At 39.6% G+C, this 144179-nt stretch overlaps 1 pseudogene; it reads left to right on the top strand.

Moving 5' to 3' along the window:
• The first annotated feature begins 1188 nt into the window (after positions 1–1188).
• Positions 1189–91166, top strand: LOC131507952 (SWI/SNF-related matrix-associated actin-dependent regulator of chromatin subfamily E member 1-like; annotated as a pseudogene).
• The last annotated feature ends 53013 nt before the right edge of the window (positions 91167–144179 follow it).

Genomic DNA, 144179 nt, shown 5'->3' on the forward strand with positions numbered 1-144179 from the left:
GACCAAAACAGGCAGCCCCGCCCCCGTATACATCCAGTGTACTGAAAACTGAGTGTTACAAAATCACACATGCAGTTCTTTTCTTTTTTCCTCTTTGCTTTCTTCTTTTTATCTTTTGGAATCAGGCTTATAGTTTCTTATTTGCCTTTTTCATTTCCTTTTCTTTTTTTTAATCATGCTTTTTGTTCTTTTCCTCTTTTCTCCTCTTCCCCCTCTTACTCTTCCCCCTTCCTCTCCCTCCTCCCCTCCTCCCACTTCCCCCCACCCCCACCCCCCATCCAGCTCCCCCTCCAGCTCCTCCTCCTTCTTCCCTCTCTCTTTCTTCGGAATCAACACAGTTTTTTTTTTTATTATCTGGCAGTTTTTTTGCTGTTGTTCCTTGTCCTTTTCTCTTTTTTTGGCATCAGGCTTTTTTCACCTCTTTTTTCCAGGACTACTTGAACAAAAAAATCAAAGCACAACTAGTTAAAGATCCAAACACTCCCCACTACAATCAAGGAGGAGCTCTGCAGAGGACTGACCAGTGGGGAAGAGCAGCCAAATCACAACAGTAGAGTGCACACAACATATACCAGAAACACTCCCTGAAGTGCCAGGCCCTAGATATTGCACCACACCTTTTTACTATAGCAGTACTCTCAGGTGGGGAAACATAACAAGCTTTTGAAATATGCAAAAGGCAGAAACTTGGCCAAAATGACAAGACAGAGGAATTCTCCCCAAAAGAAATGTCAAGAGGAAATCACAGCCAGGTACTTGCTCAAAACAGATATCAACAATATATCTGAACAAGAATTTAGAACAACAGTCATAAGACTATTATCATGGATTGAATAAAGGCATAGAAGACACCAGAGAAACACTTGCTGCAGAGATCAAAAACCTAAGACTAGTCAGGATGAAATAAAAAATGCTATAACTGAGGTGCAAAACCAACTGGATACAGTCACAATGAGGACTGAAGAAGCAGAGGAGACAACAGGTGATACAGAACATACAATTATGGAAAATAACGAAGCTGATAAAAAGAGGGAGAGGAAATTGTAAGATCATGATGAGAGCCTTAGAGAGCTTAGTGTTTCCATGAAAAGAAACAATATCCATATCATAGGAGTCCCAGAAGAAGAAGAATGAGAAGAAGGGGGAAAGGGTCATTTTGAAGACATTATAGCTGAGAATGTCCCTAATATGGGGAAGGAAACCGGCATCCAAGTCCAAGAAGCACAGATAACGCCCATCAAAATCTATAAAATCCGGTCAACACCATGTCATATCGTAGTGAAACTTGAAAATTATAAAGGTAAAGAGATTTCGGAAAACAGTTAGGGACAATAGGACCTTAACCTACAAAGGTAGACACATAAGGCTAGCAACACGTCTGTCCACTGAAACCTGGCAGACCAGAAGGGAGTGACTAGGAATATTCAATGTCCTAAATGGGAAAAATATGCAGCCAGGAATTCTTTATCCAGCAAGGCTGTCAATAAGAAGAAGAGACAAAGAGTTTCCCAAAAGGGAAAAAAAAAAAAACCTAAAGGAGTCTGCTTAAACCAGCCAGCAAACAATTTTAAGGGGGACTCTGAGTGAAGGAAAACAAAGACCAACACAACACAGACTACAAAGGACCAGAGAACATCACCAGAAACACCAACTCTATAGGTAACACAAAGGCACTAAATTCATACTTTTCAATAATCACTCTGAATGTAAATGAGCTAAAGGCTCCAATCAAAAGACCTAGGGTATGAGAACGGATTAAAAAAAATCCATCTATGTCTGCCTACAAAATACTCACTTTAGACCTAAAGATACTTGCAGACTGAAAATAAGGGGATGGAGAACCATCTATCATGCTAATGGTCAACAAAAGAATGCTGCAGTAGCCATGCTTGTATGAGACAAACTAGATTTTAAAACCAAAACTGTGACGGGAAATGAACAAGGTCATTACATCATAATTAAGGCATCTATCCATCAGGAAGATCCAACAATCGTAATTATTATGCCCCAAACTTGATAGAACACAAATAAATAAATCAATTAATAACAAACATAGAGAAACTCATTGATAGTAATACCATAATAGTAGGATGCTTTAATACTTTAATTACAGCAAAGGACAGATTGTCTAAGCAGAAAGTCAACAAGTAAACAGTAGCTTTGAATGACACACTGGACCAGATGAACATAATGGCTATATTCAGAACATTTCATCCTAAAGCAGCAGAGTACACATTCTTCTCTAGTACACAGTTAACATTCTCCAGAATAGATCACAAAAACTGTGTTACCAATTTGCCCATAACAGGTACAAAAAAAAAAAAAAAAAAAAAAAAAGGTATGATGCATTTTTTTTTTCAGATCACAGTACTATGAAACTTGAAATCAACCACAAGAAAAAAAATTGGAAAGCCCTCAAATACATGGAGGTTAAAAAACATCCCTCTAAAGAATGAATGGGTTAACTAGGAAATTAAAGAACTAAAAAACAGATGGAAGTACATGAAAATGAAAACCTGACAGTCTAAACACTTTAGGATGCAGCAAAATCAGACCTAAGAGGAAACTGCATTGCAGTTCAGCACTATCTCAAGAAACAAGAAATGTCTCAAATATACAACCTATTTTTACATCTAAAGGAGCTAGAAAAGGAGCAGCAAATAAAGCCTAAACCCAGCAGAAGGAAAATATTAAAGATTACAGCAGAAATAAACAGTATAGAAACAAAAAACAAAAAAAAGTAACAGAACAAATCAATGAAACTAAATGCTGGTTCTTTGAAAAAATCTACAAAATTGGTATAAACCCCTACCCAGACTTATTATAAAGGAAAGGGAGAAGACCCAAATAGATAAAATCATGAGTGAAAGAGGAGCAATCACAACCAACACCACAGAAATACAAACCATTAAAAGAGAATACTAAGAAAAAGGTATATGCCAACAAACTGGGAAATCTCGAAAAAATGGACAAATTCCTAGAAACTCACGCACTACCAAAACTGCAACAGGAAGAAATAGAAAATTTGAATGGCCCACATCCAGCAAAGAAATTGAATCAGCTATCAAAAATCTCCCAACAAACAACAGTACTGGGCCTGATGGCTTCCCAGGAGAATTCTACCAGACATTTTAAGAAGAGTAAACACTTATTCTTTTGAAGCTATTTCCAAAATTAGAAATAGAAGGAAAACTTCCCAACTCATTCTATAAGCCCAGCATTGGCTTGCTTCCAAAACCAGACAAAGACCCCATTAAAAAAAGACTATACAGACCAATTTTTCTGATAAACATGGACGCAAAAATTGTCAACAAGGTACTAGCAAAGCAGATTCAAAATACATTAAAACAAATATTTACCACGATCATTTATTACTCTACTGGTTCAATATTAGCATATCAATCAACATGATACACCACAATTTTAAAAGAACTACATTATCCTCTCAATGGATGCAGAAAAAACTTTTGACAAAATACAGCATGCTTTCTTGATAAAAGCCGCAAGAAAGTCAGGATAGAAGGAACATTCCTCAACATCGTAAAGGCCATATATGAAAGACACACAGCTAACATCATCCACATGAGCTTTCCTCCTCAGGTCAGTAATACAAAAGGGACGTCCACTGTAACCACTGTTGTTTAACATAGTACTAGAGATCCTAGCCTCAATAATCAGACAACAAAAACAAATAAAAGGCATACAAAATGCAAAGGAAGAAGTCAAACTTTCACTTTTCACAGATGATAGGATACTCTACATGGAAAACCTGAAAGACTCCATCAAAAAATGCTACTAGAACTGATGCATGAATTCAGAAAAGTCACAGGATATGAAATTAATGCACAGACATGGGTCACATTTCTATACATCAATAATGAAACAGCAAAAAGAGAAATCAAGGAATTAATACCATTTGCAATTGCACCAAAAACCGTAAGATACCTAGGATTAAATCTAACCAAAGAGGTAAAAGATCTGTACACTGACAACTACAGAAAACTATGAAAGCAATTAAAGAAGACATGAAGAAATGGAAAACCAATCTATGCTTGTGGATTGGAAGAACAAATATTGTTAAAATGTCTGTAATACCCAAAGCAATATACAGATTCAATGCAATCCCTATCAATATAATACCAGCATTCTTCACAGAGCTAGACAAAAAATTGTAGATTTTATTTTCTAAACATAGGGCCAACTAATCTTCAACCAAGCAGGAAAGAATATCCAATGGAAAAGACAGTCTCTTCAGCAAACAGTATTGGGAAAACTAGACACTACATGCAGAATAATCAAACTAGACCACTTTCTTACACCCTACACAAAAATAAATTCAAAATGGATGAAAGACTTAAATGTGAGACAGGAAACCATCAAAACCCTTAAGGAGAAAACAGGAAACAACCTCTTTGGCCTCAGTCACTGATACTTCTTACTCATCACATCTCAGGAGACAAGGAAAACAAAAGCAAAAATGAACTATAGGGACATCATCAAGATAAAAACTTCTGCACAGCGGAGGAAACAATCAGCAAACCTAAAGGGCATTTGATGGAATGGGAGAAGATATTTGCAAATGACCTATCAGATAAAGGGTTAGTATCCAAAATCTATCAAGAACTTACCAAACTTACCAAGAACACTCAAAATACAAATAATCCAGTGAAAAAAATGGGCAGAAGACAGGAGTAGACACAACTCCAAAGACTTCCAGTTGGCTGACACATGAAAAGATGCTCAACATTACTCTTCATCAGGGAAATACAAATTAAAACCACAATGAGCTACTACCTCATACCTGTCAAAATGGCTAACATTAACACAGATGTTGGCAAGGATGCAGAGAAAGGGGAACACTTTTGCACTGTTCATGGAAATGCAAACTGGTGCAGCCACTCTGGAAATCAGTATGGCATTTCCTCAAAACATTAAAAATAGAACTACCCTATGACCCAGCAATTGCACTACTAGGAATTTATCCAACGGATACAGGGATGCTGTTTTGAAGGGGCACATGCACTCCAATGTTCTTAACGGCACTATCAACAATAGCCAAAGTATGGAAAGAGTCCAAATGTTCATCGACTGACAAGTCTATTGAGAAAATGTTGTATATATACACAATGGAATATTACTGAGCAGTGAAAAAAATGAAATCTTGCCATTTGCAACAACATGGATGGAACTAGAGGATATTAAGTGAAATAAGTCAGAGAAAGACATCTATCGTATGATTCCACTCATGTGGACTTTAAGAAACCAAACAGATGAACATAGGGGAAGGGAAGGAAAAATAAAATGAGAGAGGAAGGCAAATCATACGAGACTCTTAAATACAGAGAACTGAGGGTTGCTGGAGGCTTGGTGGGTGGGGGGGATGGGCTAAATGAGTGATGGGCATTAAGGAGGGCACTTTTTGGAATAAGCACTGGGTGTTAAATAACTGATGAATCACTGAGTTCTTCTGAAACCAGTACTAACTTACTTGAATTTAAAAAAAATCTTTTTTAATAAATTAAAAAAATTAAAACTACTAGATGGGCATAGGTTGCCCCTGTGATGAGCACACCTACTACAATTATAGGAACTCTACTAATTATGCTGTATCGAATGAAATGGAATTGCGATCAGTGGCCAATAGCTCAGGAAAATATTTTCTATTACACATAAGTATTAAAATGGTTGTATTGAAGACAGTGTTTCAAGAGCATCCATAGATCCAACAGATTTGCCCTCAAGTTACAAACTATTTTCTGAAGGAGAACAAAAATGCTCATGGCTCTATTTTTCCTTTGTAATGTCCTAATGAACATTGTCTCTTTGTTCAATGACTTTTCACATCCTAACAAAGTGGAAAATTGAGATTGTTCAGATGGAAGCAGATATTTTGCCTTAATTATCTGATTAAGTGTTTCAAACTTCTGCTTTGCTATGGTTATGTAGACTTGGCCTCTATGTACTCAAGTTTGTTTTTTGTTGTTTTTGTGAGAGAGAGAGCGCATGAGCGCGCGCAAGCATGCACGTGGAGGAGGGGCAGGGTGAAGACAGAAGAGAGAGAGAGAGAGAGAGAGAGAGAGAGAGAGAGAGAGAGAGAAAGAGAAAGGGGGGGAGAGAGAGAGGGAGGGAGAACCTTAAGCAGGATCCACACCCAGCACAGAGCCCAATGCACAGGGCTCAGTCAGAACGGTGAGATCTTCACCTTAGCTAAAATCAAGAGTTGGGCACTTAAGCAACTGAACCACTCAGGTGCCCCTGCAGTGAAGTTTTTTGAGTCATTTAAATGATTTTAATCCTTGTTAATATATCTCATCAGGGTTGTTTTTTGTTTTTTTTTTTTAGAAATAGGGTAATTTGTGCATTTTCTCTTAAAATTAATATACAGTGTTTTAAGGTGACAACTTTACTAATATGGAAGATAAAAATATAAATGTGATTTAGTCCCCACCCACAAGGAATTCAGACAAACATACAGATTTTCATGTAAAAACATATGAACAGTTCTGTAACTATACCTTTTTTTTCTTTTTTTAATGCTTATTTTTGAGAGAGAGACAGAGCACAAGTGGGGGAGGGGCAGAGAGAGAGACACAGAATCTGAAGCAGGCTCCAGGACTTAGGGCTCGAGGTCACAAACCACGAGATCATCACCTGAGCCAAAGTTGGACGCTTAACCAACTGAGCCACCCAGGCACCCCTATAACTATTCCAATACTATAGTTACATATAATTAAGGTTTGAACTGTAACAAAGATCTATGGGCACCCAGAAGCCGGAGGTGCTGGTCTATGCCATAGTCATATTAGAGAAGATAAGTTCAAGTCATTTATAAATTTTATCAATGCTGTGCATACGTTTACAGAATTGGGGATCAAACTAGAAACCAACCCACTCATTTCCAGTAGACACTTAGCATCTCACGGTAAAATGGGCTCTGGCCAAATATCCATAAATCTTGGATCAAATAAGCTGGACCACTGCAGTGTAATAAAAAGTGTATTTGGGATTTTTTTTTCCTAGTTCATAGCACAGAGCTCCTACAACACTTGGAATTTCCTGAGTGATAGGAGTTTCTTTCATTTTTGATTATAAACCCCTTCAACAATACTTGAGTTTACTGATAGCGAGATGATTAGAGCTGGGTCCCTAGGTATCTTCAGGATGGGGGCTGGTTGCCAGAGGCATCAACCACGTGATTAGAGGGCTGGAAATTTCAGCCTCCCCCACATTGATCTCTGGAAAGGTGAGACATGCTGGGGGTTAAGTTTAGTCACCAATGATGTCATCTATCATGCTAACACAATGAACCCTCTATAAATACTCCTAAACAAAAGGTCTCAGAGAACTTGTGGGTTGTTGAATACATCAAGAGGCAGGGAGGGTGGTAAGCCCAGAGAGGGCATAGAAGCGCCACTTGACCCCCATTTCACACGTTGTCCAACGCATTTCTTCTGGCTCTTCCTGAGTTATACCTATATAATAAATCAGTAATCATGAGTGAAGTATTTTCCTGAGTTCTATAGGTCTAGCAAATTACTTTAACTGGCATTCATGGGAATCCCCAGTTTTATAGTCAGGGCAGAAATGTGGGTAGTCTGAGCAGCCCCCGTGGGGCTGGCATCTGAAGTGAAGACAGTCTTTTGATACTGAGCCCTTCTGTAAAGTCTGACACAAGCTCCGGGAGTTAGTGTCAGAAATGAATTGAATTGTTAGACTCTCTGTTGGTGTCAGAGAACTGGAGAATTGGTGTGAAAAGGACACCACATTTTCAATGTCAGAAGAAAAAAAAAAAACCTCTCAGCTACATGAACTTTAGCAATTCCATTTCAGAGTTCATTCTGCTTTTAGACATGAGAAATATGATCAAAAGCCAAAAGTTTCTATGCTAAACTGATTAGCTATTCCTCCTCTGAGATTCAGTATTGACCATATTATATTACAATTTTCTGATTATTGATCCACCTCCCTCCCCTACAGGAACATGAATTCCTGAAAGGTAGGAATCATGTGTTACCTTCATTTGCCACATAATGGGCAATCAATAAATACTGATTTAGTAAAAGGAAGACATTTCTGATGGGAACCCTAACATCTTACCTCTAAGCAGAAGCAAATTATCATTTACATAACCATAACCTCTCCTTCAAACTGTAATGAAAATTGAACTAGAGAAGATTTGGAATGCCACAATAACTCTTTGCACCTGGGCAGAACCTATAAGACTATTTACAATATCTGAAAAAGTTATAGAATATTTACGTCTATAATGCACTGAAAATACTAAATGCTAATGAGCATAGGGAGTGAGTGAAAGTCTCATAAACTGCTGGAAGAAGTACAAAATGGTGCAACCACTTTTGAAAACAGTTTGTCAGTTTCTTAACAAGTTTAACATATTGTTACCATAAAACTCAGCAACCACACTCCTGTTATTTACCCAACAGAAACGAAAATATATATACATATATACGCTTGCATGCAAATATTATAGCAGCTTTCTGCATAATCACCAAAATGGGGAGGGGAGAGCCAAATTCTATCAACTGGTGAATAAACTGTGGTACATTCATACAACTGAATTTTACTCAGCAATAGAAAGGAACAAACTACTAGTACTCAACATGGATGATATCAAAAATACTATGCTAAGCGAAAGAAACTAAAGTCAAAAACACACAAAGCGTATGATTTCATTTATAAGCCATTTTGGAAAAGGCAAAACTAGGAAGAGAATGCAGATTAGTGGTTGCCTAGGGCTGGATAGCAGGGAGCATACGGATTGCCAAGAGGCACAGGGGAAATTTTGGGGGTGATGGGAAATGCTCTATATCTTGATTATGGTGGTGGTTAAGAATTACATACATTTATCAAAACTCACTAATATAATCATTTAAGAAGGAGGACTCTTACCATTCAGAAATCATACCTCAATAAACCCTGACTGTAAAAAAAAACTGCCATCTGCCATTTAATCTTGCTATTTCTTAAGTCGGAAAATATTTGAAATATCACTCCAAGTTTTGGGGGTTTGCCCTTATTACATGTTTCCAGGACATGGAAATAGAGATTTCCAGTAGTAGACATTTCTAACTTTGTATAGTATCAACCTGAAACGTGAAATTAAAATATTACTTTTACTTTATTATATCTTGCCATATTAAGAAGGTTGTGATTGAGGGTGGAGGTAAAGTGAATCCCTTTTACAATTCTATTATTTGATACTTTATTCTAGTAAATAAAACCAAAATATTTTATCTTTAGATATGACTTTACAATCAACCATGATACCAGATGCAGGAGTTTCATTATTTAAACCAGCTCCATCCATCAGTAGGAATAACTGAAGAAACTTTGCAACCCAGAGTAAAATATTCAGGGGTCCTGGCCAGAGTTTCTAACATTCAACGGCACCTCTGAAAAGCATCGTCACCCTTTAGAACGTATTTAGTTTGATGCAAGTTCTGTAGGGTTTCTCCTCCAAATCCATCAATAGTTTCTTTATTAATATACAACTATCAGAATTCCTCAACTAATATTGACAACACAGACAAGGAGAAAATCTGTGTTAGAAACCGAAATGGCACAAACCTTTTCTGACTAAGGGTATGGACTTTCAAATACTGTTTACCCTCAGAACCTCAGAATTAGAATGGAATGCACTCTCCTCTAAAGTATATTCTGCTTCCAATATTAAGATGTCTACAGAATTCTAAGTAAGATATTTTAGGTATTAGTTAACCAGTACCAATTTTCAAAAAGCAGAAAGAAAAGGAAAGACACAAAGAAGGAACTCAACTTTTTCCAAGTGGAAAAATACTGCTGTACATTCTAAATAATGGCCTGAGAGAATTCATGCTTCTCTGTAATTCTGAACACGGCCTCTCTAGATTTCAGGATTTAAAGGGAAAAAAGGAACACAGATACCTGAAGCCCTGTAATAATGATTTATCTTACCATCTTATATCCTTGTCCCTGACAGATTTTGACTTATTTCCACGTTAAAGTAAGGTGATAGGCTTCTCACCTGATTCTTTCCTTGACCACCAAGAACAGATCATTCATTTTCCTCAAAACCAAGTTTCCTTCTTCACTCTATTTCTGCCAATTACACGATTATTTAAAGCAGTGTAACGTCTGACTCTTCCACATCCAATTCCAACACGCCATCAGCTCCCCAGCCCTTCTCTAGGAATGTCTCCACACCACCTTTCTGCCTTCACCACACTTCACCCAGACCAGGGCTACAATGCTCATTTGGCTTCCCCATCTCACATTTTTACTCACTCAATCCATCCACTGTTTGTAATGTAATCCTCTTTCCCAAAGAGCATGTGGTAGGTCATTCTCTTACAGAAAAAAATTCCAATGGCTCCCAACTGCCAAAGATTATAATGTTTAACTGGTCAAAACTTACAACACTTCAAAATACAACTCATTATTTCCAAAATTTTGCCACTTGTTCCCTAAATTAACCCTCTATTCCAAACTACCCTGCTCTTCTCTTTATAACATACTCTATTCATTACAAACTCAGATTTTTGCCGAGAGAAAAAAACAAAAACTCAGAAACAGCATGGCTGAACTTCTTTTAAGGAACATCCTTCCGACTCTTTTCACAATTGGGAACTTCTCATTCCTCAGTGCTAAGTTTAAGTCCCTTGTACTTGGTAAAGTATCCACAGCCCTCAGTGTACTCTCTCCTCAACACGTGTGGCACGCATCAGCACTATTCCTGTGGGTCATAACATATGTCATGATCTATCGTGTGTCTATGTGTATAGGACAATATATGCAGTAATATGGAGATTAAATACATTTATATATGTTATGTACTTACGTATACTTATCAATTTATATATGTCTAACATACAGTTGTATATTAATATAGTGTTAAATTTATTCATTTTTATGTTTTATATGATTTCATTACAGATTATGACTAATATGTTATATATTATATGCTAATTAAAAATTAATATATTGAGATTGGCAAATATATATTGTTTAATATTTATATTTTTTATATTTATATGTCTATTACACATACACGATCATGTTTATATGTGTATATGTGTGTGTGTATATATATATATACACACACACATATATATATGTGTGTATATATATATATATATTCACATACAGATTGATCATCTTTTCTCCCCAAGAGGCTATAAACTTCATATACTAATATTTTTTTGTACACCAAGTGCAAGTTCTCAAAGAAGATGACAGCAGCATAGGAACACAAGGAGAGAATGGGTAAAGGAAACCAGGACAATTGGCAGCTGTGTGAGAAAATTTAAACAAGTTCCTACCTCCCACTTGCTACACCTACCATTATATTAATCCAGGATCTGCATGAGGCCATCAGATGGTCCTGGAGATGTTCCTATACCTCCTTCTAAAGGGCAAGACTTCAGCAAAGAAAGCGTGCAAGCGACCTCTCAATCATGAGTCAGGGAATAGGGAAATAGGTGCACTTTTCTAAGTGCAGACTGAAGTAGAATGTGAGTTAATATTGGTGATACATAAGATTAAAAAAACATGGAGACAAAACAAAGATTTAACAAAGAAATTCAACTAAAAACTGTCAAAAAAAACAAAAATTCATCTCACAACCATTAAAGAAGCTCAGATTAGAGTACATTTTGAAATACTTAGCAAATTATTGAATGCTTGTGGTTGATTTGTTTTTTAATGATAATGGCTAATACTGACTGTGGTGTACTAAAATACTCATTCTTACCCTCAACTGGTATATTGGGAAAACCATTCCATGAAAACCTTGGAAATAAAAATCAAGACTGGAAATTTAACTTTGAACTCAGTGTTCTTACTTTTAGAAATCCAGTCTAAACAAACTCCAGCCAAGACAATACAGATGTCTCAACATTTTTTGTAATAGCAAAATTTGAAAACAACCTCAATACTGAAAAATAGAATGGTTAATATCAATTATGGCCCAGCCAGTGATGAAATACTAGGTGACAATTTACAATGTAGGTTTTGATGAATATTTAGCAACACAAAAATTTTTCAAAATATCATGTTAAGGTAGAAAAGATACAAGTGTGTGTGTGTGTGTGTGTGTGTGTGTGTACATATATGTAATGATTCCAATTCTGTTTTAAAATATGTACAATAAAACATTCTGGAGGAAACAGGCCAAAGCGTTAAAGACAGTAACAGTTTTTACTTTGTGTCTTCTATCTTCCACCAACTCCTTTACAACTTAACATGAATTAATTTAATAATCCAAAATAAAGGTGAAGGTCTTCCTTAAAAAAATCACAGTTCTGAACGAATACTAGATCTCTGCAAATGTAGTTTATATAACGGAAGCTGTAAAATAGCTGGGTACTAAAGAGGCCTTTGTATGCAAATTACTTCTAAGTAGTGCAAGGCCAGCTCCTACTGGGAACTGGACCACTTTCTAATTTAGGAATTTCAGAGAAACAAAGTCCCCTTCTGACTGGAAAAACAGCAAGGGAGGCTCACAAAGCACACAGAAATTTGACCTCTGCATTCTTTTGTGTCCTTTGTAAAACAGAAATAAGAGAATTGCTACCAAAAAGACCAACAAAACTACCCAGGGAGAGTGTAACCAAAAGCAGAAACATGAAAGGATTTTAATCTAAATTAAAAGAATATGATCTAATTACAAGGGAATATTCCAATGGAGTGTGTGTATGTAAGATTCATGTAAGAATCTAATGTTAAGAATTTACCTAAGAGAAAAAGAACCTCTATGAAGCTGTGTGTTTGTTTAAATTTTGCTCTTTACACATTTTTAATATAATTGCTGCCACCAAGCTGTTTGACTTTGGCAAGTCACTTCACGTCCATGTTTTGAGAATAGTGCTAGTTAAAAACATGACTGCCAGAGCCAGAGTGAGATTGCAGTTTTCCTCTTCTGCCTCTAACTCTTTGACTATGTGAGATCAATGACCTTCTTCAGACAGAAGTTTCTACCTGTAAAATTAGGTAATACTACCTAACCAAGTCACAAGTAAATGAGTTAATATACACAAAACACTGACAGAATATTTAATGCTATAAAAGTGTTTCTATTATTGTCACCTTTAAAATGAGTTTAGTTTCACAAAGATCTGGAAGTTTCCTTTTAGTTCTAAAATTTGCACATTTAAAGGGATTTAATTACTGGTTATGTTTATATAGTTTCATAAGAAATTACGTTGTCAGTTTTAATTTTAAAAAATGAGGAGTGACATCACCAGGATGGCAACATAGGTCACTTTTTTACTTCACTTCCCATTATAAGAAAATCTAGGGGTGTGCCTGGGTGGTTCAGTTGGTTAAGCAACCAACTCTTGATTTCTGCTCAGGTCATGATCTCAAGGTTCATGATATAGAGCCCCATATGGGGCTCTGTGCTGACAGCAAGGAGCCTGCTTTGCATTCCCTCTCTCCTTCTCTGTCTGCCCCTCCCCTCTCTTTCACAATAAATAAACAAACTTAAAAAATTAGATTAAAAAAAAAAAACAACTAACAACTATTCAAAAGCAAGGCAGCAGTGAGAGAATCCTAAAACATGGCGATGATGCATCCCCTGGACCACAGAGATCAAGACAAACTGCATTAGAAGGATAAGAAATGGGCTAGAGACTGATCACATTGCCCACCCCCAAGGCCACCACAGCACCATACAAAAAGATCTCCTCTGAGCCTCCAGTTCCTCCAGTGGAAAAAGAAAGCCTAGTGGAGACAAGTCCTGCCCACCATTGTGGGTCACTTTGCAGAAACTCCTATTCTGATCTCCTATGTCAGGGATTATAGGAAAACCTTCAGGGTTCAACCACTGGGTATCTGACTTTGATGGAGAAGTGGGGAAAGTCTTGCAACAACCAGCACACAGATCTTGGCTGACAGCATTCATACCTGTAATGCCCAAGTAATAATCCACACCAGTGGCTTTGCTCATCTATAGAACCAAGTCACAGGCACACTCTAATCAGGGAGCTCCACAGGGTGAACATTTGCCTTATTCCAAGCCCCAAATGATGAGTTTTTCCCACACCCAGGCAAGGAGATGAACCATAACCCCACCACTGTGGAGAGAATCTTCTGGCCCCATCTGACCAGAAGGGCTGGTGACAACTCCTGTTGCTGTGTGACCCAGCAAGCTTGAACCAAGAAGCAGGCAAGCAGAGCAGATGACCACCTGAGCAAAGCCAGTACCGGCAAAGAGGTTTCTTGTGCTATATACTGGCAGGGGGATTAATTTCTAATCAAATTTGATGGCAGTTCCTGGCCCCTTCAGACCAGAGAGCCTGTTTGGGAAGTTGAGAGTAACCTGGAGTAGCCCTTCCCTGTCCTTTTCATGCAAGGGAGCTGCTATACAGCCCCACTCACTGTTGAGAGTGTTATTTCAGCTCCATCTGACCAGAAGCTGTGTCAACTCCCAGAAGCTGTGCAGCCCAGCTGCACTCAAGCCAAGAAACAGGCAAGAAGAACTGATACTTTACAGACCAAAGCCAGTGACCTTGTTCCAACAAGAAACTTGGAGTATGTATTGGCATGAGTTAAGACCACAAAGAGCTGCTTCCATCACTGTACCCTAACAGGGAATTTAATATGTAGCCCTGCTCATTGCTTCAGCCTGACTGACTGGAAGCTAACCAGAGCACAAGGGAAGTTGCAAAGCCCAATTCAACAGCCCACATACAGTGGCACTTAAACACAGAGCACAGCCCCAAGATTGCCTGACCTGAAGAGCAAAATCAGTGGTCTCGCTCTAATTCAGGTCTCCAAACAATGAGCTATATAGGTCCTAGGTCCTGTCCTGCTGCCCTGCAAGGGCAGGGAAGGTAATTCACAGCCCCATCTAGTTCTAAATATAATACACTATAGGTCCTTAAAGAACCAGAAAAAAATAAAGAAGAAGAACTGAGCCCAAATTTAGAAGAATTTCCTAATGAAGATTTTCTGATAAAGATTAGAACAGAAATAAGAGATAATAGAAAAAAAGAAAGAAAGAAAGAAAGAAAGAAAGAAAGAAAGAAAGAAAGAAAGAAAAAAGAAGAAAGAAGTTTAACCAAAATTAAAGTTGGTTTTTGAAAGGATGAACAAATTGATGAACTCTTAGCTAATCATGGAAAAAAGATAAAAGACAGCAAAATTTTAAACAAAGAAGACATTGCAATGGATACCACAGAGATTCAAAGGATGATAAGAGGCTACCGTCAGCAACATATGCTAACAAAATGGACAACCAAGAAAAAAATGGAAAAATACTTAGAAACATACAGTTTACCAAGACTAAATCAGGAAAGAACTAGCATATCTGAGCCAACTTCTAGTAATGAGATGGAATCGGTAATCAAAAATCTCCCAACAAAAGAATGCCCAGGACCAGATGCTTCATTGTTAAGTTTTACAAATATTTAAACAATTAACACCAATCTTTTTTCAAAAACTGCCAAAAATTTGAAGAGAAAATACTCCCAAACTCATTTTATAGGGTTCATTGTCCTGATACCAAAACCAGAAAAGGATGCTGCTAGAAAAACACACACACACAAACACACACACACACACACACACACACACAGGGACACCCCTGGGTGGCTCAGTGGGTTAAGGGTCCAACGCTTGCTTTTGGCTCAGCTAATGATTTCACAGTTCATGAGTTCGAGCCTCATGTTCGGCTCTGTGCTAACAGTGCTTGGAATTCTCTCTCTGCCCCTATCCAGCTCTCTCTCTCCAAGATAAATAAGTAACCTAAAAAATTTTCAATTAAATAAATAACTACAGGCCAATTTCCTAGCTGAGTATAGATGCAAGACTCTCAGTAACATTTTATCAAACCAAATTCAACAGCACATTAAAATGAACATTTACTCTGATCAAGTAGGATTTATCCCTGAGATGCAAAGATATTTCAACATATGCATAAATGTGATAATTAACAGAAAGAAAATAATTATATTATCAACTCAACAGACACAGAAAAAGCTTTTGATAAAACTCAGCATCCACTTATGATAAAAACTCTTAACAAATTAAGCCTTATAGAAGGAACATATCTCAACATAATAAAGGCTACATATGACAAGAACATAGCTAACATCATACTCAATGGTGAAAGGTTGACAGCTTTTCCTCTAAGATCAGGTATAAGACAAGGATGCCCACTCTCACAATTCCTATTCAAAATAGTACTAGAACTCCTAGCTAGAGCAAACAGGCAAGAAAAAGAAATAAAAGGTATCAGAATTAGAAAAGAAATAAAATTGTTTCTATTAGAGATGCCAAGATTTTAGATATAGAAAATCCTAAAGACTCAACCAAAAAACTGTTAGATATAGCCAGCCTGTTTAGTCATATTGCAGGATACAAAATAACAGAAAAATCAGTTCCATTTCTAAACAGTAACAACAAATTTTCTGAAAAGGATATAAAGAAATTGACCCATTTACAATAGGATAAAAGAAAACGGGGATAAATTTAACCAAGGAGATGAAATATTTCTTTTCTGAAAACTCTAAGGCATTGATGAAGGAAATCAATGAAGACACAAATAAATGGAAAGATATCCTGTAATCATGGAATTGTAGAACTAATATTGTTAAAAGATCAATACTATCAAAAGGTATATCTACAATGCAATCCCTATCAATACTCCAGCGGCAGTTTTTTTACAAAACTAGAAAAAGCACTTCTAAAATTTATGTAGAACCACAAAGATCCTGATTAGCCAAAGAAATACTAGGAAAGGGACAAAACAAGAGGCATTACACTTCCAGATTGCAAGTTTTACTATAAGGCTATCGTCATCAAAACTGCATGATTCTGGCATAAAAACAGAAAAATAAACTAATGGCACAAAATGGAGAGTCTAGAAATTAACCCAAGCATATATAGTCAACTGATATTTGACATGAAAGTCAAAAATACTCCGGGAGGAAAAAATTCTTTCAATAAATAGTGCTGAGATAATTGGATAGTCACATGTAAAAGCTTGAGACTTAACCCCTATCTTATATCATTCATAAAAATTAACTCAGCATGGATTAAGGACTTAAATATAGGACTTAAAAACATGTAATTCCTCAAAGAAAAAATCGAGATAAAGCTCTTTGACATGGGTCTTAATGATTTTTTTGGATATGACCCCTAAAGCTCAAGCATCAAACCTGCAATAACAAGTATGACTACATAGAACTAAAAAGCTTTTTCACAGCTAAAGAAACAATCAACAAAGTGTAAGAAACTCTATGAGAAGGGACAAAATATTTGCAAACCGTACATCTGATAAAGGGGTTAATATCCAAAATATATAAACAGTCCCTGCAACTCAACAACACGAAGTAAATGAATGTGTCAATGAATGACCCAACTTAAAAGAGGGTGAAGGACCTGAATAGACATTCCTCCAAAAAAGACATACAAAAGGCCAACAAGTACATGAAAAGATGTTCAATATCACCAACCATTAGAGAAATTCAAATCAAAACCACAATGAGTTATCACCTCACACTTGTTAGGATGGCCATCACTAAAAAGACAAGAAATAATAAATGCTGGCAAGAATATGGAGAAAAGAGAACCTAGGGACACTGTTGGTAGGATTGGGAATTGTTACAGCCACTAGAGAAAACAGTGTTGGGGGCTCCTCAAAAAATTACAACTACAACTCCCGTAAGACCCAGCAATTCCACCTCTGGATATTTACCTAAAGGAAATGAGAACACTTAATGCAAAAAGATATCTGCATCTCCATGTTCACAGTTGCATTATTAACAATAGCCAAGACATGGAAACAACCTAAGTGCCCATCGGTGGAGAAATGGATTAAGAAGTTGTGGTATATTATTCATCCATAAAAGATGAGGAAGTCTTACCCCTTGCAACAATGTGAATGGAACTTAAAGGCGTTATGCTAAGCAAATAAGTCTAAGACAAATACTATATGATCTCACATGTGAAATTTAAAAACTCATAGAAAAAGAAACCAGACTTGTAGTGATTGGCAAGACAGGGTAAGGGGAGGGGGAGTTTGGAGGAACTTGGTCAACAGATACAAACATCCAATTGTAACAAAAATACTAGGGAGTTAATTGACAACAGAACTACAGCTAACAACTCTGTACCATACATAGGAAAGCTATTTAGAGTAAATCCTAAAAGTATTCATCGTAACAAAACCTTTTCTTTTTTTTCTTTTTATTGTCTCAATGAGAAAATAGATAAATACATGTTAGCTAAACCTACTGTGATAATCACTTCACAATATATGTAAATCAAACCTTCATGCTATATGCCTTAAATTTCTACAATAATGTATGTTAATTATGTCTCAATAAAACTGGAGAAGATTTAGTCCAGTCCTGCATAGGAATATTGTCTTTGCCATGCTTTTGTACCTCAGAGAAGTGTTTTAGTTCTATAAAGCTATACATACAATGAAAATCAATTACGTAGCTGACCAACAATGTAAGAGAATTAACTAGCACATCTAAGGCATCACCTATACTTTTGGGCATGATCATTCTGTAACATATTAAAATAGCTTCAACATGGTTAATTTGCTAATTGGGTATTTAGTTGGATAGTAAATATTGATGAATTAAAAGCACACTCCAGTTAACTTCATACATTATTTTTTTCTTCCCCCAAGCTAGAGCATCTATAGCTCTAAGCCATGCTAATTGGATTCATGTTCTTTTGCTGCAAATAAAGTCCAAAACTATTGTAGATACTTAAACAAGAAGAAAATAGAGTATTTTAAAAGAACTGGAAACAATCGAATATTTGCTTTGGCAAAAAAAAAAAAAAAAAAAAAAAGAAAAAAAGAAAAAGAAACCAAACCATTCTTTTAGTCCTAAATTCTAAGTCAGCAATGTGTATTTGGTGTCTTGGCTTCCTTCTCCTGCCCCACTGCCCCTCCACATACACCCCCTTCACAGACACTCACACACATACACACTTTTAATGCCTTGGCAATAAAAGGAGAAAGAAAATTAAAACGAAGGTTTGAAATATGTCATCCCAACAGTAACAGCATGCGTTACTCCAGAGAAAGCCAGGTGGTGGACACAGACACAGAGCTGCTACCTTTCAAACTTGAGACTTCATCATTATAGGGGAATCTGAAAAAAAAAAAAAAGATGCTTCCCACAGCCAAACAGAACACCAGGAAACAATCAGTCCTGGTAAGCATGGTGAGCTTCGTGCTGCATTAATCTTCTTCAGAGCCCTTTTTTCCCTGTGCACAGAAACATTTAGTAAAGAACAAGAATGAAAGGAAATTATACCAGGGTTTGATGGTCCATTCTGTCATTTGGCTCTTCTTTTTGCAATCAGCTTAAAAATGAGAAGGGAGACTCAATTTAACTTCTTTTGCAAAGTGTCTGTATGAGAAGCAGGGAAAGAGTGTTCTCCCCAGGCTCTCAGGAGGCCTGGCAATGACTGTTGTGGTCAATTACTCTACAGGAAAGGTACGCTTTGTGGCTCAGCATTTTCGAGAACAAAGTCATAGAAAGTTTTTCTCAAGGGAAATCACAGGTGGTGTATGAGTAGATTATGGAGCACTAAAGATATCGCAGCCTCAAAAATGTTTTTCAGCAACAAGTGACACAACCGAGTTGTTGAAAGCTTCAGTCTAGTCCTGATTCTAAGAGATGTAACATACATATAAACTGTCTTGTGAGATTGCTATGTCTCTACCAATGGTTAAATTAACTACTCCCCAGTGGAGCACAGCATTCCAAGAATTAAATTACAAAAACTCTTCTAATATCAAGTGGTCTGTATATTTAATACAACACTGTGTTTACCTCTAAGAAATGGCTACTTCACAAACTCCCATAAAAGAAATGTCTAAGGCCACACACTCAGGTAAGTACTAACACAGCTTTTATCAACTCCTGTCAATCAGGAAAAAGGGTTCTAGCCAAAGCAAAACTGGATAATTAGTGAAGGGACTCAAAATTAAAAAAAAAAAAATTCTCTTTTCAGTCTCTTGGACCCCAAAAAATTTCTATTGAGTAAAGACAATGAGATAATACGAAGACCAAAAAGATCCTCTGACTCCCAATGTTTGAAGTCGGCTGCTAGATAGCCAGATCCTACAGGCAAATTGTGATCTCAGAGAAATTACAGAGGGCTAGCGTTTCATCCATAAATAAAGATTGTACTATATAAGACAAAAATATTGATTATGGCTCCAACAGAAATTCCTCATCATAAATATTCATAAATAAAAATAGAAAAAGAAAAAAGAATATATGGGCTCAAAAGAGAAGGCTTGAGGATCAATTTTATCCAGAATTTGCCATCAAGTATGTCTATGAATATAAACATCGAGAAAAATAGAATCAAAGAGGAGGAACAGAAATACATTTAAATAATATTGAGAAAACAAACAATAGCCAAAGGAGAGGTAAAAGATGGAATTAAGGCAAATAACTGAGCACTGTGAAAATAGTAATGCTGAAATAAGAAAGGGTTATGAAAGCTGTCCAAATACGGTTAATTCTAATAGAGATGGGAACATTACAGGATTGAGCACAAGGAGACAAGTTAGAAGACTACTTCCCAGGGACACCTGGGTGGCTCAGTCAGTTAAGCATCCAGCTCTTGGATTTTGGCTCTAATCATGACCTCATGGTTTGTGGGCTGGAGCCCTGCATTGGGCTCTGTGGTGACAGCATGGAGCCTGCTTGGGATTCTGTCTCCCTCTCTCTCTGCCTCTCCCCCACCCACTCTCTTTCTTGTTCTCCAAAAAATAGCAATAAATAAATAATAAACTTAGGGAAAAAAAAAAAAAAGACTACTTCCCATTTGAATCCATAATTGTTACCATAGCTAAAAAGGTTCTATGAAAGTGCCCACGAAATCCTGCAGCTGCTCATTTTAAATTCCACTTTTATGAGAAAAAGGTAAATGAAACTAATCCAGAAGTTATTTAAAGGAAGACATTATAGCAAGCACAGCCATAAATCAAGGTCTAAATTTCCAGGAGAATAAATGATAATGGTAGATCATCAAGAAAATTTTGGACCACCCTCTGTTTACTAAGGCAGACAAGTATATAATACAGTTTTAAAATGTCAATCAAAAATGATTTTTCAGAAGCATCAGCACTTTGAGCTAAGACACAATCAGAAAAAGAGGTCACCCAAAATGTTACGGGCATCTAAACTGTTTAACTGAGCAACTTCTGTATCCTAGTAAAGTGATCTTCATTTACAAAGTCAAGGTGTTTTTCATATTTAATGTTATGTGTGTCGGTGTGTGTGAGAATAATTACCTTACATGCATATTTTATGTTATATTCCTATAAATAAGAAAAAGGTACCAACACACTTTAATGACTTAACCAAGGGCCCCCAGTTGGTAATAGGTGGGGGGCTAGGAAGAGTGGATACTAGGAAGGGAAGTGACATGTATTCTGACTCAAGAGATTGAAAATCGTAGGTAGAATTAAGAGAAAGCCATTGAGAAGCTATATTTATTGTCCTAAACTGGAAAAGGATGCAAAATATCCATTCATGAGGACCCACTCCCATAATGAGGTGCTATTTCCTATGCAGGACTGGTGATGCCTTTACACCTACCATCAGCAGGAATTATGGTATTTCTTTCTTTACCTGGTGTTCTTCTGAGGACCGTTCTACTTCCCTTTTCTGCCCAGCTCCCAGAGGACCAGCAGAGCAGGAGGGCAAAACAAGTAGCCACGTATCTTTCTTTTCTTTCCTTTTCTCTTCCCTTCTTTCTTTCTCCCTCTCCCTCCCTCCTTCTGTTTCTCTCCCTCTCTCTCTCCCCCTCTTTTCTCCTTCCCTCCCTCCCTGATTAGCACAGTTTTTAGATTCCTGACCACCTGCCACCAGACCCAGGTTTGGCACAGCCTCAAAGACTGGTTAGACCCAAGCCGGCTAAATTATGCATTATTCTTTGTGTAACAATAAATAATAATATGCTTATATTCATACAGATCTTATACTCAAGGTAAATAAGATACTATCAGGAATAGCTTCCCAAATCCGTGATATCACATAAGTTACATCTGCATTTTCCTTGTTATTAGTTTGCTGTATTATTTCCATTGTTTCAATGAATATTTGTGTTAGAATTTGTGTTAGTGTTCACATTAGAACTCTTTTATAGTGACCAAAACCAGGGTTCCAGATTCAGACACATAAGGGTGTGATTCCTGATCTGCTGCTTTTTAGCTATGAGCAAATTATTTAGTTTCTAACTTCTCAACCAGTTTTCTCATTTGATTTTAGCTCACACCGTTATAGTAAGAAATAGGATAATCCAAGGACAACATCGTATCACCTAGTATATATCATCTCATGATGGTTAGATTTTTTCCCCATTTCCTTTTTTTTTTTTTTTCAGACAGACTCCTAAACTGATATCCACTCTGATATTCTTGTGGGATTTTCAGCAGTGCATCCTCAGTGAAAGATACACTGTCTTCAGCAATTAGGATGCTTGGTAAGATGGAAGCCTGACTTCAAAGAAAAGTCCCCATCGTGGAAAAACAAGACTATGGAAGCATCTGCTAATTAGCAAGCAAGCAGTGCTGTGATGTATTTTGAGTGTCAAAAATGAAGTAGCAAACTCAGGACTATTTTTGCTGTGAAGATAGCCAGCCTTTAAGAAAGGCCAGTAATTTAATCCCAAAGATATAAATCATGACTGAGAAGCTCCCTGCATCAATAATGGAGAGAAATGCCTACATTCTAGCAAGTTTTCCATGATAAAAGACAGGTTTCCATACATATGAGATCAGGAAAAACAATTATCAATCAAAAATAACCCCCTTGATACCTGTTTGAAGTGAAATTGGAGGTCAGCAAAGGCCAAAAAGAGAGAGAACTGGATTGTCTCTGTAATTTTAAGGAGCTTTTCACTACATATTCTCTTTTACAAAGTTGCAGCTGTATGTAATTTTGAGACGTTAATGATTTAATGCCTGCCAGACCAAGAAAGAGAAAAGATGTCAAAAATCAAAGACAGATATAACTGTATCACGAGCATAAAAATGGAGGCTGACATCATAATGATGAAACATCATTCCAGGGCAAAAGTATGCAAACTAAAATAATGGCCTAATACAGAATCACACAGCATCTTGGAAGAATACAACTGGCAATTGATGAAAACAGGAGTATATGTACCATCTGATAGCCAGAAAATGAGGAGTTCATGGAACACAAAGTCAGAAGCCCCAGAATGGTCCTTTGCTATGCAAATAATATACAGTACAGTTCCAAGTCTACTTTCTGAAACAGGATGATCTGTCATCTCTGCGTTGCAGACAGTGAGGCTGTAGAAGTTTAACCATAGTACCCAACCAATGACCATCTGGGGCTATTTGAGGATAAAGTAAAATCTGACCTCAATTCATCATTCTTACAGTATCATTTAAGACCACAGAAGTCTTGAGAACCCATGAAGTCACAATATGCATTTAGTGACTCATCACTGAGCATTGTTGTTATGCCTAGAGAACTCATTAACTTTTATGGTGAAATCAAAAGGTTAAAATATAAGCAACTACTAGACTGTAAGAGTCTTACCAAACAGTTACTTTCTTTACAGTCCAGACCAGATTAAATCTCTCTAATCACCAGAGTCTGTTAGAATCTCAATTAACATTAAATGGAAAAATGAAAAAAAGTAGGGAGGGAAGGGAAGGAGGAAAGTAATAGTGAATGGAAAAAAAGGTGAAGAAATATGTGGCATCCTTAATGTCAATTCTAAAATCTAGTGGAAATTTCAAGATATCCCTATGTCAGTGACAGTAGGCACGCTGAATTAGTCAGCACAATGCTTAGTAGCTGCTGTAACAAACACCCCCCCCCCAATCTCATGGACTTAGAACAATAAAAGTTTATGTCTTTTTCATGCAAGTTATAGTGTCCTCAGTGGCTCTCATCCAAGTGATGACTCATAGATCCGATGAGCTGCTTATATGTTTTAACTGTGCCATGTAGAACCATTATAACTTTTGGAAGTTATAACTTTGCCATCTCACATAGGCAATTTCCTAGGTCACCAAAGAAGGAATGGAGAGTGATATTTTTATGGTCAATGCTGGAGATGGCAGATATCAATTCCATCCATGTATCATTACCCAGAATACAATCTTATGCTCCCAACAAAGCCATCAAGGAGGCTAAAACATGTAGCCTTTGCATGTTTCCAAGAAGCAGCAGCAAAGAGTATTTAGTAGTCTCTGCCATAGGTATTACAAAGCAGCAGATGATCCAAAAAGGCAGACAGGGAAGGCTGTGTGAAAAAAATATGAAACTGAGCAGGAGGAACAAAGTCACTTAAAGCAGAGGGAACCATATAAACAAAAGCATACAGGAGCTTGTGTAGAGGACACAAGATTAAGGACCAAAAATTAGACAGGTCTGGCTGAAGCAGAGTTTTCTGGTAAGTGAAAAGAGTGAGACACACCCAGAGAAGTAAATTAGAATGATTGGAAAGGATATTTAATGCCAAGGAGCTTTAGCTTTTCCTGTTAGGTTATAAATATCTTTGTTCATAGCTCCCGGCTATAAGCAGTGAAGAGTATGAAGGGTATGCACCAACTGAAAAGAACAAACTGACAAGAAGAAAACTAGCAGTTTACTTTCACAAGAACTGGTATTAGAAACAAGAAAACAGGCTCAAAATGGAGTCACTAATGCTAAACCCCATATAACCAAACCAAGACTGGACTTTTAGTTGACTCTCCCAGAAATGGAATCTTAAAGCAGGCAGTAAGGAATCACTTGACCAGCACAAGTGGGGACATCTGGCAGATAGGCCCCTGCAATCCCCTAAAGGAAATTAACTTTGAAATAACCAACCCATTTTTGCCTAGAAGTTCCTTGTTCCCAATCCCATATGCCTATAAAATTCTTTCATCTTGCACAACTCCTCAGAACTCCTTTACATTTACTAGAGTAGATGATACCTGATTTGAATTTATTTTTGTTCAGATAAACTCGGTATTTTTAACAAGTCTCAATTTATATTTCAACACTGGGTACTAGTCCTAGTTCCAGTACTTAACCATCTGTGTGAATTTGAACAAATCCATTATATCCTGCATCTCAGTTTATTCATCTGTAAAATTGATGAGGGAGCTTAAGGCAAACTGAGGGCAAAGTACAAGCTAGCATACACCCCTGCCCGAGTGGGATATGTGTGACATTCTTCTGGCACTCCTGGCTGCCCAAGAACAAAGGAAAAGGAAGAAAACAAGTGGCTGATAGAGATCACAGTCAGGCAGGACATGAGTCTCCGTCAGTTTACAAATATATTAGTCAGTTAAAAGAAAAAGGGAATCTTTATCAATAGCCTAACCTCCAAAAACCTATGGACTCATCACCCCAACATCACCCCTCCATAGTGATATGGGGAACAAAGTCAAGAAGGAAATGGCAGGTAAAATTAAATTTCCTTATAACCTATAGCCCACTGACAATACTTGAGGCAAATACTGAGTATAACTTCCAGAAAATGTTAATGCCTTACTAGAGGGAAAACAACTTTAGCTGGGCAATAGCAAGGCCTCAAGTATGTTAGGAGTACTCCTTAGCATATCACAGTCCTTTTGAAGATCTCCTTTTTGACTTTACCTCCCCCAATTCCACAGTACATAACCAGTTACTCTTAACACCCTTAGTGCAGTTCTTCCTGCCCATGGGTCCTGTCCCCATGCTTTAATGAAATCAACTTTTTGCACCGAAGACATCTTTAAGATTTCTTCCTTGGCCATCAGCTCTAAACCCCACCATCACTCCAAAATCTCATAAAAATAAAAAAATATATATTGTTTATAGGGTAGTAAAGTTATGTGGATATTTTCTAAAATATGTGACAGAAAAATAAAGAAACACCAAAACACGTGGTATGGTGGGGTAGCTAGCAATCATTCGAAAACAGGGTAGCAAGAGTGGTTCCATGAAAATGGAAATGGAAACAGGCAGAGCACAAAGGATAAATTAATGAGATTTGGAAACACAAGTATGTGGAAGAGAGTAAAAAGGAATCGAAAATAGCTTAAATTTTGAATCTAGGTAACTAAGAATAATAGCATCAATGAAAAAAATAAAGTAGTTGGGTGGGAGCACATTTAACAGGGAAGACAAAAAGGATTTGGGCAAATCAATGTGAACTGAAGGCAAGAAACCAGGTGCCTTGCCAAGAGTAAGATCAAATTCAGGATGTGACTGTCACTTACAATCAATTTAGGATCAATTCACATAGAAAGAGTTCAAACATAAGTGAAGTAAACACTGTGATCCCTTTCAGAATTTTGGATTACTCTAATCTACATTTAACTTAATTACAGATAGTATTTTTAGTATGTGGGTTTATTTATCCTCTTTTCTAAATATACACAAGAATTAAAAATCTAAGTGAATATCAGCATTCAGAGAAAGAAACTGTTTACAAATGAAAAGAACAGCAATGGTCCCAATCTACTTGGGAAGCAGAAAACCACACTAGTCCTCAGGCCTTTCCTGCAGCAAAACATTTCTGTTTACATAATTAGCTCAAATGTGTGTAGCTCAATCCATGCCCCAATACTTGGAGCTTTGGAGAACCCCAGGAGACTCTTTCAGATTCCTCCTTTTCCATCACCTCCAAATGCCACCCACCTTTCTTGGATTTCTTCCAGTTTGGGTGGGTCCAGGCCTACAGTTTTTCTACTTTCTTCTGCTGTTGGCTTTATTCCTTATTCCTAACATGACCCAGGGCTAGAAGGGGGCTGTCTGGAGGTGGGGGCACCGAAGGTGACTCACTGTGCATGGTGGGTGTACAGGACAAGAGTAGCGCCCCCCGGGTAGGAGAAACAAACGTCTTTTATTGAGTCATGGAAATAGAGCTGGGTGGTCTGAAGTGCAGGGTTGAAAATAAAACCAAATTAAAAAAGACATGAAAAACAAGACAAGGTAAATGAAATTAAAACAAAAAAGTAAATCACACAATTTTGTAAACTCTTGTTAAGCAACCAAATCCCTAAACACTCAACAAAACTTTTGCACAGCTACTTGTGCCTCAGGCTTATTTCCTAATTCAACACTATAATGGAATCAAGTTAGTGAAAGCCCACAACAGAAAGTGAAGTACAGTGGATGTCTCTCACTGTACCTAATTTATCTTCTAAGATATTTGCAAAAATTCTCTTTTCATTGACTCCAAATATTGTCTCTATGGGTGTTTAGTATCAAAATGTCAAACAGCTTTGTAGGTATGAAAATCAGTTATTAATCTCAGAAGAGAGAAACCAACTCAGCTGATCTGTGTAAAGCACTTAACACAGTACCTGGCACAATACAGGCACTTACTTCTCTTCTTTATATGGTAAACATAGTAGGGAAAAAGGACAACTTGCCCTAGAAAAGCATATATTCAAATGAGAGGCTCACTATGCCTTCCTTTCAGCTTCCTCTGTGTTAAGTATTTGGTAGATAACATACGTGCTGACATATATCCAAGGAGGAGCCATCCCATACTGCATGGTCAAGGGTGCTGAGCAGGCCATCCAAGAGCTAGAACTTGGGCAGGGAGGAGTGAAGCACACACACAAACAGAGCAGTGGCATCCAAGTCATGTCATAAGTAAGGCTCCGTCAAAGCCAAAGAAATCAAGTAACAGTATCAAGTCCAAAGGAAGAGACATTCCTACAAATAGCAGTTGAATCCAAAACTGAGCACCAGTAGAAATTACAGCATCACCAGGACAGGCTGGAAACAAACTGAAGCGGGCTGAGAACATCACTGTGACTTCCTCCACCTGCCTTTTTTCAGAAGCTCAAAGGTACAAGATCCATGCAGACATACTGACAACACTTTCTGCAGTTCCATGGCCAGCCTGTCCTCCTTTCCCCATGACTTTACCTACTAGACTCCCTCAAAACTCATAATCTAGGAAGCTGTTCTTTCAGTACAATGTCTACAAAGTTTTGTGGCCAAGACTCTGTAGACCAAGAGGAAAAATCAAACATATTACATAAATACTAATGTAAGAAGAGATAAAATGTATTTCCATAAACTTTTTATTGGTAATATTTAAAATACAGCATAACCATTTAGTGTATGTATGTATGTTTGTGTGTATATATATGTGTATATATACACATATATATGTGTGTGTGTATATATATATATATTTTTTTTTTTTTTTTTTAATAACACAGGTCTACAAATGAGGTAAATGGAATTCTTTGGGAAGGAGATGACATTTTCCTTAACTGAGGTTCAAAGTGAGTTCCCTATGTTAAAAACGATTAAAGACAACAATTCAGGTGATACTAGCAAACTTTATTTTACACTTCATGAAGTGAATAAGTCTCCACTCAGAAAACTGCAGAATGGTGTGGAAGGCAGGAAGCTTTTACAGGATAAAGAATAAACAACAAAGAGAAAAATAGAAAATATCTGATTGGATGGGGCATATAGTCAACCTTCTTTGGGTTAAAGATGAGTAAGGAAATAAAGGTAGATCCCAAATTGGCTTGGCATTTGGGGATTGGCTGATTGGATATGCTGTGTTTTGGTAGAGTATTTACTGGGATGTGAAACTTATTTAAGTTTCTGTTTGTTGATGTGGCACTCTGGGCAAGAGCAGTTCTACCTTGGGCTTAGAAAACTATTTCAACATCTATAATCAAATCGATTGCAAATGTTCATCTGTAAAAGCCATTCATAGGTTGGGCCATGACACATACATAGGTAGTGCCTAGATTTGGCTCTGAGGCTTTAGTTTGTCAACTCCTGATTTAAACTCATCTCCTTATTTTATAAGTAAGTGACCTAAATCCCAGAGGTTTTGGTACTGTTCAAAGTCACAGAACCTGCAGAAACAGGACAAGCATCTAATCCCACCTGATCAATTATGTGCTCTGATTCTAGGACCATTCTGTCAACATTAAAGTTTCAGATCTATTGTGATGGTTAAGTTTGTGTGTCATGGTGCCCAGTTTATGTGATCAAACATCATCCTAGACGTTTCTCTCAGGGTGTTTTTGGATGAGATTAACATTTGAATCAGCAGACTTTGAGTAAAGCTGATAGGCCTCCTTACTGTGAGTGGATGTCATCCGATCGCTGATGGTATGAATGGAACAAAGCCTAACCTCCTAATGCAAGAAGGAATTCTGCCAGCAGACAGCCTTCGGACTCGAACTGCAACATCAGCTCTTTCCTGGGTCTCCAGTCTGCTGGCCTACCCACAATTTTCAAGTGTGTGTGTGTGTGTGTGTGTGTGTGTGTGTGTGTGTGTATAGATGATAGAGGTGAGATAGAAATAGAGACAGAGATAGAGTGACAGAGATAGACAGAACAACAGAGACAGAGCGATAGCGATATCCATCCTATTGGTTCTCTTTCTCTGGAGACCGTGAGCAATATACTCACCAAATTATTCATCTCATGGATAATGCTGTGAAAAAATAACCCAAACTCACTCACTCACTCTCTCTCACACACACTGATTTTGTATCGGAAACTATATGAAACTAAATATGTTACAATTCATAATATTTTATATTTTTTTAATGTTTTATTTACTTATTTTTGACAGAGACAGAGAGACAGCGTGTGCATTCAGGGGAGGAGCGGAGGAGGGAGGCGGGGGGGGGGGGGGAGACAGAGAATCTGAAGCAGGATCCAGGCTCTGAGCCCTAAGCACAGAGCACCACTTGGGGCTCGAACTCACAAACCATGTGATCATGACCTGACCAAAGCCAGATGCTTAACCAACTGAGCCATCCATGCACCCCTAATATTTAATGGTGCTTTACTTTTGAGAGAGAGAGAGTGAGTGAGTGAGTGGGGTAGGGACAGAGAAAGGGGGATACAGGATCCGAAGCAGAGAACCACATAGAGGGCTCAAACTCTGGAGCCATGAGATCATGATCTGAGTGGAAGTCCAACTCTCAACCAACTGAGCCACCCCGGCACCCCTAATATTTTTTAGTCATATTTATTAACTACCTACCAGATGCAATTTTAGAGATACAATAGTGAATAAACAAGACCCAGCTCTACCCTCTTATGACTTGTTTTCTAATGGGGATAACAAAGTAAAAACAAAAATAAACAGTGAATAGACCAATAATAAAGAGATACTGGCCAAAAAATGCTATGTAGAAAACAAAAAGAAGGTTGACAGAGAATGGTAGGAGGAATCAGGAAAGCCTCCCACAAGTTCAAAGCTAAAGCATGAGGAGTTCAATGAAACTCCAGGAGGGACAAAGTTGAAGGTCAAGAAATGGCATGGACAAAAAAGACCAGAAAGAGAAGAAAGTTTGAACTCTTCACACACCTGGGAGGTCTATCAATGAATGGTAGAAAAACAGTACAGGATAAAATCCTAAGCAGAGAGCCAGAATTTGGCTCCAAAGATGATGGTGGGGTAGGTAAATGTAGTGTTGCATCCCCCAACATTTGTCTCTGCTCACCAATGTCCTAAAAACAGATTGGAAAAGTAATTTCCCATTCCAACTGAACCAAAGTAGACAGATTCCTGGGAAAAATCATTCTTCACATTGTATACTGACTACAGGCAGGGCCTTCACAATCCCTGTGTTAAGACCTTCCTACATAACTATCTACACAGTAATTTAATGGAGATGAATATTTACCAAAACGTCAGATATACTTCAACAGGAGGGATCAAGTTCAGAGTAAATTACAGTAGGTTTTGGGGGGAATTGTTACAAAGTTAATTTTTTATATTCAGCACCTAGCTCAGTGCTTGGCATATAACAAATGATCAACAAATATTATAGGATGTTATTAAGGGTTAAGGTATCTAACAGTGTTATAAAGGGTATGATACTATGATTTTATTAAGGATGTAATTGTGGTCTTCATCCCCTTTTCTGGAACAGAGAACTCCTAAAACCTTTGGAATTTCCTAAACTATCAGAGTGATAAAGGTGCCTTGTGTCCTGTTAATGACACCTAAGGATGGTGGTTGGTTGCCCGGAGAGCCAACTATGAGATGAGAACCTTAGAACTTTCAGTCTCACCCTCTAACCTCTGGGGAGCAGTGGGGGCTGGAGTTTGAACAATTGCCAAAGGCCAATGATTGAATCAAGGATGCCTATGTAAGGAAGCCTCCATACAAGTCCAAAGGAGAGGGTTCCAAAAGCTTCCAGGATGATAAACCTATACAGATTCAGAGAGCACAGAAACTCCCCACCCTTGCCCCATACCTTACCCCCTATGCATCTTTTACATCTGGCTGTTACCAAGTTCTATCCTTTGCAGTAAACACATCATCTAACGAGTCCAATGGTTTTCCTGAGTTCCATGAGCCACTCTAGCAAATTAATTGAACTCAGGGAGACAGTGATGGGAATCTTACTTATAAGCATTCAGTGTGAAAAGGTGACAAACTGTACTTATGGTTTACATCTCAAGTGGGGGCAGTGTTGTGGAACTGAGCCCTTAACCTGTGGGGTCTGAGGCTATCTCAGGGTCAGCCTTTAGGTAAATTGTAGAACACCCAGCTGGTGTCTGAGCATTGCTTAGATGGTTAAGGGAAAAACCCCCACACATCAGAATTGGTGACCAGAACTGTAAAAGGTTTGTTAAATAAACAAGCAAACACATAAAGAGAGTCAGGTTTTTGTGTGTATATCCTAGTTTATGTCCTACTCACTAACCGGTCTAGGCTGTTCCAAGAATTACCTAAGCCACACATTTGCAAGCAATATTCCAGGTGCTGAGATCCTACCTCAGAAATGTTGACTGGCAGAAAGTAGCCTGTTTTCCAGGTTTTGAAGGCTCTTTCTGGTGTTCCTTACTTCTGTTTATAGGTTTCAATAGCATTTATTGGAAAACTCAAAAGCCCATCTTGCAGAGCTTGGGAACATTCATATAAGCTGTAAGATTTGTTTTATGGGGTTTGGCTTTTCTTCATTTACCAGCTACTTTCCCTCTCTACAAAAACCATACTCAGTGGTACTGGCCAACTACGAAATTAGATCATTCACATGCAAAAACCTCTGGCTTTAGTTATTTGGGGAATTCCTTCATTTGTATATTTGAGGGGTGGGAAAGAAGGTGACAATACTGAATTGTTATCACAATTCCTTCTGTAGAGACCAAGATAAAGAAATCTAGAGTGAATCAAGAAATGAGTTTCCTAAAATAAATGTTTCTTAGAAAGTATTTTAAAATATGTCAAAATCCCTTTTATGTACTCCATTTATAGAAAAAAATAGCTCCTTTTTCAAGTTCTAGACTAGGTTTATGGACATATAGCCTGGAAAGGACAAAGTGGTGGTGGTTGTAAGGGGAGGGCATTTAAGAATAGCAGCGTCTAATATTCACCTACAAGTTGTTTGCCTGTTTGCAATATAATCACTCCTTATGTCTCCTTTAAATTTTTTTTTCAACGTTTTTTATTTATTTTTGGGACAGAGAGAGACAGAGCTGAACGGGGGAGGCGCAGAGAGAGAGGGAGACACAGAATCGGAAACAGGCTCCAGGCTCCGAGCCATCAGCCCAGAGCCTGACGCGGGGCTCGAACTCACGGACCGCGAGATCGTGACCTGGCTGAAGTCGGACGCTTAACCGACTGCGCCACCCAGGCGCCCCTCCTTATGTCTCCTTTAAACCTCCCTGCATCTTGCTTTGGAAAAGTATAGTTTTATGTGGAAATCAAGGAAAAGGTAGAATTTTCTATCTGGGTCGATGCCATGTGGAACACGATTAGCACATATAAGAAAGTGATACACACCATAAACTAACCATCTATAGGAAGTGGCCTATTTGTTAAGCCTCTCTTATCTAGATCACAGTAACAGGGAAATCCCAGTGGATATCTGCATTACATATGGACAATTCGTTTGGCAACCACCACCACAACCACTGACATCAGCAGCCAGACCAGAAAACAGAGGACTGTAATACTTCCTTCCTTGGGGGATGGGGGTATTAAAAGTTCCCTGAAGGAAGTAAGCTTTGAGGCTCTATAAATCCAGTTCCCACTTCATGTTCATACTCAGAACCAAGAGCTTTTGTTAGAACCAAGAGCTTTCATTGACTGACCTAAAATCCCTTTATCATAACTGCTAAAAATCACCCCTAAACCAAAGAGCTTAAGGCACCTTTCTAAAGCAGTACAGCCTGTTATGTTATAAGCTGAGACTAGAAACAGGTTGTCCTGCTTCCCACACCAATGCATATTCTACCAGCACACACTGCCTGGCTTTAAACACAGGAACCAAAAGCCTAGGGCATGATTTGAAGACCAGGTACACAGGGAAGCAAGACCACCTGGCAAAGACAGGTGAAGGGCATTACAGCAAACAAGAACTAAGGTCTTGATTCACAAGGCCCTGAGAGGCTGCCATGATCCCCTGATGAAGCAAAAAAGATCCGTGAGCAGCCACCTCTTAAGACCCAACTGAAAAGAAGTCACCTGGGAAGCTGACAAAAAGGAAGCTGGAAATGAAGAAGCCTGTGAACGAGAACAAAAAGAGGAAGGAGAGGACCCTGGCTACTTAACTGACAGAAACAACCCACAAGAATTATCACAGGCATCTTTGTTTGAGCCCAACCCGACAAAGCTAACATTGCTTGTGAAGGTGAATAGCTTTCATACAAACTCAGAAAAAATGTGGCTAATAGCACAACTCAGTGTTGTAACAAGTAGATCAAGAGATACTCCATGTAATTATCTTGAAATGTTTGAGGCATCATAGAAAAGTTACTAGTAACAAGTAGATCAAGAGATACTCCATGTAATTATCTTGAAATGTTTGAGGCATCATAGAAAAGTTACTATCAAAAAGTTTCCCCTTTCACTATATTCTTCTAAGTATCATCTTTTAAAATCAAGACATCAAGAGTGATGCAAACAAACACAAATTGCAATCTCTATTAGAAAGAACAAAGGTCTAAGTAAGGGCCCAGGGAATAGGTGACTATTTCTGGAATGTTTAGGACTTTGACAGTGAAGTCCCAGGTTCAGAAGAAGGGCTAAAATGAAATCAGTGGAAATTATCTCCAGAATTTGCTGTAGCTCCAAGGGCTATGGCAAAATCTCGACTGTGGGGCTTCAAGAATGTTCATTCCTCACAGTTCTGGAGTCTGGGAAATCTAAAAATCAAGGTGTGGGCAAATTTGATTCCTGCTGAAAGGCTGCTTTCTGGCTTGAAGACAGCTACCAACTCCCTATGTGTTCATGTGAACAGGAAAGCATTCATGTCTTTTCCCCTTCATAGAAGGGCACTAATGCCATGATGGGAGCACCACCCTCATAATCAAATGTAGACCTGATGACCTCCCCAAGTCTACCTCCAAATACCATCACATTGAATGGTAGGGCTTCAACATCTGAATTTTGGAGAAACACAAACATTCAGTCTATAATAAGATCCAATCTAAGGCATTCAATAAATAAATGTTAAGTGCTCCTGACACCCAAAATCCTCATATATTCCTCATAAGTCATGTGACAACTTCCCCTGAATATTTTTACTTTACCAGATTTAGCAGCCTTATTTTTTGTTTCTCTAATAATTTGGAAACTCTGTTTGGAGTAAGACCAGAAATTTCAAATCAAGTATTTCTGAGAATCTTTATTTTGTTTTATTTGTGACCTAAATTTTGTAAACTTAAGGCCACATACTTTGGGACATTATTTACATATTCACTTAACATGTATGAACTACAGAAAGCCACCAATGAATTTGGTTATTTTTGAATTTCTTTTTCCTCCTCCTCTTTTAAAAGATTAAACCATGGCATTTTAGTCTCCTCTATTCCCTTCAGGGAAAACAATCTGCCAATGTTTTTTCTGAAAGAAGCTAACAATACAAAGAAATATTGCAAACAATTAGAGAAAAATGGTATTTTGAACATAGTAGAAAGTGTACATCCATTCTTGTACGAAATCCCAGAAATGGTATTAAAAAGTCCAGTCATTTCATTTTTCAGAGAGCAGAACAGCATGTAGTTATTTATCGAGTGCACTTGGTAGGGGACCAACAAAGCATACAAAAGGCTTCTTTTGTTTATGATCTGGATTTCCAGTGTTCAGAAGGTTTTTCTCCAACATCATCACAGTTCATCCAAACTTCTTATACAAAGCAACAGGGTCTCTACTTAAGCCTCTCATGAACAGAACTATCTGGTCAAGGTCATGTTGATTTTCCCCTAAGAATTAGCACCCTGCAGATCCTATTGTTATCTATTCTTTCCCCAGCCTCCTGTTCTTTGTGCAGGGCAGATGTCTCCCAGAAGGAAACCAGATGCTAGGACTGTGGGGGACTCTCCAGCAGCGTAAGCTGAGCTACAGGAGTTAAGAAGAGGCCAGGTTGCAGGGCCCAAACCACCCCTAGTGTTATCTTTAATGTCAAGAAGCATGCTCACCGGACAACACAGACAACCACCCAGGCTGAAGGAGGGAATTGCACACACATGAAGCATTGCTGAATATTTGAGAGCACACTTCTTTTGCCTTTACTGTTACTGGCAACGTGCTGTTGATGGAATGTTGTGCCCGGAGGGGTTCTAAGGTCTCTAGTGAGATAGGGGTTCTGTAATAAGCCTGTGCAAGTTTGGGGTTTTGGAGTTTTCCCCCCAAATTACCCCTAGGCTCAAAATCAAAGGCACAGATTTCTCAGTCTGATTCAAAGCATATGCGGTCATACTTTTGTATCATGAATTTTTGTTTCAAAAAAATAATTCAGTATTTACTAGAGCTATCTCACCTGATTTAGAACAACAAAAAAAAAAACAACTTGGTTGTCAGGTCATTAGCCACTGGGAGTCTGAATAGTTGTTCTATTCCAATTAAAAAGAAACATTAACTTCTTGGCACCATGGTTTAGTCAAGATGGCAGTGTAGGATCTGCGTTTTCAGACTTATCTAGGACTGGATAGCCATGGGGTATTAGAGCGAGGTTATCTCTGTATCTTAGCTTTTCACCTTTTAAAGGATGACAAATAATATCCTTCCTACCCCATTTTGCAGAACACCAAAAGCAAGTAAGTATCACAGGATTTTCAGTTTACAAGAAAAAGCAAGGTAGCAGAGTAAAGGAGCCACCACTCCCAACATAACCATAGCCTTGTCGTGCCAGGTGTGGCAAACTAAGATCCTAGACCGAGGCAAGTGTGAGGCCAGATCAGGTAGTGTGCTGGAATACAGTGTTAACCAAGTGTGTGAGCCATCGGGGTGATCCACAAATACTCCATTTCTCTTTCCATTCATGTTTTAAGATTGCATTCCCCGTGTTTCAAGATTTGTACCTCGGGTTTGCTCTGATCAGGGCTGAGGATGAGTTGGTACAATCTCAGGATGTTAAGTGATGCCACAATTATATCCAACACTGAAGGATGAACTAGGCCAAGGGCCTTTGTTGCCAGGCTGTCCAGGAGACAGAGAATCTGCAGTCAGGGTTCCCATCTTCTTCAGATATGTGCCCACCTATTTATTTACTGTCCCACTTGGTGCGACAAGTACCTAATCATATCTTCCAAAGAAAACATGCATTCTCAGGGGCCATACCAAATAACACCTTAATGAGGAATCGAATCCTTCTTCCACCTCCTAGCTCGCATGGCTGTTTATTTTTCTCTGGATTCAGAGTTACCTTATCATGCAGAATAGGGTTTGGCTGCCTCCTACTTCTAGGAAATAAGAAGGACCCTCTCAGGGTGGCTGGGTGGCTCAGCCAGTTAAATGTCCGACTTTGGCTCAGGCAGGTTTCTAGATTCAAGACCTGGATCAGGCTCCGCTGACAGCTCAGAGCCTGAATCCTGCTTCAGATTCTATGTCTCCCTCTCTCTCTCTGCCCCTCCTATACTCTTGCTCTCTCTCTCAAAAATAAATTTAAAAAACATTTTTTTAAGAAATAAGGACCCTCTCAAGCTGCCATCTGAGTGAAGACTCACTTTACCCCTTGGCCAAGGGCACTTATCCTCAATTTGCATCTAGGGGAAGATTTCCCCTAGGGGAAGGGGATGTGGTAGCCTTTTATTCCACCTACCTATGCGTTAGACTTTCATACAATTAGCACATTCATACTTATTATACTCAAACACCCCTAAGCCACCTTTCAGAGGTCAGCTTCAGTATCTCAGACATCATCACCACTGATGAAACCACCTGCCATCTGTAACCACCAACATCAAAACCCTGGCCTTGGCCAAAGTGGCAGGAGGGTCTACCTACCAAGGGAAGTTTGCTTCTCTATGGTCTTACATTTTAAATTATGTGAGTGAAATAGTTTAATTTCTTTCTCCAAAAGAAATTATCCTCCCTGTGCCCCACTCTTGTGGATGTACTCCAGGCTTTCCTTGTCTCCCACCTGCAGAATATTCGACATGAATCTGTGAACAGGGAGTGAGGAGAGTTTTGAAAAATACATGTGTATGTGTTTGGTTTTCACTCACATAGGCTTTTATCAAGTATCAGTTATTTCTTGCCAAAGTAATGCTGTGTAACAAAGAATCACAGACCCTCAGTGTATTTTGACAATGAGCTTTCCTTGTTAATGTATCTGGATGATTAGCTAAGCAGTTCTCCTTAACCTGGCTGGCCTGGTGGTTGACTCACCGCCAGATAATTTAGGGTGACCTCAGCTGAGGCAACTGGAATGACTTAGCTCTGTTCCATAGGTCTCTCAGCCAGCATGCTACCTTGGGGATGTTCTCATAGTGCCATCAGAGGCCCTAAAAGCAAATTATTCCAAGAGTCCAAGGATCTTTCCAGGCTCTGCTTTTATCACATTTCCTAACATTCCACTAGTCAAAGCAAATCATATGGTATGGTAGTTAATTTTGTCAACTTCACTGGGCCACAGAATGCCCAGGTATTTAGCCAAAAATTATTCTGAACTCCAAAGTTCATAGCAGTGTTATCAACAATAGCCAAATTATGGAAAGAGCCCAAATGTCCATTGATGGATGAATGGATAAAGAAGATGTGGTATGTATATACAACGGAGTATTACTCAGAAATCAAAAAGAATGAAATCTTGCCATTTGCAACTATGTAGATGGAACTGGAGGGTATTAATAAGCAAAGTGAAATGAGTCACTCAGAGAAAGGCAAATATATGATTTCATTCATATGTGTAATATAAGAAACCCAACAGATGAACATAGGGGAAGGGAAAGAAAAATAAAAACAAAGAGGGAGGCAAACCATAAGAGATTCTTAAATACAGAGAACTGAGGATTGCAAGAGGGAAGGCAGGTGGGAGAATGAGCTAAATGGGTGATGGGCAATAAGGAGGGCACTGTAATGTTGAGCACTGGGTGTCATATGTAAGTGATGAATCACTAGGTTCCACTCCTGAAACCAATACCACACTGTACATTAACTTGAATTTAAAAAAATAAAAAAAAAATTATTCTGGATGTGTTTGTGAGGATATTCTGGAGGAGAGTCACATTTAAATTGGTAGAATGAATAAAGCACATGACATTCCCTAACTTGGGTGGGCCTCATCCAAACAGTTGAAGATCTGAATTGAAGAAAAAGGCTGACACACCCCTGAGTAAGGAAGGCAAACTCACCCCCACTTGACTGCCTTTGAGTTGGGATAGGAATTTTTTTTTTCCTACCTTCCAAACTCAAAGTGAAACACGAACTCATCCTGGGTCTCAACTCTGCTGGTATTCCGACTGGAACTACACTATCAGCTCTCCTGGTTCTCAGGTCTTTGGACTTGGACTGAAACTACACACACCCCATCAGCTCACTTGCCTGGGTCTCCAGCTTGCCAAGGGCAGATCTTGGAACTCAGCAGCCTCCTTAATCACATAAGCCAGTTCCTTATATTAAACCCATCTGTTTTCCCGGAGAATCTTAACAAATACACATGGTTAAGCCTAAAGTCAAACTGGGAAGGCTTCATGAAATTACACGGCCAAGGCTATAGATATAAGGAAGAATGAAGAATTAAGGTCAATTCTGCAATCTATCAGGTGGCAAAAAAATAAAACCCATTTTTCCTATACCTGATTTTAGCTACCCCAAACTTCTTTAAGAGTAGTGAATGCCTTGGCTGCTGTGACAAAGGGCAGAAAGGGCAGCCTGCCCAGGGAAGGCAGATATTCCGGTCACCTTTCCCATCTCCAGGGGCAGCTATGCTGGACACATGTCAAGTTCTCACCCACCTCAAAGGATATCTGAATCTGAGAGACTCCGTACATAATGAACCATTATTAGGAATTTCAAAATGTATTTTTAGTTATCTGAAAATGTAATTCTTTTAATTATGTGCCATTCAACTTTCAAACACATTTGTAGGAATCCAGTGTATGGAATAAGGCACTGCTTACAACCAATCCCCTTTACCTGATAATGTCTGGATCCCACTATGCTGGCCTGGACCTTCAATGTTCTTGGCATAAAAGGTTAACTTGGTAGGGTAAATAAAGTAGATACTGGCAATCCCATTTCACATATGGGGAGACAAAAAAGATATTAAATGATTTTCCCAAAGTCTGAAAGCTCATTAGTAGCAGAACTAGGAAAGAAATGCAGGGCACTTCACTCTTTGGTAAGGATGCTCTTTGGAGCATCATTCAGCCACTCACTGAGGCACTTAGAGATGAACAACTAGAACCTTGAGAACAGCAGAGTGCTCTCAACGTTGGCCTCCAGTGAGGTGAGGGACAGGGCAAGACTTCTCAAACATTTTCTCAGGCAGAAGGTCAACTCATGTTCACTGAATATTTTCTCCCTTCTCACTGTGCTATGTTCTGGAGATAACACCAGGGAGCAATACCAGACACAGTGCCTGCCTGTCTTCAGGAGGGACCTGTAGTGAAAGGTGGGGGGGAAGAATAAACTGTAATCAGATATTCACATGAACAGATAGAAACATACGACCGTGATGCACACACTGAGGGAGAGGCCCCAGCTGGCAGGAGGCCCTCAGGCAGGCAGAGGGCAGGGAGCACTTCCCCCGGGAGCACTGTGCTTCAGACACAATCTGCAGGAATTGGAGTCATGAAGATAAAGAGAAGAAGGCAGAGTGTTCCAGGCAGTGCCTAGAATGTGCAAAGGTCTCTATAGCAGGAAGAAGCAAAGAAACTATAAACGATGGAAGGAAGACATTTCTAAGTGGAGCAGAGGAGCTAAAGTAGAGACTAGATGAAACAGGCAGGGGCAGATCACACAGGGCCTGGAGATCACTGAAGAATCTGCTTCATCTAAAGAGACTGGTCAAGGAGCACCTGGGTGGCTCAGCCGGTTAAGCCACAGAATCTCGATTTCGGCTTGGGTTATGATCTCATGGTTCACGAGTTCGAGTCCTGACTCAGGCTCTGTGCAGTGCTTGGAATTCTCATTCTCTCTCCGGCTCTCCCCCTGTTTCTCTACCTCTCCCCCTCCCCTGCACTCATGCACTCTCTCTCAAAATAAACAAACATTAAATAAATAAATAAATAAATAAATAAATAAATAAATAAAGAGATGTGTCAAGACACTGAAGATTTGTAGGTCAGGAGCTTATTTCCAGGGTTAGCGGTCATGGTTAGACTTGAGCCAACAACCCACCCAGGGAAAAAGTTTGCTGTTTTCTGGGCAGCTCACTCCAACCATGGAAAAGTAGGATGCTTACAAACAGAAATCTCTTCTATGACATTCTTACCCTTCTGAAATAGTACAAGAGAAGAAGAAACATGTCATGGTTTAAGGCAAGGAGTCTAGGCTTCTCAAGTACATCCTGAACCTCAGCTGTGCCACAAATTGTTATGATGCGCTAATTGCCAAGGTTTGTATTTGCTCTCCCTTTGTGTGCAAGGCAGCTCATCTCAGGGACCTGAAATAGTTCTCTGCTCAAGGTGGTGCAAAAAGGAAGATTAAGGGGCAGATTGACAATCCATGCAATCACATTTTTAATTATTATAGACTTTTCCTTGTAACTGAATCTAGTTTTTCATGGCAGCTGAGTTTCTGTTTAGATTTTTAACTTGTGGGGGTGGGGGGGTGGAAGAACTTTCAAAGTCCTATGATTCATTGGCGAAGTAAGAAAATGCCACTGAGTATGAGAAACACAGAAAGACATTAAAATATATTAAGAATCTATTGTCTACCCTGCACTTCAAAGTAATTTTTAAATGGTAATTGCACCTTTGAAGAGTATCTAATTAGTATGAAAAAGAACTTTAGATGAATGTAGAGCTCTTCATCTGGCTTCAATTGATACACAGTGATAATATTCAAGACTAATTTCTGAAGCTCTTATCGCTTGACTGAGCATTGCTCTTTTCTGGAGTTGAAAAGTACTTTCCAATCTTTTGCTTCTCAGAAGCTAAGCAGAGGACCTGTCATAGGTTACGGAGGCAAAAGAGAGGAAGTAAAAATATTTAGGTGCTTTTATGGAAAGTGCCAGTAAGTCCAACCTAGGTCAAGATTACAGTCTGTGAGTGAAACAGGGCTTCAAACCACACGTCTCCAAAAATAAAGTTTCTGCTTTCTTTTCATCTGGATCATTCAATAGCATTTGGTAGTTCCTCTGTGTGGCTGACACCATTACCATCATCTTCATCAGTAACAAAATAAACTTAGTGCTTGCTGTGTGTTAGGTATTAAGTGCTATTACAGTTAAATGATTAGCACTGTAAAATAGCTTTAGGAAAAGACATTCATGATCACTCTCAAGTAAATGCTCAAATGGTCTAACTAGCTTATTAAGCAGGATCATTCATTACAAATCTATTAAATTTGCATAAAATATACTCTACCGCTGGCACTCACAGACACAATGGCAACACCCTTTGAACTAAGCCCCATAAGTTGCCTCAATGGGTTACATCAAAATTTTAATGGCCCAGAACTCGGCCACTTACATTTAGCACCTAGACAGATGTTGAGTATTGCTAATGAGAAGATTATCAGATACTGCATTTCTAATGCCCTTCCTTTAAATTCTGTAATTGACATACATGATATTATTTAACATTCTTTTACCTCTCTCTTTCAAAAGGATTTTCTATTAACTGAGCCAGCTACTTTTCTTCTGCCAGGACTTCAGATGTATTTCTGACATCATCTCCTACATCGCTCTCCCCTCTTCACTTGAAGAAAACCAAACTGACGTCCTTGTCCTTGATGCTCCTGAAAATGCCAACCTCCTTAGGGCCTAGAACACTTTAAGTCTGGATCCTCAGAGCAGCAGACACCAAAATGGTATTCGACACGCAAGATATATGATGGGAAAAATGCCTCTGAGGGAAAATCAGGAGGGGGGCTGGACAAGATCTGGGAGAGCTGTCAAAGCACAAGGCAGGTCTGATCCTCATGAAGAAGAGAAGGAAATTTGTGCAGGAAAAGATTTAAAAGGTGGTGTGGTCCTTTTAAAAATATGTTTTTTAAGTTTATTTGTTTTGAGAGAGAGAGAGAGCATGCAAGCGGATGAGGGGCAGAGAGAAAGAGAGGGAGGGAGAGAGAAAACTCCAAGCAGGCTCCGCACTGTCAGCACACAGCCTGAGGCGGGGCATGAACACTGAGATCATGACTTGAGGCAAGACCAAGAGATGCTCAACCAACTGAGCCACCCAGGTACCGTGAAAGGTAATGCAGTTCTAAGACTTTCTGCAAGATCTGTTAGTGGAGGTAACAGAGGGGTCCTCCATCTCCCCACAATGTGTCTGCCTTTGCATCCCTGCTATGCTTAGTCACTGACAAACGGTGATAGATTTCAGAGCAGAAATGGCTGTCGGTCAATGACACCCCTAGCAGGCCATCAGAGACAGGAGAAGCACATTCTTAGGGCCCCCACACCTCTCTTTCTCCAGATGTTCTCATGACTGGTTCCTGTACTTCCTTCAGTTTCTGCTAAGATATCCCCTTAATGGGTACTTACTTCCCTTACTACTGCATGTAAATGGCAACCCCCTCACATTCATCGTCCTTCTACCACTTCCTACCTACCTTTCTCTGCTCTGTTTCTTCTCCATATCAGAACATATATTTACTTGTTGATGAAGTGCACTGTCTCCTTCCATTAGACTATAAGCCCCAAGAAAGGGAGGCTTTGTTTTATTAACTGACAGGTACATTTTTAGGTGAAGATCTAACACCTGCTCAGCACAAGACAAATATTTGTCAAATGAATGACAAAATTTAACAAGTAAGCATATATCATGCATCCCTATGTAATAAGCACCGACTACAAACAGATATAAAAAGTTTCTTGCCTATAGTCTTTCATTTCCAAAAAGGTACATTACTCACATACTCACATCTGGCCCTAACCTTGTAAGACTGTTAGGAGAGCCCGTGTGGTAGACAGACTTTAAGATGTTTTCAGTACTCCCCATCTATCTCCTGCGACCCATGCCCTTGTGGAATCCCCTCCCTTGATTGGCTGGCTAAGTGACTTGTTACCATCTAGTATGATATGTCAAAGGTGGCTGAGCTATCACTTCAGTGATGAGGCTACCTAAGATTGTGGCCTCCATCTTGCCAGTCAACCTCTCTCACTGGCTTTGATGAAATCAGATGCCATGTAAGAGAGGTCCATGTGGCCAAGACCTGAAAACAGACTCCAAGTAATAGCCAGCTTGGAATTGAGGTCCTCAGTCCAACAGCCCACACGTAACTGAATCCTGCCCAAAACCTTTTGAGATTCAAAGTAGATCTTTCCTCAAACCAGTCTTTCAAATAAGACCCCAGGCCTGGTCTACACCTTGACTGAAACCCTTGTAAGAGACTCTGAAAAAGATGACCCAGGCAAGCAGTACCCAAATTCCCAGCCACAGAGATGGGTGTTGTTTTAAGCAACTGAGTTGTGGTGATTTGTTACACAATACATGATGACTAATACAGGCAGCTTTCCATGAACTCCAATAGAGATGTACTTTTTTTGGTCAAGAAAGATAGTCCCTTTATAGAACATTTTCCTCATTGATAAAAGAGACTGGACCAGAATCTTCTAAGGTTCCCATCCAACTGTAAAAACCCATGATTCTATTACTTAATCATCTCAGACTGTAAGGCAGATCTCATTCATAATCGTATCAAATGCAAACTATTCTTGACATAACTTACTCAAATATGAAATAGTTAAAGGTACTTCTTCCAATTTCGACTAAAAGATTGAACAAACACGTAAATATTTTCAAGATCATTTTGCCTATTATAAAAATAAATTGCAAGACTCAGTAAATGACAAAGAAAATTAAAATCATCTATGATTCTGTCACCTTAAGATTTACTGCTGGTAATATTTTAATGACTTTTTTCTAGTCTCTGGATTGTGTTTATTTAAGTATATATTGATTATTTTCACAAAAATGGGATCATACTCCATATCCAGCTTGATATTTGTATTGATTGTACAGTACATGGTGAACATTTTTTCATGTCATAAGTATTCTTCCAAAACATGATTCTGATGGCTGTATAATATTTGGTTGCAGAATGTGTCCTTCCACTATTGTAATTGGTAGTGCAAATAATATGCTAATTAGTATGCTGTAATCAAAACACATCACCCTTTATCTACCTGTCTGGTTATCTTGAATCCTACAAAGACGGTTTCAAGATAAAAAACTATACACTTACTTAAAATTTTTGTGGCCTTCTGCCATACTGCTTGCAGAAAGGCTGTTCCAGGTGGCAATCTCACCACAGGTGTTTGAAAACACGTATCCCAATGTACCCTCAACAACTGTGTTTTTTTTTTAATCTCTATCAACTCAGTAGGTAAAAATATTGGTAACTTGTGAATTTATTTACATATTTTCCATTACTCATGCTTTTGAATCTAGTTTTCATTTTTAATTAACTATTTAGTGTTTCTTTTTTAGCAAACTATCTGATCTTTGGCTACTTTTTCTATAGAAATCATTTATTAATGATTAATATATTTGATATGTATACATACATATGTATGTATATATACTCACACGTATTTACTTTTTAAGGTTTTACATATACCTATAATTAAGAATCATAAATATATTTAGATGTGTATATGTATCACATGTATATATAATAGACATGTGCATACATGCTTGTATGTATACAGCGAGTTAACTGTTGCCCACTCCCTTCAAATATGCCTACCCTGGTCTTGTGACGGACTTTACTTGAAAAAACAAAAAGGCCTTTTTGGATATAACTAAGTTAAGGATCTCAAGATCATACTGGATAATCCAGATGGGTCTTAAACCAGATGACATGTTTCCTTATAAGACAAAGGCAGAGAGAGACTTGAGGCACAGAGGAAGAGGCCATGTGAAGATGGGGGCAGAGATTAATGGAAACTGAGAGGGCATCATGCAGCCACAAACCAGGGAATGTTTAGACCCAGCAGAAGCTGGAAGAGGCAGGAGCCTTCAGAGAGAGCACAGCCCTGCTAACAGCTTGATTTCAGACTTCTAGCTTCCAGAACAGTGAGAGAATAAACTTGTTACTTTAAGCCCTCAAGTTGAAGGTAATTTGTAACTGCAGCCCTAGAGAACTGTGTGTGTGCATCTGTGTGTGTGTTCACAGGTATACACAGGCACATTTCTGTGTATCTGTCAGACTAGTACACATTAATATAATTCAGGGTAATTCAACTTTACCGCTTCACATTCTTGGTCTCTGGACTAAAGATATATAATATTCTCCTAGAAAAGATTCTTCCACCTCATTGTTTTCTGTAACTTGCTTAATTTTAAATATAGCCTAAAAATTAAGCTACATCTTGTGTCCTCCCCTGTGTCAGTCATTTGGGGCATAGTAAGCAAGGCCTCTCCTCTGCAGTTTTTCTTAATCCCGCCAACATTCTACAATCATGTTTATAAATTCAAAGACAATTGGTGGCCTATATGCTAAAATTCAAATGTCTTTCAATCCAAAAGATTTTATTCTCCCATAAAGAACTTTCATATATAAAGACAAGTAACTACACTTTTAGTTATCAGCCTTTAATCCAATGCCTCATCGCTGGAACCTGCACATTGTTGGTTCTTCCCTGCTCTGGATTCCCTATTTTCATATATTTCTATAGTGATGGTTTGTGAGAATCCTCGCCAGCAAGTCTTATGCTTCCCTGAGTCCAGTGTGCAACATTGGTCCTGGGACATAATTGGTGTTCAACAAGTACTTATCAAATCAATCTTGAAAACTGAGAAGTACATCAAGTGCTTGTCTATTACAACATCCTATAAGAGGTAACTCCAGACTGTCCTCCTAGTTAACACGAGTCCATCCGTACATACATAGGATTGTAGGTAAGTCAATCATTCCAAGACCATGTAGACTTCTCTTTGGCAATTCCAAGTGAAATTCTATTCATCACAGTCCATAACATGGGAATGGGCCATAAGTAGCTCTCTTTTCCATACTTGTTTAGCTTTGTGCTAAACCCGCAATGACTACTCCAGAACTTGGTTTATGTTTCCTACAATAAGAATTTAGAACAGCATCACAAAAACCTGAACCCCGCCCCCACGCAATTAAATACCGAACACAACCCAGTTGTTGAGTATGGCAGTGTCTGATTATGTGGTAAGAAACAGTGTGAGAGAAATAGAAATAAACCCTGCATCTGAGCCTTAGGAGCAAACTGTTACAATCAATTAAAAACAAATCCACAGCTAGCAGGTGCCATAATCTCCGTAGTGTGGCTGCCTTCCACTCATCTTCCAGAGAGGTTACTCTGGGAAGATATGTTCAAACTACTTAAAGCCAGTCATCTCAAAGAAGTTGTGACAGTTACTTTGCTGTTTTCTTCCCACTCCTCAAGGGGAAATTTAATCAAGATTGTCAGAGCTTAAAAGAAAAGGCGGGGGGAAAAACACACAATCAAGCTACACTTCAATAACCAAATAGCACCACCAAAAATTAATCAAAAGTTGACTTGAAACCCTTCCAGGACTGCAAAACTCACACAGAATCCCAGAGGTGGTTGATACCGTGAATTCTGATGTACACAGCTCATCATTTGATCAAACGATGATGCTTTCCTGCCGTAAGTGGTATAATTATGCTATGCATCATATGCATTCATTTAATAGTATCCCTGCTTCCCACTCAGCCAGGCATTTCTCACAAAGTGCCATCTTCACAGGCCACTCGTTCTGCTGATTCGGCTTTCCCCTACTCTGGGTCCGGCTGCAGCCTCTGTTTGCTCATGAGACAAGCTAATGACCTAGTGCTTTCTTACATGTTGAGATTAATAAATAACTAATATATTTTAGCACACTCATTATGGCCAGTTTTCCACTAACAAAAAAATTGCACGTCTGGGTCTTCTGCTTTGACGAATGTGGTGCTTTATCTTGAAAGCTGATTAAAATCAATACCTCTGAGGAAGATCATATACACAATGTATTAGCACCCAGGATACTCTGATGAGACACTTCTCCTTCCCAACTCTGTTCTCACCCCATCCCCTGCCCCAAAAAGTCTTGCTAAAACTAGATGTCAGTACTCAGGAGGAATTAGTGTTGTTTCAACAATCAAAATTACTCATCAGTTAAACTACAGCTTGTAATTTAAGACGAGTTTCGTTTTAGTTGAGTTTGGAGAGTAGAGCAAACTAATGAAGAATTCCAAGAAATTTGAAATATTCTGAAGTCTTGTTTCATGCCCAATCACAATTTCAGAAAGCTTCCAGAAATTCTATGACATGAGCTTTCTCATTTAAAACAATACATTTTTAAGGCAGTGGTCTGGAAGAAAAATACCTGTACTACTGAACAAGTGCATTACGGTTTTCCCTAAACCATCCAAGCACGCTTTCTCACTGAATCATGTCTCATCTCCTTATTCTCTCCCACGACCTAATTTTCTTGATCACACTGAACTTCTCAGCCTTCTCAAAAGTCATGCTTTTTCTTAACAGTTTTGCCTGAAAAAAAAAAAATTACCTTTCCAGGTCTAGCTCAAGTGTTACATATCCATTGTTCCTGTTCCTATAGCTGTGTAACAAATAACCCCAAGAATCCTATTTACATATTTTCATCCCTTAGCAGTGTCTGGAAACATGGAGGCACTCAATGAAGTCTCATTTGCTCATTCGATCATCTTTGCATTGGTGTTTACTGAATGCCCGCTATGTGTCAAACACTGTGGAGGTCCTGAGGATGAAACAATAGCCAAAAATTAAAAAGACACAAGACTTGCTCTCGGTCTAGAAAAAATTACACAAATAATCACATCAACTACACCATCTAACATAGCAACTGAGGCGCACCCTGTGTCAACAGGGAACAGACTGCTAATGGAATACGGTACAGTTTGGAGAGTAAAGGGGGGGGATTCTGGAGGAAAGGATTTGTGAGTGAGAGGGGAAAACTGAGTACATGAGGAGAAATCCCCGGCAGAGGGGACACTACTGGCATCCCCTCAGGCAGGAGGGGATAAGGTACGACTCCATCTACAGAGGACCCATGTGACCAGAAGGCAAAGATGAAGATGGCCCTAAGTGTGTGTTAAGAGGCAGGCAATGCAGCACACACACAAAAAGACTCTCTTCCCACTAACAGCAAGCAGTCCATAGAGATTTCTGCAAGGAGAAAATCCATGAGTGCTTGCTTGGTCCCAAAATGCTTGGAGCGGGCATGCATTTTTTTCCACAAACTCTCCTTCAAAAAAAAAAAAATCATCTTCTATAAGAGAGAAAGTCTGTCCTGATAGGTCCTAAGCACAGGCTGTCAAGACAAGAACTCTGTCAGAAGCAGTGGCTCTGATCCCAGGGGGTCAGGGGCTCCTCTGAAGAGGCACCCCCGGAAAGTACAAGGCTGATAAAGCATATGAGGTTTATTGCAAGTGAGGCTGAAAGGAAATGCCTTGCCTGTGGTGGTGAAACTATTTACACAAATGATTACTCAACAAATATTAGCAGTTATTGGTAGATTTTTCTTAACGATCAGAGAAACCACAGACAAACGATTTCATAGGTATTTTTTTTCCTGACTGGCCATGTATCCTTGGCTTATATTCCCTGCAGAGAGGCATTTTTCCAAAATTATTTTGTACCCTATATTTTAAAATGTTGAGTAATCCAGAGGTATTGTTGATAACGACAGTCATCAGCAAATAGACATCTGTTCAAGCACAGCAACATGGCAAATATTTTGCACAGCTGAGTCAGGGCACTAATTCGCCACCCACAACAGTTGGTTCTCCCAGGGCACAAAACACTGCCTCATCAGTTTGCTAAGCACTGCCCTTCTGGACCCAGAATCTGGCCCTTCGCCACCAACAGCCACCCCGTCTGCACTCCATCATCGCTCTCACGTTCCCTCAGGTCCTGCATCATAAGTGACTTTGCCTCCGACTTCTGTGCACCTAATTTCTCCATCTATCCTTGACCCCTCGCACTCCCTCCCCATCAGCATAAATTACTTCTCCTGACTAAACTCACACCTTCTACCAAAACCATAATTTGAGCTCACCCCTAGAGACCTAATCTCAGCAGAACCCTCATAGTTCAGGGACCAGCCCTTTTCTCTGAATCCACTTGTGGTAGCCAGCATGGGAAGAAATCAACATTTGCAAAGAGAAGACACAAATATCAGTGACTCAAGTTTATTGGATTTTTCTCCCTAATTAACTATGTCTGTAATTCCATCTGTAGAAACTACCACTATGCTGAATTATCATCATTATCCAACACGGTATTCTAAGATAGAATTTTCAAGGATGTCTCAGCACAGATGCTCAAATGGAAAGGTTACTTTCTTAGAAATGAAGAAATAGCAATGTGTGTCCCTAGGGATAAGAAAGGCATAATGAGAGAAAAAAAAATATTGAAGAAAAGGTACAAGGGACTAATACAGCATAAGGCATTTCTAAGTTTAAAGGAAGTTGAGTGAGAAAACAGGATGAAACTACATTAATAAAGAGTTTCCTGCATGGTTACCAATAAAAATACTTCTCATGGAAATCAGTAGGTTTTGTTTCGACTGGGTTTTTCTTAGTAATTTTAACTCTTCCCATTTCCTGGATCAATGAGTCCCAAATAAGATGCTAGCAACCACAGTTGTTCTGTAATTTAGGTAGCTTTTGAGGATAACCAATTGAAACAGATTGCTCACAGCTCTGAAAAAAAGTCATTGCCCAAAGTATCCAGAAACCAGTCTGCTCCCAGGCCAGTCCCTGGTGTGAAACAGAGTCAGCTGAACTGGGGAGAGGGGCCTTTCCATACATATTGCATTCCTGGCTCTTCTCTCTCCTGCATTCCCATCGACTCTTCAATTGCACAGAATTAAATTTTTTCACACTAAGTAAGTCATAGCTGTTAACAGCTTAATGTGCTGTCTCTCCCATTGATATTTGCACTTTGATAGAAAATAATGCTTTAAATTCAAAAGGATGAATTGTTTGGGGCTAAAGAAAAAGAGGAGAGGGTAGGGAGGGACCGGTGCTCAAGCTCACGCTGCTTGCTGACCGGGCTAGCTTAGATCAGGAGGGACCTAGAACATGGCTCATGTGTGGACAGGGACTTTCAGAGACCCTGAGACTGTCAGTGATGACATGAGGTCAAAACTACTTTTATAATAATGAGAAACCATTTGCCACTGTTACCCTCATTCTTTCAGAAACACAGTAGTGTTTTCCCAAGGCTTATAATGGGGAGTGTCACGACAGATCAAATGCCAAAGCAGGAGAATCCAGACACCTATTGCCACATGTTAAGGAGATTTGGAGATAAAGAGTTATGGAAAAGTGTACAGTTCTTTTTTCAAAATTTTTGATTTTGGTATTTAAAAAAAATGTTTAATAAAAAATTTAAAAGTAACAATTGAATAAAATTTTAAAGCAAATTATGAATAAATTTCAACTAAAATTTTAAACTTAATTTTTCACAAAAAATGTTTATTTTACATATGTTGATTAATATTTTCAAAATTACTCCATTTTAAGTGATAATTACGTATTTACACACGTGTCTATAAATGTAGAAATTTATTTATATGTATTTTTCATCTTTATCAATTTATATGCTATATAAACAAAGCTCTTTGAAGTCCTCAATAATTTTTTTAAATGACTCCAGCTCCTTCTGACCAATTTGGTTTTTTGGGTTTTTTTTTTAAACTCTTCCTCCAACATGGGTCTTGAACTTGACACAAAGATCAAGAGTCATGCCCTCTACTGACTGACCCAGCCAGAAGCTACAGGTCCTCAACAATTTTTAAAGATTGTAAAGGAATTCTGAGACCAAACAGTTTAAGAACCACTGATCCTTACAGTTCTCTGTGTGTATCTGTTTAATACCTCTGGGGGACCTTTAAATCACCGAACATTCATCAAAACTTCATCCCTTATTTTATAAAGCCAGTACAGGAAAGAGAGAAGGATTTAAAAAAAGGGGGGGTGGGAGGTGGGGAGGAAAAAAGCAAAGAAGACAGATGAAGGAAATACAGGAAACACGACTGACTATGCAGAGGGGTGTGCACTCTAAGGACCACTGAGTTGTTTACTCAATGCCTACCAGGTTCACAGTCAATACTGAGCTATACTTATTATTAAAATATTTCAAATACATCCTGGGATCAAATTGTGAGATAAAGTTGACCTGTGTTTGTTACTCAATGTGTTGTAAATAGATTTGCCTTTAAGATATGTTTTGTTTGGTCTGTTTGTTGCCTTCCAATAAATAAATGAACGAATGAGAGAATGAATGAATGAATGAATGCATACATACATATCACCACCAGTTAAATCTAGATAGTTTTCTATAAAAATCTAAATTTCCAGTTGTTCTTGAAACTTGAAGACAACTGCTAGAACAGATTATGAAAGACTTGTAATCCAACAATTAGCTGGGACTAAGAATCCCTTAGCCTTTCTGCAGACTTCTTGCCCTCCAAGACTCACAGCTCACCTGCCTCATTCATGTCACCTGCCTCAATCAACAGGTTCTGAGACACTGACTTCTCTCATCAAGATGATCTTTAAATCTCTCCAGATCCACAAGGATAACATTCTCTGGGGGTACCTGGGTGGCTCAGTCGGTTGAGCGTCTGACTTTGGCTCAGGTCATGATCTCTCAGTCTGTGAGTTCGAGCCCCACATCAGGCTCTGTGCTGACGGCTCAGAGCCTGGAGCCTGCTTTGGATTCTGTGTCTCCCTTTCTCTCTGCCCCTCCTCCACTCATGCTCTCTTTCTCTGTCAAAAATAAGTAAACATTAAAAAAAAAATTTTTAAAAAGAACATTCTCTGTATCTGTGAAAATGTAAGTTGAAGTGCAAAAAAATCATCCAATCCCACTACATAGTGGCAGCCCTCAACATGTTAATGCATTTTTCTTATGCTTACTATTAGAGAGTTATGATCATATATGGAATACAAGTACAATACCCTGTTATCTTTCCTTGCTCTTTTAGAGTAAGTATTTGATGTCATTAAAAATCCTTTTAAGCATAGTGTTAAATGTTGTATAATATTCTATTGTATGGATCTGCCACACTTCGCTATGTATTTTGTTAAATGTGTACATCTGTTGTTCACTATCATAAATAATGGTGATGAACATCACATGTCCTAAGTTGAAAACTAAAAACACTTATTTAACTGAAATTTGAATCCCAAAAATATATTTTAGGTGGGACTTTTTAAATATATTGGGGTTGTCCAATCAAAATTGCACTGACATTCTCTTCAAAGCTAGAACAAACAATCCTAAAATTTGTATGGAACCAGAAAAGACTCTGAATAGCCAAAGTAATATTGAAAAAGAAAAGCTAAGTGGAAGGCATCATAATCCCAGACTTGAGCCTCTACTACAAAGCTGTAATCATCAAGACAGTATGGTATTGGCACAAAAACAGACATATAGACCAATGGAACAGAATAGAGAACCTAGAATTGGACCCACAAAACTATGGCCAACTAAACTTTGACAAAGCAGGGAAGAGTATCCAATGGAAAAAGACAGTCTCTTCAACACATGGTGTTGGGAAAACTGGTTAGCTACATGCAAAAGAATGAAATTGGACCACCTTCTTACACCATACATAAAAATAAACTCAAAATGGATGAAAGACCTAAAAATGAGACAGGAAACCATCAAAACCCTAGAGGAGAAAACAGACAACAACCACTTCGACCTTGGCCGCAGCAATGTCTTGCTCAACACATCTCCAAAGGCAAGGGAATTGAAAGCAAAAATGAACTACTGGGACATCATGAAGATAAAAAGCTTCTGCACTGCAAAGGAAACAATCAACAAAATTAAAAGGCAACCGAAGGAATGGGAAATGATAATCGTAAATGACATATCGGATAAAGGGTTAGTATCCAAAATCTATAAAGTTCTTATGAAACTCAACACCCGAAAAACAAATAATCCAGTGAAGAAATGAGCAAAATAACAGACATTTTACCAAAGAAGATGTCCAGATGGCCAACAAACACATGAAAAGATGCTCAACGTCACTCATCCGCAGGGAAATACAAATCAAACTACACTGAGATACCACCTCACACCGATCACAGTACCTAAAATGAACAACTCAGGAAACAACAGATATTGGCAAGAATGTGGAGAAAGGGGAACCCTCTTGAACTGTTGGTGGGAATGCAAACTGATGCAGCCGCTCTGGAAAACAATGTAGAGGTTCCTCAAAAAGCTAAAAATAGATCTACCCTATGACCCAGCAATAGCACTAATAGGAATTTATCCAAAGGATACAGGAGTGCTGATTCATAGCACATGTACCCCAATGTTTATAGCATTTGGCTTTCAACAATAGCCAAATTATGTAAAGAGCCTAAATGTCCATCAACCGATGAATGGATAAAGAAGATGTCGTTTATATATACAATGGAATACTACTTGGCCATGAGAGAGAATGAAATCTGGCCATTTGCAGCAACGTGGATGGAACTGGAAGGTATTATGCTAAGTGAAATAAGTCAGGCAGAGAAAGACAGATACCATATGTTTTCACTCATACAAGGAACTTGAAAAACTTAACAGAAGACGATAGGGGAAGGGATGGGGAAAAAATACAGGGAGGCAAACCATAAGAGACTCTTAAACACAGAGAACAAAGTGAGAGTTGATGAGGGGATGGTAGACAGAGGAAAATGGGTGATGGGCACTGAGGAGGGCACTTGTTGGGATGGCCACTGGGTGTTTTATTTAAGTTATGAACCACAGGAATCTACCCCCAAAACCAAGAGCACACTGTATACACTTTATGTTAGCCAACTTAACAATAAATTATATTTGAGGTAACTTAGGTAACAATGTACATATATTCAAAAAAATAAGTAAAATTCAACCATGTCTTTTCATAAATAAATAAATAAAATAAATTATTGGGGTTGTCTATGTTAAACTTCACAGACACATCAAAAATATGGATTTGGGCCCAAACATTTGGATAACACCATTCCTTGTGGGATAGTATTCTCATTTCTGAGCTCCTGTGTTATATTCAGGAATTTTCATATAACCATTAGGGCATTTTGGATTACTTTGTCAAGGCAACCTTCCTTACAGGCAGCTATTATTTTACTATAATTAATGCCTACATGAGCAGCTGTGTAGAAGTCCTGAAAAAAATTCTGTTTAAAAATTGAGTGTCAGACATTAAATGGACATTCAAATTGGCTGGTAATAAAATGGGTGTGGAAAAGCTTTCACCAACTGAGCAGAAGGGCAGAAATTAGAATGAAATCACTGAGTAGGTGTGACTCGGCCAGGAGACAAGCACAACCTGACAGAAAAATAAAGCATCAATTAAAACAAATCCTATCCCAGGAAAGTGAAAACCATATATAATATCATTCACCAACATGAAGGCATGACAACTGTGATGTGTATCACAGTATTTTCATTCCCTTCTGTCCAGGTTGGGATATGGATTATTCAGAAAACAAAGATCCTACAGAGCAGACTTAGAAGAAAGTCTGACTACAAGAAAATCCACTTCCAAGTCATCCACACAAACAATCAAACCCTCTTGGTAACCCTCACTAAACATACTGCAGACAGCAAAGTGACCCCACTTTGGGAGAAGTAGGCAGCAACAGGGAAATGACAGTTTTGTTATCATGTCCCTTGAAGAAACAAGAATGCGTGATGTTTTATTAATAGGCACGATCCCTTTATCTAAGTAACCTGGTAAAAGGGAATAGGGTGATTTCATGCTCTGCTAGGAACAAGCGGGATGGTTTTCTACCCTAAAGCCCTTGGTGCTCTTTCAAGCACTGCATGAAGCATGTTTGCTATTTCTTTACCACAAATACCATCACAGTTATATGAAAGAGTTGATCAGGCTTCCCGCAGAAATGCTCATACGCTCCAGGCCTGATGGCTCATGCAGTCATGTCCAGTACGAACCTTGACTATTGGAGTCACAACGACAGTCATCTTTTTTCTTTCATATCTTTTGGTTATATCATGATTTGCTAATTAATGCAAGATTATTAGGTCATCGCATTATCAGGATGAAGTGACACCTTTCACAGTGTGAAAACTCCTTGGAAAGATTCTTAGTATTTTTTGAGAGAGAGACAGAGAGAGAGAACATGAAGAGGGGAGAGGGGTAGAGGGACAGACAAAGAATCTTAAGGAGGCTCCATGCTCAGAGTGGAGCCTGACACAGGGCTTGATCCCACAACCCTAGGATCACGATATGAGCTGAAACCAAGAGTTGGACACTCAACTGACTGAGGCACTCAAGCGCCCAGAAAGATCTTAAGGCATGTTACCAAGAACCACAAAATTCTGCTGTTTTTAACAGAATTTATTCATCACAAAATCCTAGGGATAGATCTTACGCCCTTTTTTGATTCAAAAACACTATTTACTCAATCAACCAATCTGTACTGAATGCTACTATGTGCAAGCACTTCCAGGCTCTAACACAAAGCAGTAAATAAAACAAAAATACCCGACCTCAGGCAGAAAAATAAAGCAGTATGGAGACAAGGAGAGTCAGCTTTCCATTTTAAACATGGTGATAAGGGAAGGTCTCACTTAGAAGAAGCCAGATGAGCAACACATAAGGAAGTGAGGGAGTAATCTGCAAGGATATCTGGAGAAGTAATATTCCAAGCAGAGGCCCAGAGGAAAGAGCATAACCTCACAAGTTTGAAGAGTAGTAAGATGGATAGAACAGGGTGAACAAGAGAAGAATATCAGAGGTGTAGGAAGAAGGGGGGGGGTGGTACCCAAGTAGTATGAGCTTTAAATGCTGTCGTGGGGTCTTTGGTTTTTACTGAATTGGGTGGAAGCCACTGGGGGTTTTGTACAGAAGACTGTTATCACCAGACCTACTTTTTAAAAGGACCCCTATATAGGGAATAGGCTGCCAAGCAGCACAAATAGAAGAAGGAGACCAGGTAAGAGACTATTGCAATAATGCAAGTCTAAGTTGACAGTGATTTGGACCAAGGTGCAGCAGGGTTGGTAATGAGAAGTCACCAGGATGTGAAAGTGGTGCCACGGAATTTGCCGACACATGGAGTTTAGTGCATGGGACAGACAGAGAGTGCAAGTACTGTCTCCAACACAGTTGGATATACAAATGTGGAGCTCAGGGACAGGGTCCAGGCTAAAATTTGAGTCTGGAGTCATCAGGATGTAAATATGGTGCTGAAAGCTAAGAGAGCATGTGAGCATCCTGCGGGGGTACGGGAAGGCAGAGATGTCAGAGGAGGGAGCTCCAGTGTGGAGACATCAGGATGAAGAGAAGAAACCAGCCAAGCAGAGGGTGCGGAGCACTGGTGAGGAAGGGGTATGGTGTCACAAATCCAAGTGAGAAAGTGTTTCAAGAAAGAAAATGACTAGTTGTGTAAATGCTTTTAATGGTCAAGTCAGAGAACTCAGAATGGACCACTGGATTTAACAACATGCAAGTTTTTAGTACCCCTGAAATGAGAAGTTTCTTTGAAGTGGTCGAAGCCAACACCTGATTGGAGTGAGTTTGGGAGGGAAATTGAGAAGCGGAGACAGGAATTATGAAAACACTTTCAAAGAATTCCATTCTGAAGAAAACAGAAATGGGGTTGGTAGCTGGAGGAAACAGAAGATCAGGAATGGTTATGTTTTGGCATGAACACTGTTGTAGAGAGGTACAACTCAGTGCTGCAGGAGGCAGCTGGAGAATTGCTAGAATTGGAGAGACATGTTGAGACTCAGTGCTCCAGTGTAAGTAACCCACAGAGTAACGGGGGAGAAGTCAGGGCGTTTGCACACAGAGATAGATCCTTGTGTTGAGGGGGGAGCAGTAGTCTGCAGAAACGCTCATCTTAGTACTTTTGTATTTTTTCAGCGAAATATGGCCCAAGGTCATCAACTGAAAACAAGGATTGGAGAGGACAAGTTGGAGGCTTTAAAGTGGCCTCAGGCAAACATGAATGACCTTTGGAAAGAGCAGGGTGTTGGTGTCCACAGAAATCCACTGGGGGTGACGTGACAGGGCCATCTTTATTGACCTGTGACCTGTGCAATTACACAGGGCTCTATACTCAGAAGGGCCCTGTGATTGGCTTAAAATATTGAATATTGCTATCTTCATCTTGATTTTTTTTTAATGGTTTTATTTTTGGGAGGGAGAGACAGAGAGAGAGAGAGAGCGCCTGTGAGCATGCGTGCAAGTGGGGGAGGGGCAGAGAGATGGGGAACAGAGCGTCCAAAGCAAGCTCTGTGCTAACAGCAAGGAGTCTGATGTGGGACTCAAACTCATCCAACTGTGAGATCATGACCTGAGCCAAAGTCGGATGCTCAAGTGACTGAGCCACCCAGGTGCCCCTGCATCTTGGAATTCTTAGTTTTATCCTTGAAATCATTTTGTCTAAGTTGATGGGACAATGGAGCACATTAATGGGCAGAGACGAATCAGGTTACAGAGCAGATGGGTGTGGTGGTCCAGTGATAGGCTGTATATGCATAGGATCAAGCCTGCGGGCAGAGAAGGGCACCACACTCACAATGCAGTTGGTCTCACACATGTCTCAGGGCAGTCCTGGGCACCACACTCCAAACAGGCATCCCAGAATGGCAGTTCCAACTACAGAGGTAGCAGCAAAAGTGATAGGGGCCCCAGGAGAATGAAAGAGTTCTGCATGGGGGCAGCTCCTTGAACCGCAAAGGGAAACCATTTGCCCTTCCTTTGGGAGCCTGTCCTGCAGTGTCTGCACAAGAATTAACCCACTGCTCAGCAGTGGGACAGGAACTGTTGACTTTCAGCAGCAAACCAGTCAATAAATTGTTATAAAGGCATACACATGAATATTGCAGTGAAGCATATAAGGGAGTCACCCGAACTCTTCAACAGGTTTAGAATCTCCAGTTTCAAAACTTGCTGCAAAATTACAAAGAGCCACAGGCTTAGAAATAGGAATTAAATTAAAAACCATCACACTCAGGGGCTCAGTCGGTTAAGAGTCCGACTTCGGTTCAGGTCATGATCTCTCGGTTTGTGAGTTCGAGCCCAGCGTAGGGCTCTGTGCTGACAGCTCAGAGCCTGGAGCCTGCTTCAGATTCTGTGTCTCCCCGTCTCTGGGCCCCTCCCATGTTCACGCTCTGTCTCTCAATAATAAATAAATGTTAAAATTTTTTTAAACCATCACATTCAGCAGATTTTCATATGAAGCTTCAGATGAACTGATTATTAATGAAGATGACAAAGATATACCAAAAGAGTGGATGAACTAGCATTTGGATTACATATAATTTCAGTTACTTGTAAAATCTCCATGCATTACCAGAAATATCAGAGGAAATCTTAAAATGCTATTTATAAATTTATATCCAAATTAAATTAACATTCAGTTGAAAATGATTTTATTGGGTCACCTGGGTGGCTCGGTCAGTTAAGCGTCCGACTCTTGGTTTTAGCTCAGGTCATGATCTCACAGTTTCGTGAGTTCAAGCCCTGCATCAGGCTTTGCGCTGGCAGCCCGAAGACTGCTTGGGATTCTCTCTCTCCTCCTTACTCTGCCCCTCCCCCACTCACACTCAGCAGTAATTCCTTATTGTCAATATACCTAGCAACTCAAAAAAAAAAAAAAAAATGGAGGGGCTGAGGAGGTAGGAAGGGATACAATTTACAGGAAGGTAACCTAATTTTTGAAAAATTGTTAACTCCATATTTTAAGTTATATGTGGCTTTTTCTTTCTCTGGAGTGTCTTCAAAAATAACTATTGTCATTTGAGATGTGGACTATACAAAATGGACGAAATGATAAGATAATGAGCAAAAGCATTTCCAAAATGAGACCAGCTGTCGACCTGGTCTTTGGAAGGGAGGTTCTGGCAAATTTCCATTGGCTCCTAGCCTAGTCTTGTTTCAAACTGATTAGCAAACTCTCTAGTCAATCAATCCTGTCTCAAATTAAGTTGTTAGTAAGAACAAACAGTATGATTTACATTTCAAAGCTCTCAAGAATCTGATAGATGAGATGTGACTTCCCTGAGACTCCTTCATATTCAGTAAAAACAAGACTTCTTTCTAAATCAAGAGTGAGGGACGAGCAAGACCAGAGGATTTTTACATACTTAAGAATGGACTAAAATTGAGCATTCCGAGGTTTCCCCATTTGTTGCAAAGTGTAGAATAGTAATTGAATAGTTTTTATATAAATGGTATTTCTACCTTCATAGGTATCTTGGCCCATATGCAGAAATGATTGCAAAGCTCCACTTGGTTCTAAAAATAGATAGCTGGTCTATTCTGAGAGAGGTCTATTGTCTTTATTATTGGCTAATCCTATTATTTTAGGCTCCAATTATATTTTCTAATTCTTCAAGAATTATGACGTGATCTGGGACACATTCCAATCCTCAGGACAACAATGTTTAAATCAATTTCTTTTCTTTTCCTGTTATCTGGAGATTCTGTAAAAATTGAATATTACTCCAAGTTACCGCCTGCAATTATGTTACTACCAGAGTTTTAAACTCAATTGTGGCCTTAGAGCATAAAGCAAACTTCATGTTCAGGATAGGTCTCAGACACCACCTAGGTCAAAGTTGTGGTTTTCAAGTTCAGGACACTGTGGCTTAAAGATATTAAGGGATGTGGCAATTAGCACCACAGCCTGAACCAAAAGGTAGGTTTTCTGATTCTGAGCCAAATGCTTTTCTACTGTAAGACTGTTAATTTTATGTTCTTGGAAAGCCTAAGGTATTTGTCCCATAGTAACATGGAAGAATTTGGATCCTTGTGAACCATTTAGTAATGCACATATGAGATGGTTCTTAATGTGCCTAGAATTATTTGTGTGACCCTAACATTAATAATAATAATAATAATGTTCCATAATAATAATAATAATGTTCCCAAAATATTAACCCAGAGGACAGATGTGATATAAAGCCAACGAGAAGTCATTTCATGCTGTATATATGCATGCTAGGAGACAATGTAATTTCTATCTTACCTACTTTATAACAGAATGAGTAGCTTATAAGTGTTCAAATCCTCAAGTGCTGGCTGCATTTCAGGGATAGCTGTGCTGCAGTGCACATAAGCTTGGAAGCTCCTTAAGCTACAGAACCCTCAAAATGTAGGGGTAGAGGAGAGATAAACAAACAAGCTCATCATTATCGATAAACCAGAAGGAAGTGTTTTCATCCTAAGCATTCTGTAGAGCAGGAAAAAACTTTTCATCTATCTTCTTACATTCTGCATCTGAGGCACTGTGAATTAAACTGACACAAGAAAAGTCAACAGAAGAAAAAAAGCATACAAATGTAATTGATGTTTTTAATTTTGTATGCATCGGAGTCACACAGGAAAGTGAAAATCTTAAAAACTGGATAGACTTGTAAACTTCTATACCATTTTAACAAAGGATGATCAATTATGGATAACTGACTAGACAAAGGAAAGGGGTATCTGTGCTTCGAGGGAGTAAATTGTGGGAAGGAAAACGTACGTGGAAACTAAAGAGAAATGTCAAGTAAGGTTTGCTGTACAGACTCTTGGTCCCAACTTCCCATCTTCATGGCCCTTCAATTCAACAGGAAATGGGAAAGGCCATACAGAACCACTTTATAAAGAATAAGAGTCTCGGGGCGCCTGGGTGGCGCAGTCGGTTAAGCGTCCGACTTCAGCCAGGTCACGATCTCGCGGTCCGTGAGTTGGAGCCCCGCGTCAGGCTCTGGGCTGATGGCTCGGAGCCTGGAGCCTGTTTCTGATTCTGTGTCTCCCTCTCTCTCTGCCCCTCCCCCGTTCATGCTCTGTCTCTCTCTGTCCCAAAAATAAATTTAAAAAAAAAAAAAAAGAATAAGAGTCTCGTGGATAGAAGAACAAGACATCTCATGCACTTTTAAACCTTAACTGCTGGAAGATCATTTAAAGATCATCATGTAGAGCTCACAGGTTTTACAGGTGAGGAGAGTAAGGCTGTTATAGTTGTGTCCACGGTCTTTAGCTAATAGATAACAAAGAAAGCACTTAAGGAGAAAGTTGACTTCCAGTCCAGCTCAATACTTCCATAAAATCAGTTCATCAATCAGGCATTTGCTACCAAGTATGCCCTACAATATCATATAGGAAACATAGTATTCACCCTTGGCAAAGTCAACATCAATAAACAGAATGGCTACAGCACTTTCTTATAAGCACCTGTATCTCTGATACAGAGTAGCATTTGAAAGAGTATTTTCATACCAGATATCTGATGTGTGTATATACACATATATACACATATACATACATACACATACATATACATACACATATATACGTATATATACATATATACGTATATATACACATATATACATATACATATATACACATATATACACATATATACATATACATATATACACACATATACATATACACACATATACATATACACACATATACATATACACATATATACATATACACATATACACATACACATATATACATATACACATATACACATATACACACATATACATATACATATATACACACATATACATATACACACATGTATACATATACATATATACCCATATATACATATACATATATACATATACATACCCATATATATATATATATATACCTATATATACATATATACATATACATACATATATATACACATACACATATATACACATATATGTGCATACACACACACTCAGTAAATTTCAGACAAACACTCCAGATTAAAGAAACAGATCTCCGTATTCTTTTTCCATCAACCTGACATAAAAATGAGTTATAACTGAAAAAATACTCATTGTAGAAAAAGCAAAGTAGGCCTATTCCCTAAGCAATGCCCATGGGTATTTTCAGCAGCAACATGAAAATAAAGACTCTAAATCCCAAATACATGGTATCTTTTGATCCTATTGTTCCTTTCGGTTGAGGAGTCCCAAAGTGCTATCTGGATAGAATGAAGCTTATAAAATGCAAAGGAAAGACTATTTGTGGGTTGAAGATTCCCTTGTATCTGGTCTCAAATATCGAGGCCTATTTCTGAGATTGTCTAATATATTCCTGGGATAATCCTTTACCCATCCAATAAAAAAACTTTAAGTACTTGGGTGCCTGCGTGGCTCAGTCTATTAAGTGTCTGACTTCAGCTCATGATCTCACAGTTTTTGAGTTTGAGCCCCACATGGGGCTCTGTGTTGACGGCCCAGAGCCTGGAGCCTGCTTCAGATTCTGTGTGTGTCTCTCTCTCTGCCCCTCACCTGCTCACACTCTCCCTTAAAAAAAAAAAAAAAAAAAAAAAAGTTAAAAAATTAAAACTCTAAGTACTAAGACTATGCCAAACATAAAAAAAGGGGACTAGTCTTTGACACTAATACTTCATAGCACAGATCCATTTTTGTAATTCTGGAACAGCTCCTACCAACCTCACCCCAGTAGGATAGACACAAATAAGCATTTGAAAATGCAAAGTTAAATAGGCAGTAGCGAGCATCCAGTCTGGAGGAAATTTAAGCACATGTGTAGAAATAGAAAGTCACTAGTATGTTCCAAGAAATTAATTCTGGAAATATGTTCCAGGTGAGAAATTCCACTGCCATTTTTGGCTCTGGAGTCCAAAAAAATCTTAGTCTAAATTGTCCCTTTGTCTTTTATCAGAAAATCCACCCCCTTGCCTCAATATCTGTTCTGCAGAATGGAAACAAAAATACAACTCAGTGTTGAGGCAAAACGGAAATGACATCAATGAATATAAGGTTCTTAGTACAAGTCCTCAAAAATTATCAGAGCTAAGCAAATGTAATCTTTAATTATTAGTAGTTATAATAGGAAGTTTCTAGAGAGAAATAGCAAACTGTGGGCCAATAAGTGATTAGGTTGAATTACTGAACTTTCAGTTATGATGCATACAGCCAACTCTACTGAAATGGCCACTGACCTCTCCAATATCTATTAGAAAAATGCTCAGAATCAAGCTGTTCCCAGAAAAATTAACTGCACCCATAAGTAGCTCATAATCTGGACCCTTAAACAGGGTTTCCTCTCAGTTGGAGATGTACTATCTGTGAGAGGGAGAAGAACCATTTTCATTATGGGAAAACGTGCTTTGGATTAGTGCTCAGGAGAGGCACTGACTGCTAATAAATATCGCTTTGTAGTCGTTAAAGTGAAAAGCCAATAGTGCTTGCTTGGATCCGTTTCTGATATGACAGATAACTATCAAAATCACATGCTTTGTTAAAGCATTTCAGTGAACATATAAAAAACAAGGCTAGTGAACTGTTCTGTCTCCTAAATGAAAATAACCTGCGTGTCTCCAAAGTACAAATGTCATTTTGAAGACGTCTTTAGTCGAAAAATTTCCTGAGGAAAGTGAGGCCCACTAGTTTGACATGCAGTTACATCTACCTTTCTGATTATGCATGGTTTCTGATAATTCTTAGCAAATGTGTTTTATCTGTAGGAGGTAACATTCAACTTTCTAATGGAGTTGTTCTTTGTATGTCTCTTTCTAAATCTCAGAATACAAGTTCTTCAGAGGATGCACAACCCTGTCTTGTGTTTCTCTACCTGCCAAAAGTAGTCATAATAGAGTTCAATGCACACACAATAAATACTGATCAAACTGGACCTTTAGCCAAAAGAATGGAATACCTTTCAGGTCATAATACTAACTCTACATGGTATTTTGCTTACATGGGCTTTGAGAGTTAATAAAACTAGATCAAAGAGCTTGGAGTATCAGACATCATGAAATAAGCTCCAGTTACTAGAGTCCTAGAAAGCCTGTGTACCAAGAGGGTGTTTTAAGAGATTCATGGGTCGAGGATGCACAAAACGAATCACTAATGTCCCTCAAAACTCAAGTTCTGTGTCTGTGATTAAATATTCTGCCAATGCTATTTCACAAATATATTCGTGTATATTTAACAGTTCTTACCAGATTCTATTTTACTCACTTTTGAAAGGCCATTAAGTGAGCTAATTAGTGAGAAAGGTAGTCTTGAATGATTGCAGGTGGCAATACTACCCTATTACCCTGCTAAAAGCTAAGGTGACACCAATTAAATTAAGGGTGACTGATAATTCTCCTTTATTACTACACCTGTATTCATATTTAGATACTTTTCATTAATGCTCTTGGGGTCAGTTAAAAGATAAAGGGGGAACTCAACTTAGCTCATTAATAAAATTTAAAAGTTGAGTTTCCAGGCTGTATATACTAATTACTCTCTGCCACCACCAAGGCATTTTAAATATGCACAGATGAGCACACAAGCAATGAAAACAGACTCTCTAGAAAATGAACCTAGAAGAAAAAAAATAAGTAACAGAGGATAAACAAGATCAGGCAGTTCTGCCCATTCTTCTCTCATCCCAATGGTACTTTCAACTTATCAATGTTGGCTGATGCCGTTCTCCGGTGACCTGCTGTTTTAAGTGCCCCACTGTTTGGGAACCAAAGGAAAAAGCATTCTTACAGCTGATAACCTGATTAAGAATTTTGAAAACAAGAGACACAGCAGGTAACGATCTTTCTGCATGGGACCTCTGCACTCTGTAACCACTCAAGCTTTCAGGACATGAAGATGTGACCTTTCCAGTCCTATGCTTCCCTCCACTGTCCGGTGCTTGTCGGTACAAGAAAAACGCCAAGAGAATCCTCCTAATTGGCTCCCCACACAAATGGAGTGATCACCAGGTAAGCCATTAATCCAAACTCATTGTATTCACTCTAAATAAAGGAGCATTATCAAGTCTTTTCTATTTATATGTGTCTTTGTGTGTGTGTGTCTGTCGTTTACAAGTATGACTAGGTGTCACCCTGAAGGCTTTCCTGGTAATGTAAACTCTTATTCATTTTCAGCTTTTTCCTGACATGGGCATCAGTTGATTGTTGATTAAAACCATTTCAATAAATTATTTCAGAGCATTCTCTGACATGGGCATCAGTTGATTGTTGACTAAAACAATTTCAATAAATTATTTCAGAGCATTCTCTAATTTCAGCTTGTAAAAAGGTCCAGTGCATATGAATATTTCCCTGAAGATGCTAATAATTAGTGAAAAAACTCAACTGGTATTTTTCTATTAAAGAGTAAAGTTAAAGCTAGAATGGTACTTGATGCTTTCTCCCACAGTGTGAAAGGTCATTTTCCAAAGTAACTGACTGCATTTCTTCCATTTTGCATATTGTTAAAGGACTCTTCTTTAAACAATCATTCTTTAAGGAAAACATACTAGTGTTTCGAAATCAAAACACAGTATGTAATAAATACCTTTAAATAATACTGCTTGTGGGGAACCTTTCCTGATATTCTCCCAAATGAAGTAACTTCTTCCTCCCTATGTCACTTACCATTTTCCCCTTGTACACTCTTTTGTGTATTTGTATTCTCTTTTATATGAGTCAATGGTCATGACAACATGATATGAAAGATGCCTTATAAATTCCTGTCAAATTTAATGAATAAATGATCTGATGCCATTTTTTCTCAAAATTACTTCCACTCTCAATATGAGGGATGCTTGGTACTCTTCACACTTTCCTGAAGATTAAACGTAGGGCAATCCCAGTTCATGCACAAAGCCTATGATTGTGGTAGTTTTCCTTTTGATTTTTCCCATCTATCATTTGGGAGTAAAATAATGTCTGTTAACAACTCTATACCCAGGCTCTACCTAAGCACTGACTCTAACCCATCACAACCTATTAACTAGCACTGACTACGGAGTTCGAAGCAAAAATAATTGCCCCAATAGTAGCAGTATCTACAACAACTAATAAAGGCAAGAAAAAAATCAAGTGGAGGGATGGATAGTCTTTTGCCACATACTGGCATCTTCTACTGACACATCATATGTAAAACTTATGAAGTGAAGAATGTAGGAACAATTTACAAATATATATTCAATTGTTCCTAAGCCTTAGAGAAGTCTAGGAGCTCCATTAGAGATGTGATTAGAGATGTGACTACTATTAGGTGACATGCCAATACTGTGGTATGACCATAGGGACATTAACAACATTTTTCACCACTCTTCCTGGAAATAACATTAAAAGCAGCAAGAAGAATTTTTTAAAATACAAATTCCAGGGGCATGTGAGTAGTTCAGTCAGCTGAGCATCCAACTTCAGCTCAGGTCAAGATCTTGCCATTGTTGAGTTCAAGCCCCACATCGGGCTTGCACCATCAGCCTGTCAGCACAGCGCCCACTTCTGATCCTCTCTGACCCCCTCTCTGGCCCTCCCCGGCTCGTACTCTCCCAAAAGTAAATATAAAAAGATAAATAAAATACAAATTCCATTTCCAGCAAAACTAGGAAAAAACAGACAAACTCTAGACTCCAAAAATACGTGTAGCAACTCAACCAAGTTCATGTAGGAGAAAATGAAAAGCAAAGAATGGTAGCTTGGCACAGTGGTGGCCGATTTCAGATTGTGCTGGCAGAATCACAGGTTCTGAAGGCCAGAGAGGCCCTCTGAGGTACAAAACTTATAAACCTTATATGCAACAATGGCTTTAGGAAATGAGATAAAAAGGATGTCATCTCATTTCCTAAATCCATTGTTGCTTCTAGATCCAGGCTATTAAAAAGGTGGTGCCACAAAAAAGAATCAAGGCGATTAGCCATATTTGCAGTAGCCGCCTGTTTCTGTGGTAACGGAAGATAGTCTTTGGGCTCTTAAGCCTGCACCATAATTTTGGCCACCTCTCCTGTTATTCATAGGAACTTCCCACGAAAAATTAATTCAATAATAAATATTTATATAACATCACTATAATAAACTATGAAAAAGAAAAAGAAAAACTTAGGTATAGATTAAGAAGTACACAACAAAAATCAATGCCAAAGACAAGATGAAACATTAATCAAAGTATTTTATCATGAAATAAAACTTACTGACAATGTCACATCAAAAATAGACCATGAAGCAGAAATGTTAGAACTCAGGGAAAAAGTGGTGAGACAATAAAAAGAGGTCAAATGCATGCTGGCAAAAGCCAGGAGAAAACAGAAACCATAATCATCATCGAAATGAAGGTAAACATACAAGAAGTACAGAGATGAAAAGAAATCATGGAAAACACACCAAAGAATACAGAGGAGAGAAATCAAAGAAAGAAATAAAATGAAACTGAAATAAAGGAAGAGTTTTAAAGGGATTAGAGAGAAAACAGTGGCTAAAGAAAATAAGCAAAAATAACCTGAGATACTGTCCCACCAAAAAAGGGGGGTATTGAAAGAATAAAATCAGAGCATTGCAACAGCACAATCACTTCAAGAACTGATTCAAGAAAACTTTTCAACAATTAAATTCGGTTCCCAAAATGGAAAACTCTCAGAGTATCCTAGAAAATCTTAAAAACCCACAGAAAAAAAATCCCTTAGTCTGTCAGGAAAAAAGATCAAGTCTTTCATTTAAAAAAAAAGAAGAATCTAATTATCTGGTATTGTATTCTTTTCACAGCAACATTTAGCACCAAAATACAACGGAACATCATGTACAAGATAGAACAGGTCTAACAGAGAAACTGAAACGAAGGTTTTATATCCAGCTAAACCGGCCTTCAAATTTGGATATCATGCAGTTTTAAATACACAAGAACTAGAGAATATTCAAATATTACAGCTAAAAAAACACGAAGAGAAAATAAGGTAGCACAGAGAGTAAATCAAGAGTTCTGCATACAACCACGCAGTTTGTACAATTCACAATCCTAGAAAATATCATTCACCTAGACTCTAACATGAATGTTAACTCCTAGAGCTGTGTAGAGACAATGTGAACCAACACAGGCACCAGTACTGAGGAGATTCACCTCAGTCACCTTACCTGTAATAGCCAGGAGTCATTTAAATGTCATTTAAAGTATTAAATCAAATTTTAGAAATTCTAGCACAATTAAAACAAAATGGCAGATACTAAATTTTAGAACACTGAGAAGGTCATTGATTAAATTCCAGAAGTGAAAGAGATGGGAGACAGAAGATAAAAAGAAACCTAGTTTTAACACTAAGCCAAACAGCAGAATAACAAACACTGTGTAAATCAATGTATGATTTACAATATTACATAATGCTTTTATTTAAAAAATAACCACTGAGCAATTATCCAAACCTTTAAGTACCACAAAGTTTTTCATAAACAAGTAAGATCACATACTGAACAACTTCTGGAAATTGATCAACACATAAAATCTAAAATAATACAGATAAGAGGCCAGGCCTAACTATTATATCAGTAAATTTCCATAAACACACACACACACACACACACACACACAATCACAATTAAATGTGACATATACCAACAATTATTATATTAAAACATTGCAAAAGGACACTCACACACACACAAAAAATTCATCAGCCTTCCAGAATAGCTACATGAGGAACTTGGCATACTCCTCTCCAGGTCAAACAACCATTTGATAAAAAATTATAAAACACAAATATTTCAAGTATCTGAAAACTAACCTAAGGACATACAGCAAATCAGTAACTATTTATTTAAAAATATATCTCCTAAATGTCCATAAAAATGATGACAGTCGAGGACATTTGAGCTAGAACCTGTTCCCATTCCTTCCTCAGCTACATATTACAGAATGCCTACTCTGTATCTGGAGATCAAGAAGATAGGGGCTCCTTTTTAATAGCACTGTCAGGCAAAAAGCTGGGGTATCACCCCAGGAGGGTAGTTTGCCAGAATCACTCACCTGGATCACCCCCTACCCCACCTTCAAGGAAAGGAGACAAAGATAGTATCTCAAGTTGTGGAGTGAAGATGGGACATTCTGATAAATGGCATTTTGACAACTAGGCAGAAATATGAAAAAATCAAATTGGGTCCATTTTCACATTACATACTGGAATAAATTCCAAGTAAAAAAATTTAAACATAAATAAAAATAAAACCATAAAAGTAATATAATATGGAATCCTTTCAAACCTGGTAGTGAGTTAAGCCTTTCTATTTCTGAAAAGCTAGCATCTGTGAACTATTAACAATTTACTACACAAACAGTTTCTAATGGCAAAAATCGTAAGCAAAATTAAAATACATATAGTAAGTTGGAGAAAACATTTGTAACCATATCAGAGATAAAGTGTTAATCTAATATATTAAAGCCCTTAGAAATCAAAATGTAAAGATTTAACAAAAGCCAGTATGTCCAAAGATATAAACAGATAGTTCTCAGAAAAATTTAACCGACTCTTTGACAGATGTCAACCTCAGTTATAAAATGAGAAATGCAAATTAAATTATCCTGAAATACCATTTGTCACCTTTTAGATTGGCAAAAACTCAGTTTTATAACATATACCATACATGGGGCTATGGAATATAAAATTTTACTATCCCTATGGAGGGCAGATAGTACCTATCAAAGTTACAAATACATATCACCTTCGACAAGGCTACTCTACTTTTGGATTTCTAAGTACTTGAATAGGTGCCTAACAATGTATGCCCAACTATACTCATTGAAGCATTATTAGCAAACAATTGGAAATTAACCTTACCATTTTTCAAAAGGAGGACTAGTTAAGTAAATTATAGTATATCGATGTCTATACAATGTAATGCTGTGCAGTCATAAAAGAATTACAGGGGCGCCTGGGTGGCTCAGTCGGTTAAGCATCCGACTTCAGCTCAGGTGATGATCTCACGGTCCGTGAGTTCGAGCCCCGCGTCGGGCTCTGGGCTGATGGCTCAGAGCCTGGAGCCTGCTTCGGATTCTGTGTCTCCCTCTCTCTCTGCCCCTCCCCTGTTCATGCTCTGTCTCTCTCTGTCCCAAAAATAAATAAACGTTAAAAAAAAATATTAAAAAAAAAAAAAGAATTACATACAGGGACGTGATGTATAGCATGGTCACTATGGTTAATAATACCATGTTGCCTATTTGAAAGTTGCTAAGAGAATAAGTCTTGAAGTTCTCATCACAATAAAAGTAACTGTAAGGTATATTGACAGCTGTTAACTAGAAGTACCGTAGGGATCATTTCCCTCTATGTACATATATCAAATCATTATATTGTACATCTCAAACTAACATGTTATATGTTGATTATACCTCCATAATTCTATTTATTTTTGAGAGAGAGAGGGAGAATGTGAGGGGTGTTGCAGGGTGAGTAAAGGGGACAGAGGGTTCAAAGTGGGTTCTGCGCTGACAGTAGTGAGCCTAATGCGGGGCTTGGATTCACCAACAGTGAAATCATGATCTGAGCCAAAGTTGGACACTCCACTGACTGAGCCACCCAGGCACTTCAATTATACCTCAATAAATTTTTTTAATGGCAAAAATCTGCATATTGACCGATATGGATTATTTTGAGAGTAAAAGCAAGGTTTAGAACAGTGTGTTTAATATCATACCTTTTATGCAAAAAAATGAGAAGCTAAGGAAACACATTTGTTTTTCTTTGCATACACAAAAATTCAGGAAAGATGCACAACAAACGGTAACAGTATTCTCACGCAATGTGGGCAATGGGAACTGAAGGGGGGACAAAGTGTGAGATGAGGAGGAAGATTTTCAACATGTACACTAAAAAATGTTTTCAGTATTTAACTACATGCATTAGTTTCTTACTAAAACTACAATCTTTAATTTAAAACAAAATATATGGTATAGGTCAAGTAATTCATTTCCCATGGACCTGCCACCACTCCTCCTTGTGAAATCCTCTAGAAAAACACACCTACAAGGAACAATTGCAAAACATTAAAAAAAAAAAAAAAAAAAAAAAAAAAAAAAAAAGCAGCATTTCTTACTATTGATTATAGATGGGTAAGATTTTGGCCCAAACTCCATAGGCTGAACACCTGGACAATTCTTTCAGCCTTCTGTAGAGACCTAAAAGGACTCCTTGTCCTGAAAGGAGATGTGAATCTCACAGTAACACACCCACAAGGGCAAGAGAAAGGAGAAGCAGGAACAGGACAGGGGAACACTTTCTCTGAAGCCCAGCATTAACCTAGGCCTTCTCCTGTCAGAGGAATGGCCTGAGGCTCAAGGTGCCACGCAGCTTGAGGAGAGGAGAGCACTAGCCCCTGAAACCCTCACCGGACCTCCTCCCAGAAATGTCTAAAGGGAGACAAACGTCTTTTCCATGATCTTGTGGTTAGAATGAGAAGGAAGACCAAACACACAATGATTTACATCCCTTCAAGGCTCCACCTACAGGAAATGTGAACCTATCAGTATCACAAAATGGGTACACTATTGTTTGACACTCAGACAAGGGGTTAGAGGAGGAGCCCCATGCTCCCTGGAGAGGCTAACTGCATTTTTTTCTCCAAGGGTAAGTTCAGGAGTTTATTAGTTATGGAAGACATGGCTTTAATACTTCCTATCAATAAATATTTGCACATAACCAACATGACTTGAATCTACAATGTGCATATATTTCTTGCAACTTGAAAAACTCTAACATTAAACCAAGTAGAAATGTAATTATAGACAATACAATAACACATAGTTACAGCTTAAATTTTAAATGGAGCGTTTTTGCATGCTAGGGTAGTCACAGAAGCTGTTTGCTACCGAGGCCCTGGAGAGACATCTATGTAATCATTTGCATACTATTAAATGATACTTTTCTAGTGAAACTAGACGATATTAAACCTACATCCATGTGTTTTCCAATCTATTTTATCAATGTTGCCATGAGAGGTTCAAACATTGACTATTTCCAGTATTTCCATATGTGGCCCTTCCGTTTAATTCACAATTCACATAAATTAGAAGTTTAAATATAGGATAAAAATTTATATAAAAATCATTAACCTAAAACCTTGGAATAAGAGAATTCTGGAGAGCCAAGATTCTAAATAACTGAGTCATAATTATGAATACCACCCATGAAATATATATCATTTATATTCTATATACATATACATAGTAGATACAATACAGCCAGGTAAAAGTATGTGGGGTTATCTGTGTTGCTTAGTTTTTTCATCTATTTCATGATTGCTGTCAGCATCCCCTGTGTAGAAGCTTTTCTATTTCTCATTTTCTTGTTTTATATCTACTGTGGGCTTTTAAATCCTACGTATGTTGAAGCTTCTTCAAATAGTATGTAAGATTAAACTTTGAAATAAGTGCTAAAAGGAATTACTTGAAGCCACAGGCATGAGATTTTAATGCAGGCACTTAGAGCCATCCACTTTGGCTGTGTAGGGCTTTGTTGCTTACTGCTTAGGACTACATCTAATAGAAGAGTGTATGAATACCTGAGTTTGGGTGAGATTAGACATCACTTTGTAAGCAATGTCTACCCTATTTATGCCTTGCATTTCTTTTGTAAAAACAAATTTCATTAAAATGCATATAAAAATCACAATATAAAATACTTTTTTTAAAGCAAAGAAAAAAATGAGGCATAGTGTAAGGCAAAGGGAAAGAAGAGACAAAGCCAGGTCTAAGACTCAGCACACAATGCCTACCAACTAGTCCTCTCTATTTGCCAGAGATGAGTTACAAGTTTGGTTTTATGCTCTGTAGTCAGTCCAAAGAAAATAACAAAATTCATAGTGTCTAGTATAAATAATTGCTTAGATAAAACACAAGTTTTTCATATAGCGAATCCAGAAAGCAATTTTTCCTTAGTTCTTCATCAAGATGTTACTGTGCAACATTAAACTAGAATCTGCAACAACTTTTTAAGAGAAGCAAAGGTGAGTTTCATTGGATTATTTTCATAGAATTCTATAATGTCAATCAATAGCACAACTCAAAAAAAAAAAAAAATCTAGAGGAAAAGAAAAGGTTCCAGCTCATTGAAAACAACACAATGACTAATTCCAAAACACAAAAGCTGACCGTCTGTGGCTACTCCTGGTAGCCCATGAGCAGTGTCCTTGAGTGTTGGGTACAGACTTGGTCAGTTAACCGTATGGGTCTCCTTAGCTCAAGTCCCTAAAGGGTGTTTGACAAGCCTTACTAGGTCCCACCTGTTTGTCCCAGTTCCTAAACACATTACATAAGTTTTGATGTAAGCCAAAGAAACGCTGTAGGGAACTTTACGGTTATTCCTAATATCCACTTAAAATATGGTTGCTGGCTATAGGCTTTAGAACAAGAGAAGTAGAGACACATTAATCAAAAAAATATTCATTAAAGACATTACTGTCAGTGGCTAATGGCCAATACGTGAAGCAACCTGAGGTACTTATTGCTGAAGGCACAATCCAACATAAAGAGGGACAAAGAGAAAAAAGCTTCAACATATGAATGCAGCACTACTCTTTCCTGCCTGTGAAAGCAAGCCAAAATGTCAAAACTGACTCCTTAACTTTACTTTCTATATAAACAAGTAGCATTAGCATTTCCCCAAAGGAAAGAGTGGAAAATTGTTCATAATGAGGTAAGCTTTGGAATTAAAAACACAAACAGCGGTATGCTTGAACAAAGCCAGATTATTTAATACAAACAATGGATCAATTGTCAGCTGAGTGAAAAGATAACCCAATCTCCAGTGCCTTAGGGGCCTGGAAGGATAGCTTTTACACTTAGAAGTTTTTATGCATTGATTTTCCTATGTGTTAGAGAAGGGAACAGTTTAACCTTGACCAAGAGCTCTACACACACTAACGCCTAAAAGTAACTTAGCACTCTAATGGAGCAGGTCTTAACCTCCTGGAAAAAATGGATGACTTTCACCTATATTAATTTTTAACTATATACTCCAAAAGTGGATATTAAAGATTCATTGAGTTTAGCAGTGCTAGAGAAAGAGTGCCAGACTTACAGCTCTTAGAACGCAAAGCATTAAAATACAAAGACTCTACCTATGTAAATCACTGTTCACCACCAAAAACATGCCCATAACTATCAAAGTATTTACAAATACTTTTTTGATCAAGATGCTAGGGAATCAGGACTTTTGATTAGAAGAGACACCTATCCAACTCAAACCAGCTATCTCAGAAAAGGAATTGGCAGCTTCCCTAACCAAACTTCAGGATGATTATGGGCAAAGCTGGACTTCATGTGAGGACCGAGGCCTGAGAAGGGGCCAGTGCTCCCCATCTCTCTAGTTCTTGCATTGCCACATTACCACTTTTTTGGGGGTGTTGGCTTTATCCTCTCCAACATGAAACCTACTTCTTCTTCATAGGAGAAAACAGAAGTCCAGTGGCTCTCTGCTAGCATCTAAGCTGAGATGAAAAAGTTCTTTTAATTTACTTCCTTCTGTATTTGGTCCAACTGAATCACCAGCCTAATCTTGGACCAATCTTGTAGCCAGGGTGGGTGTTTTGTCATTGGTCCCGATAGGGTCATGTGCCTATTCTTAAACAAGGGGCAAAGGTTTAGGATTGGAACAAAGGAAGCTAAGTAGTTTCCGCAAAAGCAAGGAGAATGCACTGTACCACAGAAATAGTGATAAGTAATCAATCAAACTACCCATACAAAACTTGCTTATTTTGCTCTACTAAGTATTTTGACCAATTCAGATCATGCAGAAGTTGCCTACAGAATGTAGGGCCACTTTAGAATACTGGATACAGGATCTCACTAAGGTCTTAGTAATTTTATCTATGACTTACCTTACACTAGCATGGATTTAAGGCTGATTTGAATGTTACATAACTGGCACCAAGAGTCACACCAATGTATAGTGATGGCAATAGAAGCCAATATTCCGTAAGGAACAAACAAAACTTATTCAAAGAAGTGCAGTTGTGTTAAGAGAACATATATACCTGGAATAGATTGCTATGTGGCTCAGCAGGACTACCTGAAAGTCCCATGTGTCAAGAAGAATGGCTTTTATATAAGCTATTACTTGAATGGAATTGGATGTTTCTAAGGTATGTTAAAACAAACTTCTTCCAGCATAAGTTGAACTGGATATTCTGAAAAGCCCTTACTGCAAAACACATAGAAATAGTAGATAAAATACAGCAAACATCCATTTAAATGCATAGTTGTGCTTCCAATAGAGTGAGAAAAATATCCAAGGGGAAACAATAAGACAAAGCAGAAAACCCGGATGGTCAATGAGCACATACACTATGACTGCTCTATGAACATTTGCCAACCCCAACACTCTAGGGACTTGGATCTGAAGCCTGTGCAGGGGACAGAGGACAAGGCTTTGAGCTCTTGCAAAGAAAAGACTTGGAAGTGAGATGCCCACATAAATTCAGAAGTCATCAATCAGGGAAGAAAAGCTTCTAAAGAAAGTAAAGAGATGAAAGGAAAATTTGTCCATCTCTGTCTGAGACCTAAGAAAGGGGGGGCGGGGAACTCCCCCATGAGAATGAAAAACCATAGTCTTACCCTCACACACGTTTGGATTTTGAATTTGTACTTCAGTAGGAGCTAAGAAAACTTAAGCCAAGAAAGAAAGGTATAGAAATCCCAAGCAGGAAATGTTTTGGAACCTCAGGTAAACAAATATATAACTTATCTTGAGTGACATAGAACAGGGGCCTCAGACTTCCCACAAATTGAGAAAAGCTGAACAGGTACTCACAAATCCAAACTGTAAAACATATAAATTATTTGTTGGTTATGCTGACACTGGCCCATGGTAGCAAATTTCTTTATGTCAAAGTTGAAGGGGGTCAAGAATTTTTTTACAAGTTCATATAACCAGAGCACCTCAGTGGCTCATTCAGTTGAGCTTCTGACTTGATTTTGGCTCAGGTCATGGTCCCAAGATGGTGGGATAGAGCCATGCATGGGGTTCCAGAATGAACATGGAACCTGCTTCAGATTCTCTCTCCCTCTGCCCTCTCCCCCAATCATGCTCACTCTCTCTAAAATAAAAAAATTTTTTTTAATTTCATCTATCTTTAGGAGGAAAGGAAGGTGAAAAAGCATAAAAACTTAAGGCACAAGAAAGTATAATAAATTTAAATGTAATCACCATAAATCTAAATGGTTTGAATTAATCATTTAAACACAAGTAGTAAGACTAGGCTCCAAGATGGAATCTAGCAATATGCAGTTTATAATTTTTTTTTTAATTTTTTTAACGTTTATTTATTTTTGAGACAGAGAGAGACAAAGCATGAACGGGGGAGGGTCAGAGAGAGGGAGACACAGAATCTGAAACAGGCTCCAGGCTCTGAGCTGTCAGCACAGAGCCCGACGCGGGGCTCGAACTCACAGACCACGAGATCATGACCTGAGCCAAAGTCAGCCGCCCAACCGACTGAGCCACCCAGGCGCCCCTAGCAATATGCAGTTTAAAAGAGCCCACCTAAAAATGATGATATATACAACGAACTCCGAAAACTCAACAATAAAAAAGCAAGCATCTTGATTTACAAATGAGTCAAAGACTTCAACAGATACCTCATCAATGAAGATATCCAGATGGCAAATAAGCATATGAAAAGATGTTCCACATCGTATGTCATCAGGCAAATGCAAATTAAGACAAAATTCCACTACCTACTCATGAGAATGACCAAAATCACGAACACTGAGAACACCAAAATCTGTTAGGGAGTGGAGCCACAGGAACTCTCACACGCTGCTGGGAGGAATGCAAAAATGGTACAGCCACTTAACATTTGACAGTTTCTTACAAAACTAAACATAATCTTACCCACAGTGATCCCACAATGGTGCTCCTTGGTATTTACCCTAAAGCGTTGATAACTTATATCCACCACACAAAAACCTGCACACCGATGTTTATACCAGCTTTATTCCTAACTGCCAAAACTTAGAAACAATCATGAAGTCCTTCAGTAGGTGAATCAACAACCTGTGATACACCCAGACAAAAGACTATTATTCAACAGTAAAAGGAAATAAGCTAGCAAGCCACCAAAAAAAAAAAAAAAAAAAAAAAAAAAAACCCATGGAGGAATCTTAAATGGATATTGCTAAGTGAAAGAAATCAATCTACAAAAGGGTACATACTGTATAATTCCCACTTATGACATTCTGGAAAAGGGAACACCTTGAAGACAATGAAAACGTGGTTGATTGGGCAAAGAGGGAGGTGGAGGGATGAATAAACAGCACAGAGGACTTTTAGGGCAGTGAAAACACTCTGTATAATACTATAATGATAGATATACATCATTATACTTTTGTCCAAACCCATGGAGGATACACCACCATGAGTGAACCCTGAAGTAAACTATGGACTTTGGTTGATTATTCATATGGGTTCATTCTTGGTAAAACAACAACAACAAAAAACAAAATAAAACAAAACAAAGTGCCACTCTAGCACTGGATATTGATAATAGAGGAGGCTATGCAAGAATGAGGGTAGGGAATATATGAGAAAGCTCTGTGCCACTTTTTTCATTTTATTGTAAACATAACACTATCTTAATTATCATGAAGATTGAAATTAAAAGACAGAAAAGGAGTTACCGACAAAATGTAAATATTAACCAAAAGAAAACTGATATAACATTGCTACTATTTGATAAAATAGATTAAAGGTTAAAAGCAATAGGAGATAAAAATGATCGAACTCTCAGCTGTGGAGAACAAACTGATGGTTACCAGGGGGGAGGTGGACGGGTAGGGGGGATGGGTAAAATAGTTCATGGGTATTAAGGAATGCGTTTGTTGTAATGAGCACCGGGTGTCGTATGAAAGTATTGAATCACTATAATGTATACCTCAGACTGGTAGAACTCTGTATGCTATCTATAATGGAATTTAAATAAAAACTTTTTTAAAAAGCTCCAGTTCAGCAAAAAGACATACCAATCATAAGCTTTATGCAACTAAAAGTAGAGCTTCAAAACACAGAAGATAAAACTTGAGAGAATGAAGACAATAATTGGACAGATCCAGCCGTAACATTTTCAACCATGTTTAGTAATTGGTAAGTATACCAAAACTTAGTAAGAATGCAGAAGAACTGGGCTACATAATTAACCAAACTGAATATATATAAGACCTTACACCAACAATAGTAGCACACATTCTTCTTAGCATGTGATTACAAAAGAAGCTATCAAATCTCAATTTCAAATAATAAGTATTATACGGAAAAATATAGTCTGACCAAATTTAATTACATTAGAAATTAATCAAAGGTCATTTATAACAATACATTCACAAATTCTAAAACATGTAAAATACCTAATGAGTAAAAGTGGAAATAATAGAAATGTACTTAGTAAAATAACGAAAAATGCATATCAAAAGTTAGGGATGTAGGCAAAGTCTAGAAAATCCAGATCATTAAATTCCATACTAGAAAATTAAAATTTAAAAATGAATGAATTAGGGTTGCCTGGCTGGCTCAGTCAGTTAAGTGTCCAACTTCAGCTCTGGTCATGATTTCACTGTTCCTGGATTTGAGCCCTGCTTTGGGCTCTGCACTGACAGCTCATAGTCAGAAGACTGATTCAAATTCTATGTCTCCCTCTATCTGCCCCTCCCTGCACACGCATATGTGCTCTCTCTCTCAAAAATAAACAATAAAAAAATAAAAATGGAACAATCTATTTTAAAAAAAAAGTTTGTTTTTTGTTTTTGTTTTTTTTGTTTTTGTTTTTTTTAACAGAACTAGACTAATCATAAAGTTTTTATGGACCCACAAGACTGAAAATAGCCAAAGCAATCTCGAAAACAAGTAACAAAGCTGGAGGTATCAATCACAATTCTACATTTCAAGTTATATTACAAAGCTGTAGTAATCAGAACAGTATGGTACTGGTATATACACACACACACCCCCAAAAAAAAACACACATAGATCATCGCAACAAGACACAAAGCCCAGAAACAAACCCATGATTATATGATCAATTAATTTTCAACAAAGGAGTCAATTATATTCAATGGGAAAAAGACAGTCTCTTCAACAGTGTTGGGAAAACTAGACAGACAGCTACATGCAGAAGAATGAAACTAGCCCACTCCCTTATACCATACACAAAAATAAACTCAAAATGGATTAAGGACTTAAACCTGAGACCTGAAGCCATAAAACACATGCAGTAATTTCTCTGGTATCAGCCATAGCAACATTTTTCTAGATAGGCCTCCTGAGGCAAGGAAAATAAAAACAAACTATTGGGACTTTATCAAAATAAAAAGCTATTGCACAACAAAGCAAACAACCAACAAAACTAAAACACAGCCTACTGAATGGGACAAGATATTTGCAAATATAATAGCCAATAAAGGGTTAGTATCCAAAATATATAACGAACTTATACAACTCAATAACAACAATGAAAATAATCTATTAAAATGGGCAAAAGACATGAATAGACATTTTCTCTAAAGGCATACAAAAGGCCAAGAGACACATGAAAAGAGGCTCAATCTCACTCCTCATCAAGGAAATACAAATTAAAACCACACTGAGATTTCACCTCACACCTGTCAGAATGGCTAAAATAAAAAACACAAACAACTACTGGTGAGGATGTGGAGAAAATGGAACCCTTGTGCACAGCTAATGGGAATGCAAACTAGTACAGCCACTGTGGAAAACAGTATGGAGTTTCCTTAAGAAATTAAAAATAGAACTACCCTATGATCTAGTAATTCCTTACTGAGTATTCATCCATAGAATTCAAAAGTACTAATTTGAAAAGATATAAGCACCCCTATATGTATTGTAGCATTATTTGCCATAGCCAAATTATGGTAGCAACCCAACTTCCCATCATTATTTGAATGGATGAAGAAGATGTGGGGTATGTGCACATGTGTGTACATGTGCGAGCATATAATATATATACATATACACATATATACATAATGTATGTATACATATACACACACACACACATATATAATATACAATGGAGTATTACTCAGCCATAAAAAAGAATGAAACCTTGCCATTTGCAACAACAAATGTATGGATCTACAGAGTATAATGCTAAGTGAAATACGTCAGTGAGAGAAAGACAAATACCGTACAATTTCACTCATGTGGAATTTAAGAAACAAAACAAAGGAAAAAAGGGGCAAACAAAAACAGACTCTTAACTGTAGAGAACTAATGGTTAACAGAGGAGAAGTATGTAAGGGAATGGGTAAAAGATAAGGGGATTACGAGTACACTCATCATGATGAGCACTGAGTAATATATTGTTCAATAACTGCATAGTACACTTGAAACTAAACCAATAATGTATGTTAACTCCACTGGAATTAAAATAAAAACCTTAAAGGGTGCCCAGGTGGCTCAGTTGGTTAAGCGTCTACTCTTCATCTCAGCTCAGGTCTTTATCTCAGGGTTGTGAGTTCAAACCCCACCTTGGGCTCCACTCTGGGTGCAAAGCCTACTTAATAAAAGAAAAAGAAAAAAGTAAAGTAAATTAAAGAAAAGAGGGGCACCTAGGTGGCTCAGTCAGTTAAGCGTCTGACTTCAGCTCAGCTCATGATCATGCTGTTTGTGAGTTCCAGCCACAGTGCTGAGTGAGTTCAGCCTCTATGCTTACATCTCAGAGCCTGGAACTTGCTTTGGATTCCCTGTCTCTGCCCTTCCCCTGCTTGCTCACTCGCTCGCTCTGTCTCTCAAAAGTAAACATTAAAAAATTGTGAAAAGAAACACTTAGTAAATGTTTTTATAGAGTCAAACTCTTCTAAAATACAAAAGTAGTTGCCAGGGAATGGGGGAAATAGGATGAAGTTGGTAAAGGATAGTAACTTTCAGTTATAGAATGACTGAAGTCTGAGGATCAAATGTGTAACTTGATGACTATAGCTGCTAACACTGTATTGTAGAAGTTAAATTTGCTAACAGAGTAGAACTTAAATATTCTCACAAAAATAGTTTGTTTTTTTTTTTTTTTTTTTTTTAATTTTTTTATTTTTGGGACAGAGAGAGACAGAGCATGAACGGGGGAGGGGCAGAGAGAGAGGGAGACACAGAATCGGAAACAGGCTCCAGGCTCTGAGCTGTCAGCACAGAGCCCGACGCGGGGCTCGAACTCACGGACCGCGAGATCGTGACCTGAGCTGAAGTCAGACGCTCAACCGACTGCGCCACCCAGGCGCCCCTCACAAAAATAGTTTTTAAAAAGATAAATATGTTAGGTGACTGATGTGTTAATTACCTCAATGCGGGGAATCCGTTCACAATGTATATGCATATTCAATCATCATGTTGTACACCTAAGTATCTTACAGTTTTATTTGTCAAGTAGACTGCAATAAAGCGAAAACAAACAGAAAATGAATGCACTACATGATCCAGCATTTCTACTCTGGATATATATCCAAAAGACTTATAATCAGGATTTTGGAGAGGTGTTTGCATACCTATGTTCACTGCAGCATTATTCACAGGATTCTAAAGGCAGAAGCAACTTAAATGTACATCAACAGATAAATGGATAAATAAAATAGGAAATATGTACACAATGGAACAGTATTCAGTATTTAAAAAAGGAAATCCTGTCATATGCTACCACACGGATGAACCTTGAGAACATTATGCTAAGTGAAATGTCATTCACAAAAAATACTACATGATTCCACTTATATGAGGTATCTAAGTAGTCAAACTCTTAGAAATACAAAATAGAAATATAGTTGCCAGGAGCCGGGAGAAGAAGAAAAGAGCTTTTGTAACATGGGTATAGACTTGCAGTTTTCCCAGATGAAAAAGTTCTAGGGATTTGTTGTACACTATTGTACATATATTAACACTACTATACTATGCACTTATAAATAGTTAACCTAAACATTACCATCTTAACTTTTCCTCTTCTTACCTCGTTAAAAAAATTAAATTAAGCACCTATAAGGGGGAAAAGACAAAGTGGATCTAAAGAAGGAGGAAGAAAGGAAATAATATAAGAGCAAATAGTAATTAAATGGGGCAAAATTCAGTGGAAAGGATCAACCAAACCCAATGTTATTTCTTTCAAAAGATTAATGAGATTGTAAGTCCCCTTTAAAACAGATCAATCGAGAAGAGAATAGAGAATACAAAATGAACGTGTGTGTGTGTGTGTGTGTGTGTGTGTATACATTCCAGAGGAAAGAGGGTGTGTGAGATGGGCGAAACAGGTGATTAAGGAGTGCATTTTTTTTTTTTTAATTTTTTTTAACGGAGACAGAGAGAGATGGAGCATGAACGGGAGAGGGTCAGAGAGAGGGAGACACAGAATCTGAAACAGGCTCCAGGCTCCAAGCTGTCAGCACAGAGCCCGATGCGGGGCTCGAACTCACGGACCGCGAGATCATGACCTGAGCCGAAGTCGGCCGCTTAACGGACTGAGCCACCCAGGCGCCCCAAGGAGTGCACTTTTGATGAGCGCTGGGTATCACGTCAAAGTGTTGAATCACTATATTGTACACCTGAAACCAGTGTTACACTGTATGTTAACTCACTGGAACTAACTGGAATTTAATTTAAAACTTTTTTGAAAAAATTTTAAAATGAGAACATCTCAAAAAAGACTGAAATGCAGGATATGCCTGTAGACATAGCAGAGATGTAAAAGATTATAATATGAACGATTTCATAGTAATAAAAGTGAAAACCTGGATAAAGTGGATGCCTTCCTACCAAAGTACCATACTGGAGACTAGGCCGAAAACCTGGATGACAGAATAGCCTCTACACAAGTTTAACCAACAATTAAAAAGACTTCATCACTCCTCTCTCCTGACTAAAATTTAAGTCAAGAAATAAAACACTGAGCTTCCATAGTTGTATAGGTGAATTCCAAACTCCAAACCTACTCAGACAGGTCCAAAGGACACAAACAGTGGAGGGAAGAATACAAACATTCGAAGGGCAAAAAGTATAAACCAACCCTTCTGTAAGTAGTCAAACTGTCAGTCATACCTGAAGCATAGTAATTCACAAACAAGAGTTTATGATGAAACATTATTTGTATAACGTTACTGAAATCCATCTCCAAGTTAAAGTCCAAATTGAGATCAAATTATTCAAGATTACAATACCTATGTTTTATCCAGTATTTAATCTCCTCCAAGATTTTTACTAAACACTTGATAAATGTTTTTGTCTATTCTTCAAACCTATAAAATAAATATTCTATGTACTTCATAGGGGAGAAATCTGAGAGTCAAAAAGGTTGAGGAGTTTATAAAACATCACACAGCTGGAACTGGAATTTGATCTGGATCTCACTGAAATTTTGAGTTGAAATTCATGCTGACAACTGGTAGGCAGACTAGCTGACCAGTCACGCTCAGCACAGAGCACAAGAACTGTGGCCTAGAAGCCCTACTGATCAAGGACCAGACTATTAAATCACCAGTCCTTTAGGGGTGCCTGGGTGGCTCACCAGTTAAGCAGCCAACTTTGGCTCTGGTCATAATCTCGCAGTTTGTGAGTTCAGGCCCCACATCAGGTTCACTGCTGTCACCCTGTCAGGGAAAAGCCTGCTTTGGATCCTCTGTCCCCCCTCTCTCAGCCCCTCCCCTGCGCACACGCTCTCAAAAAAATATGTAATAAATCATATAAATGTAAAAACAAATAAGATAACCAGTCCTTTAATCCTCCCCCTTTTGACTCACATCATCCAAAGTTTATCAAATCTGAGCAAACTATCATGTACACAAGAAGCCCTCAATCTACATTTCTAGAAAAAATAAATTTCAGGAAAAGAACTACAGTAGTAATAGCTTACGTTCAAACTCTATTCTATCTCATCCTTCAACATTTCAATCTTCCACCTCCACCCCCATGTCTATGGCTCTGCTCTCTGAGCTAGATACGGCTTTCCTCTCTCCCATTCAGACTCAAAGCGATAGAACAGAAAGGGATGGGAATCACAGAAGACTGGTAAGATCTGGAAAATGGGGCTCAAGATGATCTTCTGACCCCTATTACATGGGGCCAGACCTCATTGGTAGGTGCTGATTTTCTGTGTTGCATCTTTCTTGGTTCCTCCTTTTCTCTCACTCTGGCTCCTATCGAAGTGTCCCCTGGTCTGACTTTAAACATTGCTTCTATCATCTCACACAGAGAAATAACTGAAGCCCTAAAAGATCAGGAGATCCATGATAGTTATTTCTACCATTTGACTTGAAACACATTTTTACAAAATTCATCACCTTCCACATGGCATCTACATGCATTCAGCAAACGCATGCACATACCATCACAACAGCAGCAGCCCTTGTCCTGAGTCTTGTCTCCCCACCTTTTTCCTGAGATGTAAATGATCAGCAGGCCTTCTTTGTCAGGGATGACGTTGTGTTACCTAAGAATCATAGCTGGATGGGGCTGGGTGCATTATGCTTTTATAAAGGATGGCAGATAGTCCTTATATACAAATGTTCATTCTTTATTCTCCAAAATCTGGGTTCACATCTGAGATTCTTCCTAACGTTGCACAAAATCTCACTGCATTGGTAATGCCATAATTCCATTGACTTGAACCTGATTAAATATGCACCTATATTTTAAAAAAAGAACTGCAGAGAATGTGCTTCGGCAAAAAATTTGCCATGCCTACAGAGTATATGGAACTGGTTTTATTTCAGACATAATGTATTTAAAGGATAGGGTCTATAAACCTGTGTTGCATCTGCGCATGTCATATAGATTTATTTCCTCAGCCCAATTTGCTACTGTTCTTACCTTTGTTGCCATCACTGCAGAATTAGTATTTTTGTCATCATTAGAGAGTTATAGTTCAGCAGTGAATCAAAACTGCAATCTTACTCCATCACATTTCGAGTTCAGTACATGCTTAGAGCTCCTTTCGGAGGTCATTAAGCACCACCGAGTGAGTGATGATATAAATTTCCTTGTACACCCAGGAAGAAGAAAACCCAACACTCTAACTGCCCTTGGCTATCACGGAAGGAGACGGTGTTGGTAACCACAGTCTGTTAGCATTGAGTTCCTAGGTGACCAGTTGCACAGAACTCCACTTACGCTACCAAATAAAAACCGACGAGGGGCTTTTACTGTGGTGGCAGTGGGGGATGACAGTAGTTCTGGAGGATGCAGAACTAAGGCCCAGAGCAGGTTTACACAGAGCAAGGTGGTGACTGTATTTTCAATCACACAATGTGTACAGGGCCCACAAGCCTCTCTCAGCTAACACAGCCTTGCAGTTAAGAACAACCATATCTCGACTCCAAATCCTGAGAATTCAGTGAGTTTTATGAATATGCTGTTTTGTTCTATCAAATTCTTCTACTCCTTGATTCCTTAAAACAACTTCTGCAGCACTTTGCAGGTAAAACTAAAATTTGCATAATTACTTCATTTGAAGTTAAACTTCTTAGGCTGCAAAACTGATTCAAGTGATTTTTAATGAATTATTATTAAATGAAACAATACTTTTCCCCTCAAAAAAGTACCAATTTCCTGGAAATGTACTTTATGGCTGTATTTCCTTTATTAATTGATCCTGGTCATTTAATTCAATAACTTCTATAAAGTTAAAATTATAACGATTTAATTGACTTTTGCCTAACTTCCAATTATGTCTAATTTGTTTCTACTCAGTCTCATTAGATCCAATTATGGTTGAACTAATCGTAATTTCTCCCAATAGTTCATTTACTTTAAAATAAGGACTCTGTCCTCTGTTACTTTCAAGTAATTTTTCATCAGGGTTGGGTAGGGTCTCTTAATTATATTAATACAAATGGCTTTCTACATGCATTGGTAACTTTGCATTTAGTACTTAGGCAATCCGTTGTAACTCAGCAAAGCTGGCTAGATCCTAGATACAGGAGAGGAGCTTTATAGGTAGCTACTCAGCAGCCATAATTAGTATCAATTGTAATTGGGAGATAATCCCTTGGCCTCACATTTCATTATCATAGAGAAAACTGTATAAATAATAATAATAATAATAATAATAATAATAATAATATAGAATTTGAGTAAAAGGGAGTGAAGTACAAACCCTAGCACTTGAGACCCTCCCAGAGCTCATCCAATGTAGCTCTTCATCTGGCTGTTCATCTGTATCATTTATCATAGCTTTTATTACTTAATAAGATGGTAAATTTAAGTGTTTCCCTGAGTTCTATGAGTTACTTTAGGAAATAATCTAATCTGGAGGGGAGTCATAGGAACCTCTGACTCATAGCCAATAGCCAACTGTTCAGCTCACAATTAACACCTAGGGTTTGTGACTGCATCCAAAGAGCAGGGAGGGCAGTCTTGTGGGACTGAGCTCTTAACCTGTGGGATCTGACACCATCTCTAGGTACAGAGTGTTAGAATTGAGTTAAACTGTAGGACACCCAGCTAGTGTCAGAGAATTGTTTGGTATGGGGGGGAAAAAACCCATTCATCTGGGGTCAGAAATGTCCTGAGTGTGATAGTAAAGGAGATACACCCAAGACAAGCAGCACAGGTTTTTCTTCCAATAACAATTCGTATTTTCCCTTATAAAGAGATAGTAATGGTAAGAAATTTAAACATGAGGGTTAAGGATAAGATCTTGATACGATTACAATGGCAAAAATAGGAAAGACACCAAGATAAAAAATTGGAAAAAAAAATATAGTCCAGGAGAGCTGAGATTATGTTGTGTTTCTGCCTCAAAACTGCTCTATAACTTTGTATAACACATTTTCTTTTCCTGGAGTCTTAATTTTCTTTTTTTTTATAAGGAGTGAAATAAGCCATCTCTAAGGTCCCCAAATACTGGCTTTCTCACAATCTATACGGAGAGTGAATGGACCCCTCATTTCAATTTTATAATGCTTATGCACAGTACTGCAAGCAGTAGGTCTAAACACTCACATTGGTCCTAACAAATAATTAAATCCATCATTCAGCAGCTGGAGGCTACTGCACTCTGTTAAGTATTCTTGAATCTTATTCTATCAATGTATCAAAATAAAATGCCAACAACTTAGTAGATATAAGCCTATTAGCAACTGTGACTGTGGTGTTATCTCAGAAAACCTTCTGAGGATAATGATAAGAAGTGGATCATGCTGAAAATTAGCCTAATCCCCCCCCCCCCCCCGGCACCAGATACACTAAAATAATTAACCATTCCATCCTTGGAAATTCACTACTCTCAAATATTCAAAAACCTTCCAAAGGGGGTCCGTGGGTGGCTTAGTCAGTTAAGCATCCGACTCTTGATTTCAGGCCATGATCTCACTATTTCATCAGTTCAAGCCCCAGGTTGGGGTCAGTGCTGACAGGGTGGAGCCTGATTGGGATTCTCTCTCACCCTCTCTCTCTGCCTCCCAACTGCTCATTCCTTCTCTCTCTCTCAAAGTAAATTAACAAACATTAAAAAAAAAAAAACAAAAACAAAAACAAAAAACAGGGGCGTCCGGGTGGCTCAGTCCATTAAGCGTCCAACTTCGGCTTGGGTCACTATCTCGCAGTTTGTGGGTTCGAGCTCCGCATTGGGCTCTGTGCCCACAGCTCAGAGCCTGGAACCTGCTTCGGATTCTCTGTCTCTTCCTCTCTCTGCCCCTCCCATGCTCATGCTCTCTGTCTCTCAACAATAAATTAAAGTTTTTTAAAAATCCTTAAAAAAAAAAACCAGACAAAAAACAGAAAAACAAAAAACAAAACCTTCCTAAGATCTGCAGTTTGGGAGCTGACATTACTCTAGTTCTTTATGCAGGTATTAATGGCATCCTCACTGGGTTAATAATCACACATAATAGCAGCCTTGCCTTTCATTGCAAGTTTTTAAAATACCTGTTTATACTCACAATCTTAATGTCAACCTTAAAATTCTTAGCAAAACATTCAGGGAAATAATTAATAACGTGGGGTTAAATATCTGGCACGCCCATAAATAATCAAGTGGTAAAAGAAATGTCAGTAATCTCTAACAGTCCTGTGAAAAGACATCAAGTTTAGCATTATCAAGTTAATTTTAAAAAATCCTTCAACTGCTGAACTTTCAAGGTGTAATGTTGCCTGCAACTGAGATATGTGCCTATTCAAGATTATCGGCAATATACACGTCAACATCTCTAGTAAACTCTACCTGACCTCACCATGTGAGGAAACAGGGAGAAGGGATAGTGAGAGTATAGCTTAGTACAAGGCTTGGACCTCCAGGAAGCGAGGCAACCAAATTATTGCCCCACCGTGCCTCTTTGCCACCTATTTTGATCATCCAGACAGACCTACACTGAAGCAAAATGAAAGCGCTAACATAGAAAAATAAGGCCAAGGAAAGTCTTAGTTTCACACAGAGAAATACCTAGTCATAGTGCCACACAGTGCACTCCCGACCCCAGGATTTTGTACTCTCTTGCTATTGATTGTAAGATGCAGAGGTAGTACAAATCCATCACTGTCACTGGAAATACTGCACAAAACACACGTGCTACAGATAACTTATCAGAGTAAAAACAAGATTCTGGGACATCAAAACCCCCCACTTAACATGCGTCTAACTTTTTTTCTGAGCTACCAGTTGCCCCTCACCCCACCTCAGACGCGACAAATGAAACACAGGCCAATCCACGGAGTCACCAGCTGCCTGGGAGATGGCCAGATATTCGAAGTTCTGCACAAAGATATAAAATGAACTTGTGTGATACTCTTCCTTGGAAATTTAAATTAGGAATGCATAGAAACCAGGCACACGGCAATAGAAGCTAAGGTGGGAAAATTCTAATAGAGGATTTTAAGGACCAAAAGTGAGCCAAGGTTAAGACAGGAGTGCACAGTAACTGCTAGCCCCTGGCCAATCTACCATCTAGGGACTAAGTATAAACATATATGGAGACAATTTATTGCTAAGATAAAAGAGATAGTATTTTTAAGTGCCAAGTTCAAAGGGAGCTATTTTCTTAGTGCCAAACTTCCATACTGTATCACGGCCAAATGGTTTAGATTTTTATTAACCACAGGAAGACATATTAAAGGACCAAGAAAATTTGGGGGGAAGGCATTCAGAAAGCCCAGAGAATGAGCCACTCACCCTTCCTCTAATTTATGCGATTGCATGCGAAGTGGGGAATGTAAGGCTAGCACACTTGAAAAGTGTATGAAATTCAGATCACATCAGGATCGCAAAGAGGAAAGGCTGTTGTGTCAGATTCTCAAGTCATTTATGGGCCTAGATTAGCCATGGAAGACAGGTCAGTAACAGGTGGCCAACTAGTCGCCCTCATCAAAGGCTTCAAATAGGGTAAACGAATTTTTATGGACATGATGTCAATGCAACTGACTGATATTCTTGATAGGAATGAATCTACACCCTTTATAATACTATAAAAGTATGCCTAGATGTGCACCAAAGACCACTTATTCCCTCCAACAGACTAAGTCTCTGCTGCCTACCTGCATTTCCAGAGACAGAACATAAGCAGATGATAGCCCAGAGTTGCTAGTGGCCTGGCAATGAAACAGGTGCCCAACTATCTCGTTCCGCCACGATGCCCTCACCCCTATTAGTACACCACCCTCTTTTCCTGATTCCTGACCTTCCTGGACAAGAGCAAAATATGGAGTCATCCACAAGTTTCGAGACAGACAAGAAACAGAAAGGAAGCAGAGAGAGCACTTACATGAACATTTTGGTGTATCATTTGTTGATATTAAAACTGAACAGTTTCCTGCCTTCTGGCCCCGCAATTTCAATCCTACTGATATATTCAACAAAAGTTAATATATATGTGAGCCCAAGGGGAAACAGGACCACAGCTGTGGGTGCTTTTTCTGCCCATGGTGTCTCAGATTCGTTTTTAAGTAACCGAGAACTTAATCTTCCAGAAGGTCAAAAAGAACATCTTATGCCTCAACGCCCACCCCAGCTCCTACAACACAAATGTCCAGAACACCAGGGTTTGTGGGGATACAGTACATCCAGGCATTACCATACAACTACAAGCTGGGAGGGAACCTGGGCACCAACAGCCAGGTCTCAGCATCGTCTGGTGTTAACGATTCCACAACCCCCAAAGCCACCACATAAGCTACTGATGCCCTACATGAGGTATGGCACAAAGTTCTGGAACCAAGTAAATGCTTCCAGCCCTGACCTAAAGTCGCAGGCGACTGGCCAGATTAATGGTGGCATGTGGTGAGATTTCACAGATGAAGAAAAATAAGAGTATTGAAACAAGGATGCAGTATAGAAGACAGAATGGAATGAATCTACGAAGGACTATCGTAATTCTCCCACACGCCCTGCTTCCATAAATACAAAAAGACATGCAGACGCTGCTTTAGGGGAAGAAAGTGGACAGAGACGGTCTCACATGGACCAAGGAGAACCTTATGCGAGAATTGAGCCTGCTGAAGATGCCGATGATTATGATGATGGCTTTTCAATGAAGCACACAGCCACCGCCCTCTTCCAGAGAAACTACAGTGTCCTCAGTGAAATCCTCAGTGAGAGTGTGGTGCCAGACATTCAGACAGTTGTCACAACAGCTAGAACGCAGGTTATCACAGAACCTTGATGGTTCATCAACTAGAAGCTAAACTTCTTTGAATACAGGAGACAAACCAGGAAACGAAGAGGAAATTCCTGGGAAGCACAGATTCATAGAACAATGAACTTAAAAGTTTGTGTGGTTTCCAGGTAGAGGTGGATGTGGAAAAAAGCGCCGCTGAAACTGCAGAGGCAGAGAAACAGGGTCACGAAAGGCTGGAGGGAAGAGAGACAGAGGCAGCAGAGCAAGATGAACTCAGGCGGAGCATCACGGTTTGTGAGGAAGTAAACAGAGAGAAATTAACCAAGAGCATCCGGAGGGAGACAGAGGAGACACATCTTGAAGAAGAGATGGAAGGCCAACAGGATGGGGAGGAAGACTCACCTACTCCTGAGAGCAGACAGAAGGGGAGTGCACAGGAGGGGCGGACGGCATGTCTGAGGAAGGGACCAGTTAGTAACAGTGGCTCGGAGAGCAAGAACGCGACAGTGGAGATCCACCATCAGACCACACACCGGAAGATGAAGGAATAGATGTTCAATGTTAATAGCACTTGACATCAGTAACAAATGGAAGTACCGAAATGCCCATCAACAATGTAGTGATAAATATGTGTGGGGACGTTTGTACGAGAGTAACAAATATGAAAAAAAAAAAAACCGATTTCTACAGGCAATAGCATGTATTAAATCTCACAGACAGAATGTAGAGCCAAAGACCCCGTCCACAAATAAAATTCAGAGTATAGTTTCAGTTATAAAAGATTTCAAATCTGGCAAAACTAATCTATGGTGTGTGAAACCAGGAGAGCAATCATTGTGAGGTAGATATTAAGAGTAATGACTAGAAGGGGATTTAAAAGGGACTTTTATAGCACAAGGAATGCTTTGTATTTTGATCAGGATTGTGGTTATATGAGCATTTTCACTTCAAGATGATTCATCAATCTGTACACTTTTGACTTGTTCACGTTTATGCATGTATACTGTACTTTAGTAAAAAGTTATTTGGAAAAGGATACACACACACACACACACACACACACACACACCCAGAAAAAAGACATACTATCACCTTAATTATAACAGTAATAATAAGAAAAATCTTAAAAGCAATCAGAGAAAAAAACACAATGCACTCAGAGCAATATGAATATATACGTATTTACTTATTTATATGTATATACACATTATATATGTATGTTTATATATGTTCTATACATATATTTATATACATTATATACAGGATTATAATACATACATTGTAAACCGTCGAGCAATTACAAAAAAAAATTCAAGTTTCCAGTAAGTAATGAAGAAAAGACAGCAAAAGGATAACAAATATTAAAGTAGACTTATGGGGCGCCTGGGTGGCTTCAGTCAGTTAAGTGTCTAACTCTTAATCTCAGCTCAGGTCATGATCTCACAGCTCATAAGTTCAGCCCACCACAGTGGCTCTGCACTGACAGTGCAGAACCTGCTTGGGATTCTCACTCACTCTCTCCCTCTCTCTCTGCCCCTCCCCCACTTTCACATGCACTTTCTCTAAATAAATAAATAAATAAATAAATAAATAAATAAATAAGAGACTTAAAGCCAACTATACTGATAATTTTATTAAATGTAAATGGACTAAAATAAAAAATTGAGGTCAAGAGAGTAGAGAGAAGTTCAAGAATCTATGAGATGCTGTCTATAAGAAGCTTTAAATATAAGAGGATGAAAACAGAGGTACAATATAAACACTAGTAATTAAAAATGGGTTTCAGTATCATAAACAGCAAACCTAAGAAATATTATCAGTGACAACAAAACAAACTTCATAATGAAAGTGATCAATTCATCAAGACTTCCCAGCCCTAAATATGTACATAACGCAGCTTCAAAAGTACATGAAGCGAACACTAACCGAATTAAAAGGAGAAATTGAGATTTCAATACTCCTCTTTTGAAAATTGATAGCAGTAGGCCAAAAATCAGGAAGGGTAATAAAGATTCATAATGCTGTCAAATAATGTGACCAATTATAATACACAGATTATTTTTTTTCTATCATACATGATACATTCAACAGGATGAGTCATATGCTGGCATTCAAATATCAACAAATTCAAAAGGATTAGTATCATGCAGTGAATTCTCTGGCTGGAACTAAAAATAAACCAAAAATATATTTTAAAATTTCTAAGTATTGAAAAATTAACACATTTCTAAATAACTCAAGGCAGAAGAATAAAGGATTATAAGAGAGAAATTTTAATAATAAAATCACAGAAACCGTAATTTATGGAATGCAGCCAAGCAGTACTTCAAGCATTATGTATATTTTCAGACAGTTCTATTATAAAAGAAGGTCGTGGGGCGCCTGGGTGGCGCAGTCGGTTAAGCGTCCGACTTCAGCCAGGTCACGATCTCGCGGTCTGTGAGTTCGAGCCCCGAGTCAGGCTCTGGGCTGATGGCTCGGAGCCTGGAGCCTGTTTCCGATTCTGTGTCTCCCTCTCTCTCTGCCCCTCCCCCATTCATGCTCTGTCTCTCTCTGTCCCAAAAATAAATAAAAAACGTTGAAAAAAAATTAAAAAAAAAAAAAAAAAAAAAAAAAAAGAAGGTCGAAAATCAACTATCTAAGGGGCACCTGGGTGGCTCAGTCGGTTGAGCGTCAGACTTCAGCTCAGGTCATGATCTCACCAGTTCGAGCCCCATGTCAGGCTCTGTGCTGACAGCTCAGAGCCTGGAGCCTACTTCTGATTCTGTGTCTCCCTTTCTCTCTGCCTCTCCCCAGCTCATGCTCTCTGTCTCAAAAATAAAGATAAACATTAAAAAATTTTTTTTTCCTGAATCAACTATCTAAGCTACCACCTTAAAAAAAGGAGGGGGGGGGGGGTACAAATTAAACCCAAAGTAAGTAGAAGCCAGAAAAATAAAGGAAGAGAAATCGGAAATACACAAAACAAAAACAACAGAACAGGAGTGCCTGGGTGGCTCAGTCAGTTAAGCGTCCAACTTTGGCTCAAGTCATGATCTTATGGTTTATAAGTTCTAGCCCTGCGTCGGGGTTTGTGATGACAACTTGGAACCTAGAGCCTGCTTCAGATTCTGTGTCTCCCTCTTGCAAGCCCCCTACCCCCACACTCATACTCTGTCTCTCTCAGTCTCAAAAATAAATAAATGTTAAAAAATAAAAATAAAAAAAGCTGGTTCTCTTAAAGTATCAATAAAATTGCCAACCTTTGGTCAGACTGATCTGGGGGAAAAAAGGAGAAAGAACGTACAAATTTTCAAATCAGGGATATAAGATAAGACAACACTGAGGCTATAGACTTTAAAGAGTTAATAAAGGAATATTTTGAACAACTACATGACAACAAATTCAACAACAGTGAAATACAAAGGGAAATACAAATTCCTTCAAGACACCTAAATAAAACACGGGCAAGACCTGAACTGATATTACACCAAAAGGCATATCCAAATGGCTAATAACTACATAAAAATTTCTCCATATCAGTCTTAGAGAAAATTGTATTTAAACTAAATCACTTCATATGCACTAGAATCATTAAAATTATAAAGATGGAAGATATCAAGTGTTAGTGAGGAAGAGGAGTAATTGAAAAACTTGTACTTGGCAAATGGCAGAGCAGAATTGTAGAACGACTTTGCAAGAGTGTTAATTTGATAGTTTCTTGTAATGTTAAAAATACCAAATGACCCAGCAACTCCATTCCTTAGGCATTTAACCAAGAATATAAAGACATATCTACATGAGGACCAGTACCAGAATATTCACATCAGCTATATTCGTAACAGCTATTGGCTGGACACAATCCAAATGTCGATCCACAGGTGAACTGTAGTAAAGGTATTACTCACCAGTGAAAGACACCAAATAAGGAACCAACTACCGATGCATGCCCCAACGGAGATAATTCTCAAAAACCTTGTGATGAACAAAGGAAGCCACACACAAGAGTCATACTGGAGGAGTCCAAATATTCTAAGTTCTAGAATAGGTGAAGCTAATGAAACTGACATAAAACAAGTCAGTAGTTGCCTGGGGCTGGGGATAAGGGGATTACTTTCTTTTTTTTTTTTTTTTTTTTTTAATTTTTTTTTTTTTTTCCAACGCTTTTTATTTATCTTTGGGACAGAGAGAGACAGAGCATGAACAGGGGAGGGGCAGAGAGAGAGGGAGACACGGAATCGGAAACAGGCTCCAGGCTCTGAGCTGTCAGCACAGAGCCTGACGCGGGGCTCGAACTCACAGGCCGTGAGATCGTGACCTGGCTGAAGTCGGACGCTTAACCGACTGCGCCACCCAGGCGCCCCAGGGGATTACTTTCAAAGTAACTTGAAGGAACTTTCTTCAGGGCCAGAAAATGTTCTCTACCTTGATTGTGGTGGTGATTATCCAGATATATCTATTTGTCAAAATTCATCGAATTCTACTCTTAAAATCGATTTTAATATATGTAAATTATGCTTTAATAAAGTTGGCATTTAAAACTAAGCATATGCATGCTCAGAATTCTATAGAACTCTTATAAACTCTTATGTAGTGTGTTCAGTTCCAGTAAATACTCTTATTTCAACATTACCCACTGTGGAAATGTTATCCTTATTTTTTAAAGACCATAAATGTATTCAAATGTTAGTAACTCTCATCTATCTACCTATATCTATATATCCTGTATCTAGATAGATAGATCTGTATGTATATTTATAGATAAATTTCGATCTCCTAGCCCAAATGAAGAGAAAAGACAAGTATATCCCTCAGTGGACAGGAAGGGTTCTTTCCAAGAGTTCCATTCTTAGAACTCTGTAAAGGTAGTACTGATTCTTATTTCTCTACCACTTCAATGATTTTCTTTCTTTCTTCTACTCAAACCTCTCAAATTCTTTCTGAGGTAGAGTTGTAAGGAAGATATAATTTGAGGGGCACCTGGATGGCTCAGGCAGTTAAGCCTCTGATTTCAGATCAAGTCATGATCTCACCATTAGTGAGTCCCAGCCCCACATCAGGCTCTGTGCTGACAGCTCAGAGCCTGGAGCCTGCTTCAGCTTCTATCTCCATCTCTTTGCCCCTCCGGGGCTTGCACTGCGTGTCTCTCTCTCAAAAATAAACCTTAAAAAAATTTTTTAAGATATAATTTGAGGTTATGATCACATATTGATTTATTCCCAGTGCAAAATTAAACCAATTGTATTGACTATTTGTTTGAGGGGTGAGGGAGATCCTGTTTTGCTACTTTCCTCCCTTCCTAACAGAGCTCTGTTTTAAGTCCCCTTGTTGTTTGGGCTCCTTGGAAGGTAAATCCAGAAACCAGTTTCATGATGACATCAAAAAGGGGTTCCCCCTTTCCGCTTTGGGGCAGCCTGTAGGCAGGCATGCAACTAGACTGAGGTGGGCCATTCCTCTCGCTCAGGGCCCCAGCTTCTGATCCACTCAAGTAAGACTGACAATGCCACAGGATATTATCCCAGTAACAGGATTCCAATCAGATTCTTCCAGCTCAGAGGTAAGTGCAAGATTTCCCATTTCCTCAGGAACAAAAAAGAAAAGGGAAAGGGAGGGATACATACAAGTGCTTAGGAATTAATTCCATGTGACCTTTTATGACCAAAAATGCCAAAAAAAACAAAACAAAACAAAAAATATCACTAGACAATCACCTAATTTCTGCTTAGAAACATGTTGAAGAAACAGAGAAATTATAGTTCATATATTTTATGTGAGAATTAAAGACAGTAGGTGAAGGAAATTCAAATAAATATATGAAAACATAAAATTAGTTACCTAAATTCAGAAAAGATAGTAAATATTAATGAACGGGAAGATTAGGCAAAGCAATCAGGGAATGGAGTAGGACTCAAAGTAGACCTGAATAAAAGCATTTTTTTTTTTAATTTAGTTGAAAAACATTGATAGGGATAGAGTTCTATAGGATTCTGGCTTTTCTATTTATACCACTTTGCTTGATAGTATAGTACTTAAAAGAGATAAGGAGGGTTGGAAAAATCATGAGTGGCCTTTCTGCTTAAATACAACTGTATCCATAACAAACAAAAATCCCTAAACTTTTGTATTGGTCTCCTACCGTGGAAATCGCTGTCAATATATATTTTACCCGTTCTTTCATTATTTGGCTGGTTAGATTTCCGCTACTTAAAATGCCTTTTCCCCCTCAATTCTTGCTGTTTGTGGAAGTTTCCCTTGCAAATGCCTTCTATCCCCTTGTTACCAAATTTCCAAATTCTCCTTTGTAACCTCCAGGTTTTATTGATGTTTCTTTCAGTATGTATCAGTTATGTAACACAGGGCCCCTGATATGCTCAGCTGTTTTCATCTTATGGCATAGAAACTTAATACGTCCAACTACTACACTAAGCATAAATGGGAATAAACAATTATCTGTTGAATTGGTAATTTCCCAGATACAAGTTACTTGATGTTTTTATTAACCCTCAGAATGGCAATGTTATTCAGTCCCCAAGCCCAGTGAATACTCCATGGGAGATTCAGCTACTTCATTTACACAATCATCATTTAAAAACTAAAGAGAAAAATTAAAATGTCTCTTCAACCAAAGACACCTTTTAACAAGCCCCTTTTTAAGATTCTGTCATAAAATATATATCTTAAAATTTATATATCATAAAATATATATAAAATATCATATCATATATCATAAAATATATATAAAAATGAACAATTTTTAGTTCACTTACAGAAGAAAGCTATTTCAAAATCTGATGCCAAACACAAGTGATCAGAGATAAATCTATCCAACTTAATCAAAATGAAGTTCTATGGGAATTACGCATGATGACTATCCAAATAGAAACCTTCCCTTACTCTATATAGGAAGACCCTATAAATACTGGATGGGAACAATCCTGTTTCAGCCTTTCTCAAGAGCACACCGAAACCATTCATGTTACTTATTTCAAGCACAAATGAAAACATACCCCCCCAAAATGTGTTAATCATAGGGGTCAACAGAGAATTTTCAATCCTGATTCTATCAGCCACTCTCAGGCTACCATTATTGAAATGTTTCCACCAGCAGCTAGGACAGCGCAAGGTCCTAGGAGGCAGTGGACAGATACCGGTAGTGCAGCTCATATTGCAGCCCAAACTAGCACTCAACAAGATGCTGCCAGAGGCAAGTCCCTTTCCATCATGTTCCTTGCTTTGTCCAGTCCTGTTCCGCGCTTGATCTCTCCGGCCCCTTCCTTCTGCCCTCAGAGGCCTACTGCTTCCACAAGCCTTTCCCAGGGCAGCCGCCACCATCCGTGTCTAGACCCAGCCTTACCCTGGAAGAGGTCAGGGCAGCAGCAGATGAACTGGCAGGCAGCAGACCAGGTCCAGGACTTGGATCGTGGCATAACCACAGATGACTTGACTGGAGTTTAAACACTTTGAAAACATGACGTCTGACCACATAGGGAGAAAATTTAGCGCCTACCAACACTCTTAGACACCGAGTCCAAGCACAGCCATCAAACTGTGGGCATGATCCGTTACCTGCCCCCTAGATGCCCGCTTCCCCTACCCTACCCCACAGGCAACCTACCTCAGGTCTTTCTTCACTCTTTTCCACCTCTTTCCTTTATCCTCATCCTGTCCTACCCTTCCTTCCTAGTTCTCAACATAGATTAGGTCTCTCCAAAAAGAGAAGTAAAATCTTTTCTGACCCTGCATCTTGCTCTTTACCAGTGGTTCTCAGACACAACAAGGGAAGAGGCTGCTGCTGGCATCAGTGGGTAGAAGCCAGAGATGCTGCTCAACATCTTGAAATGCACAGGGCAGCCCCCAAGGCACACAATCACGTGGCCTAAGAGGTCAACAGCGCTGGAAGTTCAGAAATCTGGCTTTAGGCATCCCTCTACGCTTCACAGCTCAACTTCCTGTCAGGTCATCTACCTTGAGCAGTTTCTACTATCACCCTTCGAGCTCAATGCCGAACCTGGGAGAACTTGCTCTCTGTTCTCTCTGTTCCACTCACACCCCTCCTGCAAAGGTCATGCACAATTTTCCTACAGAAAAACTCAGTAGTTATTTTAGTCTCTCTTGTCTTTTTTACTTTGCTTTTCAACCAAGATAACCTTTACAAAACTGTGTTCTCTACTGGTTTCTGCGACCCCTCACTTTATGGGCATCACCATTGGTCCTGGCAGGATAAAATCTGAATACCTCTGCCTGGCTGTCATGTCTGGCATTGAATCTCAAAGGTGTCCCATTCATACCCGGCTTTCCAGCCATGCCAACAGCTATTATGGATTGCCCAAGAGGCCTCTACCCTCTTCTTTGTACATGCCATTTACCCTTCCCACCAGCCAACCTACTCAAGTCCTTACCCAACTTTCACAATTCGGGGCACGTATCTCCTCCACTCTCACAACTTTCTATTTTGCAGAAAGAAATCTGTGCTGTTCTGGGTGCCTCCTGCATGCGTGACATAGAGATTGTAATACTTTGAGTTTCTACCTCGTTGTTCAACTCAACAAGCTATGATACCTTGATGTCTCCATCTCCCCTCCCCATGAAAATAAGAGCCCCTGAATCCAGGTTCTCTGTTTTTATATCGCACCTGGTAAATGGCTGGTGCTAATAAAAGTTTGTAAAATGAGTAAGTCATTTGAATGCTAACAACATAATTGTTACCTCAACAAATCTCTAGCTACATCCCACTACTACCTTTAAATTCTCTGTTTTTCCCTCTCTTCCCACCCCTTGTCAGTGAAAAGATCCATGATCTCTAAACCACCTTATCAAGGCTTGGGGTGGCTAGGAGTTAATATAACAAATTAGCCTGTTTCAGACATGAAGGAGCTGAGACACACAGACACTAAGGGACAGAGCCTAGTGCCCAGAGTGCACTCTTAGGAGATCCTTGGCAGACAGTGAGTGGGAAAGCCAGCTCCATTACAGCAGCAATAAACGAGGCAGGGGCAATGCCCCCTTATGATATTAACCCACAATGACTTTGGTTTGTTTCTGCTGTTGTGTTTTTGACTGGGCTGTTGACTCATACTCAGGCATCACTGAGAAGGATCTGGCTCTACTCTACTGCACTTATCCCAGTCAAATGTTCCCTAGTGTGCAATGGCACAGCTGACCCAACACTGTCCCCAAACACAATTTCCTGTTTTTCACATTTTTGCTGACTTATTTGCCCCTGACAACATTCCCAATTAGACATGGTCATTCTTGAGGCTTAATTCCTAGCTCAAAAGTAAAGACAAAACCCCAACTGGGTCTAATTGAAAATTAGATTCATGCTAAGGTATCTATGTTGGTTTGAAACACTAAATGTTTTCAACTAAACCAGCTCAACGGAAAACACAAGGACAAATTGGTCCAAGTTTGTTCAAAGGGCTGTATCATGTTTTAAGGGTAAATGATAGTCAAAAGGTAGAGTTTATATAAAATCCCAACAACAACAACAAAAAAAAATGGCATTCTGCTTGAGAAAGCAGTTTCTGTAAAATAACGTATGTTTATTTATACATAAAATACAAAATATTATGTATCATACTTCATAATATATACAATCTGTATCAATATTTTAAAAGGAGAGCTATACTGACATGATGTAATTTTGTTATAATTTTGAAAATCACAACAGTATGTTTGAACAATTTGTCTCCACAATATGTTTAAAATGTAGAACTAAACAGCAAATGATGCATTAATGCCATTTTCTCTCTCCAAAACAAACACTTAGCATTCAATATTTATATATATCCCCAAGTAAATGAACTTTATTTCTCACTTGCCAGCAGTTTCTTAGAAAAATAAACCTAAAAGAAATAACTTCTGTTTAAACATGTTTGATCTTAGGGGCCCCTGGGTGGCTCAGTCAGTTAAGGGTCCAACTTCAGCTCAGGTCATGATCTCACACTGCAGCATATCGAACCTTGTGTTGAGCTCTGTGCTGACAGCTCAGAGCCTGGAGTCTGCTTCAGATTCTGTGTCTCCCTCTCTCTCTGCCCCTCCCCAGCTCACGCTCAATCTCTCTCTCTCAAAAATAAACATTAAAAAAAATTTTAAGATGTTTCAAAAACTTCAGACAACTTATCTAATGTACAAAAAATTGCCTTAATCTATAAAGATAAACTCATACGTGAATGTTAAATTCTACTTTTGTTTTAATGACTATTAAAAATTAACTTCCTTTACCAGTTTTCTTAAGCTAAAAATCAGTAACAATGGTTAATATTGTGGCTCTGTTTTGTGTATACCTAGGAGGCTATTTGAATTCTTCTCAACTGAGTTGTGTAAGCAAAGTAAAAAGTTCCTAGGAGAAATAATTAGGCTTCTGAAACTGAGATGTTATTATATTAGGTCAGAGAGGTCCACAGCTAAATTTATCATTGAAAATGATATGAAATATGTCTCTTTTCATATGCTAAATATAATTACCTGGTTATTTGCCTTCTTTAACCATAAAATTCAGTGAACTAACAAAAACTCAATGCAACTCAACACATAAAAGTTGTTTTTACAGTGATTCAAAATCAAAGCCATGCTTTCCCATCTTGGTCTCACTGAAAACGGTTTCAGTTAAAGCAAAAAGGTGCTGATGGGTAATAGCCAATCTGCAGTGAAAGAAACCACAGACGATAATGAGCTAGAGCTAGGAGGCACCAGTGTTCAAAGCCTAATTACCCAGATGTCACAAGTACAAAATTACATGCTTTTATAATGTTAAAATAAATAAGAAAGCTCCCAAAATTTTTCCCAGTGAGTATTAAAATCTAGTTAATCCCAATGGTCTATAGAAGATTCTTTTATCTCAGTGGCACTTTCCTTGCTGTCCTAAAAACGTACCTTGAGGGGCGCCTGGGTGGCGCAGTCGGTTAAGCGTCCGACTTCAGCCAGGTCACGATCTCGCGGTCCGTGAGTTTGAGCCCCGCGTCAGGCTCTGGGCCGATGGCTCGGAGCCTGGAGCCTGTTTCCGATTCTGTGTCTCCCTCTCTCTGCACCTCCCCTGTTCATGCTCTGTCTCTCTCTGTCCCAAAAATAAATAAAAAACGTTGAAAAAAAAATTTAAAAAAAAAAAAAAAAAAAAAACGTACCTTGAGACCACAGACCTCTACCTCTGAGCCAACATGGGCAAGATTATGCACTAGAGCTTGGCCTGGTGGGGGAGTAGGAGACAGAAAATACTAGCCTGTTGCATGTTACCACTGTACTAGATGTTTTCATAGACATTTAGCCTCATACTTGAATGCTTTTTGTTGCAGTTAAGAATGTGAAGGGGCGCCTGGGTGGCTTAGTCTGTTAAGCATCCAACTTTGGCTCAGGTCATGATCTCTCAGTTTGTGAGTTCCAGCCCTGCATCTGGCTCTGTGCTGACAGCTCAGAGCCTGGAGCCTGCTTCAGATTCTATGTCTCCCCCGCTCTCTGTCCCTCCCATGCTCATGCTCTGTCTCTCTGAATAAATGTTAAAAAAAAAAAAAAAATTAAAAAATAAATAATGTCAAGACCCAGAGTCTGAAAAACTTGCCCAAGCCAATGGCAAAACTGGGAGTTTTAACAACTTCTGTTCATCTACAAGGCATTTTCTCCAAAACTTCATTAGACAACTCCGATATAAAGATATGGACACAGAAAGGACATAGATGAACACATCAACTCTGGTCGTGCCCTCTCTTAATTATGTATTTGAATAATAATCCAACTCAACAGGAGCAGTATTGTATTAGTAAGTAACACATTACATTAGCTGTGTTGGAAGAAGCTCCCCCGCCCTTATTATATTCCTAATGTCAAACGGTTTCAGGCATTTATTCAAAATGTACAACATGCCTCTATTAGAAACATGTGCTGAAATTTTAACGATCACCCTCTCATACCAACCTTCACCCATACAGACCGGCCCATTCTACAAAATGCACTGTCACCAGCTATCAACAAAACAGTCGTTAAGAGCTGGCAAAAAGTTGCAACAGCTAGATTTCCATCATCTGTCATGATTTCAAGTTTTTCCAAAGAGAGTGAGTGAGCATTAAGTATATAAAGCCATTTCACTGGATCACATTTTGTGTTTCAGACTCAAAAGTTTCGGTGAAGAAAACCAAGTTGAACTTAGTTGACTACATCCAACACAAGATCACACAGCCCTTCTCACAGAATCAACTCAGATAGATCTGGCAGTGAGACTGGAGATTCCGCCAAAAGCATTTATGTGGGTATTTCTCAAGGAATGAGAGAAAGAAAGTGAGAGAACACAGTTTGGAGTTCAGGAGCAGCTCTCATGATACAGTCAGTTCTTCCTCAATCCTAAGCACCTGAGGGATTAGAGCTATGCTGTTTAGTATGCTCACCACTAACCACATGTGCATATTGATCACTGGAAATGGGCCGGTGCAAATGGAGAAGTGCTAGAAGTACGGAAGATACCCTAGATTTCATATAAAATATATAAAAAATATAAAAAAGAAAGCAAAATATTAAAATTTTATTACATGTTGAAATAATAATACGTTGTATATACTGATCTATATTACTTGTTATTAAAATTAATTTCATCTGTTTGGGTTTTCTCTCTTTTAATGTGGCTACTACGAATTTTTAAATTAAAAAAAAAAGTCTTTATTACCCATAAATCCAGAAGAATTGAAAGCAGGATCTCAGAGCATTATTTCCACACCCGTGTTCATAACAGCATGATTTAGAACAGCCAAAGGTGAGAATTACCCAGATGTTAATCAACAGATAAAAACAAATGAAATATGACATATCTATACAATGAAACCTATTAAATCATAAAAAAATAAAGTACTATTCCATTTTACAACATGGTTAAACCTTAAGAACATTATGTTAACGGGAAGAAACCAGTCACGAAAGGCAACCCAGTATACAATTCCAGTCATATAAACGTCCAGAATAAAGAAACGTATAGAGACAGAAAGGATGTTCCTGGATGCTTAGCTCTGGGAGCAATGGGATGAGGGAATAAGGGGTAATAGCTGCAGAGTACAAATGTTCTTTTTTAAATTATTAAACCATTCTAAATAGACTGTAGTGATGGATGCACATATTTGTGACTATACTAAAAACTACTGTAGGTGTGTGAATTAATTTTCAATAAAGCTCTTTTTTAAAAAGACAATAAGGGAAAATCCATTTTTAAAAAATGCAATCTACATGGAGTGGCACCTGCCAATAGACAAAGCTGGCAAGGGCAGAGTTTTTCTCTCCCCTTGAAGGACACTCCACATCCTTCCAGATTCCATCCAAAGTTTTCAATGGCCCCATGGCCCAGGAGCAGAATCCTTACCAGGTGAAGCTCTCTAGGTCTTGCCCTGACCACAGCACAGCTGACTGCTCCCCTAAATGTATGTACATATATGCAACCCCACTGAAACTTCTACCCTTCCTATACAGAAATGGCCAGGAATAAAGACTGCTCAGCAGAGAAAGGGGAAAAAAATGCTCACATAATACATTAACCATTTACTTGTTAGCAAAGCTATATAATTAACATTGTTGCTAAGAGCCACAGAAGTTGCTAGACAGGGACCATGTAACTTCTCAAAGTAACAAAGAATAGATGCATTTATAAAAAAGAAAACTGTCGGAATTTTTTTTCCTACTGAATTGCATAAAATATGTTGTATTTGAAACAAAGGAAAATGTTTCTCCCCCAACAGAATTTTAAATTTTTTTTTTCAACGTTTTTTATTTATTTTTGGGACAGAGAGAGACAGAGCATGAACGGGGGAGGGGCAGAGAGAGAGGGAGACACAGAACCGGAAACAGGCTCCAGGCTCCGAGCCATCGGCCCAGAGCCTGACGCGGGGCTCGAACTCACGGACCGCGAGATCGTGACCTGGCTGAAGCCGGACGCTTAACCGACTGCGCCACCCAGGCGCCCCTCCCCCAACAGAATTTTAAAAGCCAGAAAGAAAACTAACGGCGTTTCATCAAAGAACTAAGACATTTTACATTATTGCTTCTTAACAGTTGTCTGTAAGGCTGCATTCTCACAACTAAATAAAAATAAGAGGCTGCAAAAGTGCTACAGTGAAATGCAACTTTTGACCTGCGTTCAACTGGCAGAATGTTTTAAGGACTGACCTGCTCAGCCTGTGGATGAATGAAGTCCAGGCCCTTGCATAAAAAGGAAACTGTTTAATGGCCCATTCACTCTGTACTTGCAACAGGAGGAAGACAACAGGATTCACCCCCAAATTAAGCCAACACCAAGATGCTATTTTCCCAAATAGAGGCAGAAGGCTACATCACACATATGGTATCTGTCACATGACTCAAAACCCATGAAGACAATTCTATGTTATTTTTTTTTTAAGTCAAGGATCTGTGGATTCATTACTAAACTTTGTTAACTAACCCCTCTGGTAGTAAGGGATTTATGAAAAAATGCAATTATAAAGCCTTTTTTATACTTTCAAAATGTATATTAGGGGTGGTCCGGGTGGCTCAGTCAGTTAAGCATCTGACTTCTGATTTCCACTCAGGTCATGATCAATACAGTTCATGAGATTGAGCCCAACGCTGGCCTCTGTGCTTACAGGGCAGATCCTGCTTGGGCTTCTCTTTTTCCCTCTCTCTCTAACCCTCCTCAGCTCATGCTAGCACACACTCTTTCTTAAAATAAACTTAAAGAAAAAAAATAAGTATTATGTTAGTTTGGCCAGGAATACTTGTACTTTCTAAATGGTGATTTATGTGATCCCAATAAAGTGGTATAGTCAGACTAGCATGCACCTAGCATTAGTTTTAAACCAGAACTGAGGACCCACCGTGCACTATTTAGGACCCAAAAAGGGAGAACTTACATTTCTTTCATATCACTTTCCAGTGATGTGATAAAGAGTTCAAAGTAGTGGTCATAAAGTACTCATGGAGGAAGAAAGGAGAAGAATGGAGGAACAAAGTGAGAACTTTGACAGAGAGAAAATATGAAGCAGTACCAATCAGAGTTAAAGAATACAATAACTGAAATGAAAGATACACTAGACGGAATCAAAAGTAAATTAGAATATGCAGAAGAATACATCAGTGATCTGGAAGACAGGGTAGTGACAGTCACCCAAGCTGAAGATCAAGAAGAAAAAAATTTTGAAGTGGAGATAGTTTAAGAGAACCATCAGATAACATCAAGTGTGCTAACATTCACATTACAAGGCTCCTAGAAGGAGAGGAGAGAGAAAAGGGGCAGAACACCTATTTGAAATAATGGCTGAAAACTTCCCTAAGCTGGGGAAGGAAACCAGGTCCAGGAAACACAGAAAGTCCCCAACAAGATGAATCCAAAGAGATACACACTGAGACATGTTGTAATTAAAATGGCAAAAAGTATAGATACAGATAATCTTAAAAGCAGCAAAAGCATAACAAATAGTGACATACAGAAGGCTATCAGCTAGTTTTTCAACAGAAATTTTGCAAGCCAGAAAAAAGTGGCAGGATATATTTAAAGTGCTGAAAGAGAAAACTTTCTCCAAAAATACTCTACCTAGCAAGGTTACCATACAGAAGAGATAAAGAGTTTTCCCCCACACAAGCAAAAACTAAAGTAATTCATTACCACTAAACTGGCTTTGAAAGAAATAATAAATGGTCCCTTTTAGTGTGTGTGTGTGTGTGGGGGGGGGGGGGGGGGGAGGCCCTAACTAGAAATAAGCAAATACATGAAAGAAAGTATTTTGCTCTGGTAAAGTCAGTAGACCATCTGACTTTAGTATGAGCTACTATGAAAGCTAGTATGAAAGTCAAAAGACAAAATTAGTAAAATCAACTAAAAGTAAATTTGTTGAGGGATACCCCAAATAAGAAAATAATCGGGGCATCAAAAACATAAAACGGGGGGGGGGGGGGGGGGAGGGGGGAGGAGGGAAGAGGAGTAAAAATGTAGTACTTTTAGCATGCATTTGAATTTAAGCAATTATCAGCTTAAATAGATCTCTGTCAGTGGATATATATGAACCTCATGGTAACTACAAACCCAAAATTATGATAGATCCACAGAAAATAAAGAGAAAGGAACCCAAGAATAACAATAAAAAAAACCATCAAACCACAAGGCAAGAGATGAAGAAAGGGACAGAAGAACTACAAAACCAACCAGAAAACAATTAACAAAAGGGCAATAAGTACACACCCAACAATTACTTTAAATGTAAATGAACTAAATGCTCCAGTAAAAAGTGTAAGGTCACTGAATGGATTAAAAAAAGAAGCCCCATCTACACTCTGCCTACAAGAGACTCACTTCAGTTTTAAAAATACTGAGAGATTAGGGCACCTGGGTGGCTCAGTCGGTTAAGTGCCTGACTTCAGCTCAGGATCTCACAAGTTGTGGGTTTGAGCCCACATCAGGCTCTGCTGACAGTTCAGAGCTTGGAGCCTGCTTCAGATTCTGTCTCTTTCTCTCTCTGCCACTCTCCAAAATGAACAAACATTTAAAAAAAAAATTTAAACAGATACTGAGAGATTGAAAGTCAAGGGATGGAAAAAGGTATTCCATGCCAATGAAAATAAAAAGCTATATTATAATGAAGTATACTTTAAAACAAAGTCTGTAACAAAAGACAAGGAAGTGTATTACATAATAAGAAGTCAGTCCAAGAAGAAGATATGACATTAATATTTATGCACACAACATAGGAGTGCCTAAATATATAAAATTTAAACAGACATAAAGAGAGAAATTGAAAGCAATGCAAAGGTAGTTGGAGACTTTAATACCCCATTACATTAATAATCATTCAGACAGAAAATCAATAAACAAACATTGGGCTGAAACAACACATTAAACCAGATGGACTTAAGAGAAATATACACAACATTCCACAACAAAACTGCAGAACACATTCTTTTGTTGGAGAGCACATCAAACATTCTCCAGGACAGATCACATGTCTCAATAAATTCAACAAGACTAAAATCCTATCAAACATCTTTTCCAACCACAATGGTATGAAACTAAAAAAACAATTACAAGAACTGGAAGAAAGAAAAAAAAAAAAAAAAACACCAACACATGGAAACTAGACAACATGCTGTACAATAACCAATGGGTCAATGAATCTAACAAAGAGAAAATTCAAAAGTACCCTCAGACAAATGAAAATGGAAAGACAACTTTCCAAATCTATGCAAAGGCAGTTTTAAGGGTAAGTTCAGGGCAATACAAGCTACCTCAAGCAACAAGAAAAGTCCCAAATAAGCCATCCAATTTTACACCAAAAGGAACTAGAAAAAAACAAAACTTAGTAGAATGAAGGAAATAATAAAGATCTGAGCAAAAATAAATGAAAGAGACTTAAAAAAAATAGTAGAGGGGCGCCTGGGTGGCACAGTCGGTTAAGTGTCCGACTTCAGCCAGGTCACGATCTCGCGGTCCGTGAGTTGGAGCCCCGCGTCAGGCTCTGGGCTGATGGCTCGGAGCCTGGAGCCTGTTTCCGATTCTGTGTCTCCCTCTCTCTCTGCCCCTCCCCCGTTCATGCTCTGTCTCTCTCTGTCCCAAAAATAAATTAAAAATGTTGAAAAAAAAAATAGTAGAAAAGGTGAAACTAAAAGCTGGTTCTTTGAAAAAATAAACAACCCAACAAAGCTCTAGCCAGACTCATCAAGAAAAAGAGAGCCCAACAATTAAAATCAGAAATAAGAGAAATTAAAACTGACACCACAGAAATACAGATGATCATAACCAACTAGTCCAACTACATGTACCATATTAGACAACCTAGAAGAAATGGATTAATTCCCAGAAACACACAATCTTACAATGTTGTATCACAAAGAACAAGAAAATCTGAACAGACTTATTACAAGTAATGAAACTGAATTAGTAATTTAACAACTCCCAACAGACCAAACCGGACAATACGGTCTCACAGGTAAATTCTACCAAATAGTTAGAGTTAGCAGTTATCCTTCTCAAACTGTCCCCTCCCCCCTGACACTTCAAAAAAATACTGAAGAGGAATGAATATTTCTCAACTCCTTTTAAGAAAGCCAAGAGATGGGTACTTGGAGGGGTTAGCATGGTCACTCCAGGTTCAACAAAGCATTTTTATGCTTTTGAAAGCAGAAGTCTGGATACTTCCAAAGTTAGATTTTCATACCTATTTGACAGGAAGTTGTTTTGTTTTTTTTAAACTCATCCCCCAACTTTTCTATACTGTCTATAATTTCCTACCCACACTCATCCTCCCAAACTCTTGTGTGTCCTTAGAAGTGTACTCTCTATACCAGCTCTCTAAATCCTCTCAGATCAAGTTCCACTCTGAAAAGTCCCTCGGTGAAGACCACTTTCCCCAGCCTTCCTTCTCAATATGTTAGATTTTTTTTCCTCCCACCTATCAAATAAGTAATGGCCTACAAGTTGCACAGATAACCTCGTTGCTCCAACTGATATGCACAAACTGTTTCTCTTTTAGAAGTCACAGATCCTTTGAAGCATGTGTCATTGGACTATGTCAACCTTCACTCATCTTCAGACTCCCATGTTCTTTCCACCAGAGAATTTAGCACCTGGTTCTGTCTCTGTTACACTACTCTTATCATTTTCTGTGACTTTAGCTTCCATATGGATAATACACCTAGCAGTGAGTTCCCAAATCCTTAGCCTCCTCACTTACAACTCTTCACTTGGTATACCACAGGGCCACTCCCATGATCATGACTTAGGTCTTGTCATAGAACAATTAATGCACTGCCCCCAGGATAACAATTTTTAACTTCTTATTCTCCTACTCATACTATTTATCTTCCCAGCACATTTACTTTAACTTACCACTCCAACAACTTTCCAACAATATAAACCACAAATCCACTGATCTTATGTTTTTATCATCCATCATCCCTTCCTTTGCTCTTACTTTGCTCTTTCCCACTATAGGGTACAAAGCCCATCATTATATGGTATTATTCAATCATATAAATTAGAACCATCAATATTTGTTCCATTATATTCACACAGCAAAGCAATATCCCTGGTTAGACCAAACTCTTTTCCTACTGAGCACCGGCACTGAGTAGCTGAAGAAAATCACAAAGCTGCCAATGACTGTTCACAGTTCCAGTTCATGGCTGGAGATCTAAAACACAAACTTTTTGCTGCCAAGCTGTTCTGCTACATGTCCCCTCTAAACAATATCCCAATATCTAAGACATCTAAGGATTTCACCCCTCCCCAGCTGTGGAATAAAAAGCAATGCCACTGGGACACCTGGTGGCTCAGTCAGTTGACGGTCTGACTTCAGCTCAGGTCATGGTTTCGTGGTTCATGAGCTCAAGCCACACATTGGGCTCACTGCTGTCAGCCTGTCAGTGCAGAGCCCGCTTGAGATCCTCTGTTCCCCTCTCTCTCTACCCCTCTTCCACTTAGGCTCTCTCTCAAAAAACAAAACATTATTTTTTTAAAAAGCCACATCTTTCCACCACCAACTACCATCTACCAGCAGCTTTGCATTTATGAACAGTCCTCTTGTAACAGCATCAAGGTGTTCCCATTTCTATCCTAAGGCAACACCTCCACTTGCACTCTGAACTCCATCATCTCTCACCAGCTCAAAGACTTGGCTTCAGCAGTCACCCCCTCTCACTGCAGCATCTCATCTACTACATAATTGTCACTAGCATGCAAGCCGACTGAAGGTATGCTGAAAACTCCTCCCTTGACCCACTGCCTCTCTCTCTAGCTCTTTCCCTCATAATCTACTCCCTTGCCATGCACTCTCTCCTCTGCTCATTCCAGTCCATCCCCTTCACTTCCATGAAGCTCTTTTATCAACCTCACCAATAACCTCACCTTCCCAATACAGTGATTTCTTTTCATTCTGTATCTCACTCTACCACCCAGCAGGGTTTGACAGATTTGACATTCTTGCTGAAACTTTCCCTTCAGTTGGCTTCCATGGCATCTTATTCTGTTGGTTTTCCTCCCCTCTCTGGCTACTTTTCAGTTTTTCTGGATGACTTCTCTTCCTCTACCAAGATTCTAAAACCCTGAGCCTTCTTCCTGTATCTATCTCTCCTCTCTTCTATTTAGGACAATTCAGGCCCATGCTATTAAATACTATCGGTAAGCTAAAGAGTCCAAATTTACATTTTCTAGTCCTGAGATCCATACTAGTATGTCTAACTGCCCTCTCAATATTTCCACTTAAAAGTCTAATAAGCCTCTGAAACTTACATACCAAACAAGACTCTTGACTTTCAATCCAAGTAAGGAGTACTGTCCCCCCAGGTCTACAAGCCAAAAGTCTGGAAGTCCATCCTTTTCCCCTTATCCCCACAATCAGTCTGCCAGCTGAATACTCCTTCCTGCATTCTCCCTAATCTAATTACACCCCTATGTGTTTTTTATCTATCGTCCAACTATTGGAATGGCCTCTTAACCAATTTCCTGCTTTAATTTTTGCCTCTTATATAATCCCTTATCCACAAAGGGATAGCAATAATTTTTTTTAATGTTTGTTTGAGAGAGAGAGAGAGAGAGAGAGAGAGAGAGAGAGCGCGAGCGAGCATGTGTGCATGAGAGGGGAAGGGGCAGAGAGAGAGTGAGAGAGAATCCAAGTGGGCTCTGTGCTGTCAATGCAGAGCCCCATGTGGGGCTTGATCCCATGACCGGGAGATCATGACCTGAGCTGAAACCCAGAGTTGGACACCTAACTGACTGAACCAACCAGGCATCACCACAATCTTTTTAATGATAAACCAAGTCATATCAATTTTTGCTTAAGCCTTCCAGTAACTTCCTGTTCTTCCTGGATTAAGTTCCAACTCCTTACTATATATCCCACAAGGCCCTACCTGGTTTGGTTCTTCCTCACCTTTCTGTTTTTTTGTCTCCTTTGGCCTTCTGTGACTATTTCACATTCTCCATGGCTTATCACTCTCAAAAGTTTTGTTCCCGCCTTTTCCTCTACCTGAAACACTCTTCCTCTAAATCTGTCTCCTCTTTTCCTAAACATGTCATTCATTTTTATTTGTAGCAAACACTCTTATCAATGCATTTGAGGTATATATATGTTCATATTTGTTATATTTAGATCAACTCTGAATTTACGCAAGCTGCAAGTTAGGACCAATTATCTAGATACTTGTATTCTAGTACAAGTACTTGATTTTTAACATAAACATAGCTTAATATGATTTTTAACCTAAGTATGATGTTTAACAAGTATGATTTTTAACATAAACATAGCTTAATATAGAAAAAATCTAATCATAAAGTCATAATGGTTGAAAAAAAATTTGATTTGAGACAGGATATGCACAAGCAGGGGAGAAGGGCAGAGGGGGTGGATAGAGAGAATCCCAAGCAGGTTCAACGCAGCATAGGGTCCAACATGGGGCTCAATCTCATGACCCTGGGATCATGAACTGAGATGAAATGAGGAGTCAAATGCTCAACCTACTGAGCCACCCAGGTGCCCAGATGAAAAATATTTTAATTCTGTTTATCATTTTCTTTACTTCCATTTAAATGTTATACTATGTGAATCAACTACTTTGTCAAAAAACAAAAACAAAAAAAAAAAAAACACTACCTTGTTAAAAATTAACAACTAAAGTGATAGGACCAAGTTCAGAATTGAGAAAATAGTTGGATTCAAACAACATGATGTACTCTATTTTGATTTGTACATAACTACTCTTGTACATGGTTCAGAATGAAAACACTTAAACTAATACTACAAGCAACTTTTCTAGTTCACACGAATAATGCTAATATTCTTTATCATTATAAAAATTTCTCAGAGAAATATATTCTAGGGATGGGAGACAGGCAATAAACAAAGGGATGTATGGATAATAATGTCTGATAGTGAGAAAATACCGTAAAAATTTAAGTGTACAGTAATATACAATGGTTGGGAAGTGGACCTGATTTAGACAGCAGAGCAATCCCTGAGGAGGACACTTGAGAGAAGTTCTTAAGTACAGCTAACTGTGTTGTAAAATGATATATTCAGATCTTCAAGTGATTTGAATACCTGATATTTATTCATCATGTATTTAGTAGTAAGTCGGGGGGGGGGGGGGAGGGGACAAGAATTTGAATGAGACCATGTTAGAAAATAAAAAAAAAGATAACCCTACCTCAAACTATTTCTTAAAATAGGATTGTGAATATTTAAATAATTTAAATAAAATCAATTTTTTTGTATAGTCAAGAAAAAAAATATATGATTGTGAAAACTTCCCTATTCACCCAAGTACAAAGTTCTTTTGATTAATACGTTTTTGAATGCTCAAATAAAACAAGGTAGCAACCCCAAACAGAAGCCTCGTCATTTAGGTTTCTGCTGCTTCTTATACTATTCAAACACCACTGTCCCAGACCTTCAAGGAAGAGTGTCTTTCCTCAAAGGCAAGGACCATTCATCTTTGTCTTCCAAGAGCCCTGCACAGCATATCACAGGCATTCAATAACCACTTAATCAACTATACCAGTCAATCTTCTTATCCTCCCATATCAAGCTAACCCAGTTCCTAACATATAGGAGGCACTAAATCAATATGTTTGTTGAAGTAACATGTTACAAATACATCATTCATCTAAATCCCTGAGGTTGGGTAGCAGCAAAATAAAAAACATTGGCTTGGAGACAGGTGTAAAGTCCAGGGAGCCCAGCCCCACTCCTCAGTGTCTATCTGAACTTAGACAAGTTGAGTAACCCTTCTGGACTTCACCTGTTAGAAAAAGATAATAGCGGGGAGTTCCGGAAGATGGCGGCGTAGGAGGACGCTGGGCTTACCGCGCGTCCTGCTGATCACTTAGATTCCACCTACACCTGCCTAAAGAACCCAGAAAACCGCCAGAGGATTAGCAGAACGGAGTCTCCGGAGCCGAGCGCAGACGAGAGGCCCACGGAAGAGGGTAGGAAGGGCGGCGAGGCGGTGCGCGCTCCACGGACTGGCGGGAGGGAGCCGGGGCGGAGGGGCGGCTCGCCGGCCAAGCAGAGCCCCCGAGTCGGGCTGGCAAAAGCGGAGGGGCCGGACGGACTGTGTTCCGACAGCAAGCGCGACTTAGCGTCTGGGAGGTCAGAAGTTAACAGCTCTGCTCAGAAAGCGGGAAGGCTGGAGGACAAAGGGAGGGAGAGCGGCTGAGCCCCCGGACGGCAGAGCTCAGCTTGGCGGGGAACAAAGGCGCTCGCCAGCGCCATCTCCCCCGCCCATCCCCCAGCCAAAATCCCAAAGAGAACCAGTTCCTGCCAGGGAACTTGCTCGCTCCGCGCAAACACCCAACTCTGTGCTTCTGCGGAGCCAACCCTCTGGCAGCGGATCTGACTCCCTCCCGCTGCCACAGGGCCCCTCCTGAAGTGGATCACCTAAGGAGAAGCGAGCTAAGCCTGCCCCTCCCGCCCCCGTGCACCTTGCCTACCCACCCCAGCTAATACGCCAGCTCCCCAGCACCACAAGCCTGGCAGTGTGCAAGTAGACCAGACGGGCCACGCCACCCCACAGTGAATCCCGCCCCTAGGAGAGGGGAAGAGAAGGCACACACCAGTCTGACTGTGGCCCCAGCGGTGGGCTGGGGGCAGACATCAGGTCGGACTGCGGCCCCGCCCACCAACTCCAGTTATACACCACAGCACGGGGGAAGTGCCCTGCAGGTCCTCACCACTCCAGGGACTATCCAAAATGACCAAAAGGAAGAATTCCCCTCAGAAGAATCTCCAGGAAATAACAACAGCTAATGAACTGATCAAAAGGATTTAAATAATATAACAGAAAGTGAATTTAGAATAATAGTCATAAAATTAATCGCTGGGCTTGAAAACAGTATACAGGACAGCAGAGAATCTCTTGCTACAGAGATCAAGGGACTAAGGAACAGTCACGAGGAGCTGAAAAACGCTTTAAACGAAATGCAAAACAAAATGGAAACACCACGGCTCGGATTGAAGAGGCAGAGGAGAGAATAGGTGAACTAGAAGATAAAGTTATGGAGAAAGAGGAAGCTGAAAGAAAGAGAGATAAAAAAATCCAGGAGTATGAGGGGAAAATTAGAGAACTAAGTGATACACTAAAAAGAAATAATATACGCATAATTGGTATCCCAGAGGAGGAAGAGAGAGGGAAAGGTGCTGAAGGGGTACTTGAAGAAATTATAGCTGAGAACTTCCCTGAACTGGGAAGGAAAAAGGCATTGAAATCCAAGAGGCACAGAGAACTCCCTTCAGACGTAACTTGAATCGATCTTCTGCACGACATATCATAGTGAAACTGGCAAAATACAAGGATAAAGAGAAAATTCTGAAAGCAGCAAGGGATAAACGTGCCCTCACATATAAAGGGAGACCTATAAGACTCGTGACTGATCTCTCCTTTGAAACTTGGCAGGCCAGAAAGGCTTGGCACGATATCTTCAGTGTGCTAAACAGAAAAAATATGCAGCCGAGAATCCTTTATCCAGCAAGTCTGTCATTAGAATAGAAGGAGAGATAAAGGTCTTCCAAACAAACAAAAACTGAAGGAATTTGTCACCACTAAACCAGCCCTACAAGAGATCCTAAGGGGGATCCTGTGAGACAAAGTACCAGAGACATCACTACAAGCATAAAACATACAGACATCACAATGACTCTAAACCCGTATCTTTCTATAATAACACTGAATGTAAATGGACTAAATGCGCCAACCAAAAGACATAGGGTATCAGAATGGATAAAAAAACAAGACCCATCTATTTGCTGTCTACAAGAGACTCATTTGAGATCTGAGGACACCTTTAGATTGAGAGTGAGGGGATGGAGAACTATTTATCATGCTACTGGAAGCCAAAAGAAAAAGATAATAGCTTGCAAGGTGCTATGAGGATTAAAAGAACAATGTGTGGGCTCCTGCTAGAGTTTCAAACTCCAAGTAAGCTCTGTAACAGTACACATAGAGATCACCATGCTTTGTATCATTAAGTATCTTATTAAGTACATATTAATGCCTTGGGTACCCACAGATACTATTAGTAATGACTGTTTTTATCAATATGGGCACCAGAAGTATTTCTGAGGCTTTTACCCAAGGTAAGCAGAAAACAAAGAACAAACCCTATTACTCCAACACACTTTCACTCCCAAGACTGAGCAGAGTAAGACACGAGAGTCACAGCCCTGTCTCTAGAGAAGTGTCTTTGCTAGAATGAAGCCAATGGAACACGCATGCAGTAAGGCCTTCTACCAGAGAATCATCAATTGTCAACAGTTTTTATATGACATTATTTTTCTCGGACCAAAAGAGTTCCTCTGTTGCATTTCCAAACGATAGTATGCAATTACGATACAAAAACAGGGGTTGCTGTTATACATGGTATTTTCTTCTTTTAACTTCTGCTTGTTAAGAATTTTTAGAATCATCCTCAACTCTTCTCTCACACTTTACATCCAATCCCTCAGGAAATTCTGCTGGCCCTCTTTCAGAGACAATCAGCAGCATCTGGCTGTTCTCATCACCTCCAGAGCAACTGGTTCAGGCAGCCATCATTTTCCCTGGATATCGCATGAGCTTCCAACTGGTCTCGCTGCTCCCACCAGTGACTCCTTCAGTCTATTCTGCGCATGACAGTCAGAGGCATCCTTTTAAAGTTTGTTTTACATTGTGACTCCTCTGCTCAACGCCATGCATGGCTCCCCACTACACTTTGTGTAAAACCAACATCCTCAGTGTGACCTTTGAGACCATTGTTGGTCTGGCCCCCTTACCTGTCCAACCTGCTTTCCTACAACCCCACCCTTGCTCACTGCTGCAGCCACACTGGCCTCCTTGCTTGCTAAGGAATGAAAAGGCAGCTGTCCACATTGTGATCTTTGTTCTACCTGCTCCCTCTACCTAGAAAGCTCTTGTCCCAGACACCCTTTATCTATTCTCTCATTTCTTTTAGCCTTGGCTCAAGTCATATCTCATTGAAGCATGCCCTGAGCACCCTACTTAATACTAACCCCCCTGCCTCTGTCTGTCTGTCTCTGTCTCTCTGTCTGTCTCTGTCTCTCTGTCTGTCTCTGTCTCTCTGTCTCTCTGTCTGTCTCTCTCTGTCTCTCTGTCTGTCTCTCCCTCTCTCTGTCTCTCCCTCTCTGTCTCTCTCTGTCTCTGTCTCTTTCTGTCTCTCTGTCTCTGTCTCTCTCTGTCTCTCTGTCTCTGTATGTCTCTGTCTCTGTCTGTCTCTGTCTGTCTCTGTCTGTCTGTCTGTCTCTCCGTCTCTCTCCCCATCTCTCTCTCTCTCTCCCCGTCTCTCTCTCTCTCTCTCCCCGTCTCTCTCTCTCTCTCTCTCCCCGTCTCTCTCTCTCTCTCTCCCTGTCTCTCTCTCTCTCTCTCCCCGTCTCTCTCTCTCTCTCTCCCCGTCTCTCTCCATCTCTCTCTCCCTCTTTCCCCGTCTCTCTCTCTCCCCGTCTCTCTCTCCCTCTCCCTGTCTCTCTCTCTCTCTCCCCATCTCTCTCTCTCCCTCCCTCCCCGTCTCTCTCTCCCCCGCTCCCCGTCTCTCTCTCCCCCCCTCCCCGTCTCTCTCTCCCCCCCTCCCCGTCTCTCTCTCCCCCTCCTACCCATCTCTCTCTCTCCCCCCGTCTCTCTCTCTCTCCCCATCTCTCTCTTTCCCGTCTCTCTCTCTCTCTCTTTCCCCGTCTCTCTCTCTCTCTCTCCATCTCTCTCTCTCCCTCCCTCTCTCTCCCCGTCTCTCTCTCTCTCTCCCGTCTCTCTCTCCCGTCTCTCTGTCTCCCTCTCTCTCCCCGTCTCTCTCTCCCTCTCTCTCCCCGTCTCTCTCCCCGTCTCTCTCCCCGTCTCTCTCCCTCTCTCTCCCCCCGTCTCTCTCTCTCCCCATCTCTCTCTCTCTCCCCATCTCTCTCTCTCTCCCCCATCTCTCTCTCTCTCTCCCCCCCATCTCTCTCTCTCTCTCTCCCCGTCTCTCTCTCCCTCTCCCCGTCTCTCTCTCCCCATCTCTCTCTCTCCCTCTCCCGTCTCTCTCTCCCTCCCTCTCTCTCTCCCCGTCTCTCTCTCTCCTCGTCTCTGTCTCCCTCTCTCTCTCCCCGTCTCTCTCTCTCCTCGTCTCTGTCTCCCTCTCTCTCCCCATCTCTCTCTCTCCCTCTCCCCATCTCTCTCTCTCCCTCTCCCCATCTCTCTCCTCTCCCCATCTCTCTCTCTCCCTCTCCCCATCTCTCTCTCTCCCTCTCCCCATCTCTCTCTCTCCCTCTCCCCATCTCTCTCTCTCCCTCTCCCCATCTCTCTCTCTCCCTCTCCCCATCTCTCTCTCTCCCTCTCCCCATCTCTCTCTCTCTCCCTCTCCCCATCTCTCTCTCTCCCTCTCCCATCTCTCTCTCTCTCCCTCTCCCCATCTCTCTCTCTCCCTCTCCCCATCTCTCTCTCCCTCTCCCCATCTCTCTCTCCCTCTCCCCATCTCTCTCTCTCCCCGTCTCTCTCTCCCCCGTGTCTCTCTCTCCCCGTGTCTCTCTCTCCCCGTCTCTCTCCCCCCATCTCTCTCTCTCTCCCCATCTCTCTCCCCCCATCTCTCTCTCCCCATCTCTCTCCCCCCATCTCTCTCTCTCCCCATCTCTCTCTCTCCCCTCTCCCCCCGTCTCTCTCTCTCTCCCCCCTCTCCCCCCATCTCTCTCTCTCTCCCCCCTCTCCCCCTATCTCTCTCTCCCCCCCTCTCCCCGTGTCTCTCTCCCCCCGTCTCTCTCTCTCCCCCCCTCCCCGTCTCTCTCTCTCTCCCCCCTCTCCCCCCATCTCTCTCTCTCCCCCCCTCCCCGTCTCTCTCTCTCCCCCCTCCCCGTCTCTCTCTCTCCCCCCTCCCCATCTCTCTCTCTCCCCCTGTCTCTCTCTCTCTCTCCCCATCTCTCTCTCTCCCTCTCCCCATCTCTCTCTCTCCCTCTCTCTCCGTCTCCCTCTCTCTCCATCTCTCTCTCTCCCCCCATCTCTCTCTCTCCCCCGTCTCTCTCTCTCCCCCTGTCTCTCTCCCCCATCTCTCTCCCCCATCTCTCTCTCTCTCTCCCCGTCTCTCTCCCCCATCTCTCTCTCTCCCCATCTCTCTCTCTCCCCCATCTCTCTCCCCCATCTCTCTCTCTCCCATCTCTCTCTCTCCCCCATCTCTCTCCCCATCTCTCTCTCCCCCCATCTCTCTCCCCATCTCTCTCTCTCTCCCCGTCTCTCTCCCCATCTCTCTCCCCCCATCTCTCTCTCTCTCCCCGTCTCTCTCCCCCCATCTCTCTCTCTCCCCCCTCTCCCCCGTCTCTCTCTCTCTCCGCCCTCTCCCCCCGTCTCTCTCTCTCTCCCCCCCTCCCCGTGTCTCTCTCCCCCCTCCTCTCCCATCTCTCTCTCTCCCCCCATCTCTCTCCCCATCTCTCTCTCTCTCCCCCCATCTCTCTCCCCATCTCTCTCTCTCTCCCCGTCTCTCTCCCCCCATCTCTCTCTCCCCATCTCTCTCTCTCCCCGTCTCTCTCCCCCCATCTCTCTCTCTCTCCCCGTCTCTCTCCCCCCATCTCTCTCTCTCTCCCCGTCTCTCTCCCCCCATCTCTCTCTCTCTCCCCGTCTCTCTCCCCCCGTCTCTCTCTCTCTCCCCCCTCTCCCCCCGTCTCTCTCTCCCCCCCCTCCCCGTGTCTCTCTCCCCCCTCCTCTCCCATCTCTCTCTCTCCCCCCATCTCTCTCCCCATCTCTCTCTCTCTCCCCGTCTCTCTCCCCCCATCTCTCTCTCCCCATCTCTCTCTCTCTCCCCGTCTCTCTCCCCCATCTCTCTCTCTCCCCGTCTCTCTCCCCCCATCTCTCTCTCTCTCCCCCCCTCTCCCCCCGTCTCTCTCTCTCTCACCCCTCTCCCCCGTCTCTCTCTCTCTCCCCCCCTCCCCGTGTCTCTCTCCCCCCTACTCTCCCATCTCTCTCTCTCTCCCCCCCCTCTCCCCCCCTCTCCCCGTGTCTCTCTCTCCCCCCCTCTCCCCGTGTCTCTCTCCCCCCGTCTCTCTCTCCCCTCCTCTCCCCCCATCTCTCTCTCTCCCCCATCTCTCTCTCTCTCCCCGTCTCTCTCCCCCCATCTCTCTCTCTCTCCCCGTCTCTCTCCCCCATCTCTCTCTCTCTCCCCCCCTCTCCCCTGTCTCTCTCTCTCCCCCCTCTCCCCCGTCTCTCTCTCCCCCCTCTCCTCGTGTCTCTCCTCCCCCCTGTCTCTCTCTCTCCCCCCCTCCCGTCTCTCTCTCTCCCCCCCTCCCCATCTCTCTCTCTCCCCGTCTCTCTCCCTGTCTCTCTCTCTCTCCCGTCTCTCTCTCCCTCTCTCTCCCCGTCTCTCTCTCTCTCTCTCTCCCTCTCTCTCCCCCTGTCTCTCTCTCCCCCCGTCTCTCTCTCCCCCCATCTCTCTCTCTGAGAGAAAAAAATTTAAATCAGCAATTAGTACCTACTGTCATTTTTTACCATAAAACAAGACATATTAAAAAGAATTTTTTGTTTTAAGTTATGAAAGTTGTTACTCTTATTTAGAATTTTTTTTTTATATCCTATGTGCCTTTCACTAAAATAGACACCTTATAATCCGTCATTATTTCTATTAATCCTACTTATATATTTTGGGAATAAAATGTTTAACATGTTTGTTTTCAATTTCATCTCTGGTCTCAAAGTCTTTCTCTAGGTAGTTGTGAATTCCAAGATTAAACAATGGAGAATAGCTAGCAAAAGGTTACTGTTACACTGGAAAACTACTGCCTGATGGACCAATTTGGTCCACTTCTGTTTCAAATAAAGAGTTATTGAAAGAGTCACACCCATTCACTTGTCATTTGTTTATGGCTGCTTTCACACAGTATCAGAAGAGCTGAGTAGTTGTGAGAGAGGCCATATGTCCCACAAAGCCTTAACTCTTTACTACCTAGCACTTTACAGAAAAAGATTTGCTGCCCTGTATGTATCAGGTGATTTACCTTTGTACTGACTTCTCACAGATTGCTGTGTAACACTGTATGAGATCACTTATTGAGCACCAACTAAGTGTCATGACTAAGCTAGTCTAGTATAGGAGGGGGACACTGACACCAAAGGTGGCCATGAACAAGTAGAGCTCCTTCTTTCCATCTTACAGAGAAGGTAGAAAAGAAATAGAGGAGAAATTGTTCATAGCCAAAGAGTAGATGTCATTCACTAAAGGGCACGGCTGACCCTTGACTTTTAAGAACATAAAAACAGGTTAAGTGCACAGAAAATGGGAATAAGGGACAGATTCTTGTTTGTGCTAGCAACTCATCTCACAAGTGTCTGTCTCTCTCTCTGTCTCTGTCAGCCAAAGCTGACCCACATCATTGCATCATAACAAAAGACAAGACCAAGTAGAAACTTGTTAGTGACCTCAAGCCATCGACTGATTCCATCTGCTGACCCATTGCAGCCAGAAAATGCTGGAACTGCATTCTAGCCTTCCTGCTGCTGGATTCTGACATAACATCATCTTCATGTCACCAACACTGTCAAAACAAAGCCCGTGGAACCTGAATGCTGAGTATGACCCAGACTTCTGTTCACAAACATGAAATGCCAGCTATTACCCCAGATTGGCATTTCACAAGCAACATTTTGTCAGTGAAAACCTATCAAATAGAAATTAGATTAGCATCATAGGGCTCCATTTGGGGCTACATTTTCTCCAATGTTCTGGTCAACAGACAGCTGAACAGTAGTTAGGAAAACATTCCTTAAGCCAGGCTCAGTATTAATCCACTACTTGAGATTATGTACTATTTCACAAGAAAATTTTGCAAAGCATTGATCCTAAGAATTTCTATTTGTGGTACTTCATGACATACTAGAAGTTATAAACAGAGAACAAGATTATGTATGGGCTATGAGTAAGTTTTCCCCCAACTGATTTTTTATATACTTAAAGTTCACTATTTTAATCATTCTTAAGTAACCAATTCAGTGGCATTATGTACATTCATGTTATGGTGTAAACTTCACCACACTCCTCCACAACTTCATCAACCCATACTAAAACTCTATGTTCATTAACCAGTAAGTTCCCATGCCCCCTCCATTATTTAATATCCCTCTCAAACTGATCATTAGTATATAGAAATGCTGCTAATTTATGCATATTGGCTTTGTATTCTTTTACTTAGCTCAATTCGTTTACTAATTCTAACACATTTTGTGAAATTATTAGGGTTTTCTTCACATCAGATCATCTGATATTTTATTTCTCCTTTCCAGACTAGACGCTTTTTTGTTTTTGTTTTTTGCCTCCTTACTCTGGCTATAACTTCCAATACTATGTTGAATTAAAATGTCAAAAGTGAGCATCTTTCTCTTATTTTTAAGTTTAATTATTTTGAGAGAGAGAAAGAGAATAAGCATGAGTAGAGGAGGGGCAGAGAATGAGGGAGAGAAAGAATCCCAGGCAGGCTCTGCACTGACAGTGTAAAGCCCAACGTGGGGCTCTATTCCACAATCCACAGGTTTGTGACCTGAGCAGAAACCAAAAGTCATACACTCAACTCACTGAAGCACCCAGGCACCCCTGTGTTATTCTTGATCTTAGAAGAAAAGCCTTCATTCTCACCATTGAGTATAATGTTAGCTGTGGACTTTTGATTTACAACTTTTATTACAGTCACCTACTTTTCTACTATTCTGGGTCTGTTGAATGTTTTTATCATGAAGCAATATTAAATTTTATCAAATGTTTTCTTCTGCATCAATTGAGAGGATGACATGGTATTTAGCACTCCTTATGTTAATGTAGTACATTACATTGATCAATTCTGTGTGTTGAACCATTCTTGCATTCCAGAAATAAATCTTGTTCGGTCATGGCATATACCCCTTTTCATATGCTGCTGGATTCTGTTTGCTAGTATTTGGTTAATGACTTGTACATCAATATCCATCAGGGATATCGGTCTGTAGTTTCCTTTTATTGTAGTATCCTTGTCTGACTTTCATACCTGTTAATGTTGTTCTCATAGAATGAGTCAAAATTAAAGCGTACTCTTTAAAGACCTTCCCGAAGATGGCGGTGTAGGAGGACGCTGGGCTCACCTGATCTTGCTGATCGCTTAGATTCCACCCACAGCTGCCTAAATAACCCAGAAAACCACCGAAGACTAGCAGAACGGACTCTCCGGAGACAAGCATAGACAAGAGGCCTACAGAAGAGGGTAGGAAGGGCAGAGAGGCAGTGCATGCTACACGGACTGGAGGGAAGGAGCCAGGGCAGTGGAGGGGCGGCCCGCCCAGCAGGGCAGAGCCCCTGAGTCTGACTTGCAAAAGCAGAGGGGCCAGACTCCGTGAGTTCTGACAGCCAGCAGGACTTAACATCTGGAATGTTAACAGGCAACAGCTCTGCTCTCGGAGAGCGGGGAAGGAGAGAAGACACCGGGAGGAGAATCGTTGAGCACTGAAACACAGAGCTCAGCTCAGTGGGGGAACAAAGGCATTGGCAAACACCATCTCCCTCTGCCATCCCTCAGCCAAAATTCCAAAGGGAACCAGTTCCTGTCACTGAACTTGCTTGTGCCGTGCAAATGCCCAATGCTGTGCTTCTGTGGATCCATCTCTCGGACGGGCCTGCCTCCTTCCTAGTGCTGCAGGACCCCTCCCACAGGGGGCAACCCATGGCAAAGGGAGCTAAGCCTGCCCCTCCTGCCCCTGTGCACCTTGAGGATCCACCCCAGCTAATACACCAGATCCCATCGAACCAGCACCACAAGGCTGGCAGTGTGCAAGTAGCCCAGACAGGGGCCACACCACTCCACAGTGAGTACTGCCCCTGGGAGAGGAGAAGATAATGTAAACACCAGTCTGACTGTGGCCCCAGTGGTGGGCTGGGGGCAGACATTGGGTCTGGCTGCGGCCCTGCCCACCAAAACAAGTTACTCCAGACAGCACAGGGGAAGCGCCCTGCAGTTTGGTGCCACCCTAGGGACTACCCAAAATGACAAAATGGAAGAATTCACCTCAAAAGAAAATCCAGAGAGTAGTGACAGCTAACGAATTGATCAAAAACGATTGACGCAATATAATGGAACAAGAATTTAAAATAATAGTCATAAAATTAATCGCTGGGCTTGAAAAAAGCATAGAGGACCACAGAGAATCTATTGCTACAGAGATCAAGGGACTACGAAACAGTCAGGAGGAGCTAAAAAATGCTATAAATGAGGGGCAAAATAAAATGGAGGCGGCCATAGCAAGAATTGAAGAGGCAGAGGAGAGAATAGGTGAATTAGAAGATAAAATTATGGAAAAAGAGGAAGCTGAGAAAGAGATTAAAAAATCCAGGAGTGTGAGGGGAGAATTAGAGAACTAAGTGATGCAATGAAATGGAACAATATCTGTATAATAGGGATTCCAGAGGAGGAAGAGAGAGAGAAAGGGGCTGAAGGTGTACTTGAACAAATCATAGCTGAGAGCTTCCCTGATCTGGGGAAGGAAACAGGTATTGAAATCCAAGAGGCACAGAGAACTCCCTTCAGAGGTAACTTGAATCGATCTTCTGCGTGACATACCATAGTGAAACTGGCAAAATACAAGGATAAAGAGAAAATTCTGAAAGCAGCTAGGGATAAACACGCTCTAACATATAAAGGGAGACAGATAAGACTAGTGACAGATTTATCTACTGCAACTTAGCAGGCCAGAAATGAATGGCAGGAAATCCTCAATGTGATGACAGAAAAAATATGCAGCCAAGAATCCTTTATCCAGCAAGTCTGTCATTCAGAATCAAAGGAGAGATAAAGGTCTTCCCAAACGAGCAAAAACTGAAGGAATTCATCACCATGAAACCAGCCCTACAAGAGACCCAAGGGGGATTCTGTCAGAGAAATGTTGCAAGCCACAAAATACCAGAGACATCGCTACAAGCATGAAACCTACAGACATCACAATGACTCTAAACCTGTATCTTTCTAGAATAACACTGAATGTAAATGGACTAAATGCTCCAACCAAAAGACATAGGGTATCAGAATGCATTAAAAAAAAAAAAAAGACCCATCTATTTGCTATCTACAAGAGACTCATTTTAGACCTGAGGACACCTTCAGATTGCAAGTGAGGGGATGGAGAACTATCATGCTACTGGAAGTCAAGGGCAAGCTGGAGTAGCCATACTTCTATCAGACAAACTAGACTTTACATTAAAGGCTGTAACAAGAGATGAAGAAGGGCATTATATAATAATTACAGGGTCTATACATCGGGAAGAGCTAACAATTTTAAATGTCTATGCACCAAATATGAGAGCCCCCAAATATATAAAACAATTACTCACAAACATAAGCAACCTTATTGATAAGAATGTGGTAATTTCAGGGGACTTTAATACATCATTAATAACAATGGATAGATCATCTAGACACAGGATCAATAAAGAAACATGGGCCCTGAATGATACATTGGATCAGATGGACTTGACATATATTTAAAACTCTGCATGCCATATCAACAGAATATACTTTCTTCTCGAGTGCACATGGAATAGTCTCCAAGATAGATCACATACTGGGTCACAGAACAGCCCTTCATAAGTATAAAAGAATTGAGATCATACCATGCACACTTTCAGAACACAATGCTATGAAACTTGAAATCAACCACAGGAAAAGGTCTGGAAAACCCCCAAAAGCGTGGAGGTTAAAGAACACCCTACTAAAGAATGAATGGGTCAACCAGGAAATTAGAGAACAAATTAAAAAATATACGGAAACAAACGAAAATGAAAATACAACAATCCAAACGCTTTGGGATGCAGCAAAGGCAGTCCTGAGAGGAAAATACATTGCAATCCAGGCCTATCTCAAGAAACAAGAAAAATCCCAAATACAAAATCTAACAACACACCTAAAGGAACTAGAACCAGAACAGCAAAGACACCCCAAACCCAACACAAGAGAAATAAAGATCAGAGCAGAAATAAACAATATAGAATCTAAAAAACTGTAGAGCAGATAAATGAAACCAAGAGTTAGTTTTTTGAAAAAATAAAATTGCTAAACCTCTAGCCAGGCTTCTCAAAAAAAGGGAGATGACCCAAACAGATAAAATCATGAATGAAAATGGAATTATTACAACAAATCCCTCAGAAATACAAGCAAGTATCAGGGAATACTATTAAAAACTATATGCCAACAAACGGGACAACCTGGAAGAAATGGACAAATTCCTAAGCACCCACACACTTCCAAAACTCAAACAGGAATAAACAGAAAATGTGAACAGACCCATAACTAGTGAAGAAATTGAATCAGTCATCAAAAATCTCCCAACAAATAAGAGTCCAGGACCAGATGGCTTCCCTGGGGAATTCTACCAGACATTTAAAGCAGAGATAATACCTATTCTTCTCAAGCTGTTCCAAAAAATAGAAAGGGAAGGAAAACTTCCAGACTCATTCTGTAAAGCCAGCATTACTTTGATTCCCAAACCAGACAGAGACCCAGCAAAAAAAGAGAACTACAGGCCAATATCCCTGATGAATATGGATGCAAAAATTCTCAGTAAGATACTAGCAAATCGAATTCAACAGCCTATAAAAACAATTATTCACCATGATCAAGTGGGATTCATTCCTAGGATGCAGGGCTGGTTCAACATTCACAAAATCAATGTGATACATCACATTAATAAAAGAAAAGAGAAGAACCATATGATCCTGTCAATCGATGAGAAAAAGCATTTGACAAAATTCAGCATCCTTTCTTAACAAAAACCCTTGAGAAAGTCGGGATAGAAGGAACATACTCAAACATCATAAAAGCCATTTATGAAAAGTCATTTATGCAAAGCTAACATCATCCTCAATGGGGAAAAACTGAGAGCTTTCCCCCTGAGATCAGGAACACGACAGGGATGCCCACTCTCACGGCTGATGTTTAACATAGTGTTGGAAGTGCTAGCATCAGCAATCAGACAACAAAAGGAAATCAAAGGCATCAAAATTGGCAAAGATGAAGTCAAGCTTTCACTTTTTGCAGATGACATGATAATATACACAGAGAACCCGATAGACTCCACCAAAAGTCTGCTAGAACTGATACATGAATTCAGCAAAGTTGCAGGATACAAAATCAATGTACAGAAATCAGTTGCATTCTTATACACTAACAATGAAGCAACAGAAAGACAAATAAAGAAACTGATCCCATTCACAACTGCACCAAGAAGCATAAAATACCTAGGAATAAATCTAACCAAAGATGTACAAGATCTGTATGCTGAAAACTATAGAAAGCTTATGAAGGAAATTGAAGAAGATATAAAAAAATGGAAAAACATTCTGTACTCATGGGTTGGAAGAATAAATAATGTTAAAATGGCAATACTACCCAAAGCTATCTACACATCCAATGCAATCCCAATCAAAATTGCACCAGCATTCTTCTCGAAGCTAGAACAAGCAATCCTAAAGTTCATATGGAACCACAAAAGGCCCCGAATAGCCAAAGTAATTTTGAAGAAGAAGACCAAAGCAGGAGGCATCACAATCCCAAACTTTAGCCTCTACTACAAAACTGTAATCATCAAGACAGCATGGTATTGGCACAAAGACAGGCACATAGACCAATAGAATAGAGACTCCAGAATTGGACCCACAAAATTATGGCCAACTAATCTTTGACAAAGCAGGAAAGAACATCCAATGGAGAAAAGACAGTCTCTTTAACAAATGGTGCTGGGAGAACTGGACAGCAACATGCAGAAGGTGGAAACTAGACCACTTTCTCACACCATTCACAAAAATAAACTCAAAATGGATAAAGGACCTGAATGTGAGACAGGAAACCATCAAAAGCCTAGAGAAGAAATCAGGAAAAGACCTCTCTGACCTCAGCTGCAGCAATTTCTTAATTGACACATCTCCAAAGGCAAGGGAATTAAAAGCAAAAATGAACTATTGGGACCTCATGAAGATAAAAAAACTTCTGCACTACAAAGGAAACAATCAACAAAACTAAAAGGCAACCAATGGAATGGGAAAAGATATTTGCAAATGACATATCAGACAAAGGGCTAGTATCCAAAATCTATAAAGAGCTCACCAAACTCCACACCCAAAAAACAAATAATCCAGTGAAGAAATGGGCAGAAAACATGAATAGACACTTCTCTTAATTTTTTTTTTTAACGTTTATTTATTTTTGAGACAGAGAGAGACAGAGCATGAATGGGGGAGGGGCAGAGAGAGAGGGAGACACAGAATCGGAAGCAGGCTCCAGGCTCCGAGCCATCAGCCCAGAGCCCGACACGTGGCTTGAACTCATGCACCGCGAGATCGTGACCTGAGTCGAACTGGGACGCTTAATCGACTGAGCCACCCAGGCGCCCCGAATAGACACCTTTCTAAAGAAGACATCCAGATGACCAACAGGCACATGAAAAGATGCTCAATGTCACTCCTCGTCAGGGAAATACCAGTCAAAACCACATTCAGATACTAACTCACGCCAGTTAGAGTGGCTACAATGAAGAAATCAGGAGACTAGAGATGCTGGAGAGGATGTGGAGAAATAGGAACCCTCCTGCACTGTTGGTGGGAATGCAAGCTGGTGCAGCCGCTCTGGAAAACAGTGTGGAGGTTCCTCAAAAAATTAACAATAGATCTACCCTATGAGCCCGCAATAGCACTGCTAGGAATTTACCCAAGGGATACAGGAGTGCTGATGCATAGGGGCACTTGTACCCCAATGTTTATAGCAGCACTTTCAACAAGAGCCGAACTATGGAAAGAGCCTAAATATCCATCAACTGATGAATGGATAAAGAAATTGTGGTTTATATACACAATGGAATACTACTTGGCAACAAGAATGAAATATGGCCTTTTGTAGCAATGTGGATGGAACTGGAGAGTGTTATGCCAAGTGAACTAAGTTGTACAGAGACAAATACCAAAAGTTTTCATTCTTACGTGGATCCTGAGAAACTTAACAGAAGACCATGGGGGAGGGGGAGGAAAAAAGAGAGGGAGGGAGCCAAAGCATAAGAGACTCTTAAAAACTGAGAACAAACTGAAGGTAGATGGAGGGTGGGAGGGAGGGGAGGGTGGATGATGGGTATTGAGGAGGGCACCTGTTGGGATGAGCACTGGGTGTTGTATGGAAACCAAATTGACAATAAACTTCATATATTGAAAAAATAAATAAATAAATAAATAAATAAATAAATAAAATACAATAAATAAATAAATAAAAACAAGGTGTACTCTCTAATTTTATGGAGGAGTTTGAAAAGGATTACCATCTAGGCCCAGAGCTTTTCTTTATTGAGAAGTTTTTAGTTATTAACTCCATGTCCTTACTAATTACAGCTTTATTTAGGTTTTCTGTTTCTTTGTGATTGAGTCTTCATTGGTTTTGATTATCTAAGAATTTGTCCATTTCATCTAGCTTATAGATTTGTTGGCCCACAATTGTTCATAGTACTCTCCTATAATTTTTATTTCTGTAGATAGTAATATCTCTAATTTCAGATTTTAGTAAATCTATTTTTCTTAATCTAGCTAAAGGTTTATCAATTTTATTAGTCTTTTTGAAAAACTTTAGTTTCCATTCATTTTCTCCATTGTTTTTCTATTCTCTATCTGTGCTGAAATCTTTTTTATTGCCTTCCTTTGGCTAGCTTTGAGTTTAGTCTGTTTTTATGAATAAATTCATCTTTAAATTCTACTTCATGTCACCCCTGAAGTTCCCCTCCTCCAAAAACCATAGCACTTTTTAATGGTACCTTTTCCTACTATGAACCATTGTTATTCATGCAGTTTTTTTTTCTGCCTCTTCCCATCTGTAAGCTCAAGGCCAGAGTTCATGTCTGATTAATTTTTTATCAACATTTCTATCATACTGACAAGAGTTTAGAGTCATTTAGTGCCTACTATGTGTGAGATGCTACACCAAGTGCTTTCCGTACACAGTCTCATCTCATCAGAATCATCCCACAGCATCATCATTTTATAGATGAGAAGACTTAGGCTCAAAGAGAAAATCACCTGCCCAACTCATATGGCTACTACCTAACAGAAACAGGTGGTAAATCCAGGTCTATGTGACCCCAAAGACCAGACTTTCTTATGAAACTACACCCTTCCTGCTCATTCATTTATTCAATTGGTATGTATTGATCATCCATGTGCCAGGAGCTGTTCTGGTATTGAGGCTACATTAATGGACAAAACCAACAAAGATCTCAGCCCTATGGTTCTTCTGCTCTATTGTGAGAGAAGACACCCAAGGGCTGGGTGATATGCAGTATTAAAAAGGATGGTCAGAGTAAGCAAAGACTTGAATCCAGGGTGAACAGCCACAACCTAGGCCATTAGCAGGATGATGCTTTGGGTACATAAACAGGCAAGGAGGTCAAGTTGGCTAAAGTAGGAAAGGAGGAAGTGATAGGCAGAATAGGGTTAACAGAGTAATGGGATAAATTTAAGGAAATGATCTTTTATGATTATCTAATATTTCATATATTTTAAGTGTATTTAATAGGCCTATTTTTAAATGACCTTAAAATAAACCCATTTGTACCCATCTCATCATTAGAAAAATGTGTGTGGCATTGTCACCATCCAGAGAAAACAATTTTTCTCATTTTATTATTCTCATGTTATTTAATTTAGCATGGTTTGGATAGTCATACGAATTGTATCAAACTAGAAGTATTTTTATATTCATTGCTTGTTTCCAATCTCTGGTTTCTGAGACCCTTCCGTTATTTTTATTTGCAGCTATAACTAATTTACATTTCTCTATCATATGAATACACTGTATGAAAATATCATAACTTATCCATCATGTTGTGAATGGACACATGGGTTTTTCTTCCAGAATGTAGCTATGAAGAGTCTTGTAGGTGTTTCCTGTCAAAATGTGTAAGAGGTTTTTTTGTTTTGTTTAAGTATCATAGACTAAAATTGCTGGTCATGGAGAATGCACTTGCTCAGGTGTGCTGGGTAATGTTTACTGTTCTCTAAAGTGATTTATATTCATAAGCATTCTGAACACATAGACACATCCAGTATTTGAAGAGGGAACTTTTCAAATGTTCTATTTAACTCTGAAATAAATTTACTGGAAAGTTGTAAAGATAGTGTAAAGAATTTCCCTAAACCCTCGATCGAGCTTCCACAAATATTAGCATCTTATATAACCATGGTGCATTTATCAAAACTAAGCAATTAACATTGGTCCAAGGCTATTAGCTAAACTACCGATTATAGTAGGGCTTCACCAATTTTTCTAATAATGTCCTTTTCTATTTGAGAATCCAATCCAGAGTATCACATGACATCTAGTTACCATGTCTCCCTAGTCTTCCAAGCTGTAACAGTTTGTCTTTCCTTGTTACTCGTTACCTTGACGTTTCAGAAAATACAAGATATTTTACAGACATTCTTCAACTTATGTCTACTGATGCCTTCTCATGTGGATTTGGAACAAATTTAACAAAGAGGTGAATTACCCTTTTCATTGCATCGTATCACTGGAAAAAGTTGTTAACACGACCTATTACTGGTGATGCTAACCTTACCACTTTGTCAAGTTTCTAACTACTAGGTTTTTCCACTATCAAGTTACCATGTTTCCCATTCTCATTTTCTAGTCATTACAAGCAAGTGACTAAATTCCAGCTACCTGTCACAGGGAGGGAAATTAAGCTCCACCTCCTGGATGAGTATCAAAGAATTTATGGACGTGTGTTAAATTCTCCGCAGGAATTAGAAAATATTTAGGGGAAGATATTCAAGCAAATAGCCTGTTGCTCCTTACTATTTCAGCCACTAATTTTGACATTTACCAATGAATCTTGCCTGCAACCATTATTACTGCGCTATTCCAATGGTCTTTCTCCATTTCTCTCATTCCTTCTGTATTTACTACTTGGAAGATTGAATAAGTAAGTGGTAGAGAAGCAACCAATCATTTATTTGTATCAGTGTGAACTCAGTGTGTATTTGTCCTATTCTTTGGCTTGGAATTCAGTAGTAGTTATTTTGTTGCTTGAACTGCGCCAGCGTTGGCCTTCAGGAGCTCTTACAAGTCAGTTCCTGTGTTCTTTTCACATGGCCTATTCCCCTTTTTTCCCTTTCTGGCACCAGAAAGTTCTCCAGGCTCATTGTGAATTTTCCCTGCCCTGATTCCCTACAATCAACCATTTCTCTGGGGAACTCTAGTTCCGAAGATACAATTTTTAAAGTCAATTTCCCTGTGTTATTATTCCAATCCCTAGATTATTTCTATGCTCTAATTAATGCTATAATTAACTATAGATTCTCTATAATTAAGCCATGTAGAGTATAGTCCCCAAGCTATCAGACCGTGTTCAAATGAAACATGAATCCATCAACAATGCCTTACCATTCTCTCTTCCAGCATTTACCTACATCATCTCTAAGGGCCCCACATGCTATACAATTCCGTGATTCTACATGAAAAGGCAAAAGCCAAAAGATGTTCCCATGAGGAACTTTTCCTTGGGCCAGACAACTGTTTCATTTTGCTAAAAATCTAGTTAACCCCAGTTGACCTCCATTTCATCTTTTCCAGCACTCCTATGGTTTAGCCTTATTTCTTCAATTTTATTATCAACTTTGAAATACCCTTTTAAGTTTGTTTTGCTGTATCAAATTACTATATAAATAAGGTAATAAAAACAGAACAATCAGTTCTGCTTATACTAAAACCTATTCTTTTTGACATTAACCTGATATGACCTACTGCTGCCTAAAGCATTAGTCGCCCAACAGTTTCAACACTAGAACAGGGGTGGCACCTGGGTGGCTCAGTCAGTTAAGCATCTGACTTCAGCTCAGGTCATGGTGTTGCGGTTCATGAGTTCGAGCCCCGTGTCAGGCTCTGTGCTGACAGCTCAGAGTCTGGAGCCTGTGTCCAGAATTTACAGTGCCAAGGTTGAAAAATCCTTCAGTAAAGGCACTTCCAATTTTCAAACTAATCAAATAAATACCAGTTATTTTCCTCCAAAACTCTTGAGCAAAGTATTTGCAAATACCAAAGACTATCTCCATGAAAAAGTTGGGTACAATACAAGATTTTTTGGAAGAATCAGATAGCAGAATATGAAGGATCCACAATAGCCACAAAATATCAAGAAAACAGGGGCACATGGGGGGCTCAGTCAGTTAAGCACCCAACTCTTGACTTGAGCTCAGATCATGATCTCAGGATTGGTGAGCTTAAGGCTCTGCCCTGACAGTATGAAGACTGCTTGGGATTCTGTCTCCCTCTCTGCCTCTCCCCACTGACACCTGAGGGTTCATACTCTCCCAAAATAAATGAAAATAAACCTTCAAAAAAGAAAACAATTAAGGAGGGCACTTGTGATGAGCACTGAGTATTACATGTAAGTGATGAATCACTAAGTTCTAAACCTCAAACTAATTTTACCATCTGTATGGATTAACCAGAATTCAAATAAAAACTTCAAATAGAAAAAAAGAAAACAAAGGCCAAGTTAAAGGCTCATGCTGCATTCTAATGGATTCTGATTTGGATGAGTTATTAATCTAACATTGCCATTGCCCAAGTACCTCAGAAAAATAAATTGTTAAATGTGTGGATTATCATGGGGTTTGCAGTTTAAACCAAAACACTAATGGTCTTCTGACTAACAAAAACAGGATTCTAGTGTCATGCCGGTAACAGAATCTGAGGCCAGGAGATAGAAACTAGGACTCTAGACAAGACTCCACCTCTTGCTGACTGTTAGACTCATGGCAAGTCATGTAGCTCTCTTAGGTTCTCCAGTTCCCCCATCCACAAACTTCCTCCCTCAAGTTGATGACGAATTATGAAAGCAATGCCTGACTTATCTACATCACATGGCTATTTTGAGAATCGTTGGGGGGGGGGGCGGTTAACGTACTTTCTTTCTTACTTATTTGGGTATATCTTCTCATAATACTTTTCTGACACTTCATATGTAAGACTTTGCAAACAACAATGTCTTTGGAAGACTAATGAAAAGTAGATTCCTAGAGAGAGAAGGTTGAACAGTCCTACATAGAGATATTATTGAGCTCTTCTAAATGATTATTTTCTTCTTCAAGGGTCCCATTAGAGTGTGAAAACATTGAACAACAGGATCACATACAAGCCACAAAACTGGGAGAAAAGAGTTGTAAAACACATACCTGCTTAAGAACTTACACTTAAAATTTGCATACAATTCTTAGAACTCAACAATAACCCCATTTTAAAATGTGGGAAAGATCTAGACACCCCCCCAAGAAAGTATACAGATGCCAAATAAGAATATGAAAAGATGGACAAAATCAGTGGTCATTACAGCATTGCAAATTAAAACAGCAATGAGATACCACTACCAACCTATTAAAACGAGTAAACTTTTTAAAAAACTGACACCAATTCCTGACAAAAATGTACAGCAACGACCACTCCCATTCATGGCTGGTGGAAATGCAAAATGGCACAGCCACTTTGGAAGACAGCTTGTCAGTTTCTTACAAAGCTAACCATAGCCTTACCATATGATCCAGCGATCACACTCCTAGGTATTTACCCAACTGGTTTGAAAACTTAAGCCCTCACAAAAATCTGCAGGCAATTGTTTATACAGCCTTATTCACAATTTCCAAAAACTGGAGGAAGATATACTTCAAATGTGAATGCATAAACAAACTGCGATATATTTATGCAAGGAAATATTATTCCACAATAAAAATAAATGAGCTATCAATAGAGACATGGCTGAACATTAAATGCATATTGCTAAGTGGAAGACGCTAGTCTGAAAGGCACATGCTATATGATTCCAATTACATGACAGCCTGGAAAAAGCAGAACTATAGCAACAGTTAAAAGATCAATGGTTACCAGAGGTTTGGGAGGATTGAGTAAGTGAATCATAGAGGATTTTATAGGTCACACTTCTGCATAACACAGTAATGGAGGGTACATGACAATTTGTCAAAACCCACAGGACTTTAGAGAAAAAAGAGCAAAATTTGACATATATAAATATTTCAAAATCATTTAAGAGTCTGGGGACCCCTTAATGGTCTGTAGACTGTGACCGCCCCCCCCCCAAAAAACTAACCATATTATAAACACACAGAACAACCTTACTGAAAAGGATGGGGGATATGGTGCTCACCTAAGTATTTTTGGAAATGACTGGAGTCTAAGAATTAAGGCAAAGTAAACTGCACCTAAGTACTGTACTCTAGTCAATAAAGTGGTTTCCCACAAGGGTACAGGTTAAAAATTCTCATTTGACTATGCAAGTATATTGAAATTAAACAATTAAGTGAGTCAATCATGGATGGTGGGAACAAGGGTGCTCACTGTTGAAGAGAGAACTTACAGATAAGCAAAGGGAAGAGGCTAGTAAGACCCATGTTGTAATGTATTACAGTTGGACACATTTTGGTATAGACTACATTTAGCTTAATACAGATATAAATGATTACATGTAGACATCTCTAGAGACAGGAGTATACACATGGATTTGTATACACACATACATCCCCTTGCTCTGTCAGTTCAAAGGGCCTAGAAGCAACAATAGTCCACTAGCACTAGGTACAGCTAGCACTCAGAGAATGGGGTGTAATACCCTTCTCCAATGAAAGTAACCGGGATTCCTGCAGAAATGGTAGATTTAAGGGCCAGAGCCAAACGGAGACCAGATGATCCAAGAGCATCTTATGATACCAAAGGTTAAGGAAATGCTCAAAAAGTGAGGGTATGTCAAAGGGACACAAGAAAGCCAAAGCTACAACAATTTGAGAAAAATATATACAGTAACTTTGTATTATAACCCAAAGTATAAAATAAGTCCATGCTGATATAAATACATGGATAATTAACTTGGAGATAAGAGAACTCTCCCATGCATAAGAATTCCAAATAATAGACACTCTACCCTCAAGGAAGTGGAGCATAACTCCCTACTCCCTAAATGTGAGCTGTGCCAAGTGACAGTGTTCCAACGAGTACACCACAGAAACCAAGGACAAAAGTTAACCTGATAAATACTGCCTTAGCCAAATGATCAAGGTCAACATCAACAGTGATCAACATCATTTGTTGACCTTAGCCAAGGTCAACATCAACAGTGATAAGTCACATTGATAACATGTACTCTTGATGTGATGTGATGACAACAGCACTTAACTTATGAGTTTCCTCTCCCCAAAACCTGTAAGATCATTCTAATCATTAAAGAGACAACAACAAAGTCCAAGAGAGAGGCATTCTAAGGCATTCCTGATTAGTGCTCCTCAAAACTTTCAAGGCATCCATAGCAAAGAAAGCCTGAGCAACAGTCACAGTCAAGAGGAGCTTAAAAAGACTGGACCACTAGGGGCGCCTGGGTGGCGCAGTCGGTTAAGCGCCCGCCTTCAGCTCAGGTCACAATCTCGCGGTCCGTGAGTTCGAGCCCCGCGTCAGGCTCTGGGCTGATGGCTCGGAGCCTGGAGCCTGTTTCCGATTCTGCGTCTCCCTCTCTCTCTGCCCCTCCCCCGTTCATGCTCTGTCTCTCTCTGTCCCAAAAATAAATAAAAAACGTGGAAAAAAAAAAGACTGGACCACTAAACATAATGTGGGTTCCTAGAGGAGATCCAGAACAGAAAAAGCACATTCAGTGAAAAATAAGTAAATCTAATAAAATATGAAGTTTAGTTAATAATAATGTATCAATATTGGTTCATTAACTACAACGGATACAACAGAAGAATGTAATAGGTCAGCGATAAGGAACATGGTGAGGAATGTATGTGAACTCTTAGTCTTCTAAATTCACAATCATTCTGTAAATATGAAACATAACACTGTCCTAAAATATAATCAATGCAAAACATCATTAGAGAGAGCAATAATGGATTCAATTGTAATTGCACTTTCTTCACAAGCATCTGGTTTTACTAAAGAAAAGACTGGCTCGGTAGGCTACCCTGGGGCAGCTGGGGCCCTCAGTCATTAGCCATTTATAAAATCTAACAGAAAGGTGTCAGCCTTGAGGTACATTTCACAATCACAAAGCTTCATAAAATAAGCAGTAAAAAAAAATACAATAAAATAAAGGAATAAGCTGGAAAATCTTTCCTTCTACATAAAAAGTGAGCCTGATTTTTATTGCCTAGACCCCTAATAAAGGGCAAAGGACCTTCCCTATACAGTTGAGAAGGGTCACAAATATGTCCTGGTTTGGATGAAAATCATTCAGCGCCCTTTCCTCCCAGAATACTGGAGCCGTGGTTAAGTATGTGTGCTTTTGAATATCCCCCTCTTCCATTCAAGGATCTGGTAATCTGCTGGATGTTGCAAAATACCTAACCAAGTCTTTTCTTACAACAGCAGATCAAAGAATTTTTAGAAGCGTAAATAAACTTGTCAGAGTGAGGCTGGTGAGGGCCACTTACCTAATCCTTTCCTTTCTCTCTGCTCCAACTACTCATATCTGCATCAGACTTACAGGGTGGGGGGAGGGGTGGACCACAAACCCACCATGTAACAAGGTGTTCACTTAGAACAAAGATCAGTTTGCTTTTGTATACAGTACCTCTAAGCTGATATATTTCTTCCCCCAACTTCTACCCCAGAACATAGCTTTCTGACCCACAGACATTTCCCACTCAGCTAGGTTCAAGTTTTTCCCTGTTGAGTAATCACCAGAGATGCTGTTTCCAGCCTGACTAGTTTTGAATGCTCCGGGGCACCTAAAACTGAATTGCTTGCATAAAAGAGGGGAGGGTCAGGAAGGCACGCATTCTATAGCAAATCTTGAAAACACCTAGAATATTGGGGGGGAAAAAAAACCCTCACTTCTCTTCCCCACGCTAGTACAAAAGACCTCAGTATATTTAAGATCCAAATTAAATCAAACAACTAAAACTCAGTCTGTGCTACTAAGTGCTGATCACTCTGTGGTGGCAATTCGTTTGCATCTTTGGTTAGGTTTATTCCTAGGTATTTTATGATTCTTGGTGCAGTTGTGAATGGGATCAGTTTGTCTTTCTGTTGCTTCATTATTAGTAAGAATGCAACTGATTTCTGTACATTAATTTTGTATCCTGTGACCTTGCTGAATTCATGTATCAGTTCTAGCAGACATTGGGTGGAGTCTATCCGGTTTTCCAAGTATAATATGTCATCTGCAAAAAGTGAAAGCTTGGCTTCATCTTTGCCAATTTGGATGCCTTTGATTTCTTTTGTTGTCTGATTGCTGATGCTAGCACTTCCAACACTACGTTACACGACAGCGGTGAGAGTGGACATCCCTGTCATGTTCCTAATCTCAGGGGGAAAGCTCTCAGTTTTTCCCCATTGAGGATGGTATTATAGCTTTTCACTCTTATGTAGATCCTAAGAAAAGTAACAGAAGACCATGGGGGAGGGGAAAGGGGAAAAAAAAAAGTTACAGAGAGGGAGGGAGGCAAACCTTAAAAGACTCCTAAAAACTGAGACTAAAGTGAGGGTTAATGGGGGGTGGGAGGGAGGGGAAAGTGGGTGATGGGCATTGAGGAGGGCACCTGTTGGGATGAGCACTGGGTGTTGTATTGAAACCAATATGACAATAAATTTCATATTAAAATAAATAATTTACTTTTTGAGTCAAAAAAATTCATTTGCATTTCCTTGACCCATCACCCTCTTCCCCTCACTTCCCAACACTAGGAAGGCTTCTTTGTAGATGCACTTTAAGCTCCTTGGGGATGGCACACAGGAGCAAACGTGACCACAGAAAAGGAACCTCAAAAACAGGGAGCTTGCTCAGGCAGCCTGTGCACACTGCAGTTCAAGCCTGACATCAGGCTATTGAAATTGAAGATGGAAAACCCGTATTGAGTCACTTGGTTCTCTCCCTCGAGGGCAGTCGATTACAGGGGACAGCATATTATTTAGGACTTTGGCCAGTTCTATTCTAAAGAGCCCTTCCTTGGAGGCTATTAACTCAAACCTGGCAAGGATTTTATTACAAGTGGAGGGCTTTCTACTGGTTGATCATTTCTTCCACAAAATGCACATTCTCCTGCAGAGATATTAAAAAAAATAAAAATTACCAAACAACCTGAGAACAGTGTACTATGGAAAGAGTGTGGAACATGAAGCAAATTGTCCCAAAGTGGTCCCAGATGCTCACTCGGACTTGCCTGGACAACAGCTTGCTAAGACTCCTTTCCTCTCTACTTTCTCCCTGGAAGGAGGGGCTGTAACCAAGCTAAGCTTCCCAAAGGACTTGTGGCCTCATCTCTCTTTCCTTACAGCAACATCCCACAGACCTCGAGATCCCCAGGTGCAGTTCATGTTCCCAGGCAACACTCATAAACCGCTGAAACCCATATCCAGACTCCTTGGTGCTGAGAGAGGCTGAATATTCCCCACATGTAAGTTTGCTTTCAGGCTCATCCTATTAGAAGGGCAAAGTGCTCCCACTAGAAAGCACACATGCTACTCTTCAACACAGCACTTTGGCCCCCGTATTTTCTCCACGGGGAAAAATGGGAGGGTAGGAGACCCTTGCTTTTTCTCCTCTATGGCTTTCTAAGCATTTGCCTTCCCTCAACCCAGTAGATGCCCTGACCCACCTCATGCTCTAACCTAGTGCGTGACAGAGAGTGACCCAGATGAGACCCTCCTTGAACAAAAACTAAGGACTTGCGAGCCAAAAACTGGGCCAAATGTGTGCTCTGATGCTCATTAGTTATATGAGCCTCAGTTTCTTCATCTAGCAATCATACCTACCCCAGATCCTAAGAGCTAGCTGGTGATAATGTATCCTCAGTAAATGGTTACAGTTGACACATTAAGGAAACTCAGTAAGTGGTAGCTACCATTAGCAGTGTCATTTTTCTCAGCAGTAGACTTTTGAATAGTTTTTAAAATCCAACCTAAAATGTACAGTTTGATGTATTGTACAAAATTAAGTTTTTAAGTTTATTTATTTTGAGAGAGAGACAGAGCAGGGAAGGGACAGAGAAGGAGAGAGAATCCCAAGCAGGCTCTGCACGGACAATGCAGAGCCCAACCTGGAGCTCAATCCCCCAAACTGTGAGATCACGACCTGAGCTGAAATCAAGAGTCAGACGTTTAACCGACTGAGACACCGAAGCACCCCAGGAATAAAGCTTTTTAATCCACAGAATAGATAATGATAAAGCTCTGCTTACTGGTTATAGGAATGATGAAGAAAATGAAGAAATGCTTGTCTTGCTCTAGGCACATTAGTGATTGGTGCATCTATCCCGGTACTCAAGATGCAAACCCAAATGCAGGACATTCACGGAGGCATCAGCTCCAAACGCTCCACTTCTCTCCAAATCTGGCATGACAGGGGGTTGATCTCCTGCAGTCACTTAACACTGTTCATCAGGCTACACAGGAAGCATCCATCACCCCTAAAGGCTAGGTTTTAAATGCTGTGGAACCAGAAAGTGTTAAATTTCAGAGTATATTGGGATATGAAGGTGTGACAGGAGTAGGACAGTACAAGAGCCAGAACATTCAGGAACATCCAGTGTGGGTGACAATCTTGCAGACACAAGGAGGGCCAGACCTGGCCTCTTTCTCATCACCATGAAGGCCCTAAGCAGAGTTCAGAGATACCCTGGCTTTATTCTTAAGTCTCTTAGCACCACTCCCAGGTCTGTAGCCATAAAGCCTTGACAGAAGATTGACAATAGAGGACCATGAGTTTAAACAGCTTAAAGTAAATTGGCATTGGGTGTTAAAGACCTAGATTCCTCTACCATGTTGGCAGCATCTCAAGTTGAATTAAAATCCAGCAATACGGGGCGCCTGGGTGGCTCAGTCGGTTAAGCGTCTGACTTCGGCTCAGGTCACGATCTTGCGGTATGTGAGTTCGAGCCCCGCGTCGGGCTCTGTGCCGACTGCTCAGAGGCTGGAGCCTGTTTCAGATTCTGTGTCTCCCTCTCTCTCTGACCCTCCCCCGTTCATGCTCTGTCTCTCTCTGTCTCAAAAATAAATAAATGTTAAAAAAAAAATTAAAAAAAAAAAATCCAGCAATACAACTCAGGGAGACATCGCCTTCTAGGCACACAAAGAAAGCTGAAAGAAAAGGTAACCAATTAAGGGCTGGGTACATTTTAACTAATCTAACTTACACAAAGGGAAGCAAGTTTGGCAATATTGCTCCGGGCCACGTAGTATTTAAAGCACTTTAAGTTGAACGAGCACTGGATTATGTTAAATCGATCAGCTAATAATAAAGATGACATTTATAAATTTTAAGATGCCAACTAAAAGAGCCTCCAAGTGTATAAATCAAAAACATACAGATGTATGGCAGAAATCGAGGTTTTGAATCCACTGCTATCAATGTCTAACAGATCCCCAATTCAAAAATAAAACAAGGCCCCCCCCCAAAAAAAAGTAATGTCACTAATGAGGTAGAACTAATAGAATCTGCCAACTTCTTGATCTTAAAAGTACAAGTCTCATCCTATTTCATACTCTTGGTCCATATACAATCACCAACTGTGAAAATAAAATTATCAGTCTATTTCAAGGAATTATTATGGCAAAGAGCTGATAAAAATAGTTACCCAAATGAACCGTTATACTGCTAAGTGATGGGGATGTACATGATGACTTAACTACTGCTTGCAGGCCCCACTAGGCCCCCTAATTCAGATATTTGTGTTTTAACTTTTACAACCTTCTGGGCTGCCGTCATCATTTTATAGTTTGCTATGGAATTGTACCAAGTCTATAAAATCTGAAAAAGCCCTCAAAACTCTACATATGTGGATGGTCACTGGACCTAAGAATTGCTCTCCACGTTTTGCACCAAATTCTTAACAAATTAAACATAAATACTCCATGTTCCCGGAGACGTGAATGAAAAGGACCCACCGGAGGACTGCTGAGCTGACACTCAGCACCTCCCGTAATTTTGCATGTGAGTCTTTCATAGACAGTTCTGCCTTTCAGTTCCCCCATTCACACATTCAATAGGCATCCTTTTCAAAAATTATTTTCTGTATACCTTATGAATCCAAATACCAAAACGATTTCACCACAAGGATGGGAATCTTTTCCATGTATGTTGTGAATGACAAAAATCACATCGCTCAGTTGAACCCTGAATGTGCAAATCTAGCGGGCACCAGGAACAGCAGGATCCTGAGTGTGTAGACAGGACCATAAAACTTGCACAGCCGTTAATTGTTCCTGCAAAGCAAACTGCTCAGGAGATGAGTAGCTGTTTTTCTTTTTCCTCTTTTCTTGTTGACATTTGAACCATCATTGCCACCACCACCCCTCCCTACTAATCAATCAGGTCATTGCATGAATTGAGGGAGAGACATCGTGTCACCTGTTTCCTCTCTATCCCGAAGTGATTTGCCAGAGTAGCAGAGCTCAGGAAGCTGGATTCACCATAAAGGTTATTTTGTGTACGGGAGGGGAGGTGAACGGTCAAATGGGTGAAACAGGTGATGGGGATTCAAGAGTACGCTTACCGTGATGAACACTTAGCAATGTATGGAATTTTCCAATCACTCTATTGTACACTGTATGGTAACTATACTGTAATTAAAATTTTAAAAACCTCATTAAAAAAATTAATAGTTACTTTGTGGACATTTTCCTCTGACATACACCTGTGTTTGTGTTTTAATGAGGACAAATTAAGGACCCCTGTGGGTCACAGACTTCTCTAATAGCCAAGGGTGGCTCCATAGAACACAAAAGCATTGATTTATGAAGCCCTTCAGAAAACTAGTATTGTTTTTGTGGGTGCTATAGAGTAAACTTTCAAGGAAACACAAAGACACGTTCTCCACAAAGATATATATGCAAATGCCCATGAATACAAGCTTGTGCGCTATGGCAATAATAAAAAAAAGCAAACAAAACAGGAACCGAATTTACCCTCTCCACCTCCAAGCTTCCCCCCTCTGAAAATGACTCCAAAAAATTATCAGATATAATTATCTCCTATAAAATCAATCTCAAAAGATTAGAGACAGACCCTATAACTTCTAGATTTAACTCATTATGAAATAATTCAGTAAGATATCTATGTAAATCATAACCTTTGGAGGTCCAAATTTATCTAGTTCCTTTGACTACCCTATGAGAAAAATTCTGAACGGTGGACTTCTTTTATGTTTCAAGGCATGTGAAATGACTGTGCAGAGGAATATAAAATAACAATTTATGCTTGTTATACATCCATTCCTACAACCCTGCAGGTTCTGGTTCAAGATGGCAACAGTAGGAAGATCGTGAACTCACCCTCCCATGGATGCACCTCATCTACAGCTACATAGTGAAAACCTTCCTTTGAAGAAAACCTAAAAACTCTCTAAGCAACTCATAAGCATCTACCAACCCAAGGCCCATACGGAAGCAGGAGAGTCTAAGTCTCAATTTCATCAACCACACCTAGGGCGGCAACCCACAGTCAGGAGGGAACTGAAAAGCCAGAGCTTCTCCCTGGGAAGCGAAGGGTTTAAACCCTCCGTCACACACAACTTTGAAAACCTGCAAAGCGATGCGCCCCCAAAACAGGGAGCTTTGCAAACCAACAGGGTTCATGTCCCCAAGGCGAAAACCATCTGAGAAATCTGCCCAGGACTCCGCGCCGATGCAGTTCAGAGGCACGTGGAGACTTGACGTGAATAAGGTCCATGTGCTAATTTTTTATTTATTGACTTATTTAGTTTTGAGAGGGGTGGGGGAGAGAGAGAGAGAGAGAGAGAGAGAGAAGAGAGAGAGAAGGCTCCCCCTTTGCCTGGGTCCAGCTGACAGGTGTCATCTTCTTCCCCCCACGCCCCGCTTTGTTTTTCTTTTTCCCGGCTGGCACCATCTACACGCTCTCCCTTTGCCTTATTGCATTCGATGGATGCCATTTTTGTCTTCGTCTGCCGCACTCCAGAGTGCCATTGTCTCCCGGAAGGGATCTCTTACCTTCTTCTGGTGCCCTGGTTTCTGCAACTGCTGCCCAGAGGACACGCTGTTGATCACGTGGGGCCAGTGGGCATAATTAACCCTTTTTAATTACCCTAGTTAGCCTTTCCAGAATCCTTGGAGTGTGGGCACTATCTTTGCACTCTCCAAAGCTCCGGAGTGCCAGTACCTACCGCAGGGAAGCTTTTACATACATCTGGTGCTCCAGATTTTATGTCCACTGCCTTGGTTTTTGTGACTGCTGCCTAGGTGATGCCCCTTGATCATCTGGCTCTGGGTGCCAGGGAAGGAGGGTGGGCTTGTGTTCTTGGATCCCATGGGATTGTAACAACCAGATAGAGTTCTTGGCTGGCTCCACCCCCCAGGGCACTGCACAGACCGCAGAAAGAACACACCCCCAGTCTATCTGTGAAAGAGGCCTGTTTGCTTGTCCAGAAGCTTCAGGCTTAGGAGCAGGTTTCACGTCTTGCTCGTATCTCCCAGATAGGCGTTTATGCACTCTCCTGGAGCCCCAGGTTTTGCCAATTTCTACTGCCCCAATTTCTACTGCTACCCAGGGGACCTCCAGATCACCTGGCTCTGGTAGGCAGCACAGTTGACAGTTGTGTTCCTACAGGACTGTATATATATTCAAACTTTAAAAGCTTCTCCCTGAGGGTCTGGCTGCAAACAGTCCGTCTCTAGGTGTGGAATGTCAT

Source organism: Neofelis nebulosa, chromosome 3 (assembly GCF_028018385.1).
Source record: "Neofelis nebulosa isolate mNeoNeb1 chromosome 3, mNeoNeb1.pri, whole genome shotgun sequence".
NCBI classification, from domain to species: Eukaryota; Metazoa; Chordata; class Mammalia; order Carnivora; family Felidae; genus Neofelis; species Neofelis nebulosa.